This window comes from Aquarana catesbeiana, linkage group LG01 (assembly GCF_042186555.1).
Source record: "Aquarana catesbeiana isolate 2022-GZ linkage group LG01, ASM4218655v1, whole genome shotgun sequence".
NCBI classification, from domain to species: domain Eukaryota; kingdom Metazoa; phylum Chordata; class Amphibia; order Anura; family Ranidae; genus Aquarana; species Aquarana catesbeiana.
The window spans coordinates 48,671,753-48,815,931 of record NC_133324.1 but is presented as its reverse complement, the minus strand read 5'-3'; the positions used below and the strand labels follow the sequence as shown (position 1 = coordinate 48,815,931).

Here is a 144,179-nt window from a genome sequence, read left to right as displayed (position 1 = left end):
AGATCTACTACAGGAGATGATTTCACAATATTAAAAAAATGGGCTAACTTAAAAAGTGTGCTTGTAAGACCGCTGTGCAAATACGGTTTGACAGAAAGTATTGCAACGACCGCCATTTTATTCTCTAGGGCAGGGATATGCAATTAGCGGACCTCCAGCTGTTGCAGAACTACAAGTCCCATGAGGCATAGCAAGACTGACAGCCACAAGCATGACACCCAGAGACATGTAGTTTTGCTGGAGGTCCGCTAATTGCATATCCCTGCTCTAGGGTGTTAAAAAAATTATATATATATATATATATATATATATATATATATATATATATATATATATATATATATAAAATATGTTTGGGGGTTCTAAGTAATTTTCTAGCAAAAAAAAAAAAAATGGTTGTAAACAAGTGTAAAAAAGAGGCTCAGTCCTTAAGTGGTTAACAAGACTTCTTCTCACTTCCTTTTTCAATAAAAAAAAATAAAAAATAAAAAAATGGACAGGAGTTTAAACTATTCCATATTCATCCAAAATGGGGGGGGGGGGGGTGTTCAGTTTCAAACATACGTCAATATTAATGAAATATCATATGAACTTTTGAGGTGCGGTTTCTCCACAAGCACCTGAACCTCTGATATGTTTAATGAGACGGGAGCACTAGGGTATGGCCATGCTAAACTATGACCATGAGAAAGGCATTGCTGTGAATCTGGTCAAGTCAGCATCTGAAAACCAATACTGAGAACCAGTATTTCAGCCGATTACTTATTGTGGGTTTGATTTAAAGCTGAACTCCAGGCAAACCATTCCAAGGAAAAATATATTGGTATTCAATGTATAACAGGTGTAGACAGGAATCAGTTTTGTTCACACAAATAAAGTATGAAAGCATCCTAAGGTCATCAGACATACCTGGTACATAGACCATCTGTTGTTCCTCATCTGAATCTGGATAGGACATTAAGGAAAGCTAATTTCATGGCGAAGATTTCCTTCCAGAATTCTTTTATAAAAAAAGAAAAAGTGGACCTGAGGTCAAAAGTGAAGATTTCACAACTTATGGGGAACATGTTAATTGTGCCCAAGCAGTACCCTCAAAAGTGCACCTCTCCCTCCTGAAAAATAGCCAGACACTTCCCACATGTGACCGTGCCTAGGTACTCATAGGGCAGTGATGGTGAACCTCGGCACCCCAGATGTTTTGGAACTACATTTCCCATGATGCTCATGCACTCTGCAGTGTAGTTATTTATCATGGTAAAATGTAGTTCCATAACATCTAGGGAGCCAAGGTTCGCCATCACTGTCATAGGGGGCGATTTACTCTGTACAGAAACCAATCAGCTTCCAGGTTTTATTGTCAAAGCTTAATTGAACAAGCTGAAGTTAAAAGCTGATTGGCTACCATGCACTGCTGCACCAGATTTTGCGTTCTCCGGTTTTAGAAAATCAACCCCACAGTCTCATTACAAAGGCACTGCTACCTTTTCTAGCTACTCCCTGAAGATTTCTAGTGAGATTTGGTGATGTCACTTCAGTGCTGCTCACTCTTCTCCTTGCTGGAGATGAAGCTGTACCCGAGGAGCTGCAGTGCAAGGATCTCCCTGCTTGTGAGGTTCTATACTTCCTCCACAGCTCCTTCTGCTTAATTGTTTTTTTTTTAAATCATAAATTTCCATCAGCGGACGGCTGCTTTCACACAAGGAAGCAAAGCCTGGCACTGCCACCTCCACACAGAGACACAGTGCAGAACAAGGCATGGTAAGACAATGATGTGGAAAGATCAACTGAAAGGAGAACACAGGCAATTCTGGTAATTCGTTCTTTTCTCCCTGCTTGCCTTTACTTGGGGGAGCTTCCATGATACAGGTCACACTTAAGACACTCCAATGTACCATGTCCCCTTAAGGACATACCCTCCCAGCCCCCAATGGGCCCCGTGTACCATGTCCCCCTAGTGACACATCCCTCCCAGCCCCCCCCCCCATATACCATGTCCCCCTAGTGACACATCCCTCACAGCCCCCAATGGGCCCCATGTACCATGTCCCCCTAGTGACAGATCCCTCCCAGCCCCCCCATGTACCATGTCCCCCTAGTGACACATCCCTCCCAGGCCCCATGTACCATGTCCCCCAGCCCCAATGGGCCCCATGTACCCCCTAGTGACACATCCCTCCCAGCCCCCCCATGTACCATGTCCCCTTAAGGACATACCCTCCCAGCCCCCAATGGGCCCCATGTACCATGCCCCCCTAGTGACACATCCCTCACAGCCCCCAATGGGCCCCATGTACCATGTCCCCCTAGTGACAGATCCATCCCAGCCCCCCCATGTACCATGTCCCCCTAGTGACAGATCCATCCCAGCCCTCCCATGTACCATGTCCCCCTAGTGACACACGCCTCCCAGCCCCCCAATGTACCATATCCCCTTAGTGACACATCCCTCCCAGCCCCCCATGTACCATGCTCCTTAAGGACATACCCTCCCAGCCCCCAATGGGCCCCATAGTGACACATCCCTCCCAGCTGCCAATGGGCTCTATGTACTATGCCCCCATAGTGACAGACCCCTTCTGACCCCCATAATGACACACCCCTCCCAGTTGTCCCCCCCCCATGTATCTGGTCCCCATAGTGACACCTCTCCCAGCCCCCCCATTATTTTGGTCCTCATAGTAACACACACCTTCCAGCCCCCCCCCCCCATGTAACTAGAGCTTTATTTTGGTGGCATTTAAACAATGCTGGGTTTTTATATTACTAAAAAAAAAAAGAAGAAAAGATAAGATGAAAACATTTTGAAAAAAAAAAAATTGACAGTTACTTACCGATAACTGTTTTTCTAGGATATCTTCCAGGACGGCACACCTGAGATGAGAGGCTCCTCCCTACAGGAAACACAATCAATCGACAGCTGTTTTAAGTCCCCACCCTTCCCCTTGATCCTCAGTTTGTAGAGAAGTAACTCCTGAACCTGGTTCACAAGGGAAATCATTCCTCATAGGTACTCACCTTCTAGTGTTCTACCATTTTCCCTCCTCCAACGGGTGGGAAGTAGGCCTGCCGTCCTGGAAGATATCCTAGAAAAACAGTTATCGGTAAGTAACTGTCAATTTTCTCTAGTCATCTTCCAGGACGGCACACCTGAGAGGATAATCAAGTACCTCAGGCCTACCTTAGGGTGGGACCACTGCAAGACCCTCTTGGCGGACCTTGGTTCTGCAGTGAGTTTTACCTCCACTCCATATGCTTGATGAAGGTATCTTAGCTGGATCATGCGGCTGATCTGCAGGTCTACTCCACCGATGTCCCTGCCTTCTCTGCTTCGGATGCAGGACCTAGGTGGAGTGGGCTCTTAAAGATGGAATCAGAAAACATGTTAAACTTGTAGGTTATCAATGTTGCCTGTCTCACACATCTAACAACCATGGCCTATTGTGCCTGTAGGTGCTACTTAGAACCCTTAAAGATTAATCAGAGACCTGTGTTGTAAGACAAGGACACTAATTGATCACCAAGAGGGCCTGTCTTAACCATAGGTGTGCGCAGCCAATTTCATTAGGGTGTGCACCCTAAAGCTCAAACACCCATGCATGTGTGTGTGTCTACATATATATGACCCCGGCAAATTGATCTCTCTGCTGCCACAGTGAAAGAGAAGAGCATAGACACTTCTCTTATGGCAGAGCCAGCAAGATGTAGATCTTTCACATGTTCCTGCTGCTACACAGAGCGATAATACTAATGCGCATGGGGTGATTAGGGTGTGCCTGGGCACACCCTGTGCGCACGCCTATGGTCTTAACACTATCCTGTTCAGGGAAAGAAAACTGCAAAAAAAAAAAAAAAGGTGGGCCCCTAACAGACAACCTTTTTTGTTCATTTATATCTTTACATCAGCAAAGACTAAAGGGAAGCCTACTTAAGGGTAATAGATTAACCGAGGCTTAATCCCTGGGTTTAAGGCATGCCCACTCTGTGGCTTTACTTACGCCTGAGTGCCTACTTCAGGAGAATAAAGTTCATAGCAGGAGTATAACACTTATACTGCTACATCTAGTTCTGCTAGAAGGGTGAGATGAAGGCCATGCACCGAGCCGTAACCTATTCGGTCGGATATACATCTTTATACTTCATCTTCAGGTCATAATATTCCTCTGAACAGAACTTCCCAAGTTCTTACTAAGCAGGGTGATTCTTTATCGCCTTCCTCCAGTGTCCTATAACCCTACTGGGCTTCAACCCTAGGAAATGGTTCCAGCATCCCTGAATGTAAGGGGCTGAGGCTTTCTGACATGTGACGTCTGCAGCCAGAACTCCAGGCCCCTCCACGGAAAAGAGGGCTGAAATACAAAAGGTGATACATGCATTATTAATATCACAAATTAAAAAAGACCATAGATTGTGGACCCAGCACAATAGATTTAGACAGAAAGGACACAAGCATAGACAATAATGTGTATCTGAGTGTGGCTAGCTAAACCAACATATCAAATATGGGAGAGACCCAAATCTGAACTTCAATGTAGACAAACAGTCCTCACAGTCTGGTTTTCTGATGTACAGCCAATCTGTAAAAACATTAAGATACACGCAAACACTCAGCCTTGGTTCACACTGGGACGACTTGTCAGGCGACCTAGTCACCTGACAAGTAGCGTCCTGTTCTGTGCAATGGAGCCATTCTAAATCGGCACGATGCAAGTCGCTCCGACTTAGAAAAAGGTTCCTGTACGACTTTGGGGGCGACTTGCATTGACTTCTATACAGAAGTCGTTTCGCAAGTCGCCGCTGAGTCGTGTCCTGGGTCGCCTGAGGCAGTCGCGCTGTAAGTCGTGCTGCCTCAGTGTGAACCGACCCTAAATGCTGCGTGTTTCTGAAGTGCAGCTAGCTAGGTCATAACTGATATATATACATAAAGAATGGGAGTCCTGTTTACGGTGGAGTTTTACTGATGTACAGCAAAACAGGGCAATAAATATAAGACAGAAAGACCCAAACTTCTATGTTGCGTATTTCTGATGAACCACCAAATACAGTTATAAGATCAATATGGCCCTGGCTAGCTAAACCAACATAAGACAATATCTTTTCTGTTATGCAGTTCTGTAGTGCAGTCACATAGAACCAACACGGAAAGGACCCAAGCAACCTGCAGCATTGTGTTTTTCCGAAGTGCAGTAAGGCAAGGGAATCTGAAACAGAAAGCACCAACAAGCTTCAATGTTGAGTATTTCTGCTGTACAGCAACATAAAAACAGACAGCCTTCCTAGCTGCGATCTTTCTGGTGTATTGCAAAGTAAGGCAATAAACTCCATGATGTCTATTCTTGTGTGTAGCAAAACCTCAACCAGAAGGGAACTTCGGGCTCCCACACCTGTGCGACCCAACCTGCAACCGCAAAAACGCAAGAGAATCACTATGGCTTCCAATGGGAACCATTTGTGTCTGTGCAACTCCAGGTCGCAGCGCCACCAAGCAGACCCTGCTTTCTGGATCCACAGACCTCAAGATTACACAGGTCGCAGGTAACTTGCAATTTTCAGGTTGAACAAGCGAGGGGTCCCCAATGCTCTATCTCCCTGGAGGCGTGCAGCCAACAACACCCTGCTGTGTATCCCTAAGAAGCAGCAAGGTAGAACAATGAGAAACAGAAAAGACACCCCTCACTGCTGTGCCTTTCTGATATGCAGCCGATAAGGCAGTAAATATAGGACATACAGGACACAAACAATCTTCAATCTTTGTGTATGTCTGATGTGTAGTAATATACCAATACTGAGCAGAGACGCCACCATCCTCAATGTCTCCCTGCTGAGGCAGCAAAAACAAATCAGAAAAGGACAAGCAACCTCACTGCTGTGTCCTTTCTGATATGCAGCCAATAAGGCAGTAAATGTAAGACATAAAAGGACAGAGAACCTTCAATCTTGTATATATCTGATGTGCAACAATATAACAATCTGAATAGAGATAGCACATCCATATTGAAGGGATTTGGCATGCGACTCAACATGTCAAATCGCATGCCTAAAATCGGCAACCTTTGCCGTTAATAGCACTGTCAGCCTGACGCCACTTTGCGGGGCTGCACCGATTACCAAAGGCAGTACTAGTACTACCCCTGGCACAGGTTCAATTTGTATTTCCCAATAATTCAGGAACATCAATCTTCACTACTGCCTATCTAATAAGCAACCAATAAGGCAGTAATACAGGACACACAAAAAACCCCAGACAGAACTCAATTTTGAGTATGTCTGATGTGCAGCAATATAACAAATATGAGCAGAGATGTCATAAGACTAAATGATATGCATTTCCGCCATGCATCACAAAACCAGAAAGTACAGACCACCTTCCCTGTTGTATTTTTCTGATCTGTAGCCAAATAAGGCAGTACCTTTAGGATATAAACAGACAACAACAAAGCTTCAGTGCAGTGCATTTCTGATGTACAGCACTATATCCCTTATGAGCAGAGATGTCACAAATTTCAATGTGTATTTCTGCTGTGCCACAAAATATCCCAGCAAGGACAAACCTTCACTACTGAGGTCTACTGGTGAATCCCTTTATGCAATAACCAAACAGAGCAATTTGATCCCTAGGCATAGCCTGGGCTGTAGATACTAACACTTCACCCCCCAGTGAAGGAACAAATTCTAAAAATGGTTAGACACCTTACAATAGTAGCTGTTGTCCTACCTTACCTCCGTGGACTGAGCAAACGCTGGCCAGCTCACACACAGGTGGGGCTGATCAGAAACTAAAGTCTCAATGAGCCCCGCCCTAGAGGCCAATTTAGGACAGCCTCTAGAAAAGGTGATCACCAATTTAGCCTGGAGGAAAATAGCCACCTGCAGGCTTTAAACAAGCAATCATGTATCTAGCTCTTGCATATGTTTGCACAGAAAATCCTTAATTAAAGGATATAGGAAGCGATTTATGGTAAATCGCCTTTAGATCTGTCACTGAGTTGACTGCAGCCCAAACCAACAAAAAGGTTTTTCTTACCTCCTGCACTTCAATATAACCACAATGTAAAGGTGGAGTGGGAGGTTGGAGCTTAGGACTTCAGATTCCTAGCAGCTGGGCTAATAGGGCCATATAACCTAGTGCACCTGCTGACCAGGAGAGCTTACTCCTGAATCCTTCAACCATTGCATAATCCATAAATTGTTCAGTGGTATACCTGGCCTGTAAGGAACTCTTTGTATCTACCAGGTCCTTCCCCCCCCCCCCGCTCTATTCATCCCTACTAATGTCCCACAACCGGACATGTAGGGAGAGTGTTGGAAACCTACTGTTGTGATCACCACAGTGTCTCTGCTGTAAGAGGGAGCTGTGGATGGTGGTTTTAGCAGTAGCTTCTGGGCTATTTTGTTATGCAGACCCCAGGTCCTGCACTGCACCCCTTAGTAAATTCAGGGGGAAGGGGAAGAAATGCCTTACCTACCTCTTTCCCATCTGAGGTGGTGTAGGCACACTCACTCCTCTGCACTACTTGTCCACCATACAGCATCTCTGATGTAAGAGGGAGCTGTAGCTGGTGTTTTTAGCAGAAGCTTCTGGGCTATTTGAATCCAGACCCCAGGGGAGATTATCTCAAATGCCCAGAAACCATCTGGCTGGGATTGGGGATTTTGCAGCTAAATTCCCAAGGTAAAGGAAAGTACTCACCGTTGTAGTCTTCCCCTTTTTCCACAGCCACAGGGCTTGCTTTTCCATCCTTATGGTCCACACGCAAGGAGGATAGCCGCCAAAGTGCCCCCCCCAACTGCTAGGCTGTGTCCTGCCAGTCAGTATATACATCTGGGGGGGGCAATGCCGTACGTTCCTCATTCCCTTCTGAGGTGGTTTAGGCAGACATCCACCGTAGTGAACTGGTGCCTCCTCGAAAGGAGGATGTGGGCGCCTGCTCCTGCTGACTCTCAGCCTTCCCACCTGGGTAAGAACGCAGGTCGTTCAGGCGGCGCCCTCCCCAGCAGCCCACGCGAGCTACCAGGGGCCCAGGAGTCGGGGGCCCTGGAAAGAACTGACAGCCAGCACCCCTGTCTGAACGGACGCCCGGACAGGTAAGGGGGGGAGACAGGAAAAAGGCCCCTGAAGTTCTGGGGACACCACTGTACCCAGGGGCCTTCAGCTCTCAGGGGGGCTCTTCCAGTTTCTGCTGCCCCCCCTGAGGAAAGGATAGGGGAACCCCCCAGGAAGGATAAATATATCCGGCCAGACCCAGAGGCCCATCAGGTACTAACCAGGCCCGACCCTGCTTTGCCTCCGAGATCATACGAGATCGGGCAGGCGGCGCCCTCTTTCACTTTCAGGGTGATGTGGCCGTAGGCCTTCCCCAGGCATTTGGTCCGGCTCCCAGGGGGGGACCACCAGCCACAGGCTTCGGGTCATTTGGAAAAAAACAAACGGTTTCGCTGTGTAGGGAGAAACACAATCAAAAACTGAGGATCAAGGGGAAGGGTGGGGACTTAAAACAGCTGTCGATTGATTGTGTTTCCTGTAGGGAGGAGCCTCTCATCTCAGGTGTGCCGTCCTGGAAGATGACTAGAGAAAAAGTTTCTTAGTTTGTCAGCAAATTTTGTAAATAAGTAATCTTTCTCCTTCACTGATGTGTGCCGATGAGGCATCACTGATGGGTGGTAGTTGTGGGCACTGATGAGGAGGCACTGACTGGCATCACTTATGGTCACTGCTGTGGCTTTCCTGTAACCAGAGCATTGATGATCAGTGTCCCGATTACCTGCCCTGGTCTCCCCTGCGAGGAGATGCCGCTGATCAGCACTGCACACTGTCAGTGTGAGGCAATGACAGCTGATTACCGGCACTTCTGCATTTACATGTGATTAGCTGTGATTGGACACAGCCGATCACATGGTTAAAAGGGGTTGTAAACTCTTGTGTAAAAAAAAACAAAACACCAAGTCATACTTACCTCCACTGTGCAGTTAGTTTTGCACAGTGTGGCTCCGATCATCGTCCTCTGGGGTCCCCCAGCTGCGCTCGCGGCTCCTCCCCGCATTGATAAACCCCCTAGGAGAAGCGCTCTCCCGAGGGGGTACCTTGCAGGCGCGCTACCAAGTGCAGCATTTGCGTCCATAGCCACAGAATGCTGGACTAGGCCCGGCGTCATTTGATTGACAGCAGACAGAGCCAATGGCTGTGCTGCTATCAGTCTATCCAATCAAGAGCATAGAACCCCGGGCAGAGAGGGAGAGCGCGACTCCAGCGAGGGACCGAAGGGGCTCAGGTGAGTAAAAAAAAAAGGGGGGGGGGGGGGGGCTGGTCAGTGTCAGAAGTTCTCTCACCTTAATGCATAGAATACATTAAGGTGAAAAAACCCCTTCCTGTCCAGGCCATTTTTCAGCTTTCAGCGCTCTCACACTTTAAATGACAATTGTGCAGTCATACAACACTGTACACATGTGACAATTTTAGCATTTTCTTCACATTTTCTTCACACAAATAGAGCTTTCCTTTGGTGGTATTTAATCACTAGTGGGTTTTCTATTTTTTCCAAACAAAAAAAAAAAAGGGGAACAATTATTTTGAAAAAAAAAAGTTTCTCTTAGTTTCTGTCAGTAAATTTTGTAAATAACTTAATTTTTCTACTTTACTGATGGGCACTGATAGGTGGCAATGATAGACAGGGGACACTGGTGGGCACAGATACGGGACACTGGTGGAGGGGACAGTACTGGTGGGCACAGATAGGGGACACTGGTGGGCACAGATAGGGGACACTGGTGGAGGGGACACTGGTGGGCACAGATAGGGGGACACTAGTGGGCACAGATAGGGGGACACTGGTGGGCACAGATAGGGGGACACTGGTGGGCACAGATAGGGGGACACTGGTGGGCACAGATAGGGGGACACTGGTGGGCACAGATAGGGGGACACTGGTGGAGAGGACACTGGTGGGCACAGATAGGGGGACACTGGTGGAGAGGACACTGGTGGGCACAGATAGGGGGACACTGGTGGGCACAGATAGGGGGACACTGGTGGGCACAGATAGGGGGACACTGGTGGGCACAGATAGGGGGACACTGGTGGGCACAGATAGGGGGACACTGGTGGAGGGGACACTGGTGGGCACAGATAGGGGACACTGCTGGAGGGGACACTGGTGGGCACAGATAGGGGACACTGCTGGAGGGGACACTGGTGGGCACAGATAGGGGACACTGCTGGAGGGGACACTGGTGGGCACAGATAGGGGACACTGCTGGAGGGGACACTGGTGGGCACAGATAGGGGACACTGCTGGAGGGGACACTGGTGGGCACAGATAGGAGACACTGCTGGAGGGGACACTGGTGGGCACAGATAGGAGACACTGCTGGAGGGGACACTGCTGGGCACAGATAGGAGACACTGCTGGAGGGGACACTGCTGGGCACAGATAGGAGACACTGCTGGAGGGGACACTGCTGGGCACAGATAGGGGGACACTGCTGGGCACAGATAGGGGGACACTGCTGGGCACAGATAGGGGGACACTGCTGGGCACAGATAGGGGGACACTGCTGGGCACAGATAGGGGGACACTGCTGGGCACAGATAGGGGGACACTGCTGGGCACAGATAGGGGGACACTGCTGGGCACAGATAGGGGGACACTGCTGGGGGGGACACTGCTGGGGGGGGGGACACTGGTGGGCACAGATAGGGGGACACTGGTGGGCACAGATAGGGGGACACTGGTGGGCACAGATAGGGGGACACTGGTGGGCACAGATAGGGGGACACTGGTGGGCACAGATAGGGGGACACTGGTGGGCACAGATAGGGGACACTGCTGGAGGGGACACTGGTGGGCACAGATAGGGGACACTGCTGGAGGGGACACTGGTGGGCACAGATAGCCGGCACTGACTGGCATCACTAATGGCCACCGATTGCTGGCACTTGTGGGCACTGATCGCTGGCAGTGGTGGGCTCTTAATTGTAATCAGGGCACTGATTACATCTCTAGCTGTCCTCTGTGAAGAGATGCCGCTGATCGGCTCTCCTCTCCTCTAACTCTTGTCAGTGTGAGGCGAGGAACGCCGGTTACCGGTGTCTTGCCGAGAAAGTTCCCCTGGCGGATAAGGTCCCCCTTGTACTGCGCAGGCGCAGCGCTTGCGCAGTACGAACGACTAGGAGCTGCCGAAAATAGCCAAAGATGAAAAACTTCAATCAGCTGTACACGGCGCCTGCGCCCTGAGTCCAGGCTGAAGCCCCTCCATCCAAGTGGACCTAGAGGGGGAATAAAGAAGTGCCGAGCGAAGTGAGCCCACGAGGGGCCCTCTTACAGGCGCCGTGTACAGCTGATTTCTCTTCTATTCGCCTTCGGCTATTTCCGACGGTTCCTACTGCGCAATTGTTGCACAGTAGAGGGGGGGGTCCTTATCCACCGAGGGGAACTTTCTCGGCAGAACACCGGCATCTCCGTGTTTACATGTGACCGGCTGTGATTGGACACCGCTGATCACGCGGCTCTTTACACAGATCAGGGTCACGCCGTGTCCTAGGCCCGCCCCCCGGGGAAGCGTGAGAGCGGCCGTTCCGGGACGCCGTCATGTGACGTCCACCCAGAAGGGGAGCCACACCGCCCCGCCGTCATTTTTCGGGCGGCGAGAGGTTGAAGTGAATGGGACTGTCGGTGGGTCTCCAGCAGGGCAGAAATGAAAGGTTCTCTTTATAAAATGATGATTTAAATGAGATCCCCCCTGATGTGATGAATACTATCAGCTCCTTTCCCTTCCCAGACCCTCCACTACACATTCCTCCACACACCTCCCCCCCTGGGCCTGACACAGCCCGCACACCCCTCACACACACACCCCTCACCCCCGGGAAGGATACTATCCTGACTCCAGTACACCGAGTCTTCTCTCTTCCCACACTCCGCCATCTTCAAACACCCGCCAGACCCGACCGCCCCAACAACCGTCTCCTGGACCCCGCCCACCTCCATTTCCCAATCTGCTCATTGGCCAGAGCGCCCCCCCTCGCCTTCTCTCCTATTGGTTCTCTCCCCGGTGCCCTCACTCAGCTGAGACGTCCGACGTTGTTGACGTGCGGTCTGGATGCCGCGGTGCATTGTGGGTGTGGTAGTTCCCCGGGCTGTCCTCTCCGTTTGCCGCTAGCGGCGCGCTGACTACAGCTCCCGTCGTGCAACGCGGGGAGGCGACGGCTCCCAGCATTCACCGCGGGAGGGTTGTGTATCCTGGATACGGCTGAGGAGCAGAGCTGGGGTGCTGTATGGGGTGAGGCTGTTCTTATCATCCTCTGGATGTATGGAGGTGCATGCAGCTCTGATAGTCACCTATTTCAGTAGGAGTGGGAGGTGTATGTAACCCCGAAACACTACATTGTAATATATTGCAGCGTACCTGTTGTTATATGTATTGGCTGCATTCGTTTTCATGGCTTTTGTTTCTGGTGATCCTGCCAATATCACACTTCCTGTCCTGGGGTGACAACGCTCACTGTGCTGTGTGTGTACGGAGGAGCGGCGTTGTCACCTGATTTGGATTACAAACCCCTCCTCTTTCACTCAGTTACATAACATGGGAGGGGTTATATTCTACAAAAGGAAAGTGGGGGGGGCTGAGAACACTGCATGAGGGAATGGGCGGGGCCGAGAACACTGCATGAGGGAATGGGCGGTGCCGAGAACACTGCATGCGGGAATGGGCGGGGCCGAGAACACTGCATGAGGGAACGGGCGGGGCCGAGAACACTGCATGCGGGAATGGGCGTTGCCGAGAACACTGCACTAGGGAATGGGCGGGGCTGAGAACATTGTGTGGGTGAATGGGCAGGGCTGAGAACATTGTGTGGGTGAATGGGCGGGGCTGAGAACACTTTATTTTTGTACCTTGTACTAAGATTAATTTGGGTGTATACGGTGTGTGGTAGATGTATGATGTGACAAAGCTGCTTTTATATTGACAACGTTGTCTCATTTTAACATTAGTCTAGGAGGTGGTGGTGGTGGATACCCAGGTTTTGTTTTCTTTTTATTACCAACTGTGCAATAAAAATTCCCTTAATAAGCAGCTTGATCCGCCCGTGACTTTCTTTTCAGGGGGTCCCTTTCCCCTGTATTTCTATTTTTGTCAGGACTGAGAACACTGCATGGCGGGAATGGGCGGGGCTGAGAATACTGCATGGCGGGTATGGGCAGGGCTGAGAACACTGCACGAGGGAATATGTTTGGGTGAGAACACTGCATGGGGGAATGGGCGGGGCTAAGAACACTGCATGGGGGAATGGGCGGGGGTGAGAATACTGCATGGGGGGAATGGGCGGGGGTGAGAACACTGCATGGGGGGAATGGGCGGGGCTGAGAACACTGCATGGGTGGGGCTGATAACGCTGCATGAGGGAATGAACTGGCCTGAGAACACTCCGTGAGAGAATGGGTGGGGCTGAGAACACTGTATGAGGGAATGGGTGGGGCTGAGAACACTGTATGAGGGAATGGGTGGGGCTGAGAACACTGCATGAGGGAATGGGTGGGGCTGAGAACACTGCACGAGGGAATGGGTGGGGCTGAGAACACTGCATGAGGGAAGGGGCGGGGCTGAGAACACTCCATGGGTGAATGGGCGGGGCTGATAACACTGCATGAGGGAATGAACTGACCTGAGAACACTCCATGGGTGAATGGGCGGGGCTGATAACGCTGCATGAGGGAATGAACAGGCCTGAGAACACTCTGTGAGAGAATGGGTGGGGCTGAGAACACTGTATGAGGGAATGGGCGGGGCTGAGAACACTCCATGAGTGAATGGGCGGGGCTGAGAACACTCCATGGGTGAATGGGCGGGGCTGAGAACGCTGCATGAGGGAATGAACTGGCTTGAGAACACTCCGTGAGAGAATGGGTGGGGCTGAGAACACTGTATGAGGGAATGGGTGGGGCTGAGAACACTGCATGAGGGAATGGGTGGGGCTGAGAACACTGCATGAGGGAATGGGCGGGGCTGAGAACACCCATGGGTGAATGGGCGGGGCTGAGAACACTCCATGAGTGAATGGGCGGGGCTGATAACACTGTATGAGGGAATGGGTGGGGCTGAGAACACTGCATGAGGGAATGGGTGGGGCTGAGAACACTGCATGAGGGAATGGGCGGGGCTGAGAACACCCATGGGTGAATGGGCGGGGCTGAGAACACTCCATGGGTGAATGGGCCGGGCTGAGAACACTGTATGAGGGAATGGGTGGGGCTGAGAACACTCCATGAGTGAATGGGCGGGGCTGAGAACACTCCATGGGTGAATGGGCGGGGCTGATAACGCTGCATGAGGGAATGAACAGGCCTGAGAACACTCCGTGAGAGAATGGGTGGGGCTGAGAACACTGTATGAGGGAATGGGTGGGGCTGAGAACACTGCATGAGGGAATGGGCGGGGCTGAGAACACTTCATGGGTGAATGGGCCGGGCTGAGAACACTCCATGGGTGAATGGGCGGGGCTGATAACACCGCATGAGGGAATGAACTGGCCTGAGAACACTTTCGTGAGGAAATGGGTGGGGCTGAGGACACTGCATGAGGGAATGGGTGGGGCTGAGAACACTGCATGAGGGAATGGGCGGGGCTGAGAACACTCCATGGGTGAATGGGCGGGGCTGAGAACACTCCATGGGTGAATGGGCGGGGCTGATAACGCTGCATGAGGGAATGAACTGGCCTGATAACACTCCGTGAGAGAATGGGTGGGGCTGAGAACACTCCATGGGTGAATAGGCGGGGCTGAGAACACTCCATGGGTTAATGGGTGGGGCCGATAACACTGCATGAAGGAATGAACTGGCCTGAGAAAACTCAGTGAGGAAATGGGTGGGGCTGAGGACACTGCATGAGGGAATGGGTGGGGCTGAGAACACTGCATGAGGGAATGAAATGGCCTGAGAACACTCTGTGAGGGAATGGGCGGGGCTGAGAACACTGCACGAGGGAATGGGTGGGGCTGAGAACACTTGATGGGATTTCAGTGTAGCGCAGGAAGTTGTCAGCTCCCTGGCACGGTCAACAGTTTTTTTTTCTCTTGTGCAGCTTTAACTAAAGTTGAATAAGGTGTTGGCCGTTTATGTACCTCCTGAAGCCTGACCGACACACTCCCAGAGATGGAATCATCCCATCCTGCTTTGTTGCTAGAATGTTGCTAAGACACTCCTAGCCGATGCAACCCCCCCACCCCCACCCCCTTGCATGCCTTCTCTCTCTCTCCCTGTCACAGTAGTTTTGAGCTAAGCGATGCTGTGATGGAGGAGATAGTAGACCGTGCATGTACGGGGGGGTCGGAAAGCTCATTCCTGTCATGGTGGAGGTGAGCAGTAACGGCTGGGAGTGTCTTAGAAACATCCTAGCAACAAGGCAGGAATGGATGATGCCATCTCTGGGAGTTTTTCACCCAGGCTTCGGGAGCTACACAGATAGACTAACCTTGGCACCCCAGATGTTCTGGAACAACATTTCCCATGATGCTTATACACTCTGCTGTGTAGTTGAGCATCATGGGAAATGTAGTTCCAAAACATCTGGGGGTGCCGAGGATCACCATCACTGGGCTACACGTTTAACGGGGACAACTGCTTTTGTAACATTTTGTACACTTTCCAGCCAGCAATGTTTTTGTCAAAAACAGGAAGTAAAACCCGTCAGAGTTCACTTCCTCTTCAGCCCGGGTTCACACTGAGTGTCAGTCCCCATTTGGGACTGCTTTTGGAAATCGGTGCGGCGTCATTGCTGCCGATTCTGGCATGCGATCTCACATGTCAAATCGAACACCAAATCGCACCAATGTGAACCAGGAGTTAGCGTCAAAGATTAATTGAACAAGCTGAAGTTAGAAGCTGATTGGCTACCATGCACAGCTGCACCAGATTTAGTAAATCATCCCCACAGAGTTCCGTAGGGCTGAAACAACTAATCGACTTCATCGATTATGAAAATAGTTAGTTGTCAACTATTTTCATAATCGATTAGTTGGTCAGCTGATTAGTTGAACTGCATAGAGAAGGCATTATTTGTTTACATGTCAGTATACACAGTGCAGCACACATACAGCTCAGTACACCCTCCATACATGTCAGTAAGTGCCTGAGAGCATGGGAATGTGTGAGGAGCAATGCCTCATGGGAATTGTAGTCCTGGCAAGGAGAAGGAAGTGATTTTAACCACTTTAGCCCCAGAAGGATTTACCCCCCTTCCTGCCCAGGCCATTTTTTTGCGATACGGCACTGCATCGCTTTAACTGACAATTTCGCGGTTGTGGCAACGTTGTACCCAAAAAAAATTTGATGTTCTTTTTTTTCCCCCCACAAATAGAGTTTTCTTTTGGTGGTATTTTATCACCTCTGCAGTTTTTTATTTTTTACGCTATAAGCAAAAAAGAAAAAATAAAACTTTTTTTTTTTTTTTTTTTTTTTTTTTTACTTTCTGCTATAATAAATATCCAAAAAAAATGTATTCATCAGTTTAGGCCGATATATATTCTTCTACATATTTTTGGTTAAAAAAAAAAAAAAACACACAATAAGCGTATATTGATTGATTTGCGCAAAAGTTATCGCGTCTACAAAATAGGGGATAGCTCAAGGGACTTTTATTTTTTATTGTTTTTACTGGTAATGGCGGCAATCTGCGATTTTTAGCAGGACTGCGACATTGCGGTGGTCAAATTGACCCCCAAATTACACTTTTTGGGGACCGGTAATATTATTACATTGATCAGTGCTATATAAATGCACTGATCAATGTAGAAATTACACTGGCAGGGAAGGGGTGAACACTAGGGGGCGATCAAGGGGTTAAGTGTGTTCCCTGGGTGTGTTCTAACTGTAGGGGGGATGGGCTACCAGGGACATGACAGAGATCACTGCTCCCGATCACTGGGAACAGAAGAACATGTCATAACGGGGATTCGCCTTGTTTACACTGGCAGATCCCCGTTCTGCCCCTGTACACCGCGATTGCGGGTCGCCGGTGGACATCAGAGTTGTTGCCGTTTGCACAGGAGAGTTGACCTGCTAAAGTATAATGACGGCGGCTGGTCAGCAAGTGGTTAAAGGCAGAAGTGTTTTTCACCTTGCTATAACTCTACATCAGGGATATGCAATTAGCGGACCTCCAGCTGTTGCAGAACTACAAGTCCCATGAGGCATAGCAAGACTCTGACAGCCACAAGCATGACACCCAGAGGCAGAGGTATGATGGGACTTGTAGTTTTTCAACAGCTGGAGGTCTGCTAATTGCATATCCCTGATCTATAGTATACTTTGCGGATTGCTATGAGGGTACTCTGAAGACAGGAGGAGCAACAAGTGCCGACGGGGTGCCCCAGAAGAGGATGTACGAGTACTGATACTTTTCTCAAGTACTACCCAATACCTATTTTTAATGTCGTGGCAGTTTTTTTTTTGTTTTGTTTTTTTTTAGACTAATGAAAAATGATTAAGGTTTCTTTATCATTATGAAGTAAAGTTCTTCTGTGGCTTTGAAATTGGGCTACTTCAGCACGATTTCAAAGCCAAAAATCAGTGCGATTTGGACGTCCGATTTCATTGCAACTTACGACTTCATTTAACAGAAGTCAATGTAAGGTATCAGTTTTAGTATCGGAGACTTCGCAAGAGTGCAAATGCTTAGTATCGGCACCAATATTGGTGCAACGCTATTGGTGCCGATACTAAGCATTTGCACTCTTGCGAAGTCTCCGATACTAAAACCGATACCTTTTTTTTGCGATTACATTGACTTCTGTTAAATGAAGTCGCAAGCTGCAATGAAATCGGACGTCCAAATCACACTGACATATATATATATATACATATATATATATATATATATATCTTCTGTCTGTTATTAGAGTAGATTTGATATTTGGTTCCCTCACCATATAGCTGGTTATTTATATTTACCACTGCCAGAAATTATTCAAGAATAAATTTTTTTTTTTTTTAAACTTTACATAGTAACTAAATTATACACTAGAGCTGCACGATTTTGGCTGAAAGGAGAATCGCGATTTCTTTGCTCAGAATAAAGATCACGATTCTCGCGGCGTAACATAATCTTTCACATTATACAAAAAAATTGTGCTAACTTTACTGTTTAGTTTTTGTTTAATTCATTAAAGTGTATTTTTTTTTTTTAAATTTGCGTTTGAAAGAACCACCATTTTATTCTCTAGGGTCTCTGCTAAATATATATATATATATATATATATATATATATATATATATATATACATATATCATATAAGCCGAGTTTTTCAGCACATTTTTTTTTGTGCTGAAAATGCCCCCCTCGGCTTATACTCGAGTCAAGCACTTTTCTGCAACAGAGAATGACATTTTTTGAACCAAATTTGGGGCCCTGTATCTCAGGGCCACTTGGTGCTAGGAACCCCAAATTTAGTGTGCAAACCCAGAGGAACTAGCACTACAACATATCCAAAGCTGGGGTTCCTAGCACCAAGTGGCCCCGAGATACGGGCCCCAAATTCGGTTCGGAAAATGTCATTCTCTGCTGCAGAAAAGTGATTGACATTTTCCAAAAGGACTTTGGGGGACCCGTATCTCGGGGCCACTTGGTGTTAGGAACCCCAGCTTTAAATATGTTGTAGTGCTAGCTTCACTGGGTTTCCACAAATTTTGGGTTCCTAGCACCAAGTGGCCCCGAGATACGGGGCCCCAAAGTCGGTCAACTGTGTCCATCTGCAGCAATGTCATTTCGGGACCCTTTGGGTCCAGAGACCCCAAGTTTTGGCTGCAGCTAGGGGGCATCTAGGAACCCTTAACTACCGAGTTCGAGGTTCGGGGGACCTATGGCTGCAAATGGGCACAGTGAGGCTGCAAATGGGCATTGTAGATCCTCTTTTGCACTTATAGTAGCTGCGCATTTCTCACCCTAGGCTTCTACTCGAGTCAATAAGTTTTCCCAGTTTTTTGTGGTAAAATTAGGTGCCTCGGCTTATATTCGGGTCGGCTTATACTTGAGTATATTTTATATATATATATATATATATATATATATATATATATATATATATATATATATAATATTGATTTTAACTTGTCAGCAGCAAGTGCCAGAAAAAGGTTTAGGCAGGCCATACACATGGGTCGAATGTCGAAAGAATTTTCTTTCGAAAATCTTATCTAAGAATTTTTGTTCGTATTTCGCACCATTAGTGGGGCTGCAGCAACAGCCGATTTTCCTGCGCCCATCGAATTTGAGTATTCGGACATGTTGGAAATTTGAACGTTTTGAAAAACGAACAATTTTCTACTAAATAATGGGAGAATCGTGCAAGAAATGTAATCGAAAAAGAAATGCGCATGTGCAAGAAAAGAAAATTTGCGGAAAGAAAAGAAGATTCCCAGCCACGAAAATTTATTTTCTGTAGCAGCATGAGGTGAAATTGAAGGCTTGGTTGGTCGAATTTCTAAAATCAATGGTGGCACCATCGGATCGCAAAACGAGCAAATTTTCTGATTTTCAAAAGAAAATTCTTTCAAAATTTGGCCCATGTATGGCCACAGCCTAAGTCTTTAAAGGGGTTGTAAACCTTCATGTTTTTTCACCTTAATGATTCCTATGCATTAAGGTGAAAAAACACCTGGCAGTGACCGCCCCCCCATCCACCCCCCACCCCCCCCACCCCCTCCGGTTTTATTTACCTAAGCCCTGGAACTTGACCCGGCGGGGAAGCGCTGTCTCTCTGCCCGGGGGTTCTCGGTTCTTGATTGGATAGATTGATAGCAGCGCAGCCATTGGCTCCCGCTGTTGTCAATCAAATCCAATGATGCGGGCGCCGGTGGGTGGGGCCGAGTCATACATTTAGCGGCTATGGACGCCGAATGCTGGACTCGGGAGCGCGCCCGCAAGTTAACCCCCTCGGGAGAGCGCTTCTCCGAGGGGGTTATCTGATGGGAGGAGGAGCCGCGAGAGCCGCCGGGGCACCCCAGAAGACGAGGTTTGGGGCCACTCTGTGCAAAACGAGCTGCGCAGTGGAGGTAAGTATGATATGTTTGTTTATTAAAAAAAAAAAAAAGAACCCTTACGATCACTTTAAGTGGTTAAACTTCCCTCATCTAGAGGCAGAACTTGAACTTAATTCCTTTGATCTAAGAAGAAATGTTACTTTGTTTATACTTATCCACAATGTTGTGATAAAACTATTTTTTCCAGCTGTGAGAACTCTCTGCATGAATCATGAAAGGCTGTTTTAAAAGATTGGGAAGGGAAAAGAATCACGATATCGCTTTGTAACGATTAATTGTGCAGCTCTATACACTTTTTTTGAGGTTCTTATCCGATTAATCGATTAATCAAAACAATAGTCGGCCACCTAATCGATTTATGAAAATAATTGTTAGTTGCAGCCCTTGAGTTCAGGCACAGATTTTAATTTATTTATTTCGGGTATTTTCTATAGCATCAGCAATTTACACAGCACATTCTATATTGTACATTCATATTAGTCCCCGCCCACGAGGAGCTTACATTCTAAGATCATGCAGACATACACATACTAGTATAAACAGAAAAGTCAGTGCTACTACCCATACACCACATAGATAGCAGAGCTCCCAGGTTCTCGATCCACAGTCGCTGGCTGAGTAGAGTAATGTAGAAAAAATGATCCGCACTCCGGTTGTTGCTCTTAAAATGTCTTAATTTTATTGAATAGCCACAGTGAACAAACGCTGATAAAGTCAGTTGACACGTTTCAGCCTATAAGGCCTTAGTCATAACTAATGACTAAGGCCTTATAGGCTGAAACACGTCAACTGATTTAATCAACGTTTTTCACTGTGGCTATTTAGAAAAATGAAGAAATTTTAAAGAGCAACAACCGGAGTGCGGATCGTTTTTTCTACATACACATGCTAGGGCCAATTTAAACAGACAACCTATCAGAAAGTGTTTGAAGTGTGGGAGGAAACCCTTAGTAAGCACAGGGAGAACATGCAAGCTCACATCAGGAGGGGACAGTGACCCCAGAGACTGTGGATAAGGGAATCTCACTGACGTAGGTGGCATTAGGGGCGCATGGGCGCCGCCCCCTCTCTCCATGCCACCCCCTTATATAAATAATGGATAGATTCATGCATGGCCGCCCAAAATTCAGGCGCCCGGCCCCTTTCAGGATGCCGGGTGCCTGAATTACAGCGGCGGGGGTGGTTTTTTTTTGTTTTTTTTTTTTAAGCACCAGATTAGAGCCATAGGCACTAATAGGCTTCAAAATAGGGTGGGCTTGGAGTGCAGAGCATTGCACCATGAGCCCACCCAGGTGTTACAACAGCGAATGAATATTCGCTGTTGTAATACTGATTATCAACCCGGCCAATCAAAAGCAGGTCTGGTTGGACAGTGGTGCAAGAAGGGCCCATCTACCATATATCTCAGATATACTCAGCAGTGTAACTCCATCCCTCGGCTGTCATAGGGAATCCCGGACTGACTAAACTGTGGTATTGCCTGTGACTGTCAGGACTGCAAAATGGGTCCGAAGAACAACCAATGATCACTGAGGGGCTTCACTGGATGATCTATACCCGGAGACTAATCCTCTGTTCTTCTATAGGTGATGTCATGCCCACCACAACAAGACTGACACCACCATGGCCTCCCACATAGAGAAAATCACTTTGGGGATTAGCAAGATATTAGGTGAGAAACTACAATTCTTATCAGTTTAAAGAGACCCTGTCACCAACTTAAAGGCATTATAAAGATGTAGATTGATCGGGGAGTTTCATGGTGTCATTTGTTGTCCAATACGCACCACCTATAGTAGAGTACAACCCCAATAGATCCCCTTCAGCCGTCCCCAAGTTGGGACGTTGTATAAAATCTACATAAATAGACCCATATTTTATTCACAATAGAAATAGGGCCATGTTTACCATGGTGCAGCATCGCTTCTTCTTTTAACAACACTCTTTTTTTAGTTGGTGAAAGGTCTGGACTTCAGGTAGGCCAGTTAAGCTCCCGGACTCTTCTACTAGGAAGCCATGCTGTTGTCATAGGCAGTTGTGTATTTAGGTTTTGTGCTGCCCTAGGCCTGACTAAACTCGTGCACCCCCTAATTTAAATATGACCCACCCCTTCCTGTCAAGGCCACACCCCTTGCTGTTTAAGACCCGCCCTGAAATTTTCGAGAGGGGACACTAGTTCTGAGGGCCTGGGGGGGGCAATGGATTCCCTTAATTTGCATAGATTTCCTCTCACTTCCTGTTTGGCTATGGGGCAGAAAGTGAAGGGAAATCTCTGCAATGGGACAGGGATGGTAAAAAATAAACAGTGCAAGCCGGTGGGGACTCTTTCCGTGCTGCCCCACTACAAAGTGCTGCCCTAGGCCTGGGCCTTGTCAGCCTAGGCCAGGATACAGCATTAGTCATATGTGCAGTATGGAGTTTAGCATTGTCCTACTGAGATATGCAAGGCCTTCTCTGAAAAAGACGTCATCTGGATGGGAGAATATGCTGCTCTAAAACCTGGATTTATCTTTCAGCATTACTGGTGCCTTTCCAGACGTGCAAGCTGCTCATTCCATACACACTAGTCACGCAGGGGTCTCAAACTGGCGGCCCTTCAGCTGTTGCGAAACTACAAGGCCCATGAGGCATTGCAAAGGCTGACAGTTACAAGCATGACTCCCAAAGGCAGAGGCATGATGAGATTTGTATTTTTGCAACAGCTGGAGGGCCGCCAGTTTGAGTCCCCAGCACTAGTTCCCCCCCCCCATACCATCAGAGATGCCAGCTTTTGAACTTGAGCGCTGATAACAAGCTGGAAGGTCCCTCTCCTCTTTAGCCCTCGTTCACATTGGAGCGACTTGTCATGCGACAAGTCAAATCGCATGACAAGTCGCACACTATTTTCGGCAATGGCATTGTTCAAATCGGTGCAACGCCGACTTTGTGGTGCCGCGTCGATTTGAAAGAGTCATTCCTGCAATACGTTTGCCAATTTTGGGTGCAACTTGGATAGACATCTGTGCACAAAGCCACACAGATGTCTTCCAGGTCGCACTGACATGCGACTTTCAAATCATGCAATTTCAGATGAAGTCGCACAATTTCAAAGCTGCCTTTTAATGTGAACGAAGGCTTAGACACGGTTCCCATGGTTGCCAAAAAAGAATGTCAAGTTTCGATTCGTCTGGCCACAGAACAGTTTTCCACTTTGCAACAGACCATTTTAAATGAGCTTTGGCCCTCATGAAAAAATTCTCCACATCTACCCTAAAAACCCAACATGTTTCACTTGTAAAACAAAGCTTTGTCAGAGTGAAGTGCAAACAAATAACAAACATCAGAAATACCACATAGCAAATGGCCACATGGGGAATTTTTAATCACCGTGTGTTATTTATCGCTGGAACTCCTCTGTTATGGGAAATTTTTCAATACATATTGTTGAACATTGGAGAGAGAGATTATGCCTAGAGATATTGTTCTTGTTTTTTACCAATTATAAGGAGAGATCTCTATCAATAAGAACAGAGTTCCCCTGTTAGGATATAGCCATCAATATCCATACATCAATATTTGCGTAAAATCAAGTTTTTAAAGAGGAAGTAAACCCTGGTGAGTTTTTCTTCCTTTCTAATTCCCTGCAAAGTAAAGGCAAAGTGACATCGCTTCCGGGTTACTGGATCCGAGACCCGAACGAAGCATCATTTTTTTTTTTTTCGGGTATTTGGCCAGCCGCCGGGCGTGTTGGCTGGTTACTTGGGCCTCCCGGTGAGACGGGTGAGCCCGGGCGAGTGGTGGGGGGCGTCCCCTCCTGCTGATCGTAATAACAGCCGAGCGGCTGCTGAGCTGCGTCGATTGTTATTACAATAAAGCCGACCGTCCGCTCTAAAGAACGGTACGGGGGTGATGCCTGCAGCTGCGTGCATCACCCTGCTAAAACCCCTTGAAGCAATATTGGTAATATCGGGTACGTTTGTGACCGAGACTTCAAAAAAAGTGAATATCGTCCGCCGATAATCGGTTGATCCCTAGTCTTCTGTTGCTGTAGCCCATCTGCTTCAAGGTTGTGCGTTCAGAGATGGTATTCTGCATACCTTGCTTGTAACGAGTGGTTATTTGAGTTACTGTTGCCTTTCTATCATCTGGAACCAGTCTGCCCATTCTCCTCTGATCTCTGACATCGACAAGGCATTTTCCTCCACACAACTGGAGGAAACAACTCGCTGGATATTTTCTCTTTTTTGGACCATTCTCTGTAAACCCGAGAGATGGTTGTGTGTGAAAATCCCAGTGGATCAGCAGTTTTTCAAATACTCAGACCAGCCCGTCTGCCACTAACAATCATGCCACGTTCAAGGTCACCTAAATTCCCTTTTCTTCCCCATTCTGATGTTCGGTTTGAACTTCAGCAAGTCGTCTTCACAGCGTCTAGATGCCTAAATGCATTCAGTTGCTGCCATGTGATTGGCTAATTATTATTATACCCGTTCCAACATTATTATATTCCCCCCCCCCCTCTACATTGTAAAGCGCTGCATAAACTGTTGGCGCTATATAAATCGTGTATAATAATAATAATATTAGATGCATTGAGTTGCTGCCATGTGATTGGCTAATTAGCAATTTATGTTACCAAGCAATTGAACAGGTGTACCTACATACTGTATTGCCTTTGGATTTTCAGGTTATTTTATGTGTGTTGCGATAGGAAGCAGTGACTTATTTTGAATCCTTTTTTTCGTGGCCGTATTTTGTAGAATCATCTCCTGGAGTGACTGAGGTGAAGTTTGAGGCCATTCCTCCTGCTGAACGTCAGACAATTGTCTCCTGGGAGCAGGTATGTACAATGTTGTATTCCTGCGACAAGCGGCTCCACCTCTGGGTATCACGGCTTAGGGGTCTCTAATATTGTTCCCAGTGATGAGTATACTAACAAATAAACGAAAGCCTCGTACACACGATCGGATTTTTCGACGGGAATTGTGTGATGACAGACTGTTGGCGGAAAATCTGACCGTTTGTACGCTCCATCAGACAATTGTTGTCAGATTTTCCACGGACAAATGTTGGATGGCGGGTTTTAAAATTTTCTGCAGTCAAATGTGTGTTGTCGGATTTTCCGATCGTGTCTACACAAGTCCGTCACACAAAAGTCCAAAGTATAAACACGCATGCTCGGAAGCAAGGACGAGCCGGAATTGGTCGGTCTTGTAAACTAGCGTTCCTAATGGAGAATGAAAATTCGTGACGCGGCAAATTATGAAATGCAGGTGATCAGGGCATTTTTTCTAAGACAATAGGCGCAGGAACTCCCCTTTTCCGTGTCACCTCTTTTCCCCGCCCCTACCCACCTCCGAGTACCGTCCCTTGGTTACATCCCCCTACCCACCTCCAAGTACCGTCCCTTGGTTACATCCCCCTACCCACCTCCGAGCACCGTCCCTTGGTTCCACCCCCTACCCACCTCTGAGCACCATCCCTTGGTTACATCCCCCTACCCACCTCTGAGCACCGTCCCTTGGTTCCACCCCCTACCCACCTCCGAGCACCGTCCCTTGGTTCCACCCCCTACCCACCTCTGAGCACCGTCCCTTGGTTCCACCCCCTACCCACCTCTGAGCACCATCCCTTGGTTACATCCCCCTACCCACCTCTGAGCACCGTCCCTTGGTTCCACCCCCTACCCACCTCCGAGCACCGTCCCTTGGTTCCACCCCCTACCCACCTCTGAGCACCGTCCCTTGGTTCCACCCCCTACCCACCTCCGAGCACCGTCCCTTGGTTCCACCCCCTACCCACCTCTGAGCACCGTCCCTTGGTTCCACCCCCTACCCACCTCTGAGCACCGTCCCTTGGTTTCACCCCCTACCCACCTCCGAGCACCGTCCCTTGGTTCCACCCCCTACCCACCTCCCAGTACCACCTCTTTTAGAACCAAGTATCATTTTGTGGTGGTAAGTAATTTGTATGGAATTTGGTAATGATATCAAGAAAAGCAGTAAAATAGATCCCCTTCAGCCAGCAACAATAGATCCCCCTAACAACAATGTACCACCCACAACAAAACCCCCCCCCCAGCAACAACAGACTCCCGGCAGCATCAACAGATCTCCGCACAGCCAGCATTAATAGACTCTCTGGCAGCCATCAACAATACAACTCCCCCAGCAGTAGATCTCCTTCAGCAACAATAGGTCCCCCACCAGCAACAATAGACCTCCTCAGCAACAATAGACCCCCCTGCAAAAATATATCCCCTCCAACTAGTATAGATCCCCCAGCAGTGAGCATCAATACCGTGCAGCACACCCCAGGACCCCTTGCCATTTCATACAGTCAGTCCAGGAGGTGCGGGAACTGCACCCCCCCCGCGTTCCCGCTGAAAAAAAGCCCTGCTGGTGATACTGATGGAGTTATTGCAAACGTATTTTAAAAGGCTTTTATTTTCTAGTGATATCAAGAATAATATTATTATGGGTTTTTTTTTTTTTTTTATTTCGGGAAGTTACCACAACACCATTATCCTGTAGGTTTTAAGATCAAAGATACAACTATGTTGGTGTCCCTTGTCTTTTTTTTTTTTTTTTTATAATTCATTATTTATTAAACATTTTTCTCTTATTACAATAAACATTTACATGGCTCATCTGCCCAAGACAGAGGACTATATTCAATATCCTGGTTTATATATACACGCCAACAACAGGAATGGCTCCCTCTACACCCCTCCCCCATACCCTAAAAAAAAGAGAAGAAAAGAGAAAAAAAAAAAGCCCAGTTTTATAAGAGCCCTTTCACACTGGGCCGCCCATAGCGTCAGCGGTAAAACGCCGCTATTTTTAGCGGATTAGCGGCGCATTTCGGCCGCTAGTGGGGCGCTTTTACCCCCCCCCCCCCCCCTGCTAGCGGCCGAGAAAGGTTTAAAACCGCCCGCAATGTGCCGAATTGGCGGCGTTTTGCCGGCGGTATCCCAGCGCTGCCCCATTGATTTCAATAGGGAGCAGAGGTGGAGGAGCGGTAAACAAAGAAGCTGCTGGCAGGACTTTTTTTCCCGTCCTGCCAGCGCAGCGCTCCGGCGTGAAAGCCCTTGGGCTTTCACACTGGAAACAATGGAGCAGCTGTTTGAGGGTGGATTGCAGGCGTTATTTTTAACGCTATAGCGCCCTCGGTGTGAAAGGGGTCTAAGAGTGCTATAAAAATAATTTAAGATCTTCCAATATTGTACTCTGTATACATTGTTGACTTAATACGTGTTAAAGGAGAGGGAAAAAAAAAAAAATTTGAAAGAAAGGGAAAAGACCTTCTTTCAAGTGCTGTGCTCTATATGTGTCATTAACTTATTACACGTGAAAGAAAGTAAAACCAAAAACTCAAATTTTATGAAAGTGTTATAAAATGTATTTAAATTATTCAAATATTAGTGCTCTATATATATTATTGACCTGTTATGTGTGAAAAAAAAAAGGGGGGGGGGGGTAAACCCTCCCCTCATTTATAATGCATTATAAAATAATTCAAAAAAAGTTCAAGTACTTGTGCTTTCTGTATGTTATTAACTTATTAGACCCCTTTCACACTGGGACAGTTTGCAGGCGCTATTGCGCTAATAATAGCGCCTGCAAACCGACCCGAAAGTGCCGCTGCATGTATTCCTGTGTGAAAGCCCCGAGGGCTTTCACACTGGAGCGATGCGCTGGCAGGACGGTAAAAAAAGTCCTGCTAGCAGCATCTTCGGAGCGGTGAAGGAGCGGTGTGTATACCGCTCCTTTACAGCTCCTGCCCATTGAAATCAATGGGACGGCGCGGCTATACCGCCGGCAAAGCGCCTCTGCAGAGGCGCTTTGCGGTGGTATTTAACCCTTTCTCGGCCGCTAGCGGGGGGTAAAGCCGCCCCGCTAGCGGCCGCATACCGACGGTAAAACGCCGCTAATAATAGCGGCGTTTTACCGCCGACGCCGCCCCAGTGTAAAAGGGCTCTTACGGAAAAGGAGAGTAAAAGAAGAAAAAAAAAGGAGGGGGGGTGAGGGGAAAACTTATTAATATATTTATTAGTTGATTATATAAAAATTCAAAAATATCAAGTGCTTATGCTCTACGTGCCGGTTCACACAGGGGCGGCACGACTTGCAGGTCGCCTCTGTATAGAAGTCTATGCAAGTCGCCCCAAGTCGCCCCCAAAGTAGTACAGGAACCTTTTTCTAAGTCGGAGCGACTTGCGTCGCTCCTATTAGAACGGTTCCGTAGCACAGAACGGGAAGCGACTTGTCAGGCGACTAGGTCGCCTGACAAGTCGCCCCTATGTGAACCGAGCCTACCTCTGTTATTACCTATTAAATGTGAAAAAAAAAGGGAGGGGGATAGGGGGAAATGTTGCTGTCCCTTGTCAATTTTACATTGTATTTTTTAAAATGTAACTGCCTAATACCAAACTGTCATTTGAAGTAAAACACATAGCCAAGTAATATTCTCCACAATTTTTTTTATTGTGCATTAAAAAAAGAAAACAAATAAAATTAGACACGCTATCTGCCAATAGAACTTAACCAAAAAGTGCATTCTGTGCATCCAAAAATATAGAAAATATATCAAATCAAATCATTATTATTCAACCAAAAATATAATGTCAAAGCAATAACTCCAAGGCCAATAATAAATAACACTTTATCTCCTCCGATTCCGCAACATGGCTGGTTGACGAACGGCCGTTCAGAAACGAACTGAAAAGTGCGAAATGAAAAGTACAAAATGAAAAGCGTGAATCAACACTCACCAAACTTCTACTAACACGAAATTAGCAGAAGGAGCCCAAAGGGTGGCGCTAAAGAGCTGAAAAACAGCGTAATACGTCACTAGGTTCGTATTTGTTGGCCAACAATTGTGTGCCGTGTGTATGCAAGATAAGTTTGGGCCAATGCCTTCGGACAAAAGTCCACGGTTTTGTTGGACAACAATCCGATCGTGTGTACGAGGCTTAAGATTAACTAGATTCTACTCAGTATAACCCTTTATAGATGGGTTTTCCGTATAGCAGTCATACAAGGGAATAAGGATGAGCTCCGGCGTGTTCGCATGGCGCACGTGCCGAGCCCGCCAGGAAGTCGGCACGGCGCAGCGCTAATCACAGGCAGGGAGACATTTCCCGATCTCTGCAGCCGCACATCGGGAAATGTCTCACTGCTTGTGATTAGCGCTGCGCCGTGCCGACTTCCTGGCGGGCTCGGCACGTGCGCCATGCGAACACGCCGGAGCTCATCCCTACAAGGGAATTCCTTTTAGACCAGCCATACCAAACAGGAGGTTTCTAGACTCCACGCAGCACTTCCTTGTAGCCATCAGTCAGTTGAAATGATAACTAAACTGAAGAATAAAATTATAAAGTTGTGCATTTTTCCAGTCCTTAAATGTGCTGGCTGCATTCTTCTTTTTTTTTTTTTTTTTTTTTTCAGGCTAAAAACGTTTTCAGCTAGTGCAGAAAAAACCTGGTGATCTTGCCAGAAATGCAGCGTCCTTATCCCTTCCTATATACTAAGGTTCAATATTGAGTTGGCTCACTCTTTGCAGCTTAACAGCTTCAACTCTTCTGGGAAGGCTGTCCACAAGGTTTAGGAGTGTGTCTATGGGAATGTTTGACCATTCTTCCAGAAGCACATATGTGAGGTCAGGCACTGATGTTGGACAAGAAGGCCTGGCTCGCAGTCTCCACTCTAATTCATCCCATAAGTGTTCTATCGGGTTGAGGTCAGGTCAGTCAAGTTCCTCCACCCCAAACTCGCTCATCCATGTCTTTATGGACCTTGCTTTGTGCACTGGTCCAAATCATTTGGTGGAGGAGGGATTATGGTGTGGGGTTGTTTTTCAGGGGTTGGACTTGGCCCCTTAGTTCCAGTGAAGGGAACTCTGAAGGTGTCAGCATACCAAGACATTTTGGACAATTTCATGCTCCCAACTTTGTGGGAACAGTTTGGGGATGACCTCTTCCTGTTCCAACATGACTGCGCACCAGTGCACAAAGTAAGGTCCATAAAGACATGGATGAGAGAGTTTGGGGTGGAGGAACTTGACTGGCCTGCACAGAGTCCTGACCTCAACACGATAGAACACCTTTGGGGTGAATTAGAGCAGAGACTGCGAGCCAGGCCTTCCCGTCCAACATCAGTGCCTGACCTCACAAATGCGCTTCTGGAAGAATGGTCAAACATTCCCATAAGTTTGCCCGCTCAGGCTCTGAAGAAAGGGGTGCTCCCCGAAAACGCGTTAGCCGTTTGCACCGGTTTGACCCTCTTGGCAATAGGTCCTGGTGTGTCGATTCACAGAAACAGCGCTGATGCGCCCTTTTCAAAGCTGGTTTTGCAAGCTCGTTTGTGAGTATTATTTTTGCTGTTTTTATGCTGCATTAAAGTTTATTAGTGGTAATGCACTAGGTTGGTGCGCCCTCCTTCTTTTCTGTTTTTTTCAAACATTCCCATAGACACACTCCTAAACCTTGTGGACAGCCTTCCCAGAAGAGTTGAAGCTGTTATAGCTGCAAAGGGAGGGCCAACTCAATATTGAACCCTACGGACTAAGACTGGGATGCCATTAAAGTTCATATGCGTGTAAAGGCAGGTGTCCCAATACTTTTGGTAATATAGTGTAGTTTGACAAGAGCATATAGTCTGGAGTTCCACTTTAACAACTTTCTGTTTTTGTTGCAATATACAGAAATGCAAATGTACATTACCGGAAGATTTGAAGAACTTTTATTTAATGACCGATGGCTTCCTGATGACCTGGTCTGTGAAACTGGATGGTAAGTTTACGTTTTCATGTGTTTATGTTCCAGCTGCCCTCTGTCACTTCCTCTCCGTATTCTAATATGCACCACATACTAGTACATTATGACAGGCTTACCTGCACATGGAGCCCTCCAGCACAGCGCTGTCACAGCTCCCCGATGCTTCCATTGGCACCCAGTCTTTCTTTTCGGGGTTCGTGGGCTCCAGCTGTATGAATGGCCGGGGCAGCGATGATGTCACTCCTTCACATGTGTTCAGGAGCCCCAACGAGGAGATCTGAAGGTACGGTACGGGTATGCTGTCCCTTCAGAGTGCATGCCCCGGTGACGTCACCGGTTTTATTCCATGTGTATATCTCCTAAACTGTGCAAATTTAAGAGATATTCACTGACCTACAGGTAAGTCTTATTATAGGCTCTCCTGTAGGTACCAGTTAACCACTTAAGGACCGAGCCTCTTTTTGAGATTTGTTGTTTACAAGTTAACAACATTTTTTTTGCTAGAAAATTACTTAGAACCCCCAAACATTATTCTTTTTTTTTTATAACACCCTAGAGAATAAAATGGCGGTTGTTGCAATACTTTCTGTCACACCGTATTTGCGCAGCGGTCTTGCAAGTGCACTTTTTTTGAAAAAAATACACTTTTTCGAATTAAAAAATAAGACACCAGTAAAGTGAGCCCAATTTTTTTTTTATATTGTGAAAGATAATGTTACGCCGAGTAAACTGATACCCAACATGTCACGCCTCAAAATTGCGCCCGCTCATTGAATGGCGACAAATTTTTACCCTTAAAAATCTCCATAGGCGACGTTTAAAAAATTCTACAGGTTGCATGTTTTGGGTGAGAAATGTAAAGAGATACCCAAGACCAGGGTGTAGAGGATTGGTGGTAGTAGTCCTATTGGGAGGACTGTAATTGGAGTGGGAAACAATAAGGTTAAGTGAGCCCACTTATACATTTGGAATAATGAGATCTTTTGCTTACAGACCATCCCATCCAGGTGGGCTCTATGGTCATTAACAGCATTTCCAATCTGACCCGTCTGAGATCGTCCTCTGTCCATTCCTTGCCTAACGCACCGACTTTAGATGACCTGGATGACGGCTCGGACGAGGAAGGTACACATAGCTAATAATAGATAAAACTGTATTTTGCTTTTTATTATCTGAATATAATCTTGATAAAAGCTGGAATCAGGCAGGTATATAAAAAGGACATTTCATCTAGTTTATGTGTTAAAGTGTCTCTCCACGTGTAGTTTCTCATAATATACAGTCGTATTACTGTATGTTAATGTTTCAGTTGATCTTTTATAATACAGCAGTTTTTTTTTTTTTTAACCCTCGTTTAATGGAAAAAAAACTGTGTTTAACCAGCTTTATCCGAATCAGAATATTTTATTAATCTCTTCTTTTGTTTAATTTTTTTTTTTTTTTTAATTCTATATTTTATTTTTTCAACAATTATTATACATATAGACAAACAAATGTTTGTTACATACGTATCACAGAGTATATCTTAACATAAATCAATTCTATTTTCATCCGATATATATATATATATATATATATATATATATATATATATATATATATATATATATATATATATATATATATATATATATAAGGTCATTATTTAAAAAAAGCAAAAAGGGAAAAAAAAGAGAAGAAAAAAAAAAAAAAAAGAGGACGAGGAGGGGATATCACCCCCACTCTCTAATTTATCCTTTGTACCATTCATGAATATTTTCTCCGCTTCGCGTCTCACTTATACACAGGTATAGTTTACCAGGGCAGGCGATAAAAAGAAGAGAGAGAAGAAAAGAAAAAAAAAAAAAGGGGGTTACATTCTCTCTCCTCCCTATTTTATTAATCTCAATAATTTCCCTTTGGGATTAAAGTGATTGTAAAGTCTCATTTTTTTTTTTAAAACAAAAAATAATAAACATGTCATACCTGCTCAGTGCAGTTGGTTTTGTACAGAGCAGCCCGGATCCTCCTTTTCTCTGCTCCTGACCCCCAGTCAGCAGTTTCCTATGAGGGGCACTGGAGTCGAGTCACAGCTCCGTGTGTCCAGAGCCCCACCCCCGCCCTATCTCTCCCCTGATTGGCTGACTGACTTTGATTGACAGCCGCGGGAGCCAACGGCGCCACTGCTGTGTCTCAGCCAATCAGGAGGAGTGTCCCGGGCGGCTTAGACATTTGTGGATATCACTGCAAAGAGATGGGGCTCAGGTGATGGTTGCCACCTCATCCCTTTGAAACCCGAATGAATTACACAGGTTCTGGGGATAATTTAATGCAGATAAGGCACCAAGTGAGTTTAATTACCACCTTAATTGGCCACAGAACCTGTGTAATTAATAAGTGTTTGGTTTTAAAGGGAAGAGGTGGCAACCCTAGCTCAGGTAAGTAATTAGGGGGGTGCTGGGGTGGCTGCTACACACAGAAGGTTTTTTATCCTAATGCATACAATCCATTAAGATAAAAAAAAAAATTCTGCCTTTACAACTCCTTTAATAAAGTATTCTGATAAAGCTGAGTACAGTAAAGCTAGGTGGTTTTTTTTTTTTTTTTTTGTTTTTTTTTTTCGTTAAATCAGCAGGTTGAACCCCAAAAAAAAAACCCGTCAGATCCCCACATCAACACAAATGAGGTTGATTCAGGGATCTCTCCCACTGAGACATTGGGGGAGATTTATTAAAACTGGAGAGTGCAAAATCTGCTGCAGCTGTGCATGGTAACCAATCAGCTTCTAACTTCAGCTTGTTCAATTAAGCTTTGACAAAAAAAGAATATACTGGAAGCTGATTGGTTTCTATGCAGAGCTGCACTAGATTTTGCACTCTCCAGTTTTAGTACATCAACCCCAATGTATTCTGACAGAGGGACGCCCCACCCTCAACCAGAATACACAGATCAGTGCTGCAGACATTGGCTGCAAGCGCTGATCGAATGCTGGTTCAGCATGACCTGCTGACCTGGCAGATTTTCGGGCCCATGTGAATCAGGCTTAACTTGTTGATCCTGCCAGTGCTCCGTTCATTAATTGTGTTCTGATGCCGGGCCGACAACACTACACAGTCTCCATTCAAATGGATATTTTATCAGTGTTGTTGGCGCCCTGAAAGTATAACAAAAGGCTAAATGTTTTAATAGTGCAGAGGGATTAGAACCCCTGTCAGTTTTTTTTTGCTGTCTGTGCTCCCATTATGGAGATTCTCCCTCTCTCTATTTGTCCTGTTTACCATTATCATTGAAAGTGAAGGTAAAAGAAAATCCCCAATTTTTTGGTTATTCCCATAAAAGTTATAGAGGGGAAATCTTCCAATAGGGACACTAGTTCTGGTGATCTGGGGGTCCCAAGGTATTCCCTTCTTCTCACTTCCTGTTTTGGCCCTGGGACAGGAAGTGAAGGGAAATCTCCCCGATGGGACACAGGTGTCAAAAAATAAACAGACAGGAGTTATGACCCTCCCTTACTCTATCCAAAATGAAAAAAAAAAACGTTTTGCCTATAGTTCTACTTTAATTGTGTTCTGGTGCTGCGCTGGGAACACTGCACAGTCTCTATTTAAATGTATATTTTATCAGTGTTGTTGGTGCCCTGAAGCTTCCCCACCTCATTATGTGTGCAAAATGACTGGTCACGTCGGATGGAGAGAGACGACCAGTTGGAATTTAGCTTAAAGTGGTTGTATACCCCTTTTTTAGAACTTGTACCTATAAGGTAGGCCTTATTCTAGGCTTACCTATAGGTACTGTAAATATCTTTTAAACGTGCGCCGTTTAGGAGATATTTATCTTGTAGTGGGCCCATGATGTCATCGGTGCATGCGCTGTGAAGAAACGGCACTCTGTGCCATTTCTTCACGAGCGAGTGCTGTTACTGGCGGCTCCGGCGCGCAGTGCGCGGGAGTGACGTCACGTGGCTCTGGCCAGTCACAGAGCCAGAGTCCGTGGCCTCGGAAGGAAGAGGGGCGAAGATGGATGCAGCCTGCAGCAGGGACAGCGTGGGCTTCGATTGCAGGTAAGTGGCACATAAATGGGCTAGTATGTGATGCGTACTACCCCATTATGCTTTTAGTTTGCAGGGAACAAAAGAGGAAGTAAAACCCATTAGGGTTTACTTCCTCTTTAAAGCGGTAGTGAAAAAAAAAAAAAGGAAGACAATTGCATAGCCAGCAGGCTGGTTGCACCCAAGTTGATTGATCGATCAACTTGGTACATTCAGCCTGCCCACACGCGGTTTGAGATTCAAATCGTTTATGGACAACCTTAGACCCCTTTCACACTGGGGCGCTTTGCAGGCACTACAGCGCTAAAAATAGCGCCTGAAAGAGCCGCTGCTGTCTCTCCAGTGTGAAAGCCCCGAGGGCATTCACACTGGAGTGGTGTGCTGGCAGGACACTAAAAAAAGTCCTGCTAGCAGCATCTTTGGAGCAGTGAAGGAGCGGTGTATACATTGCTCCTTCACCGCTCCTGCCCATTGAAATCAATGGGGCAGCGCAGCTATGCTGCCGACATAGCACTGCTGAAGCAGCGATTTGTGGTGGTTTTTACCCTTTCGCGGCTGTTTTTTAACACTTTCTCGGCCGCTAGCGGGGGGGGGTAAAAGTGCCCCGCTAGCGGCCGAATAGCGCAGCGAAATTGACGATAAAGCGCCGCTAAAACTAGCAGAGCTTTACCGCCGACGCACCCACCGCCCCAGTGTGAAAGTAGTAGTCCTTAAAAGCCCTTTCACAATGGGGCGGTTTGCAGGCGCTATTGCGCTAATAATAGCGCCTGCAAACTGACCCGAAAGTGCCGCTGCATGTATTCCTGTGTGAAAGCCCCGAGGGCTTTCACACTGGAGCGATGCGCTGGCAGGACGGTAAAAAAAGTCCTGCCAGCAGCATCTTCGGAGCGGTGAAGGAGCGGTGTGTATACCGCTCCTTTACCGCTCCTGCCCATTGAAATCAATGGGACAGCGCGGCTATAACGCCGGCAAAGCGCCTCTGCAGAGGCGCTTTGCGGTGGTATTTGACCCTTTCTCGGCCGCTAGCGGGGGGTAAAACCGCCCCGCTAGCGGCCGCATACCGACGGTAAAACGCCGCTAATAATAGCGGCGTTTTACCGCCGACGCCGCCCCAGTGTGACAGGGCTCTAATAAATCCATCCCATTGACTTTAGGATAAGGCCCCTTTCACACTGAGGCACTTCTAAACTGGCAGTAAAACACTGACCGCTTTTCAGGCGCTTTTGAAGAGCTTTCCATTCCTTTCAATGGAGAAGGGCGTTTTTTCACAGCACTGCCAGTGCACTGCCCCAGTGTGAAAGCATTCAATGATTTTAATTTAAACAGTTTTCCGTGACCTTTTCAGGTGCTTTTTTTAGCGTGAAAGCGCCTGAAAAGCGCCTCAGTGTGAAAGGGGTCCTCTTCAAAAGCGCTCAGTGTTTAAGGCCCCTTTCACACTGGGGCGCTTTGCAGGCGCTACAGCGCTAAAAATATCACCTACAAAGCACCCTGAAACAGCAGCTGCTGTCTCCCCAATGTGAAAGCCCCAAGGGCTTTCACACTGGAGCGGTGCGCTGGCAGGACGACAAAAAAAGTCCTGCTAGCAGCATCTTTGGAGCGATGAAGGAGCGGTGTATACACCACTCCTAAACCGCTCCTGCCCATTGAAATCAGCGGCGCTTTGCGGGCGGTTTTAACCCTTTTTCAGCTGGTAACGGGGGGGGTAACCCCCCCGCTAGCGGCCGGATACCGCCGCTTAAGCGATGGTAAAGCGGCGCTAAAAATAGCGCCGTTTTACCGCCGATGCCGCCCCATTGTGTAAGGGGTCTTACTGGCAGTTTAGAAGCGCCTTAGTGTGAAAGGGGCCTTAGCGTCCTGCCAGCGCACCGCTCCAGTGTGAAAGCCCTCGGGGCTTTTACATTTGAGAGACAGAAGAGGCTCTTTCAGGGCGCTTTGCAGGCACTATTTTTAGTGCTGTAGCGCCTGCAAAGCGCCCCAGTGAGAAAGGGGTCTAAAACTGGGGAAGCGCGCTGGCAGGGTGGTGAAAAAACGCCCCTCTCCATTGAAATGAATGGAAAGCGCTTCAAAAGCGCCTGAAAAGCTCTTCAAAAGTGCTCAGTGTTTTACTGGCAGTTTACAAGCGCCTCAGTGTGAAAGGGGCCTAAAGCTAAAAAGGTTTTTATATGTATTCCTTGCATTTAGGCCCCTTTCACGCGGGGGCGGCATCGGCGGTAAAACGTCGTTATTTTTAGCGCCGCTTTACCGTTGTTTCCGTGGCGTATAGTGTGTGTCGCAAGTGCGACCAAATAACCTCTGTGTATTCTTCTGCGGTTGCTGCTATAGCACTATGTAGGTGATTTCACCGCACCCTCTAATGTATAAACCAAATATAACAAAATTAGTGCAGCGCAACTCAAAATTCACAACATCAATAATACTGAAAAACATCTACATGAAATTGTAATAACATAATGTAAATTCATATACAGTCCCAATTTTATAAATACCGCAGTGCATTCAGTGCAATAACAGTCTTCAATCTTGTGAAGCATTTTGTGACCACCACCTTTTAGGTGAAAAACCTGCTCACCTCAGCTGCAGACTCCACAACAGAGTCTAATAAGCATAAGTCATTCTCCTTCTCCTCGAGTACTGGAATATTAGACCTCCTCCTATGTCTCCTCTCACAATTAGAAGCTCCAGAGTCAGCACATCCACATGATAGGGAACACAAGAAAGAGACCCATAGTGCTATCTATGGGGTTGATTTACTAAAGGCAAATAGACTGTGCACTTTGCGAAGTGCAATTGCACTCTGCAAGTGCAGTTGCTGCAGGGCTTAGTAAATGAGGTAGAGCTTCACTGTACAAAGAATACCCCCATCACGTGCAAGGAAAATTTTAAAAACAGCATTTTTGCTTGCACATGCTTGGGTGATGGCAGTCAGCAGAGCTTCTGCTCATGTACTAAGATTTGGAGCAACTGCTCTTGCAGAGTGCAACTGCAAAGTGCACAGTTTACTTTCCTTTAGTAAATCAACCCCTATTTCCACATCTATTAGGAAAGGTTTCACCTGCTGGTGGCACTGTCAGATCTTTGGACCGCAGTACTGGTGTCCACCAGCGGGTGTCTCCTAGCAATCTGAAGCCAACATCATCTCCTGCAATCAGGCATCACCTGAGACTGAATTTATACCCGGCAAGCACTTACACACTTGCCTTGGTATTGTCCTTGAGCCCTGACCTGTACCTGTGAACCTGAACCTGTTCCAGTCCCTCCTGTAATCCTGTTATTCTCTACCCCTACCCTGCAGCCTGATCCCTTCCACTTTCTCCCTGTCCTGTCTTGCTCCTTGCCTCATCTGCTGATCTCCCGTATATGACCCTGGCCTGGCCACGATTATGATTCTGCTATTCCCTATCTGCTGTATATACTAGTTTAGATTGCTGTTCTTTGTCATAAGTTTTCATTCACTCTGTTGCAGTCCACACAGTTCTGGTCACACCTGTTTATGACACACAGGGATAAAAACACTTACAAAAATCCTTAGATAAACATGCAATAAGTATAACACTTCCTGGGTAGTGACGTCCCGGGCTCAACTCCTCCCACGCGTTACACCCCCCTTGACTGGGCTTCCTCAGTAGGCGGGGAGCCCACACAACACCAGCCCTTAAATAATGTTCCGGCAGTCCCATAGCTGTCAAATTGAGACACAGAGGCTACCCTAGGCTCGAGGCCATGTACCCACACTTGCATGGCTGTCACATTGGGTGCAGCTTTTCGTGTCCGTGCAGGCGCTGCGTCGCAATAGACAACACTGGGACTGACAGCATAATGATGCACACAACACTCTGTGCAACCTTGTGCCAGTAAAACACGGCCCTGCATTGGTGCACAGAATAAATTGCCCCATGTGAATGAGGCCTCACATTTTCACTTCTTACCTCACATTTGTGAGATATATAATTTGGCAATTTAAAATAAAAATGATAACTTGTGGGACCGTATACAATATAATAACTTTCATGTTTAATGTTTAAGGACATCCTGATCGGCCGCATTTTAATTCCAAGAACATCATATTTGAACTAGACCCGTGTAATGGTAATGGGAAGGTGTGCCTGGTATACAAGACTTCCAAACCAGGTGGGTTGATGAGAATAATATGTCATTCTTTTCTAATAAGTGCACAGTTTTTGTTTCAGTAGAATCAGCAATTTAGCAATTAAAGTATAACTAAAGGCAAAACTTTTTTTTTTTTTTTTTTAGTTCTGGATAGAGTAGAGAGGGATTAGAACACCTGTCAGTTTTTACTGCTGTCTGTGTTCCCCCATTAGGGAGATTCACCTTCTCTATTGGTCCTGTTTACCATCATTGAAATTGAAAGTACAACAAAGTCCCAAATTTTTTGTTATCCCCAGAAAAGTATTAGAGGGGAAATCTTCCACTAGTTCTGGTGACCTGGGGGGTCCCCAAGAGATTCCCTTAAAGAGGAACTGCGGTCTGCTCACATAATTTGTAATAAAAACATCTTTGCCATTCTGAAGCTTCCCTCCAACCACTTTGCATATTATTTTATATATACTGTGATTCTGTACTTGCCAAATATGCTGTAGAAATCTCCCTCCACTGAGTCTGGCTGCAGCCATTTTAACTGTGGGCAGATGACGCTGCTGCCTGTTCACTTCCTGGATTTACACAGCTCCAGCTCTGCAGCTCTCATTGGCCCTCTCCCCCCCATCCCCTTCCTGGCAAACGCTCGTGAGAGAGAGAGAGCTGTGCATGATGTCATAAGCCTAGGCTAATGACCAGACAAGAAACAGGAATTGAACTGTATAAGGGATTTACTGGCAGAAAAGAAAAATGTTTTACTATCCAAAGTTAAACAACAACAAGGGCAGAAGATTTAATAGATGGAAAGATGAAAAATGACTCAAGTTCCACTTTAATTTGCAGGGATTTCCTCTCACTTCCTGTTTTGGCTATGGGATAGGAAGTGAAGGTAAAACTCTCCAATGGGACAAAGAGGGCAAAAATAAACCTTTACAGGGGTTATAACCTTTCCTTACTATATCCAAAATGAAAAAAAAAGTTTTGCCTATAGCTCTACTTTAAACATTTCGCCTTCTTCCTTTCGCTTGCTGCAAGGTGAGGTGCTGTGCAGTCATTGAGGTCTGAAGTTTAATCTGCTTATATTTTACCTTCAATGGTTCTTCCCTCCCCCCTCCTCATCAACTTGCTAATGAAATATTAAAACCTCTCTGTTTTCATAAAAGTGGTTCTAAAGCAATGGTTGTCAACTTGCAAGGTAATGGGAGCCTCACATGTGGTGGCCCCCGAATGTCTCCAAAGGGCCTCATATAATATTTATTACATGCAAAGCGTCAGAAAAGTGTTGTAGACTAAAGACTTCCTGGTGGAAATGGTCAGAGAACGTTCTATTGGTGTGCTTGGAGACTCAAGTCATGCTTTAGGACAGGGATAAGCAATTAGCCGACCTCCAGCTGTTGCAGAACTACAAGTCCCATGATGCATTGTAAGACTCTGACTGTCACAAGCATGACACCCAGAGGCAGAGGCATGATGGGACTTGTAGTTTTGCAACCACTGGAGGTCCTCTAATTGCATATCCCTGCTTTTAGGAGACTGTCAGAGACTAGGGATATCTACCCTTTACAGACCAATGCTCCATCTACTGACTGCTGGTACCAAGCACCGCACTTCAAACGCCAAAGGGCCACAGATTGGGCACTAAGGTTCTAAAGGCATAAGGGTTGTTTCCTTCATGCATTTGCTGCAATTATTTACTAAACCCAGGACCCTGCATTCACTATATCTGGTCTCCCACAGTACACAGAACATGGAAATGCAATTATTTTAGTAAATATAAAATGCTAAATACCTTTTCTCATCAGCAGTAATATAGAAGTCTTGTGACTTCTATTAGTGTCTGGTTAAAGCTTGTAGGAGGAGTTTTCATTCTGCTCTGGCTGTCCTATGAGGCTGCAGGACCCCTGACTCTCTGTCTGGACAGTGCTGATTGGCCCTGTGCTGATCACATGCACCCTCCCAAGAAAAAAAGAAACTCTCTAGCAATACACACCAAATTGAGCATGTGCAGCTTGTCCCCTAGTTCTGTACTATCAGGAAATATATTGGGGACTGTGGAATAAGGGGAGGATTAGAGGAGACAGGATCAAACAGCCTTAAGGATTAACCCCTCAGGTTCCACAGCATATACAGACTGATTTTACTGTTGTGGGTTTAGTAACACTTTAAGGTTAAAAACCTTCCATGATCAGCTCCTCCTAGCCCCCTTAAACCCCCTTAAAGTGTTACTAAACCCACAACAGTAAAATCAGTCTGTTAATCCTCCGCATTGTGTAAAAAGCCTGTTTGATCCGGTCTTCTCCTATCCTCCCCTTCTTCCACAGTCCCCAAATCATCTGCTGATTGTACAGAGTTTTGGGGGCACTCTGCACATGCTCCGTTTGGTATGTAATGCTAGATAGTTTTTTTTTCTTGGGAGAGTGCATGTGATCAGCAAAGGGCCAATCCGCACTGTCCAGACAAGGGGGTCAGGGGTCCTGCAGCCTCATAGGACAGTCAGAGGGGAAAGAAAACTCCTCCTACAAGCTTTAACCAGTGCTCAGCCAGACACTGATAGAAGTCACAAGACTGATGAGTAGCAGTTTATATTTAATAAAATAATTGCATTTCCATGTTCTGTGTACTGTGGGAGACCAGATACAGTGGGGCAAAAAAGTATTTAGTCAGCCACCAATTGTGCAAGTTCTCCCACTTAAAAAGATGAGAGAGGCCTGTAATTGTCATCATAGGTATACTTCAACTATGAGAGACCAAATGTGGAAACAAATCCAGACAATCACATTGTCTGATTTTTGAAAGAATTTATTTGCAAATTATGGTGGAAAATAAGTATTTTGTCAACATCAAAAGTTCATCTCAATACTTTGTTATATATCCTTTGTTGACAATGACAGAGGTCAAACGTTTTCTGTAAGTCTTCACAAGGTTGTCACACACTGTTGCTGGTATGTTGGTCCATTCCTCCCTGCAGATCTCCTCTAAAGCAGTGATATTTTGGGGCTGTTGCTGGGCAACACGGACTTTCAACTCCCTCCAAAGGTTTTCTATGGGGTTGAGATCTGGAGACTGGCTAGGCCACTCCAGGACCTTGAAATGCTTCTTACGAAGCCACTCCTTCATTGCCCAGGCGGTGTGTTTGGGATCATTGTCATGCTGAAAGACCCAGCCACGTTTCATCTTCAATGCCCTTGCTGATGGGAGGAGGTTTGCACTCAAAATCTCACGATACACGGCCCCATTCATTCTTTCATGTACATGGATCAGTCGTCCTGTTCCCTTTGCAGAGAAACAGCCCCAAAGCATGATGTTGCCACCCCCATGCTTCACAGTAGGTATGGTGTTCTTTGGTTGCAACTCAGCATTCTCTCCTCCAAACACGACGAGTTGTGATTCTACCAAACAGTTCCACTTTGGTTTCATCTGACCATATGACATTCTCCCAATCCTCTTCTGGATCATCCAAATGCTCTCTAGCAAACCTCAGACGGGCCGGACATGTACTGGCTTAAGCAGGGGGACACGTCTGGCACTGCAGGATGTGAGTCCCTGGCGGCGTAGTGTGTTACTGATGGTAGCCTTTGTTACATTGATCCCAGCTCTATGCAGGTCATTCACTAGGTCCCTCCATGTGGTTCTGGGATTTTTGCTCACCGTTCTTGTGATCATTTTGACCCCGCGGGGTGAGATCTTGCGTGGAGCCCCAGATCGAGGGAGATTATCAGTGGTTTTGTATGTCTTCCATTTTCTAATTATTGCTCCCACAGTTGACTTCTTCACACCAAGCTGCTTGCCTATTGCAGATTCAGTCTTCCCAGCCTGGTGCAGGTCTACAATTTTGTTTCTGGTGTCCTTCGACAGCTCTTTGGTCTTCACCATAGTGGAGTTTGGAGTGTGACTGTTTGAGGTTGTGGACAGGTGTCTTTTATACTGATAACAAGTTCAAACAGGTGCCATTAATACAGGTAATGAGTGGAGGACAGAGGAGCCTCTTAAAGAAGAAGATACAGGTCTGTGAGAGCCAGAAATCTTGCTTGTTTGTAGGTGACCAAATACTTATTTTCCACCATAATTTGCAAATACATTCTTTCCAAATCAGACAATGTGATTTGTCTGGATTTGTTTCCATATTTGTCTCTCATAGTTGAGGTATACCTATGATGACAATTACAGGCCTCTCTCATCTTTTTAAGTGGGAGAACTTGCACAATTGATGGCTGACTAAATACTTTTTTGCCCCACTGTATAGTGAATGCAGGCTCCTGGGTTTAGTAACACATTAAATACTTTCCTGGCACCCCTTCCTCCCTAAATAATTACCTGGTTCCGCTTTCGATCCAGTGCTGTGCACATCTGCAGCAGCACTGCTCTCTCTTCCTGTATTCACAGAATACAGAGGCAGCATCGGGAGCCATTGGCCCCTGTTGCTGTCAATCAAATCCTGTGAGGAGGGCAAGGGGGAGTGGGGCCAAGACATACACAATCTAGCTCGGGACTGCACCCATATAAGTGCCCCCTAGGAAGCAGCTTGCTATGGGGGCACTCAGAGAAGAGGCGGAGCAGACAGCGCCGGCAAGGGACCCCAGAAGAAGAGGCTTGGGGCTGCTCTGTGCAATACCATTGCACAGAGCAGGTTAGTATAACATGCTTATTATTTTAATTAAAAAAATAGCCCTTTACAACCGCTTTGAGACATTGCCCGCCATCATGGGTGAAGATTTTACCAGGTAGATGTTAGAGCCGCTGAGGACGTGGCCTTTGATCGCAGTGTTTTCCAGGCAGCTGTAATTGCTCAGAAGGATGGTACCTGGACCCCATGTTGGCGGGAGAGGACAAGATGCAGGGATCGCCTGTAATGCAACCGGTCAGAACTGACAAGGTGTCTCTGATGGTGCTATACAGGTCCAGAGCAATGGATAACAGCAAGGGGATTGGATCCCTGAAGGTCTTATAAGACATTGCCAGCAATCATGGGTGAAGATGTTGGGGCCTCTGAGGACTAGGCCTTTGGTCACAGTGTTTTGTAGGCTTCTGTGTAGGTTCTTTTTGGCCTGTTGGTTGTTGCCGTGTCTCCCTCCCCTCATGGGCATTGCTTTGGGACATCCCTCTGAGTAAGGAATAATAGATTTGCATCTGTTTCCTGTGATTTACAATAAAGGAAACTGGATTCTTGACTTGCCTGTAAAATCCATTTCCTGAAGTAGATCACAGGAGATCCCTCCCCTCTATGATGGGATGTATGGCTTGCCACAAAACTGAGCTACATCCTGTATGGGAGGTGTTCTATAGGAGAGGACTTCCTGGGGTTTTTTTTGCCAACCACCTGTAGGTGGCACATAGCCCTCTAAGTAAGGATCAGTAGAGCTGTACTGTGTCCTGTGATGTACTCCAAGAACTGGATTTTACAGATACAGTGCCTTGAAAAAGTATTCATACCCCTTAAAATTTTCCACATTTTGTCATGTTACAATCAAAAATGTAAATGTATTTTATTGGGATTTTTTTGTAATAGACCAACACAAAGTGGCACATTATTGTGAAGTGGAAGGAAAATAATAAATGGTTTTCAATTTTTTTTTACAAATAAATATGTGAAAAGTGTGGGGTACATTTGTATTCAGCCCCCCTGTGTCAATACTTTGTAGAACCACCTTTCTCTGCAGCTCCTCCAGAGTTACCATGGGCCTCTTGGCTCTTCTCTGATGAATGCTCTCCTTGCCCGGCCTGTCAGTTTAGGTGGACGGCCATGTCTTGGTAGGTTTGCAGTTGTGCCATACTCTTTCCATTTTCGGATGATGGATTGAACAGAGCTCCGTGAGATGTTCAAAGCTTGGGATATTTTTTTTATAACCTAACCCTGCTTTAATCTTCTCCACAACTTTATCCCTGACCTGTCTGGTGTGTTCCTTGCCCTTCATGATGCTGTTTGTTCACTAAGGTTCTCTAACAAACCTCTGAGGGCTTCACAGAACAGCTGTATTTATAATGAGATTCAATTATACATAGGTGAAATCTATTTACTAATTAAGTGACTTCTGAAGGCAATTCCTTCCACTAGATTTTAGTTAGGGACATCAGAGTAAAGGGGGGCCTGAATACAAATGCACGTCACACTTTTCAGACATTTATTTATAAGAAATGTTGAAAACAATTTATAATTTTCCTTCCACTTCACAATTATGAGCCACTTTGTGTTGGTCTATCACATAAAATCCCAATAAAATACATTTACGTTTTTGGTTGTAACATGACAAAATGTGGAAAATTTCAAGGGGTATGAATACTTTTTTAAGTCACTGTAAGTAGAAAATCACTTATCTGACCACTGAAGTCCTGGAGAGATGCCACCAAACACAGAAAATGAAATCTCACTTTTGGGTGGCCTTTAAAACTATCCTGAACTTTTAATTATTTATATTTTTGTCTTTTGGCTTACAGAACTTTTCTCATAGGCTTCCAGAGACATGTTTATTTCCATATGCTGTGCGTTAAATTATGGATCAGTATTTCTAAAGGTTTATTGAATCTGATATGAAAGTAAGATTTATGCAGCTGGTCCTGGAGCTCGGGGTGTAAATCCAGATGTTTATACCTTTCTTATTGAACTACTATATATTGCTTCCAGAGAAATCCATATTACATCTTCAGCAGCGCTGTATATTCGTTCTGATGGAGCCAGACTTACAGCTGGGCCCGGCACTGATAGTAATTACTGTGCGCCCAATAACTCAGATAATAGATGGTCCTCGGTGTGCCCCTGTGCTCCGCTCACCACTATGTCTATGAGATGAACACAATCCGCCTGAACACCCAACCAGACAATGACACACAGGAGCTCTTCTATAAACTGGGGGGGGAGAGATAGTGTCTGCCTTACCTCTAACAAAGCAAAAATGGAAGCCGCTCAGATCATTTTATAGCTGGCTGTAGAAAAGGTGAGTATAGACTGAGCAATACAAAACATCCCCCAGCCACACAGCATAAAAGGCTGACCTCCAGCCTTCCCTTCAGTCTTGCACAGTTGTACGGTTACAGCTTGCATGAATGACAGCTACAGCGCAGATCTGCTTTGCCGGGAGTATGTCTATTTATGTCATCCCCTTTGCAGGCTCGCCACGCCCCCCTGAAGGGCGCACGCAGCGTGCGCTGTGATCACCCGAGTCAATGAGACTCGGGTGATTACAGTTCCGAGTGAGGGGTCGATCCCAGCCCCATTCCACGTGATCAGCTGTCAGCCAATGGCAGCTGATCACGTGATTTAAACAGAGGATCGGTAAGACCCCTTTCACACTGGGTCGCTTTGCAGGCGCTACAGCGCTAAAAATAGCTCCTGCAAAGCGCCCTGAAAGTGCCGCTGCTTTGTCTCCAATGCGAAAGCCCCAAGGGCTCTCACACTGGAGCGGTGCGCTAGCAGGATGGGAAAAAAAGTCCTGCTAGCAGCATCTTTGGAGCGGTGAAGGAGCGGTGTGTATACCGCTCCTGCCCATTGAAATCAATGGGGAACCGCGGCTATACCACTGGCAAAGCGCCTCTGAAGAGGCGCTTTGCGGTGGGTTTTAACCCCTTCTCGGCTGTTAACGGGAGGTAAAACCGCCCCGCTAGCGGCCGAATACCGCCGCTAAAACGACAGTAAAGCGCCGCTAAAAATAGCGGCGCTTTACCGCCGATGCACCTCCCGCCCCAGTGTGAAAGGGGCCTGACAGTTTTTTGTTTTTTTTCCTCACACTCGCAGCGTGAGAAGAATAAAAGCCAATCACCGGCTTCAGTTTGAAGGGACATCGGTCCCGAAGATGAAGAGCCTCACATGTTCCCACCAGTACCGCCTGTCAGTGCCATGAATCAGTGCCCACATAGCCCACCAATCGGTGCCCACAGTACGTAAGTGCCAGCAATCAGTGCCACCTATCAGTGCCCACAAGTGCTGCCTATCAGTGCCCACCAGTGGTGCCAATCAGTACCTCATCAGTGCCACCTAGCAGTGCTGCCTATCAGTGTTACCTACCAGAGCCGATCAGTGCCACCTGTCAGTGCTCTTCAGTGCCACCTATCAATGCCCTTCAGTGCCACCTATCAGTGCCCACCAATGCCGCCTATTAGTGCCCATCAGTGTCACCTTATTAGTGCCCATCAATGCAGCCTATCAGTGCCCATCAGTGTAGCCTCATCAGCGTTCATCAATGAAGAAGAAAAATTACCTGTTTGCAAAATTTATTAGCAAAATATAAAACGGTTTTTCTATTTTTTCTTTAAAAAATTTGGTATTTTTAAATTTTTTTAACAGAAATTAAAAAAACCCAGGAGATGATCAAATACCACCAAAAGAAAACTCTATTTGTGGGAAAAAAATGCAAAAAAATGTAATTTGAGTACAGTGTTGTATGACCGCGCTATTGTCATTCAAAGAGTGACAGCGCTAAAAGCTGAAAATTGGTCTGGGCAGGAGGGGGTTTAGGTGCCCAGTAAGCAAGTTAATATTAGTTAGTTATTAATTAAGATTTTCGAATTCCGAATTTTTCGAATATTGGGAAAAATTTGATAAACAGGTTTTGTTAATTTGGTTATTTACGAATTAACGAGTTGCACGTCTAGTCCACACTTTTCACTTATTGGACTTTTCATCACATGTGGGTGTTACCAAGTGTGGTCCTCCAGACTGACATCCACCCATCAAGGCTTTTTGATATATTCAAAACTCCTCCCAAGAGCCCGCCCACTGCTTTTCATCAGTACTGGAGGGCTCTTGAGAGAAGTACAGAGGCACGGGGCGCTGTGATGTTTTCAGGACACTATTTACAGCACCTTCCTCTCCCCTCCTCCATGCTATGATCTGCCTGCATTGTATGGAGAAGCACAGGGACCCATAGAGGAGATCACTGGGAATAAAATAAGGTATGTAATGAAAATGGAAATAGTTTATTTTAAAATGTAATCGGCTTGTTGGCAAATGAGAAATTGGGGATGGCAAAATATAAACAGATTAAGCTTCACCATTTAGAAAAGAAAAATGGTCTTCGGTCTTGTTTCTCTTGAAGAGATGCCACGGATGAAGAGTCCCCAGCATGCAACACTTGTGGATGTGTGATGCCTGTATTCCATACGGATCGCTAAACTTCCACCCACTGAGCACTACGTCACTACTGTGTTCATGACCTTCCTGTGACCTCATTATTCTCTTCCTGTTCTTATGACACCCATACAGGAACTAGGGGGGGCAGTTGTCACTGGGACAGGAAGGCATAGACCGCAATAAAAGCTTTGCTTACCCTACTAGAACTGTATTTTTGTTTTTGTCTGTGTTTGTTACTTCATTTTGGGGATAATTTTTCTCACTTCCTGTTGTTTCTACAGAACAGGGAAAGAAGGAAAATCTCCCCCCGTATGGACACGGAACAACAATAAAAACCAATCCCTCCTCTATCCAAAAACAAAATTAAAAAAGTTTTGATAGGGTTTTGCTTTAATAATATATTTATATATAAAAAGATATATAAGCAAACAAAAGTCCATCAGAGATGGTGGGAGCCCTTCATAATGGGCACAGCAGGTGTACAGACCTGGGAACTCAGCACAGGGATGGTGGGAACCCCTCATGTAGTCTTTTTCTCTCTGATGTTTGTGAAGTACAATCTTGGTAACATGTTGGCAGAGAGACCGCCTGGGTGGGTTGGTATTTTCCAGCCCTGGTTTAGGCCCTATCTGCGAGACTGGGAAAATGATGGGCCAGTGAAAAGCCTGGGGGTCAAGCGTGATAAGCTCCCGCCTTATGTTGCCCCGTGTTTGAAAATGCTTCGGCAGTGGCAAGTAACAGCTGGAGAAGTCAGATCTCTTCCAAGGAAACTTCGTGAGAAGCGGATCATGAGCTCTGCTTTTTGTGAGCCATTGGCCTTGAGGGATTGCCCAAGCCTGGTTTTGGGGGTGGGTTTGCGATTGATTCATTTGGAGAGAATCCCAATGAAGTTTAGGGATCAGGCTTGGCTTGCCTTTCATGGAAAACTATATGTGAAGGGCAACTTGAAGTTTCTTTCCATGAGTGATCGGGGCTGCCCGAGAGTGGAGTGTGGAGGAGTGGTGGAGTCCATGGATCACTTTCTACTTCAATGCCCTTTTAATATAGAGGTGTACAAGAGGGTGGGGAGGGCTCTGAGTATACCCTTCCTCCCCCATATGAGTTATGCATAGTGGGTGTATGGGGCATTCCAGACTCGTCGGGATTATGATTTGGAAACACTTTTTTTAGTTAGTTTAGTAGTCCGTTATTTCACGTGGAGTGCACGGTGTCAGGTACCCCTACGGAGTAAAATCCTCCCTGTGGAAGTGGTGGTGCAGGACATTCTGGGTGAGGTTTGGAAGATTCGGGGTCTTAAGAAAGGCAGGTGGCAGCAGGAGGCCTGGATAAGGGCGTGGAGGAATATCAGGACTCTGTAGCTGCTGCCTGTTGATCTCGGGGTGTGCGGCTTTTCTTTGTATTCTTGTTTCACTCCCCTAGATTCTCAGATCAAATCTATTTTTGATAAAAGGCTACATGCATGGTGACGGTGATGTTCCTCAGTCTGGCTCTCCCGTAGGGATTGTGTTGTGCGCAATTTGGTTTGCACCATTTATTATGTTCTTGTTTTGTATAATCATATTCAATTATTTTGTAAATATGTTTTATTTATTTATTATGGTTTTATTGTATATAAGTTGTTTGTAAGATTTTTCAATAAACAAAATTAACCCCTTATAATGGGCACAGCAGAGATACAGACCTGGGAACTCAGTACAGGGATGGTGGGAACCTCTCATAATGGGCACAGTAGGTGTACAGACCTGGGAACTCGGCATAGGGATGGTGGGAGCCAAGCAGTAAGACCTTATAGAGTCCAGAGAGATAGAAGAAAATGTCAGTGGGTTTAAAGTATTAGTTCATCTTTACCAAAAATCTGCCGCACATGTATGGTCCACTCTCTCCTCTGTTGCAGCACTCCTGAGCTCAGAGCTACTACAACAGGGGACAGGGTGCGCATGTTGAGGGGGTTTTGAATCGGCTGGGAGTGTCTTAGCAACGTTCTAGCAACAAGACAAGATAGCATGGTGCCATCTATGGCAGTTATTTAGACCAAGCTTCAGGAGGTACATTTCCTACACCTTTAGCGTGGGCATTATTTTAAAGTGGTTCTAAAGACTGGGTGTCTTTTACCTTATTACATTCCTGCATTAAAGTGGGGTTCCACCCAAAAAAACAAAAATACATGAAAAATCATTAAAAAAAAAACAAAAAAACATTTGGATATTTATTTTTTTAACTTACCTCTAAATGCCTGTTGCTAGGGGGTCCCTCGTAGTCTGCCTCTTCCTTTGCCTGGGCTGGTGACATCACTTCCCCCTCGGCACAGGAAGGGCCTGCTCCGCTCTGCTCCCTCCCTCCTGTCAATCATCTGGGACCCATTACAGGTCCCAGGTGACTGAGCGGCCAATCACGGCGCGCGGCGCCGCTCGCGCATGCGCAGTGGGTGCCAGGCTGTGAAGCCACAGCCCGGCGCCCACAGTTGCAATGCCGACGCCGCTGAACGGAGGGGGAGATGAGCGGGGCTTCGATCCCCCGCATCGCTGGACCCTGGGACAGGTAAGTGTCCAATTAAAAGTCAGCAGCTGCAGTATTTGTAGCTGCTGACTTTGAATTTTTTTTTTTTTCATGGGCCCCCTGGGTGGAACTCCTCTTTAAGGTAAAAAGCACTCCACTATTTCCCTCCGTCACCTCTCTATACACTTACCTGAGCCTGTCAGGGATACAGCGCTATGCCTGGCTTCAGTCTTCTCCCCCCTCTCTTCCTCTTCTCTCAGGGACTCAGGCAGCAGCAACTGGAAGCACCAGGGGGGCGGGGCCGAGCCGAGCTGTGTGTGACTATGGACACAGGCAACACGGCTTGGAAGCGAGCCCGTGGTTGTGTTGCCATAGCAAGAGGCTTGCTATAGGGGCACACAGAAGAGAGGAGGAGCCTGGAGCACCAGCGGGGGACCTCCAGAAGAGGAGGTTCAGGGGGGCTGCTCTGTTAAAAACCATTACACAGAGAGCAGGTAAGTTGCCATGTTTGTTATTTTAGTGGGAAAAAAATTCTAGACTTTACAATCACTTTAACTTTGGTCAGAGCAGCACAGTTTGTTTTTGAATACAGGCGCCCCTTACTTGCATAGGCAGTTTTTGGTAAAGGTGAACTAACCCTTCAACTCCCCAGTATCTACCAGAAATCTCAGTTCTGAGTGGAGGGACTCTTTTGATGTGTGTGTGTGTACAGTGATCCCCGACTGATTTTGTACGTTTTCCCGCTGACAAAGAAACGATCAGTCTATAATTTTAATGGTAGGTTTATTTTCACAGTGAAAGACAGAATAATAACAAAAATATCCAGAAAAACGCATTTCAAAAAAGTTATAAATTGATTTGCATGTAATGAGTGAAATAAGTATTTGACCCCTTTGCAAAACATGACTTAGTACTTGGTGGCAAAACCCTTGTTGGCAATCACAGAGGTCAGACGTTTCTTGTAGTTGGCTACCAGGATTGCACACATCTCAGGAGGGATTTTGTCCCACTCCTCTTTGCAGATCCTCTTCAAGTCATTAAGGTTTTCAGGCTGACATTTGGTAACTCCAACATTCAGCTCCCTCCACATATTTTCTATGGGATTAAGGTCTGGAGACTGGCTAGGCCACTCCAGGAGCTTAATGTGCTTCTTCTTGAGCCACTCCTTTGTTGCCTTGGCCGTGTGTTTTAGGTCATTGTCATGCTGGAATACCCATCCACGACCCCATTTTCAATGCCCTGGCTGAGGGAAGGAGGTTCTCACCCAAGATTTCGTGGTACATGGCCCGTCCATCGTCCCTTTGATGCAGTGAAGTTGTCCTGTAGCCTTGCCAGAAAAACACCTCAAAAGCATAATGTTTCCACCTCCATGTTTGACGGTGGGAATGGTGTTCTTGGGGTCACAGGCAGCATTCCTCCTTCTCCTCCAAACACGGCGAGTTGAGTTGATGCCAAAGAGCTCGATTTTGGTCTCATCTGATCACAACACTTTCCCCCAGTTCTCCTCTGAATCATTCAGATGTTCATTAGCAGACTTCAGACAGGCCTGTACATGTGCTTTCTTGAGTATTGGGACCTTGCTGGCACTGCAGGATTTCAGTCCTTCACGGCGTAGTGTGTTACCAATTGTTTTCTTGGTGACTATGGTTCCAGCTGCCTTGAGATCATTGACAAGATTCTCCCGTGTAGTTCTGGGCTGATTCCTCACTGTTTTCATTATCATTGAAACTCCACGAGGTGAGATCTTGCATGGAGCCCCAGACCGAGGGAGATTGACATCTATTTTGTGTTTATTCCATTTGCCAATAATCGCACCAACTGTTGTCACCCTCTCACCAAGCTGCCTGGCGATGGTCTTGTAGCCCATTCCAGCCTTGTGTAGGTCTACAATCTTGTCCCCGACATCCTTGGACAGCTCTTTGGTCTTGGCCATGGTGGAGAGATTGGAATCTGATTGATTGCTTCTGTGGACAGGTGTCTTCTATACAGGTAACAAGCTGAGATCAGGAACATTCCCTTTAAGGCTGGATTCACACCTATGCAGTTTTAGTGCTTTTGGCATTTGGCAGATTTGCACTACAGTCCATTTAACATGGTTTCCTATGGAACACGTTCTGCAGTGAAAATCTGCAAAATGCAAAAAGCACTAAAAATGCATAGGTGTGAATCCAGCATAAGAGAGTGCTCCTAATCTCAGCTTGTTACCTGTATAGAAGACACCTGGGAGCAAGAAATCTTACTGATTGATAGGGGATCAAATACTTATTTCACTCATTAAAATGCAAATCAATTTATAACTTTTTTGAAATGCGTTTTTTTTTTTTATATTTTTGTTGTTATGCTGTCTCTCACCGTTAAAATAAACCTACCATTAAAATTATAGACTGATCATTTCTTTGTCAGTGGGCAAACGTACAAAATCAGCAGGGGGTCAAATACTTTTTTCCCTCACTGTATGCTCTTTATGCTCCTTTACTTAAAGTCCTCCATTCGCTGATTTTTTTTCTCAGGAGAGGTGACACCTGACCCCAGCATCTGGTTCCTAGACCGCGCGCTCTACTGGCATTTCCTGACGGACACCTTCACCGCTTACTACCGGTTACTCCTGTGCCACCTGGGGCTGCCACAGTGGCAGTATTCCTTTACCAGCTATGGCCTCAGTCAACAGGCCAAGGTGAGTTACCCAAACTCCTCTAGTCTCCTTTGGGTAATCCCTCTACCAACTGCTGCTAAGCAGCAGCTGGAAGTTGTAGAAAAGCTCATAATGGAATTGGTTACGTGATCCCTCTGCACTGGCATTTGGCTAAGTGCGCTTGTAAAGGACCTCATCTGACCTGTTGATATAAAGTTGCATGTATCTGATAACAGACTGCTAATACTCCCTTTTCAGCAGCTTGGCATAAGGCGGACTTCCCAGTCCTTTGCTCCTGCTGTGCTTACTTTTCATTTTATGAGTAGCCAAAAAAGTGTAGCAGCAGTCTTAAGCCTCGTACACACGGTACGATTGTTGGCCAACCGAGTGTCTGATTTTTGTCAAAAGGGCGTGTGCCAGGAACTTGTCTTGCATACTAATGTTAGACAATTGTCGGGCAACAAACACGAACGTAGTGACGTACTACGAGGAATTTCAGCTCTTGAGAGCCACCCTTTGGGCCCCTTCTGCTAATTTTGTGTTTGGTGAACATTGATTCCGAGCATGTGTGTTTGTACTTTCAACTTTTGTGTGACTGACTTGTGTACTGACCATACGAAAATCTGACAACAGACCGTTGTCCGCCGAAAATTTACTAGCCTGTCATCCAACATTTGTTGGCCGAAAGTTGGACAATTGTCAAAATGAGCGTACTAATGGTAAGATTTTAGGACAACAGTCTGTCAACAGACAGTCCCCTGCCAACAATCGTACCGTGTGTACGCGGCTTAAGGCAGGCCATACACGGTGCAAATTTCATTCCTGCAACCATGGGATTGCTGCTGAACTGGCCGGCTTATTGGCTGGTTAGGCTCGGGTCACACTAATGAGTTTTTTTATGCATTATGAATAAATGCAGGGAATTTTGTTAACACGGGTTCCTATAGAACACGTTCACATCAATGCATTTTTGTGGCTCTGAGATTTTGGAAAGGGCCAGGGGCTTTTTTTTCTGGCAAAATGCAGTGTTTTGCATGTAATAGACCCGCATCCAAAATGCGATTTGCGTTTTTTGGGGTTTTTTTTACACTTTTTATAGCTGATTACATCCTTAACAACCGATGAGTCATCAGCTTCAGCGGCCTTTCCCACTGACAGCTGAATGTAAAAAAAAAAGAATTGCGGGCTAAATAAAGAATTGTGAACAAAAAACAGCGTGGGGTCCCCCCCAAAATCCATACCAGACCCTTATCCGAGCACGCAGCCTGGCAGGTCAGGAAAGGGAGGGGACGAGCCTCCTCAACCATACCAGACTGCATGCCCTCAACATGGGGGGGTGCTTTGGGGCAGGGGGGGCTCTGTGCCCCCCACCCCAAAGCACCTTGCCCCCATGTTGATGAGGACAAGGGCCTCTTCCCTACAACCCTTGCCATTGGTTGTTGGGGTCTGCGGGTGGGGGGATTATCGGAATTTGAAAGATCCGCCCTATGTGAATGGGTAGGGGTACATCGTACCCCTACCCATTCACCTCAAAAAAGTAGTGTAGTGTGACAAAAGACCATAGACAGTTTTTGACGAGTCCAAATGTCTTCTTCCTCCTCCTCCGGGCTTCTTCTGCTTCTTCCTCCGGTCTTCTCCTTCTTCTGCTTCTTCCTCCGGTCTTCTTCTTTTTCCTGTCTTCTTTGTCCGGTGTTCTTCCTCCCCCGCCGCTCCCACCAACGACCCTCCTCCGATGCTGCTTCCCGCTGATCTGTCCTTGCCCGTGTCAAGCATTTCTTAGATTACTACAGGGCTTGGCCATCGGATGATACCATCCGGATGCCCCGCCCCCCTTGTGACATCACGGACCCATCATGCCCCGATGGTTAAGTCACAAGGGGGCGGGGCCTCCATCCATGTTGAGGGCATGCAGTCTGGTATGGTTCAGGAGGGGGACGCTCGTTCATCCCCACCCTTTCCTGACCTGCCGGGCTGCATGCTCAGGTAAGGGTCTGGTATGAATTTTGGGGACCCCACGTCATTTTTTTTTTTCATGATTTTGTTGTTGTTTTTTAGCCAGCAATTCTTTTTTTTTTTTTTTTTTTTTTTACATTCAGCTGTCAGCAGGGAAGCCCGCTGACAGCTGGTGACTCATCAGTTGTTAAGGACGCGGTGGCCAGCTTTCCGGCCCCCCCTTAGCAACCAGCTATATACAGTGAAAAAAAACCCGCAAATCGCTGTAAAAAATGTGTCCAAAAATGTGGCATGCACCGCAAAAAGCACTGCAGAAACGCTCAAAAGCAATACTATACTTGGTGAGTATGGAAGCCGATACTATTCCCTGAATGAATTCAGAATTTTGTGAAATTTTTTTTTTTTTTTTTGGGAAAGTGTGTAAGATTTTGAACAAGGTGGGTGGAGTTTATCTTAAATCGGAACTCCAGCCTTCCTTCAAGTCTCCCACAAGTTTGTACAGGAACTTGTCCTTGTACTGAAATTGCTAATGCCTCATACACACGATGATAAAATCGGATGAAAAATACCGCTTTCGTAGCGATCGTCATAATCTGATCGTTAGTACACACAGCTTTCGAGAGCCGATCACGACACTTCATGCAAAATTATCCAAAAGGACAAACACGAAAATGTTTCTGGTATGATGTCGGAACAAATGACTTTCGTTTAATCAGTATAGTATTTGTCCGTAAAAAAAATAGAATGAACAAGACCGCACATGCACAGAAATAAAAGAATGCGTTACAATACATCATCGCTGAAAGTTGTACTTGAGAATTTTCATAATTTTAGTAAGCTCTTCATTCTCGATATGAGACTAGCATGCAAAAAAAAAGATGATATTTGTCCGATATTCTCATTGTGTGTACCAGGAAATACTCTGATTTCACTGCACACTGTGAGCTTCTCACAATGTGCATTAGAAGCTGCAGCAAGTCACATTGAGCCCGCCTACTTTTCTGGATGGATGATGTCCCGCATCATCTAGCTTCTCCTCCCCAGTTTGACTGTTCCTGGTACCACACCTTCCATTCATTAGACTTCAGTTATTTCAGACATGGAGGTTCAGCTTTACAGGCTTGCCAAGAGCAGTCTGTATTCAATTGCAGCCTACCTATGAACACTCACTCCTCCAGACTGACATTTGTTTGTCAAGGCATCTTGATATTTGCATAACTCCTCACAAAAGTGAGCTCACTGCTTGCATCAGAACTGAGGGCTCTGGCGAGGAGTACCCTGCCGGCCCCTCCCACCAACCATGATCTGCCGGTGTTCCGTCAGATATGGGGACCTGTCAGATTTTGCAACAGAAGTGACGTTCCATTGCTGCCATCTTGCTACACCCTGCACTCCTCCTCCACAGTAACGATACACCGAAAAGGGGGCAAGTGGACATCTTGTTACACCCACCGGAGTTTTGCATTTCACAGTTATTTTTAACACTAACCGCAGCTTATAAGGTGAAATACAGTATATAAAAATCCGACAAACTGTTTAGATGTTGAACTTTAAAAGCAGCGGCAAACCTGCTGATTTCACAGTTTTGCTAATTTGACAGAACACTGCTGCTTTTATAATTCAACGTAAACAGTCCAATGGATTTCCAAATACTGTATTTCTCCTTATAAGCCTAGTTTCCTGTTAAAAATAACTGTGGAATGCAAAACTCCAGTGGGTGTAACAAGATGTCCGCTTGCCCCCTTCTCTGTGTATCCTTACGGTGGAGGAGTACGGGGTGTAGCAAGATGGCGATGATGGCACGTCACTTCCTTTACTAATTCTGACGGGTCGCCTAATCTGACAGAACACCTGCATTGTACAGAGAAGTACAGAGACCCAGTGATGAGATTACTGGGTCTAAAATAATTTATGTAATAAAAATGGAAAGAGTTGTGGCTGAAATTTTAGTTGGTCTACCTGACCGTGGTTTGGTTTCAACAGAACCCCTCATTTTCCACTTCTTGATTAGAGTTTGAACACTGCTGATTGGCATTCTCAACTCCTTGGATATCTTTTTATATCCCTTTCCTGTTTTATACAGTTCAACTACCTTTTCCCGCAGATCCTTTGACAATTCTTTTGCTTTCCCCATGACTCAGAATCCAGAAACGTCAGTGCAGCACTGGATGAAAGATGCAAGGGTCTGTCAGGAGTCCAGAAACTCATTGACCTTTTATACACACACACTAATTACAACCAAACAGATCACAGGTGAGGGTGGTTACCTTTAATAGCCATTCAAACCCCTTTGTGTGAACTTGTGTGCATGTTATCAGGCCAAAATCACCAGGTTATGTAAACTTTTCATCAGGGTCATTTGGGTAGTTTATGTTGTGATTATGATGTAAAAAGAGTAAACACAGTTGATTGATAATAAATGGCTTCAGCCAAACACTAACCATGAGTGAAAGGAATGTTTTTGTGTTATCATTCATATTCTCTGAAAAATGGCCAAGAAATCATAAATTCTGCCAGGGTATGTAAACTTATGAGCACAACTGTTTATACGTGACTCTGCGCAGCCGCCCTGTAGAATCCAATCTGCTATGGGGCAGTCGGTAAGTAGTTAAACAAGTCATTGGCATTTTGATGAGGGAAGGGCAAAATAACAGCAGAATGAACTTCCTCCATTAATGATATTAATCTATGTGACAGCAATGGATGAACATGTACAAACCCATCACCTTCAACCCCGCCACACTGTCTGAGGATCCTGAAGCCTTCACCAACAAGCTGGACCCAAATAAAATCTTCAAGACCAAAAACAAAACTCCGGTGACAAAGAAAAAACTTCCCGGCCCCCCAGCAGGCCAGAAATTAAATCTCACCCCTTCCAAAAACCCGGCCTTGTCGGGGGCGGCAACGCGAAAATGACACCTGAAATGACCGTCTTCTGACCTGACCTCGGCTGTGGTTCTGCTACATTATGTTTATTTATTTACTTGTGTGTAAGTTGTATTTTTTTGTTTAAATTATGTTTGTTTGTTTTTTAATTTAAAGGAATTTACACTCCTGCTGATGTTGTTATTATATTATTTACATTAAAGCAAATGTGAACCCAATCACTTAGGTCTCATATAAGCTTTAACCCATTTTCTGTGTTGGCGTGGGGGGGGGTTACACACACTCCCGGTGGCTGCAGCCATATCTGTCAGATGAACGCAATCCGGCAGCTGTGCATCCACTGGATTGCTTCTCCACACCTCATACTGTATGTTTCCCTTCCCCCCCACCATGTGCACGCCCCCGCCATGTTTCCTGGGCTCTGTGCACACATCAGCAGACCCGGGATTGGCATGGTGGGTGCTGCCTGGTAGAAGGGAGGGAAATCAGCGAACGTTTGTTCACTAATCTCCTCTTCTTGCTAATGACTTGGAAGCAACATGTAAACTGTCACTTTCAGGTCCTGGTGTCATTTCCCCCATCAAGAAGCTAATTGAGTGTGAAGAAACTGACCGGAAACTGACTGCATGGTGTGAACTAGAGCCATTGGAATACATAGAAAACACTAGGGATGCATTGATAACATTTTTTTTACAATGCGTACAAGTACCGATACTTCTTTTTTTTTTTTAGTACTCGCTGATACCAATTACCGCTACCTACCGCAACTGTTTTGTTTTAACTTCAGCTGTCAGCAATGGTACAAAGCATTGAAAAGTTATTTACGAATGAAATAAATAGATTTTTTTTTTTTAATTTAGCGCTTTTTCAATGTGAAATGTGTAAATATATGTTAATATATATGTGTAAAAATATTCACTATCAAAGCAATCAAAAAAAAAAAGTTTTATTTGTTTATCGTTTATAAAAATAGACGTGAACAAACGAAAAAAGGCAGGAAAATAATAATTAAATGGAGGAGAATAGGGAATTAATTAAGGCTGATTAGAGTAAATTAAGGGTTATTAAGGGGTTAAACAGAGGAACATTTGTTCATCCCTTTGATCTGCAGATGAAGAAACAGAAATATACAAAAAGAAACAATGTTTCTTTTTATTTTAGTGTTTCAGGGCTGAGCAATGTTGGTACCAAACATTGCTGGCTGTTTTTTTTCTTTTTTGACAGCTCCAATTACCGGACTTCTTTAACACCGTTTACATATGCGGGCGCGACTTACGTAAGTGTTCGCTTCTGCACACGAGCGCGGAGGGATGGGGCGCTTTAAAAAAAAAAATTGGGGCGCTTTAAATTTTTTTCTTTTCTTATTTATTTTACTTTTTATTTTTATGCCGCGTACACACGGTCGGACTTTTCGGCTACAAAAGTCCGACAGCCCGTCCGACAGACTTTCGACGGACCTTTGGCGGACTTGCGGCAGACTTTCTTACGAACAGACTTGCCTACATACGATCACACAAAAGTCCGACGGATTCGTACGTGATGACGTACACCGGACTAAAATAAGGAAGTTGATAGCCAGTAGCCAATAGCTGCCCTAGTGTGGGTTTTTGTCCGTCGGTCTAGCATACAGACGAGCGGATTTCTGGGTCCGGCGGAGTTACGACGTAAAGATTTGAAGCATGTTCCAAATCTAAAGTAGGTCAGATTTGTGGCTGGAAAAGTCCGTAGAAAGTCTGGGGAAGCCCACACACGATCGGATTGTCAGCCGGCTTTGGTCCGTCGGCGTCCATCGGACTTTTGTAGACGAAAAGTCCGACCGTGTGTACGCGGCATTACACTGTCTCTTTAAAAAAAAATCCCTTGTAATAGAAAAAAAGCATGACAGGAACTATTTAATGTGAGATCTGGGGTCAAAAAGACCTCAGATCTCACATTTACACTTAAATGCAATAAAACAAATTTTTTTTTTTTCAATTAAAAAAAATCCCCTTTAAGACCACTGGGCGGAAGAGACATCACTTCCGTCATCCAATGGTATTGAGTAGAGTGGGGGCCATCATTCCCTCCCTCGACTTCCAGCCTCAGAGGGGAAAGGACCGAATCGTCTTCACCACTACCGAGATGACCGGGACGTGGTGGGAGGGGGGTGGGCACCTCTCCCGCTGCCGATAAAAGTGATCTTGTGGCGAATCCGCCACAGAGACCACTTTTGTCTGAAAGTGAACTGCCCACAGTTTTTAAAAATACAGGGGTTATGGCAGCTATCTTCTGCTATTACAACAACGGTATTCAACGTCAAAGTAGCAACGTTTAATATTTATTATATCTCAGCTTACCATTTCTTAGATGAGATGGCTGCATTTGTTTTCCTTTTCTTTTTCTTTTATTTTCATCTGGTGATCTTTCTAGCCAGTAAGTCTGTTTTTTTTCAAAAGATCAAGCACTTTTGCAGATTTAGCAGTTAGAGAGTTGAGGCAAACCATTCAACACTGGCAGGGGTGCTTACAATAATCAGCTTTTATTCATGGAAAAACTTTATCCCAAAAGGTACAAAACAGTTTGTTGTAAATGCCTATAAAGTGTGAGGTGGAGTTTGGCTAAATCTGCTAGTCCATTTAACACATCCCTTTCACCAGACTGACAATGCTGCTCTCCGAAAGGTGCTCCCCTGTTCTCCTTCACCCAGAGTGGGGACCCTCTAATACAGGAGGTGTGTTACTGGCCAGATCACCAGGTGAAAAGGAATGCAGCCACCATCTCTAATGATTGGTTAGCTGCAATAAGGGCTGTGACAAGTGGTGGGCAGGAGGGGCAGCTGCCCTGCGCACTGTGGTATCATGTGATGTGGAGGGGGGCAGCACAAGGAGATGGGGGGGTAGGGGGTTTGTGCTGAGAAGGGGAATTTGGGGGAAGGCAAGAATTGTTCTAGGAGGGCAAATTTAGGGAGGTGTGCTAGGAGTGGTGATTTGGGGGAATTTGTGTTGGGAGGGGGGATGGAGGAAGAGGAGAATTTGCGGGAGGGATTTTTGCTAGCATTGGGGATTGGAGAAGGGGACTTTGCGCTGGAAGGGGGGATTTAGAGGGGTGGGGGGGGATAATTGTGCTGGGGGTATATGGGGAGAAAGAGGGTTTGAGCTGGCGGGAAATGGGGGAGCAAAGTTTTGTGCTGGAAGGGGGATTTCAGCAGGGAGGGGGCGAATTTGTATTGGGAGAAGGGGGAATTCATGCTGAGAATTTATGGGGGTGAGCATGAGGATTAGTGCTTCATTTTTTTTGGGGGGGGGGTGAATTTTCAGTGGCACATAATGCTCATTAGGGTTGCACCGATATCACTTTTTGAAGACCGAGTACAGGTACGAATACTTTTTTCAAGTACTTGCCGATACCGATTACCGATACTTTTTTTTAATGTCATGTGACAGTGGCACTAATGAGTCAGTAGTTTTTAAGGCGTGGACTGTGTCAGTAGTTTTTTATTTTATTTTTTTTTTTACAATTTTTGTAACGAAGTGTCCCACACTCCGCTTGAGTGCTTTCGTCATATACCGCTTCCTCCCAGTCTGAACATAGATATCAGATTTTTTTTTGATTGAAAATGTATACTTTAGTAATTTAGTAAATGTAAGTAATATAGATATCAGATATTCCAACCGCTCCCAACAACAAACAAGACAATACTCGTTTGGTTGCTGAACATGGACTGTTTATTGAAAGCACATGTACACAGGTAACACTTGGGACAAGCCCCCCACCTTTGCATTCCGGGTGGGGTAGACTGTCCAATCAGCAGTGAGACCTGTTGGAGGAATTCGCCCCCAACAATCTTAGATAATCTACATACACATCCCATAATATCCAAGGCAGACAGACACAATAGAACATTGGAATACAGCCACACCCCAAACGACCCAGCAAAGAGTACACAACAAAATGAGACAATATACAAAATATATATATATACACAATATTCCAATGTGGCTGTACAGTGAGTCCGATTAGTACAGATCAGACCGGATTTCTCAGTCACCCTGTGCTCCGTCACAATTTTATTTTTAAAAATGTTTTTTTTTACAATTTTATATATTTTTTTTATTTTTAGTATTTTTTACAATGCTTTCTTTTTTTTGGGGGGGGGGGAGTGGACAGTCAGTGGGTTTTTTTTATTTATTTTTTTTATTGTTTTTACAATTTTACTTTAAAGTATTTATTTATTACATTGTTTCCTTTTTTTTTTTTTATTTTTTTTTTTTTATTTAACCCTGTTGGGGGGGGGGGGGGTAGGGGGGCTTTGGTGAGATGTCAAGGGTCTAAAGAGATCCCTGACATCTCCCCTTTGAGACAGGGAAAGGGACTGAGGATAGAGATTCCCCAGTCACTTTCTCAGCAGCCTCAGCTGCACTGAAGATGAATGGACAGGAGACAGGAGAGGCTCCTCTCTCCATTCGTGAACTGAAGAATCGTAAACACAGTTTACTCTGCTCAGTTAGGTATGGACAGTCCGTGATCATTGACATTCAGAAAAGGAAGGAGCCGGTAAATGACATACCGGCTCCTTCCTCTGCTCTTCATCCTTAAAGATCTGGAATGGGGGGGCGGAGGAGGACTGGGGGGGGTGCAGGGGAGGACGGGGGGACCAGAGGAGCACATGTAGGGGGAGCCGACGGAGGAGCACAGAGGAGGACACAGAGGGGATCCGAAGGAGGATACAGGGGACACTCAGGGATGATCGGTGCGGGAGCGAGGGAAGTTATAATCAACGATCTTTCTGTGTGGCTTTCAACTAAACAGCTGAAAGCCACGGAGGGGAGAGGAAGAGAAGCGGCTGTCAGCTGCTTTATTGAAAGCCACACAGGGAGATCGGTGAGTATAACTTCCCCTGCCGCCGCACCGGTCATCCCTGAGTGTCCAGGTATCGAACTAGGCATCAGGAGCAGTTGCACGAGTACAAGTACTCCTGCAAATACTCGGTCCTGGCACTGATACCGATACTGGTATCTGTATGGGTGCAACCCTAATGCTTATACAATTTTTTTTTTTTTTTGGGGGGGGGGGGGGGCAATTACCCGCTTTAATTTGCTAATGAAGGATAGGTGTGTCCCCATGGATGTAGGTTCATTACTCTTCCTGTTCTGTCACACACACATCATCTGGACAGGAAGTAAGGGGAAATCTCCCTCATGGGGAACACAGCAAATCCAATCCTGATAGAAGTTTTAACCCTTCCCCACCCTTCTATATGTTTTGTTTTACCTCTAAAGAGACCCTGTCACCTTGCCCATATAGGACAAAGTGATGGTATCTCTGCAAAGGAATTCCCTTATCCCATCAACCCCATACTCCCCTTAGCTACATTCTCCCGCCACTCTCTCCTTCTATGCAGCAGCCACAATCCTCCTGGCGCTTCCACGTACAGTAAAACCTTGGTTTGAGAGCGTTTATCAAGACAAGCAAATTTTTTTGATAAAATTTGACTTGATATACAAGTAGCATCATGTAACAACTGAGTATAAAAGAAAAGAGAGGCATCTCTAAGTGTAGCAATATGGTTAAATTTAATGAAGGTACAATATTTAGCAACTCACATGGTTGATGATTAAAAGAGGCACATCTAAGTATGTAGGCATCCGGGAGTAAAGCTGTTCACATAGACCAGTGGTCTCCAAACTGCGGCCCTTTGCTTGCTTTTATTGGGCCCTTGGGGCACTATTTCATCCACTGACACCAACAATGGGGCTCAATGACACCAACAATGGGGCACAGTTCCTCCCAATGTCACCAACAATGAGGCCCAATGACACCAATGATGGGGCCCAATTCCTCCCAATGTCACCATCGATGGGGCACAGTTCCTCCCAATGTCACCAACAATGAGGCCCAATGACACCAATGATGGGGCACAATTCCTCCCAATGACACCAAAGAGGGGGCATCGTTTACTCTCACTGATGCCGGGACCTTTTCTACTCCTGATAGCCACAATCCGGCCCCCCTAAAGTCTGAAGGACAGTAAACTGGCCCTTTGATTAGAAAGTTTGGAGACCCCTGACATAGACCATAGTGTAATGTAACCATAGTGCTACACTTAGAGGCGCCTCTCTTCTCTTTTATACTCTGGAGCTCCGGCTGGATTTTGCTTTGAATCCCCTTGTGGAGGCTTCCATTTGAAGGTGGACATTTTATGGTTACACAACCTGGTCACATTACTATAATCTTTTTATATGGACTATAAACTGAAGGACCTATGAATAAATGGTTGTGGAACGAATCACCTTAGTTCCCATTATTTCTTATGGAGAAATTCGCTTTGATATACAAGTGCTTTGTATCACAAGCATGTTTCCGGAATGAATTATGCTCGCCATCCAAGGTTTTACTGTATAAGGACGCATGTGACCCCTTCCCATGTGACACTGCTCATGCCTAGCAGCTTTCCTAGGTTGCCAACAAAGATCCTAAAAGCGCTGGCTGCCGAAAAAAGGAAGGTGTGACCAGGGAGCGCAGGTAAAAGGGAATATAAAAGAAACAGGAAGGAGGGGATTTTTGCAGAGACGCTGTCACGTTGACCTGCATGGCAAAGTGACAGGTTCTCTTTAAAAAAATATATTATTTAGCCAAGCTTTACACTCAGTTCCTGCAAAATACCTTTTCACTGCGATAGTGCGGCGTGAGCGATACCACGGTGATAACCGCTTGCTCATGACGCACTTGAGATATACACATAAGGATATTTGATAAATATTGTCCGGCATGTCCTGGGATCTGTGGATACCAATGCAAACAGTAATGTTTATGGTAACTACAGTGTGTGAAAAATATCAGAGAACGGCAGTGACAAGAAAGGATCATGGAAAGAGAATTGCAAAGATCCCAGATCGCCTTTTGTTGTACCTCTGTAAACGTCACATAGAGATTATCAAGCTATGATTTCCAGAAAGCAGACATGGTGTGCATTCACTGAGTACACATGTTCAGTATTATTATAACTTTTTATACGAAAGACATTCTTGATGTTATTTTACATTTTTACATGTTTGCAGAATTAAGTCTGCATGAGGAAGTTTTAAAGCTGAACTCCAGTCTAGCAGCTAAAAACAAACAGTATATGGAGCCGTCTTACCGTTCTGTCCATCCAGTCCTGAGATTACAAGGCCCTGCCACACAATACAGCCAGGTGACATCTTCTCTGCTACATTTAACCCTGTTCCACCTGCAATCTATATATTAATGCTCCCCTGCACAATGCCCAGTGCTGGAGATACCTTATTAAGCCCTCGTTCACACTGAACGCGGGTTTGAAATCGTGCAAGTTTAGCTGAACTCACACGATTTCAAACCCACATTTCAGTGCGAGGTCAGGGGGCAATTTGAAAGACATCTGTGCGGGTTCATGCATTGATGTCTATTGAAATCACCCCCGAAGTCTCCAAAAGTAGTGCAGGAACTACTTTTGGAAAGCGTTGAGGCGCTGCAAAGTCGGCGCCGCACCGATTGGGACAGTGCCGTTGTCGGCAATAGGCTGCGATTTGGCATGCAATTTGACATGTCAAATCACGCCAATGTGAAAGGGGCTTAGGCCCCTTTCACACTTGTGCAACTTGTCCTGCGACTGCAAAGTCGCATGACAAGTCTTACCCCATGATTTCCAACGAGTACCGTTCATATCTGTGCGGCTTCAGGTTACAGGGACTTCAAAGTAGACCCTGCACTACTTTGGTCCAACTTTGATGCGACTTGAGGTCCACAGACCTCAAGATTACAAGTCACGTCGAAGTCGCACGCCTTTCAGGGGTCTTAATGTCCTTCTTCTGAGAGCCATTAGCCAATACTTTGCGCCAATACTTTATTAGCTGTCACGGACAGCTCCGGCCCCCACTGAGGAACCACCCTGTTTGTTATGTCAACTATATGATAAAATGCAAACTGGAGCCTTTGTTAAAAAAATAAATAAAATAAGTTGGTCTGGAAGGTCACTGCAGCCTGAAGGTGGCAGTGTTTATCTGTTTAATACTGTAAATGTCAGATACAATTACTATATTAAAAAATAATAATTAAAAAAATAAAATAATTTTACATTTTTGTGCATTTGACAAATATAGTATCTCACAAAAGTGAGTACACCCCTCACATTTTTGTAAATGTTTTATTATATCTTTTCATGTGACAACACTGAAGAAATGACACTTTGCTACAATGTAAAGTAGTGAGTGTACAGCTTGTATAACAGTGTAAATTTGCTGTCCCCTCAAAATAACTCAACACACAGCCATTAATGTCTAAACCGCTGGCAAGAAAAGTGAGTATACCCCTAAATGAAAATGTCCAAATTATTGTTATCGCTCGCACTCTCTCATACTGGTCACTGGAAGTTCAACATGGCATCTCATGGCAAAGAGCTCTCTGAGGATCTAAAAAAAATAATTTTTGCTCTACATAAAAATGGCCTAGGCTATAAGAAGATTGCCAAGACCCTGAAACTGAGCTGCAGCACGGTGGCCAAGACCATACAGCGGTTTAACAGGACAGGTTCCACTCAGAACAGGCCTCGCCATGGTCGACCATAGAAGCTGAGTGCACGTGCTCAGCGTCATATCCAGAGGTTGTCTTTGGGAAATAGACATATGAGTGCTGCCAGCATTGCTGCAGAGGTTGAAGGGGTGGGGGGTCAGCCTGTCAGTACTCAGACCATACGCCACACACTGCATCAAATTGGTCTGCATGGCTGTCATCCCAGAAGGAAGCCTCTTCTAAAGATGATGCATAAGAAAGCTCGCAAATAGTTTGCTGAGGACAAGAAGACTAAGGACATGGATTACTGGAACCATGTTGTGTGGTCTGATGAGACCAAGATAAGCTTATTTGGTTCAGATGGTGTCAAGCGTGTGTGGCGGCAACCAGGTGAGGAGTACAAAGACAAGTGTGTCTTGCCTACAGTCAAGCATGGTGGTGGGAGTGTCATGGTCTGGGGCTACATGAGTGCTGCCAGCACTGAGGAGCTACAGTTCAATGAGGGAACCATGAATGCCAACATGTACTGTGACATACTGAAGCAGAGCATGATCCCCTCCCTTCAGAGACTGGGCGGCAGGGCAGTATTCTAACATGATAACGAGCCCAAACACACCTCCAAGATGACCACTGTCTTGCTAAAGAAGCTGAGGGTAAAGGTGATAAACTGGCCAAACATGTCCCCAGACCTAAACCCTATTGAGCATCTGTGGGACATCCTCACACGGAAGGTGGAGGAGCGCAAGGTCTTTAACATCCACCAGCTCTGTGATGTCATCATGGAGGAGTAGAAGAGGACTCCAGTGACAACCTGTGAAGCTCTGGTGACCTCCATGCCCAAGAGGGTTAAGGCAGTGCTGGAAAATAATGGTGGCCACACAAAATATTGAAACTTTGGGCCCAATTTGGACATTTTCACTTAGGGGTGTACTGACTTTTGTTGCCAGCGGTTTAGACATTAATGGCTGTGTGTTGAGTTATTTTGAGACGACAGCAAATTTACACTGTTATACAAGCTGTACACTCACTACTTTACATTGTAGCAAAGTGTCATTTCTTCAGTGTTGTCACATGAAAAGATAGAATAAAATATTTATAAAAATGGGAGGGGTGTACTCACTTTTGTGAGATACTGTATATATATATATATATATATATATATGTATGTATAATATTTAGGTATGCAAATTAGTCACAGAGTTGTTGGCTTAGGCATCTTGGAACCAATTTGCATGAACTCTACGCAGATATAAAGGACACAAATCAGTGCAGCTCTGTAATCATTGGTACATCATTAAATGTAATTTTTTTAATGCAAACAGTTTAAGTACCTGAATTTGACTTGTTATCAGCCTCTTGCAGTCCCTGTACAGCACAGCACAAGACAGGGAGAGAGGGAAGCAGAACAGGGAGCCAGTAAGGCCTGCTGCAGTGCAAATAGCATGCAAAAAGGAGTAACAGAGAGATGAGCTCATCAGTGCTCTGCTTCTCTTTTCACTGTCCAATCACAGGGTGGGGACTTGGATAAGACCTGTAAGGAAAAGTGAAACTGCAGCAGAGCAGATCAGGATCCCTTCCCCTGCCAGACAAGACTGTGTTCTGTGGCAATGCCGTGTAAATCTCAGAACAGAAATACAAATCCTTTGGCAGCTAATACAACTCTCTTATATGTATTTCATCAGTATATTTAGCTGTATTATACCTGTTTAGCTTTAAAAGGAATATCTGTTTTGGGTGGAGTGATCCTTTAAATTCCATTTACATATGCAATTAACACAATGGCATAATCGCTGAAACAGAAATGACAATGCCCACTTTGCTACAGTACATGAAGCTGAGTAGATGCAGTACTTGCTCTCCACTACAAGGGTTGCCGAAGTGTCTTCAGTTCTGGGAATGTCAGAGCATGGGTTGGCTGACTAAGTTCTGGCAGTGCTTTAAAATAAATAAAACGTAATAATTCAATATTACATCAGTCTTGTTTTAGTCTGTTGTCTCCTCCAGGTCAGTTATTATATACAATTCATCTTGCTTATATACAACTCTTGTCTCTTACAGAGTCCAACATTTGAACCAGTGCTAGGTGAGTGGAAACTGTAGGTCCAATCTCCTTATATAGTCCCAGAGTTTACATGTATTCACAGTTCACCATCTCTGTGTTCCCATTTTCCATCTCCTGTAACTTTTTCTCTTCATGGTCTGTCTGAAGGTGAAGTCCCACCAGCAACTTGTACAGGAAGGCTCCGGTCAGACCACCCACTAGAGGGGCCACAATAGGTATCCAGCACCAGTAGTTTCCAGCCCTGGAATGGAAAAACAAAGACTGTGGTCTATGGTTGTAAACAGGTTCCAGCAAGACAATTGTCCATTGACATATCGTTATATTTTTTCTTTTTTATTATTATTATTATTATTATTATTATACAGGATTTATATAGTGCCAACAGTTTACGCAGCGCTTTACATTAACTTTATTCTTCCTGTATCCTGTGCTTGTTAAGCTGGCCACAGTTGGATCTAAATTCAGCCTGTTCAGCAGAGACTGGATGAATTTTCATCAACGGTCTCTATTCAACAGAAGTCGATAATTGAATGTTAATTTTTTTTTTTTTTGTTCAGCCTATTGGCTGATGGAAAAAAAAAAAAAGTCATCTATGGCCAGCTTTCGTGGAGGATTCTTGGACACATTACACACATATGGCTGTGCACACCTCAAGGAGGATGCTCCACTTTCTTCTCTGGCCTTTTTCTGAGTTATACTCATTTCCTCCTCCCAGTTTACTCTCTCCACAAATGTGACCCCTTTTCTCCTCCGCGCTGTAATCCTCAGTTTTGCTCTCCTCACCACTCCACTCTTCCCTTAGTGTGTCTGCTCTTCTCCTCTGCACAAAAATCAATACTTTCCTCCTCTGTGTACTCGCTCTTCTGCTTTGTTCCCAATCTCCTACCTGTCCCACCACTTGTCTCCCCATTCTACTGTCTCCCTTTCTGTTTCCATTTTCTGCCTTCTGCGCCTGAAGTTTCTTCACGTGACCCTCTTTTGTGTCGTCTTCTCCTTCTGCTCAATACCCTCAATGCCTCTGGTAGCCTCTTAGCTCCTTCTCCACTTTGTTGCATTTCCCAGTCGGAGGACCCACTATGCTTTCTGCTCCTTTCCCCATCAGTGTCTATCCCATTTACCATCAACTACTGTGCCCCACCCTTTGCTATGATACAACTTTAGTGGAGGGTTCTTGCACACGTTTGGCTGTGCACACCTCAAAGATGATGCTCTACTCTCTTCTCTGCTCTCCTTCTGAGTTTTACTCAGTTCTCTTTCTCAGTGTACACTCTGCTCCTATGTGACCCCCTTTCACCTCTCCACTGTCATCCTAAGTTTTGCTTGCTTCACTTCTAGGACCTCTCCCCCCACCCCCCCCCATTCTTTTTTTCAGCCTGTCCACTCTTCTCTTAGCGTGTCTGCTCTCCTCTGTATAAAATTCACTTGTTCCTCCTCGGTGTACTGATTTTCATTGTCCCACCACTTCCCTCCTCATCCTACTGTTAAGCTCTCTCTTTCTGTTTCCATTCTCTACTTTCTTCATTCGAAGTTTCTTCATGCGATCCAATTTTGTGTCCTCTTCTACTTCTGCCGACTATCTTCAATGCCTCTGGTTAACATCTTAGCTCCTTCTCCACTTTACTGCATTCCCCAGAAGGAGGACCTACTATGTTCTCTGCTCCTTCCCCTATCAGTGTCTATCCCATTTATCATCAACTACTGTGCCCCAACCTTTACTCTGATATAACTTTAGTGGAGGATTCTTGCACATGTTTGGCTGTGCACGCCTCAAGGATTATGCTTCACTCTCTTCTCTGCTCTCCTGAGTTCTACTCATTTTCTTTTCCCAGTGTACTCTCCAGTCTGGTGTGACCCCTTTCTTCCTCTACGCTGTAATCTTCAGTTTTGCTCTCTTCACCACTGGATTTTCTCCCCCCCCCCATTCTCCTCTCTTCTCTTAGTGTGTCTGCTCTCCTCCTCTGTGCAAAATTCAACACTTTCCTCCTCAGTGTACAGTCACGCCCTTACCTATTTCCATTCTCTACTGTCCGTGCCTGATGTTTCTTTATGTGACCCTCTTTTGTGTCCTCTCCACCTTCTGCCCAATACCCTTAATGTCTCTGACTAACCTCTTAGCTCCTTCTCCACTTTGTTGTGTTCCCCAGTTGGAGGACCCACCATGTTTTCTGCTCCTTCACCCATCCGTGTCTATCTCATTTACCATCAACTACTGTGCCCCACCCTTTACTATGATCAGCTTACATATCCTGCCCCAACAAAAACATATGTCTTCTGTTTATCAATGATCGGGAGCTTGTAGAACATGCTCCTGATCACATCATAATTGACAGCCAATGATCACATGATCTAAAAGTCCAGGAAACACCTTTGTTTTTGCCAACTAAATAAAAAAATAAAATATGATCTGATGCACCCAATGATGCACCTCCATCCCTACATTAACATACCCATAAAAACCTTCTATTTGCCCTGGGACTTTATATGAGGCACAACACATACAACCAATAAATAAATGGTATACAAGATTACAGGTTTATTAAAGCTGTTCGGTTTGATGAAGGAGCACTCCGAAATATGTTGCCGCCTACCTCGCGAGGTCATCACAGCATGACGTCCTTCCAGCCACAGCATTCACGCCAGCCTGCATCCCAGCCTGGCGCGGCTTCCCTCACTTGTCCACCTGCCTGAAAATTACCATCATCCATCCCCCTTTGGAACTGCGGACATCTGACTGCCCACAGCCTGCCAGTCCATCCAGATAAGATGTCATGGTGACACTCACCTGCGCCCCTGAGTTTTTTTTAATAATTGTGTTTTTATACATTTTATTGTTACACTTAGATGGCAGCGCCTTCTCCTTCAGTTTTCCATTAAAGTTCACAGAGGCTATCAATACCCTCATTGAAAAAGATCTGCAGCCATTTATGAAGTGAACTTCTTCCACACTGACCTTTATCCCATGCACTGACATTCTAGCTACAATGGGTCCAAGACCCACTCTCTATCTGTTTGCGCTAAGGAATTTTTATCTATTTTTCCTATTAATAAATAGATACAAAGCTCATTATATAAAAAACAGATATAATAATAGCAAACTGATTTGTAGTTGTTCTATATGAATATATTTCATATATAGTTAAAAAAGTATTGGCCATATACATTCCAGGTATCAATACATGATTAGATTAGAAAATGCAGGCGAAAATTCAACGCGTTTCGTCAATCACGTGAACAAAGATTCACAAAAAACTTCGGGTTTTGGGATGCATTTTCTAATCCAATCATGTTTTGATCCCTGGAATGTATATGACCAGTAATATTTTAACTATATATGAAATGTATTGCTATAGAATAACTACAATTCAGCTTGCTATTATTTTTATTTTATATGTTTTTTTTATGTAATGAGATTTGTATCTATTTATCAATAAAGTGGTGATCTTGTATACCATTTATTTATTGGTTGTATGTGTTGTGCCTCATATAAAGTCCCAGGGCAAATAAAATATTTTTATGAATTGTCTTAAAGGGCCTGAGAGAGGCAGAAAGGGGATTAAACATTAGTTTTATGGCTAATTTTTTTACCAGATGCAGTCCAATGCATTTTTAAACACGCTACAAATGCATATGCAAGAAAAATGAAAGGTAATTCAATGAGCCCAGTTTACACCATTGTAGTGCTTTCACGTGCTTTTAAAAGTATAGCATGAAACATTTTGTCAGACGTAAATGTAGCAAAATGCACGGGAACACACTGCAAACACATGTAAATGCAACTCAGTAAAACAAAAATCATACATAATGCCTAAAAATGCATAATGTGCTGCAAACAGTATATATATATATATATATGTGTGTGTATAAAACGCGCATAACTGCACAGTGGACAGGGAGATTGCGGTACAGAAAATCCCTAGAAAATGATAACTAGAAAAAAGCAACAAAAAATAAAATTGTCCTTAAAGAATTCAAGTCCCCCCCTCCCCCTTTAATGTGTCATCTGTGCGTCAACATGGAGCTCCTACAAAATTGTAGAGGTTACCTGAACACATCCAGCCCCCACCCTGCAACGGCTGTGAAGAGGCGGGGCCCAATATCTCTGGCGGGGTTGATAGCATATCCGGAATTCATGCCCATAGACATTCCAATAACGGTGACCAGGAGCCCGATTACCACGGCCTGCGTGCCTCCAAGTGCCGGGCTGTTCTTCTTATCATTTATAGCCAAGATACATAACAAAAGCGCAGCTGTTCCCACCACCTGCAATGACATGTTACATTATGACCTTCTGTGTACTGGATCTGCCCTCAAGTTCTGGATTTGCTGTGTTTCTATGTCTGACCATCTGGTACCTCACATGCAGCGATAACAAACCTCCAACAAGTTCCCACCACCTCCAGCACCCACCACTGTTTTCCCTTGGGATCGCTGTGATTGGTTCACAGCAATCACAAGATACAGTGCATGCCTGCTTTGGGATCTTTAGCTTTCTCAGTGATCCTTTTTCGGTCTCCTGAGGGTCAGAGGTCTAAACGAAGTCTAATCTTCTCCAGCATAACCTGCAAAGAAGGATGTTGCTGTGCCACGTTTCCAGGTTCTGTCTGCTCAAGTGGTATGTGAGGGTGCCTAGGCACCCTGAACCTACAGCCTCATTGCTGTATACCTGCTGTGTAAGATCTAAGGCACTGCTGCCTGTAACTGCTAGTAACACCAGATTTGGTGGCATCACTACTGTGCTGCTCAATGTTTTCCTTGCTGGAGAGGAAGCCATATCTGAGAACCTGCAGTGCAAGGATCTCCCTGCTTCTGCTTCATTCATTCTGTGGGTCTGTGCTTCCTCCAATGTTCTTACTGTTTCTTGAATATCCCCCCACCAGTCATTAGGTTACCAGTCATCAGAGAAGCAAAGCCCTGTTCTTCTACCAAGATGGCCACCCCTACACAGGGACATAGTGCAGAACAAGGCATGATAAGTCAGTAATGGGGAAAAGATGAGCTGCGGGGAGACTACCTGCAATCAAGTGAGCGGTCCATTACCTTCTGTTTGACTTTTTTGAGGACATCTATCAGAGCTCAGTTCCTCTTTAAGAATCTTTTCATACGAGCCACAGGTGCCATGCAAAATTGGTAGCACCGAAAGTCAAAGAAGAAAATAATGCTGACACTTGGAAAGCTTCAAGTGAATCTCTTTTATTTAGAGCAGAGGTCTCCAAACGATGGCCCTCCAGCTGTTGCAGAACTGCACGTCCCATGAGGCATTGTAAAACTCTGACATTCAGAGACATGACTAGGCATTATGGGAATTGTAATTCCTGAACAACTGGATGGCCATAGTTTGGAGACCCTTGATTTAGAGCATAAGGACAAAACACCAAAATATATACCTTCCTATGTATTATATGGACATCAGGGCAGGAAATGAGGGGAATCTCTCAAATGGGAGCACACACAGAACCCAGTTTATAGCAGCTGGACCAAAAAAAATATTCATCCATGGTACATGATGCTCCTGGATGCTGTGAAAAGTAAACCTTGACTTTTTGTTTCATGTAACATTGGCCATACCCCAGCAGAATTTTGTTTAAAAAAAATTCAATTTTGGGACATTCATTAAATTTTTGAATGGTTAGTTGGATCAAATCAATGTTCATTTTCATCTGCAGTGTCAAGAAAAGGAGCAGGATGGAAATTCTTCAATGAACGAAGTTTCTAACTGTGAGTGTAGTTTTCGTTAGTGAAAAATCATACATACTGCAGCTAACCAATCAATAGATGTGGTGGCTGCATCAGTTCTCAGGCCAGTAACACACCCCCTGTATTAGTGAAACACCACTCTGGAGGAATGAGTATAGGAGGCACAGCAGACAGAAGCATTGTCATTGTGAGGGGGCGGGAAGTGTTAGATGTACTGGTAGATTTTGAACCACTAACAAATTGTAGCCAAAAACTGAAAATTGTATACTCACCTTTCCGTAATTTTCCTTTCCTGGTGCATCTTAATGGCAGCATACAATGGGGGCGGAGTCACCACCCATTGTATGCTGCCATGATGCACCCGGAAAAACAGCTTACACTTTATAATCAGTTATAGCAAACAGTTTTTGCATGAATAAATAAAAGCTGATCTTTTTAATCACCCCTGCCAATTTTAAGTGGTTTGTCTCATCCATGTAAACTGATACATTCTGCTGGAGAGTTTGTGCTGTGTTTGTGCTGTGAAAAAACAAAAGACTTGCTGGCTAGATTACAAGATGAAAATAGAAAAAAGAAAGCCTAAAAAAATCTGAAATCTTTTTTGCTGTTGATAAGGAGGATGTGCTGGTGTAACAATAGTGGGTTTCTTTGCGTTTAATCTGATCACATTCACAAACATGTACGAAGTGTAAAACTTGATTAGTTAAATCATCTGTTATTGTTTACAAGACCGAGTATAGATTTGTACAGTATATACAGCATAGGCAGTAATAAATAACTAACCTGAAATAATATTACCTTTGTACCAGTATTCTTGCTGAGGTGTTGGTTTACGTTTCTATTTTATTGGTAGCGCCAATAAACTTGGTATTTATAGAGTGCTGTTATCTCTTCCTGCATATTGAACTATAGAATAGACTTGGCTGATTGCCTATTAGATGTCCAATGCGATATATATAATATATATATATATATATATATATATATATATATATATATATATACTGTATATACAGTATCTCACAAAAGTGAGTACACCCCTCACATTTTTGTAAATGTTTTATTATATCTTTTCATGTGACAACACTGAAGAAATGACACTTTGCTACAATGTAAAGTAGTGAGTGTACAGCTTGTATAACAGTGTAAATTTGTTGTCCCCTCAAAATAACTCAACACACAGCCATTAATGTCTAAACCGCTGGCAACAAAAGTGAGTACACCCCTAAGTGAAAATATCCAAATTGGGCCCAATTAGCTATTTACTCTCCTCACTGTCATGTGACTCGTTAGTGTTACAAGGTCTCAGGTGTGAATGGGGAGCAGGTGTGTTAAATTTGGTGTTATCGCTCTCACTCTTTCATACTGGTCACTGGAAGTTCAACATGGCACCTCATGGCAAAGAACTCTCTGAGGATCTGAAAAAAATAATTGTTGCTCTACATAAAGATGGCCTAGGCTATAAGAAGACTGCCAAGACCCTTAAACTGAGCTGCAGCACGGTGTCCAAGACCATACAGAGGTTTAACAGGACAGGTTCCACTTAGAACAGGCCTCGCCATGGTCGACCAAAGAAGTTGAGTGCACGTGCTCAGCATCATATCCAGAGGTTGTCTTTGGGAAATAGACATATGAGTGCTGCCAGCATTGCTGCAGAGGTTGAAGGGGTGGGGGGTCAGCCTGTCAGTGCTAACAGTTTGCTGAAGACAAGCAGACTAAGGACATGGATTACTGGAACCATGTCCTGTGGTCTGATGAGACCAAGATAAACTTATTTGGTTCAGATGGTGTCAAGCATGTGTGGCGGCAACCAGGTGAGGAGTACAAAGACAAGTGTGTCTTGCCTACAGTCAAGCATGGTGGTGGGAGTGTCATGGTCTGGGGCTGCATGAGGAGTGCTGCCAGCACTGGAGAGCTACAGATCATTGAGGGAACCATGAATGGCAACATGTACTCTGACATACTGAAGCAGAGCATGATCCCCTCCCTTCGAAGACTGGGCAGTATTCCAACATGATAACGACCCCAAACACACCTCCAAGATGACCACTGCCTTGCTAAAGAAGCTGAGGGTAAAGGTGATGGACTGGCCAAGCATGTCTCCAGACCTAAACTCTATTGAGCATCTGTGGGACATCCTCAAATGGAGGGTGGAGGAGCGCAAGGTCTCTAACATCCACCACCTCCGTGATGTCATCATGGAGGAGTGGAAGAGGACTCCAGTGGTAACCTGTGAAGCTCTGGTGAACTCCATGCCTAAGAGGGTTAAGGCAGTGCTGGAAAATAATGGTGGCCACACAAAATATTGACACTTTGGGCCCAATGTGGACATTTTCACTTAGGGGTGTACTCACTTTTGTTGCCAGCAGTTTAGACATTAATGGCTGTGTGTTGAGTTATTTTGAGGGGACAGCAAATTTACACTGTTATACAAGCTGTACACTCACTACTTTACATTGTAGCAAAGTGTCATTTCTCCAGTGTTGTCACATGAAAAGATATAATAAAATATTTACAAAAATGTGAGGGGTGTACTCACTTTTGTGAGATACTGTATATACAACCCCTGGCAAAAATGATGGAATCACTAGTCCCTGAGGATGTCCCTTCAGTTGTTTATTGTTGCAGAAAAAAAGCAGATCACAGACATGGCCAAAAACTAAAGGCATTTCAAATGGCAACTTTCTGGCTTTAAAAAACACTAAAAGAAATCAAGAAAAATAATTGTGGTGGCCAGTAACAGTTAGATTTATAGAACAAGCACAGGGAATAAATTATGGAATCACTCAATTGTGAGGAAAAAATTATGGAATCATGAAAAACAAACAAAATAACACTCCAACACATCACTAGTACTTTGTTGCACCACCTCTGGCTTTTATAACTGCTTGCAGTCTCTGAGGCATTGACTTAAAGTGGGGTTCCACCCAAAAAACAAAAATACCTGGAAAGATTCTAAAAAAAAAAACAAAAAAAATTTGGATATTTTTTTTTTTTCACTTACCTCTAAATGCCTGTTGCTAGGTGGTCCCTCGTAGTCTGCCTGTTCCTTTGCCTGGGATGGTGACATCACTTCCCCCCAGGCACAGGAAGGGCTCCTCTCTGCTCCCTCCCTCCTGTCAATCATCTGGGATCCATTACAGGTCCCAGGTGATTGAGCGGCCAATCACGGCGCGCGGCGCCGCTCGCGCATGCGCAGTGGGTGCCAGGCTGTGAAGCCACAGCCCAGCGCCCACGGTTGAAATGCCGGCGCCGACGAGCGGGGCTTCGATCCCCCGCATCACTGGACCCAGGGACAGGTAAGTGTCCAATTAAAAGTCAGCAGGTGCAGTATTTGTAGCTGCTGACTTTTAATTTTTTTTTTTTTTGACGGCCCCCCTGGGTGGAACTCCTCTTTAATGAGTGATAAACAGTACTCTTCATCAATCTGGCTCCAGCCTTCTCTGATTGCGGTTGCCAAATCATCTTTGCAGGTTGGAGCCTTGTCATGGACCATTTTCTTTAACTTCCACCACAGATTTTCAATTGGATTCATGACATTGACCTTATGTGTCTTTCTTCAAGGAATTTTTTCACAGTTTTTGCTCTATGGCAAGATGCATTATCATCTTGATAAACGATTTCATCATCCCCAAACATCCTTTCAATAGATGGGAAAAGAAAAGTGTCCAAAATTTCAATGTAAACCTGTGCATTTATTGAAGATTTAATGACAGCCATCTCCCCAGTGCCTTTACCTGACATGCAGCCCCATATCATAATTGACTGTGGAAATTTGCATGTTTTCTTCAGACAGTCGTCTGCATAAATCTCATTGGAACGTCACCAAACAAAAGTTCCAGCATCATCACCTTGCCCAATGCAGATTCGAGATTCATCACTGAATATGACTTTCATCCAATCATCCACAGTCCACGATTGCCTTTCCTTAGCCCATTGTAACCTTGTTTTTTTGTGTTTAGGTGTTAGAGATGGCTTTCTTTTAGCTTTTCTGTACATTTCCTTTAGGCGGATTCTTACAGTTCAGTCACAGATGTTGACTCCAGTTTCCTCCCATTTGTTCCTCATTTGTTTTGTTGTACATTTTCTGTTTTCAAGGCATATTGCTTTAAGTTTTCTGTCTTGACACTTTGGTGGCTTCCTTGGTCTACCAGTATGCTTGCCTTTAACCACCTTCCCATGTTGTTTGTATTTGGTCCATGTTTTAGACACATCCGACTGTGAACAACCAATATCTTGTGCAACACTGCGTGATGATTTACCCTCTTTACCTACATACTAACAAGCAGATTTAATCTGATGCAGGTGTTAGTGTTTGTAATGAAAATTTACAGGGTGATTCCATAATTTTTTCCTCAGAATTGAGTGATTCCATAATTTATTCCCTGTGCTTGTTCTATAAATCTAACTATTACTGGCCACCACAATTATTTTTCTTGATTTCTTTTAGTGTTTCTTAAAGCCAGAAAGTTGCCATTTGAAATGCCTTTAGTTTTTGGCCATGTCTGTGATCTGCTTTTTTTCTACAACAATAAACAACTGAAGGAACATCCTCAGGGACTGATGATTCCATAATTTTTGCCAGGGGTTGTATATACAGTGGGGCAAAATGTCGTCTTTTTTGCCCCACTGTATGTATATATATATATATATATATATATATATATATATATATATATATATATTGTATATACAAACACACTTTCCAAATGGCCAAAAGGTTTTGGACACCTGACCATCACACCTAATGTCAGTCATGGACATTCATTTTACGTTTCCCTCCCTTTAGCAGCTTTAACATCCTTCACTCCTCTGGGAAGCCTTTCCACAAGAAATTGGAGTGTGACTGTGGGAATTTATGTCCAGTCAGCCAACATTTAGGAGAACATTTGAAGGTTATGTTGGATGAGAAGACCTGGCTCACCATTGGTGTTCCGATTCATCCCACAGGTGTTCAGTCAGGGCTCTTTGCAGGCCACCTGAGTTCCTTCACACCATCAAGCCATGTTTTTATGGAATTGGCTTTGTGCACAGGGGTGCAGTCATGCTGGAACAGAAAAAAAAACCTTCCTCAAACTGTGGGCACAGGGTTGGAAGTGCACAATTGTCTAAAATGATTAATATTATTATTATACAGGATTTATATAGCGCCAACAGTTAGCGCAGTGCTTTACAATCTAAGGGGAGACAGTACAGTTACAATACAATAAAATACATGAGGTTTAAGAGGGCCCTGCTTATAAGAGCTTACAATTTAACAGGGTGGGGCAAGTGGTACAAAGGATAACAGTGGGGGATGAACTGACGGAGGAATTAAAAGTTTAGTTAGTTGGAGGGGTCATAGGCTTCCCTGAGGAAATTAGTTTAGAGAGATCGCTTAAAGGTGGCCAGAGTAGGAGATATCCGGACAGATTGATGTACAGAGTTTCAGAAGATGGGAAAGCCTCTGAAGAAGTCCTGGAGATGAACATGGGAGGAGGAGACAAGAGAGCTAGGGAGCAGGAGGTCTTGGGAGGAGTGGTCTCCTTCACTGGGAAACATCTGAACTCAATTGTTTGGAGGTCATATAGTAATACATTTTAATCTTTGAATCTGAGTTTGAGTTATACAAGCTAAGAACAAAGGTTCCCCCATCTTTACTCCCTATCCTACTGGGAAATAAAGGGGGTCCTCCCAAGGAATGGTTTTAAGGGTCGATTGGGTTGCTACCCTGATTACATCACTGTTTACAATAGTACAGTAGCTAACAGCACATGCATAACAGGGTCAATCATGTAATGCAGAAAAAAGTGGCATCAAAGGCAGTTTTTGCCTTCAAGACATTTACAGCCTTTGGTGGTCATAAAGTAGTCTAATTCCCCAGACCCGACAAGGTTCTGGCTGATAACACACAGTAAGATTCTTCTACACACCTGGTCCAGGAATCCGCTTCCTATGCTCAGGTATGGCTGTGGGTAGGTGGCAAATATACTGGCTGTTTCCAAATCTCCAGTTACAGTGAAGTTACCACCACAATAAACATGCAGGGCATCTGTCAGAAAACAAAGAGATATTATTATAATCACTTGTTAAAATTAGTCTAAAGGTATGTGTTGCACCCTCTAGTGTAGAGTGCTAGCTGTAAAGAGTTAGTGTTTAGTGTAAGTAAATTTTAGCCTGGCTGAGAGCCAGGCTGGGTTGAATCTGGGTCAGGGTGAGTGACTCAGGGAGGCTGGATGACTCATCAGGCAGCACCTCTGGTACCTCCCCCTACTTACTCGAACCTTGGAGAAGCTTCCAGAAGAATGGGAGGAAGGTTAGGAGGAGCTGCATGGAGTATTGAGGAGGGCACCAGCCAATCCCCAGCAAGTGGGCCGGCAGAGGGTGGGCACCTCTTAAATACTCTGGGTCATGCCAGCAGGGGGCAGTCGGGTGGAAGCTGGACATGGAGTGCTGAGGAGGCTGTCGGTGGCCCTTGAGGGTAACCCCTGGTCTGGGGGGGGGGGGCAAACTGGAGCCCTGAGGTTCAGGTGCTGGAGAGATCCTTTTATGACACACGGGGGGAGTCCTGTCCTGGATGCACGGGAGGACAGTGGGAGAGAGTCAGCATGTCCAAAAGAGTTCCAGGGAGAAGTCAGCCAGGTGGCTGATGAATGTGCCGTCTGGGAGGACTGTGGAGAAGTAGCCAGATGGGCTAGTGAAAGGGGAAACTGCAGCCAGGTGGGTTGGCAGCGCCCAAATAGGTGGTGCTGGGATCTAGCTACGGGGATGTAAGCAGGACACTGTATTTCTACACAACCCAAGGGGCCCAGGGGCACTGCCTGTAAAGGGCTTTTTCTACAAGATCTGACTGTTGCCTTTTTGCCAGATCAATTATCAGTGTGCCAGTTAGGATTCTGCAAGCAAGAGTGCTGGAGGAAGTGAGTGGAGTGTATATAGACTGTATATAGGAGAGTTGTCCCTGTAGAGTTCTAAGTCAAGTGGGCATCCCCTATCCCCATCCAAGTTTTATGCCATCAATAAAAAATACAAAACCATTATCACCATGAGTGAATGAAAGGAAATCCCAAATTTTCACAGATTTTAACCAGAAAAGAAATAAAGGGGACATCTTACAATGGGGACACTGGCTTGGGTGGCAACCAGGGGTTTCCCTACATTTGGAGAGATTTCCTCTGACTTCCTGTTTTGGCTATGGGAAGTGAAGGAAAATCTCCCTAATACAGATGGCAAAAATAACTGACAAGGGTTATAACCCTCCCTTACTCTATCCAAAATAGAAAAAAAAATGACCCAAGTTCTACTTTGAAGACAGAATAGTGCAGAAGACAGACTATATCGCCCAAAATAAAAACAATGCAATTTATTAAGGAAATGTACAGCCATGGCCAAAAGTTTTGAGAATGAAACAAATATTAATTTTCACAAAGTCCGCTGCTTCAGTTTTTATGATGGCAATTTGCATATACTCCAGAATGTTATGAAGAGTGATCAGATGAGTTGCAATTAATTGAAAAGTCCCTCTTTGCCATGACAATGAACTTAACCCCATAAAAAACATTTCCACTGCATTTGTGAAGAAGGCTTAAGGGCACCCAAAAAAGTCCAGCAAGCGCCAGGACTGCCTCCTACAGTTGATTTAGCTGCAGGATCTGGGCACCACCAGTGCAGAGCTTGCTCAGGTATGGCAGTGGGCAGGTGTGAGGCGCCCACTGTGAGGCGAAGAATTTTGAGGGATGGCCTGGTGTCAAGAAGGGAAGTAAAGTAGCCACTTCTCTCCAGGAAAAACATCAGGGACAGACTGATATTCTGCAAAAGGTACAGGGATTGGACTGCTGAGGACTGGGGTAAAGTAATTTTCTCTGATGACTTCCTTCCGATTGTTTGGGGCATCCGGAAAAAAACATGTCCGGAGAAGAAAAGGTGAATACTACCATCAGCCCTGTGTCATGCCAACAGTAAGACCATGTGTGGGGTTGCTTCTCAGCCAAGGGAGTGGGCTCACTCACAATTTTGCCTAATAACACAGCCATGAATAAAGGATGGTACAAAAACATCCTCCGAGAGCAACTTCTCCCAACCATCTAAGAACAGTTTGGTGATGAACAATGCCTTTTCCAGCATGATGGAACACCTTGCCATAAGGCAAAAGTGATAACTAAGTGGCCTGGGGAACAAAACATTGAAACTTTGGGTCCGTGGCCAGGAAACTCCTCAGACCTTAATCCCTTTGAGAACTTGTGGCCAATCCTCAAGATGCAGGTGAACAATAGAAAACCCCACAAACTCTGACAAACTCCAAGCACTGATTATGCAAGAATGGGCTGCCATCAGTCAGGATGTGGCCCAGAAGTTCACTGACAGCATGCCGGGGCGAATTGCAGAGGTCTTGAAAAAGAAGGGTCATCGCTGCAAATATTGACTGTTGGCATAAACTTAATGTAATTGCCAAAAAAAATCTGAATTCCAGTCATGTATAAATTAGATCAGGCATAGATCCTCAATAAGGTTATTCTATTGACCTTGGGGGGCCCAGCATACTTTCCTTTCTTGTGTTTTTCTTGTTATTATATTCCCATTGTATAAAGGAAAAGAGACTTGTATAGAGGAAAAGAGAATTATTTTGTATATGGAAAGTGCTTACTCATAAGAATACATCCCAGTGCCCAGTGGCCATCACTACTTATTCATCTTACTTCTGGGATAAAGGCTCCACCAAGTCTTATTAAACATTATGTACATGACTGGAGGCTGAGATGACAAGAGGGCTTCCTTTACAACAAACACCTCTTGAGAGAATAGGGAGCCAGAGGGCACAAGGTGACCTGCATGCAAAGAGTCCAGTCCATGGAGGCAATGGCATCCCTAGGAGGGGCAGAGGGGGCCCTGACCCCCCAACATTATGCTGTGCCCCACCATGTGCCCCCAAATTTTAAAAAATTTATTTATTTTTTTGCAAAAAAGGCAATGTCTAAGAGGGAGAGCGTCTCCCACCTCCCTCTGCTCACTGACACTGCATAATGCACTGCATTATAATGACACTGCACGGCCACCCGATCTGCTCCTTCCGCTGCGTCCTCATTGTCAGGGAGAAGAGCGAGTTTCAGGAAGGACTCCACCAGGACTCTCAGTTACTGAAAAACAGACTGATTTCTCCAGTCCTAAGGACAGGAGAACCAGCCTGTAAATTCCAAGAGATGCCAGACCAGCGCTGTCAATAGCAGGGGCAGGACAGCAAGAGGAGGCTGGGGAACCCCACAGTGGCAGAACACCAGGGCCCGGTGGCAAGACAACTTTTGCAACCCTGATAGTTCTCCCACTGCTGGACCCTTATATTTTCTTGGTGTGCTGGTGACATATATCTCTTGTTTTCTGCCTCCCTGGGGGGGGGGGGGGGGGGGGGCAATACATTAGGAAGGGAGCTCACTGCAGAACATGTGAAAGGGCCATTGTGGGATCGTAGTAAAGGGCCCCAGGATATATATATAATTGCATTTTATAGTTGCCCCCCTACTTTTGTCCCTGTCCCCCCATGTGGCCCCCCTAAATATGAAAGCTGGAGAAGCCACTGCATGGAGGTTCACTTTTCGAGGCATTTTGGCTATGAGGTGCTTGTGCAGGCCAACAGAAAGGTAGCTATTTGATGTTGTTTTTTAAGAGTATATTTTATATTTTGGGTAATACTTTATATTTAATCTTGAACTACTGAGCTCTGTACTCAACAGATTTCTTACAACAAGAGCTATAGAGAAAAACTGGAGAACTTGTGAAAAGATGCCAAACATCTGCTGCTGACTTGAGATAACATAATAAAATATTCATATGTGCTATTGCATATTTATCTGCCCAAAAAATGATTGTTTGTTATTTTTTAGTCCTCACTGCTGACTATGATAAAGAAAGGAAAGCAAAACCTAGTACACACATTAAGAGCCATGTGGCACTTCCCACATTATGTGAAGTGTGATGTTTCTGAATCCTTATAAGACCATAAAGTCGCGCTCAGTACCGTAGTATAGGCAGAACACCACCACGGCGGCCAGGAAGGATCCAATGATCTGGGACAACATGTACAGGGGAAGTTTCTTCCATGGAAGTTTTCCCAACACACAGTTTGTTAATGACACAGCGCAGTTCATGTGAGCTCCTGAAAGAGACAAGATGCTGTAGTGAGTTGACATTATTATTATTTTACATGTAATTGGTTATTCCATTCAAGAGTTCAGTAAATAGATTATATGGATGACCAGCCTTCAAAGTGGTCCACATCCCTAAACTTACATTGCCACCACCAAGAATTAACAATGGGACTTCTCAGGTGCTACTTTTGTATATACAATGTGTACATCAAAATATAAGTGTGACAGACCAAACTGGGACCCAGGCTTCTGGAGGGGACTGCAGGCTAGCCTCTTGCCTACTGACTATGGGCCCTGGCTTTTATGGAAGCACTACTCTTTGGAAGGTGTGTGCCTGAGGGACCCTTTGAGTGGTCTTATTTCTGATTCAAGTTCCTGTCTCCCCAAAACACACAGACTCTGGGAATCTAGGGCCACTATCAATGTTTAGGGCCTAGATGCCCCATTACCAGCAATGACTGCTTCAGACTGTGAGACTCAAAACAGATGTTAATATCATCAGCTTAAAGTAGCCTGATTCTGCAGTATCCTGATATAATCTGTTTCGCGTCGATATACGTCGGCAGAAGGGCACGTACAGGCAGATTAACGTACCTGTACGTAGCCCTTCAAGAAGCGGTTTGCAGCCTCTGTGAGTGTGATTGCGGGTCCCGCGGACTTGATCGTCTCAGGGAGAGGAAGAACAGGGAGATGCTAATTTAAACAAGCATTTCCCCGTTCTGCCTAGTGACCAGACACTGATCACCGCTCCCTGTAATCGGGAATGGTGATCAGTGTCATGTCACACATAGCCACACCCCCCCCACAGTTAGAATCACTCCCTAGGACACACTTAACCCCTTCACTGCCCCCTAGTGGTTAACCCCTTCACTGCCAGTGTCATTTACACAGTAATCAATGCATTTGTATAGCACTGATTGCTGTATAAATGACAATGGTCCCAAAAATGTGTCAAAAATGTCTGATGTGTCCGCCATAATGTCGCAGTCCCGATAAAAATCGCAGATCGCCGCCATTACTAGTAAAAAATAAATGAAAAATAAAAATGCCATAAAACCATCCCCTATTTTGTAGACGCTATAACTTTTGCGCAAACCAATCAATAAACGCTTATTGCGATTTTTTTTTACCAAAAATATGTAGAAGAATACATATCGGCCTAAACTGAGAAAAAAATTTTTTTTTATATATATTTTTGGGGGATATTTATTATAGCAAAAAGTAAAAAAAAAAATGCGTTTTTTTTTTTCAAAATTTTTGTTTATAGCGCAAAAAATAAAAACCGCAGAGGTGATCAAATACCACCAAAAGAAAGCTCTATTTGTGGAAAGAAAAGGACATCAATTTTGTTTGGGAGCCACATCGCACGACCACGCAATTGTCAGTTAAAGCGACGCAGTGCCGAATTGCAAAAAGTGCTCTGGTCTTTGGCCAGCCAAATAGTCCGGGGCTTAAGTGGTTAAGGTGTTATGTGTCAAGTGTATTTCTCCCATCGTTCTATTGTTTCTGTCTGTCCGATCATCACTTGGAGATGAGATTAACCTTGTGTACACTTGAACTTGTTATGGAACTATTGTGAGATGTTATGTGTTTATACTTATGATAATGTGTAATGTACTCTGTGAGCTTGGTGCCAGACAGTCTGACCTGGAGTGGGAGCTCTGATTATTCACAACATTGTCTGAGTGGGCCCTGAGTCACCTAGGTGGCTAGTTGTTTAATTAACCTAATGTTTATAGTATATGTTGGCTGTTGTTTAGCTACAGTATGTTAATTATATCCCTGTTTACAGTTTGTATTGTTAGGATACTATGATCAGGAGCGGACTGTCCTCCTGTGGGGTATAAAGTATGTATCTGAGTTTCAATAAACAGTCATTGGTTTGAGTTTCGCTTTTTGAATTGAATTAAACATTTTAATAAAAAATTAACATTTTGATGATATTCTAATTTTATGAGATACACCTGTATACTATGGCATATTTAGACAGGAGCCAATTAACCTACCAACATGTGTTTGGAATGTGGGAGGAAACCACAGTACCTGGAGGAAACTCGCACAGTTACAGGGAGAACATGCAAACTCCAGGCAGGTAGTGCCACGTTTGGGATTCGAACCAACGAGCCTAGAGCTGCTAGGCGGTAGTGCCAGCCACAGTGGCATATTAATAAATATGGAATAATGTTTTATATATATTTGTTGAATTTATGTTCTTGGGAGCCGCCCTAGAAAGTCCCTAGTTTTTTGTTGCAATCATTCTCTTCACACTCTCAATGACATAATCACTGTGCTATACATAGCCTGTGCAGAGAGCAGAGCAGTGGAAGGGGCCCCCCAGGATCCACCTACTAGCTAGCTGTTAGGTAATTTGGACAGGGTATAAGCCCCAATCCTTACTAAATTTAATAGGTACGATGCCCGGCGGGTGTGGAGAGGTGACTTTTTGTACATCTTGCTGCATGTATGCGTTCCTTGATCATCCAATCGAGGGCGAATACTGCTGTGCAAAATGTAAGCACATTGTTTCCCTGTCAGCACTGAGAAGTCCCTCCATACTAAAGGAGAGCCAGGAACATACACGGCAGGTGCCGGCAGGGGCCAGCACAGAGGCGGATGGAGACAAAGAGGTGCAGGCACTAGCAAAGAGTAGATGGGTGACAGTCAGGAAGGGTAGAGGGGGAAGTGCCAGGGAGGCCGATCCAGGACTGGAGCATCCCAATAAGTACGCTCCATTGAGTGACATTGGTGAAACCAGTCAGGGACCAGCACTGCTGGAGCTGAGGGACACTTCTAGCTGCCGGGGGAAGAACTCCTGCAGTGAGAGTGGGGGGGCAGCGAAGGGAAAGGAAAGACAGATTCTGGTGGTAGGGGACTCAATTCTTAGAAGGACAGAGAGGGCAATCTGCAATCTGTAACAAAGACCTGAAGCGCCGAACAGTATGTTGTCTACCGGGCGCTCGGGTTCGGCACATCACGGATCTTGTGGACAGATTACTGGGAGGGGCTGGGGAAGACCCAGCTGTCATGGTGCACGTTGGCACCAATGACAAAGTCAGAGGCAGATGGAGTGTCCTAAAGAACGATTTTAGGGACTTAGGAACTAAATTGAGGAAAAGGACCTCCAAGGTAGTGTTCTCAGGAATACTACCGGTACAACGAGCTACACCAGAAAGGCAGAGGGAGATTAGGGAAGTAAACAAGTGGCTGAAGAGCTGGTGTAGTAAGGAAGGGATTGGGTTCCTGGAGGACTGGGCCGACTTCTCAGTCAATAACCGGTACTTTAGAAGGGACGGGCTGCACCTAAATGAGGAGGGTGCAGATCTGCTGGGAATGAAGATGGCCAAAAAGTTAGAGGGGTTTAAACTAAGCGATGGGGGGGGGGTCCAGAGGTAGAGATAGTCAGCACTGAAAATATTCCAGAGGGTAGTATTGGGGGCATTAGTGGTAGGTTGACCAAAGCACAAAAACACAAGGTAAGTATAGTAGCAAGTCCTAGTTGCAATCTCGAAACACCCAATACGAGGACAATATGCGACCGGTCTAAACTATGTGGCATGTTCACCAATGCCAGGAGCATGGCGGACAAGATGGGTGAACTAGAGATATTGTTTTACGAGGAGGATTTGGATTTTGTGGGAATTTCAGAGACCTGGTTCAACAGCTCTCATAATTGGCTGGCAAACATTCAAGGGTATACCCTTTACCTCAAGGATAGAGAGGGTAAAAAAAGGGGAGGGGTATGCCTATATATCAAGAATAATGTACAAGTGAATGTAAGAATTGACATCACTGAGGGAGCTAGGGAGGAGGTGGAATCCTTATGGGTAGAGCTCCAAAGGGATGAAGCTAAGGGGAAAATAATACTGGGAGTATGCTATAGGCCCCCTAACCTGAGGGAGGAAGTGGAGACAGATCTCCTATCACAATTTGGATTAGCAGCAAGGATGGGAAGTGTTATCATAATGGGGGATTTTAATTATCCAGACATAGACTGGGCGGAGGGAACCGCGCATTCAATTAAGGCTCGCCAGCTCCTTAAAGTCTTGCAGGACAATTTTATGGGTCAGATGGTAGACGCAACAACTAGAAATAAAACATTACTGGATCTACTGATTACCAACAATACAGACCTGATCACAGATGTGGAAATACGGGGCAATTTAGGTAACAGCGATCACAGGTCAATTAGTTTCAGTATAAATCACACAAATAGGAAACATAAACATAGTGGCTGTTCAGCTGCTTGTTTTTACAGGTGGTGGGAGCGGACCCCCCCTCCGGTGCTTCTGCCAGCTCTCCCGTGCGATCAGTGAATGAATCTGCCGGCCCTTTTTTACTATAGAGCTGACCGGGAACCAGATGGTCTCCGATTATCTCTATGACCTTCGGAGGCCAGGCATGACGTTACGTTACAATTTCCGACCAACTTTGTGTAACCGTGTATTGGAGCCAACATCCGTCAGAAAAAAAACAGGGATTTTGTTGTCGGAATGTGCGATCGTGTGTACGCGGCATAACTCCGAACAGGTAACTTGTAAAAAATGTTAAAGCGTCGCCTAAGGAGATTTTTAAGTACCAAAGTTTGGCGTCATTCCACGAGTGGGCGCAATTTTAAAGCATGACATGTTAGGTATCTATTTACTCGGCGTTACATCATATTTCACATTATGCAAAAAAAAGTCAGGCTAACTTTAGTGTTTTGTTTTGAATTGGTCTGGGTGGCAAATCCATTTCTAGTGTTGTGTGATCTCTTTTGATCAGGCTATAATGCATCTCTCTGGATGTGCTATTGATAAGTAGCTGTCTGCTGTAAAGAGCAAATCAATGGAACAATGATTGGTAAGAAGAAGATCTGATCACATTTTCAGAGCCATTGATGGAGACAACTTTTTTTTTCTTACAACATCTCAAACTTAGAATTTTAAAGTGATCATGAAGTTTGGTGGTGAAGTAGTGTTGACTGCACTTGGAGTTACACTTTTGTTTACTGGAACAAGACAATCATTAGTGAAAGATTTGATTTGCTATTTGCACACATTCGGTGACAGTTTAACAAATTCCTCGTCGGTGTAGTATTTGAACCTGGAAGCTGGAGTACTCACCGGTGATTCCCCCGGCCACGTGGATACCCATTGTGACACCGATTCCAAAGGACAGGTTAATGCTCAGGTATTGTCCGTATTCCTTCTTTCCCAGAACCACCTGGGCCACTGAGCCCAAACCAAACAGCTGCAGGGAAAAAGAACCTGGTTAGTAATGTTACACGGAACATTTTATCCTGCTGGCATTAAATATCATTGATTAGAAAATAATCTGTGTCAAGTTCACCATAAAAGTCTTGCTTACATCAGGGTCCTCATCAGAAGCCCCCTCCCGACATAAGGGTCCCCATCATATTCCCCGCTTATATTATTGTCCCCATCAGAGTTCCCCTTTACATTAAAGTCCCTATTAGAGTCTGCCTTACATTGGGGTACCAATCAGGGTCCCCCTTGCATCTATGTCTCCATCAGTGTCCCTAATGTGTACATTGTATTTTTTACAAACATTTTCGGGTCAAAAAAAGTCCCCATTGCAGCACCCCTTACATCAGAGCCCCCCTAAACATCAAGGAGTCCATCAGAGTCCTTATTACATCAGAGTCTTCATCAGGTTCACCATCAGGGTTCTCCATCAGTTAGAGTCCCCCTCTGCGTGTCTATCAGAGTCCCCCCTAACATTAGTGTCTCTGCTGTGCACATTCTATAGCAGGGGTCTCCAAACTATGGTGTGACATATGGCCTTCCAGTTGTTCAGGAACTACAATTCCCATTCATGTCTGTGAATGTCGGAGTTTTGCAATGCCTTATGGGATGTGTAGTTCTGCAACAGCTGGAGGCCCGTACTTTGAAGAACCCTGTTGTATAGTTTACAAATATTTTTGGGTTGAAAAAGTCCCCATCGCAGTACCCTTTACATCAGAGTCCCCCCTAAACATCAAGTTCTCCATCAGATTCCTCCTTACATCAGAGTCTTCATCAGGTTCACCATCGATGTTCCCCATCCATCAGAGTCCCCCCTTACATCAGTGTCCCTTTGGTTAGATAATAATAGGTATAAGCAAAATGCACTGATTTAGCAACTTATAAATGCAGTGATGTAACTAACAAACCATCTAGAGTTGTAAACTTTTGGTCTAAACCAGAGGTCTCCAAACTTTTCAGTATGAGTACTACATTGTATATTTTACAAATATTTGTGGGTCAAAAAAAGCCCCCCCCTCACAGTACCCCTTACTTCAGAGTCCTCCTAAACATCAAGGTCCTCTTTAGATTCCATCTTACGTCAGAATCTTCATCAGATTTGCCATCAGAGTTCCCCTTCCATAAGGGCCCCCAACGGAGTCCCCACTTACATCAGTGTGCCCTTCAAAGTTCCCCTTATATCAGTGTCCCCATCAGAGTCCCCCTTACATCATAGTCTTCATCAGACTCCCCGCTTACATTGTTGTCTTCATCAGAGACCCCCTTACATTAGTGTTCCAATCAGAGTCTGCATTACCTTATTGATTTCATCAGAGTCCCCCCTTACATCAGAGTCTCCATCAGAGGCCTAACTTATATCAGGGTCCTCATCAGGGTCTCCCATTACATCATGGTCCCCATCAGAATCCTCACTTATAGCAGAGTCTCCATCAGAGTCTCAGTTACATCAGTGTCCCAATCAGAGTCTCCCCTACAGAGTTCCCCTGTACATTAGGGTCCCCATCAGAATCCTCACTTACATCAAGGTCCTCATCAGAGTCCCCCCGTACATCATGGTCCCCATCAGAGTCCTCACTTATATCAGAGCCTCAGTTACATTAGTGTCCCAATCAGAGTCTCCCCTACATTGTTGTCTCCATCAGAGTCCCCCCTGTACATTAGGGTCCCCATCAGAATCCTCACTTACATCAGGGTTCTCATCAGAGTCCCCTCTTACATCATGGTCTCCATTAGAGTCCTCACTTATATCAGACTCCTCATCAGGGTCCTCCATTAAATCATGGTCCCAATCAGAATCCTCACTTATATCAGAGTCTCTCTCAGAGTCTCCCTTCCATCACTGTCTCCATCAGAGTCTCCCTTACATCATTGTCGCCATCAGAGTATTCCCTTACATAATGTTCACTATCACAATCCTCACTTACATCAGTGTTTCCAATCAGGGTCTCATTACATTATTGACTTCATCAGAGTCCCCGCTTACCCCCCTTACAGAACACTGATACAATGCTGGGAAACTAAACTGTATCAGTGTTCCGTCCATCATGGACGAGGAGGAGGCAGGGCTTTGTTACAATGGGTGGCTGCCAAACAGACTGCAGGACACAGCGGGAGACACCCGCTGTTTTAGTTATCAAAGGTACAGCTGAAGATGGGCACAGTGAGGCTGCAGATGGGCACAGTGAGGCTGCAAATTGGGCACAGTGAGGCTGCAGATGGGCACAGTGAGGCTGCAAATGGGCACAGTGGGGCTGCAAATGGGCACAGTGAGGCTGCAGATGTGTACAATGAGGCTGCAGATGGGCACAGTGAGGCTGCAAATGGGCACAGTGAGGCTGCAGATGTGTACAATGAGGCTGCAGATGGGCACAGTGAGGCTGCAGATGGGCACAGTGAGGCTGCAGATGTGTACAATGAGGCTGCAGATGTGTACAATGAGGCTGCAGATGGGCACAGTGAGGCTGCAGATGTGTACAATGAGGCTGCAGATGTGTACAATGAGGCTGTAGATGGGCACAGTGAGGCTGCAGATGGGCATTGTTTACCCAGTAGCTGCTGCATTTCCCACCCTAGGCTTATACTCGAGTCAATAAGTATATACGGTAAATAGATTAAAACAAGTTTCGTAAACAAACAAGAATTTTGCTTTTTGACCAGTGTTAATTTTGACGTCAAATTTCAATTTAGTTTTAGTCATATTCTTTTGACTAAAATCTCATTTTAGTTTTAGTTGTATTTTAGTCATCTGAATTAAAACTGAATTTTTTTTTTTCCGTTTTCGTGACTGAAAACATGAAGCTGATGAAAACTATGACGAAAATATTTTCGTCAACAAAATGAACATCGTTATGATGTTCGTTAGCAAACTAATTGTTGTCGAATTAGGTCTTGGATCTACTTGAAAACTCTTTGTTTTGCACTGACGTTTAATCGGCAATGGCTACGCCAATTTAAAAGCCAGGTCTAGATCTAATGTAACACAAGCGTTAAGTACCATTGGCGGTCACACGCTTGTTGACATTTTCCGCCTGACAAGGCACAGGAGGTCGCCATGATACAGAGCGGAGGTTATAAGAAGCATCAGCAAACACACAAACAGTACCACTCAGGGAGCCCAACAGGCTCAGAATGTTGTCAGCTAATGAAGAAAAATGTCAGGAAATTGTCCGTCTCGGGAAAAGGTTAATGATTTCAATCATAGGAGATAACCATGGCTCTGAACACATCATATGTAAGATTTGCACTTTTGCAGCACAGACAGAGATCCAAAATACACGGCCATGCTGCTGGATTTATGAAGGCTTTGCTGCTACAGTGCCTTGAAAAAGTATTCATACCCCTTGACATTTTCCACATTTTGTCATGTCATAACCAAAAACATTTATGTATTTTATTGGGATTTTATGTGATAGACCAACACAAAGCGACACATAATTGTGAAGTGGAAGTAAAATGATAAATGGTTTTACAAATAAATATGTGAAAAGTGTGGCGTGCATTTGTATTCAGCCCCCTTTACTCTGATATCCCTTCCTAAAATCTGGTGGAACCAATTGCCTTCAGAAGTCACCTAATTAGTAAATAGAGTCCACCTGTGTGTAATTGAATCTCAGTATAAATACAGCTGTTCTGTGAAGCCCTCATAGGTTTGCTAGAGAACCTTAATGAACAAACCACATCATGAAGGCCAAGGAGCACACCAGACAGGTCAGGGATAAAGTTGTGGAGAAGTTTAAAGCAGGGTTAGGTTATAAAGAAATATCCCAAGCTTTGAACTTCTCACAAAGCTCTGTTCAATCCATCATCCGAAAATGGAAAGAGTATGGCACAACTGCAAACCTACCAAGATATGGCCGTCCACCTAAACTGACAGGCCAGGCAAGGAGAGCATTAATCAGAGAAGCAGCCAAGAGGTCCATGGTAACTCTGGAGGAGCTGCAGAGATCCACAGCTCAGGTGGGAGAATCTGTCCACAGGACAACTATTAGTCGTGCTCTCCACAAATCTGACCTTTATGGAAGAGTGACAAGAAGAAAGCTATGGTTGAAAGAAAGCCATAAAAAGTCCTGTTTGCAGTTTGTGAGCAGCCATGTGGAGGACACAGCAAACATGTGGAAGACGGTGCTCTGGTCAGATGAGACCAAAATTTTACTTTTTGGCCTAAAAGAAAAACACTATGTGTGGCAGAAAACTAACACTGCACATCACCCTGAATACACCATCCCCACCGTGAAACATGGTGGTGGCAGCATCATATTGTGAGGATGCTTTTCTTCAGCAGGGACAGGGAAGCTGGTCAGAGTTGATGGGAAGATGGATGGAGCCAAATACTGGACAATCTTAGAAGAAATCCTGTTAGAGTCTGCAAAAGACTTGAGACTGGGGCGGAGGTTCACCTTCCAGCAGGACAACGACCCTAAACATACAGCCAGAGCTACAATGGAATGGTTTCGATCAAAGCATATTCATGTGTTAGAATGGTCCAGTCAAAGTCCAGACCTAAATCCAATTGAGAATCTGTGGCAAGACTTGCAAATCGCTGTTCACAGATGCTCTCCATCCAATCTGACAGAGCTTGAGATATTTTGCAAAGAAGAATGGGCAAAAATGTCCCTCTCTAGATGTGCAAAGCTGGTAGAGACATCCCCAAAAAGACTTGCATCTGTAATTGCAGTGAAAGGCGGTTCTACAAAGTATTGACTCAGGGGGCACCATACAAATGTACACCACACTTTTCACATATTTATTTGTAAAAAAATGTGAAAACCATTTATCATTTTCCTTCCACTCCACAATTATGTGCCACTTTGTGTTGGTCTATCACATAAAATCCCAATAAAATACATTTACATTTTTGGTGGTAACATGACAAAATGTGGAAAATTTCAAGGGGTGTGAATACTTTTTCAAGGCACTGTACATAGTAAATGAAAGTGTACCAATCAGGGTCCACTCACACTTCTGCGTTGTGGCAACGTGAGCTAAAATGCACATTGCCTGGCAATGCACCTGCTCTATTTACAGTGCATTGCGGTGTCGTTCGTTGTGAATGGCACCCTATGCACTATACAGTAGAGTGCAATGCACCGCACCACAACACACAAACTGTGCATTGTGGTGTGCTACACTGCTAAAAAGGGGTCATGTATTTTTTTTTTCTATATCCGTTGTGGTATGTTGGCCGTCCATTCATAATGTAACGGCTGCTTTAAGGCAGTGCACATCAATGCATGCTGCAACGTGCATTAATGCACCACAATGAAATGCTTTAGTGTGAATAGGCCCCCAATATTTATTATACTGTTTTTTTAAAGACCTTGGTTCAGGATTGGCTTTAAAGTGGACCTGTGTGAGAAAAGTAAATAAATCTGCTTGCATTACATAAAGCCCAGTGTCTGGTTAGTGAATAATTATGCTTGCACTGTACTAAGTCCCTGTATCTGGATAGTGAATAAGCCGGTTTGCACCGTACAAAGTCCCCAAATCTGGATAGTGAAAAAAACCTATGTAAAGATAAAAAATCTATCAAGTGAAAATTGCAACATATATAAATATTTACATATAAATGCTCAAAATGAAAATCAATAAAGATTTCATATAGGTGCTCAGAAAATCAATCCAAATAATCAAAAAAGCACTCAGTGCAAAGTCCATAAAAAATGAATGTGCCATCTAAATTCCAGTGATCCGGCAAAGTAAATGACACTCTTCACCCAGGTGTGCACCGCCACTCACAAGCTGCTTACCGGATTATAAGACCTCAAAGAGGGAGGCCTGGCTGAGCTTTGGGAGAGAGCCCGCAGGGATGGATGATGACCCCGGGTGTCAGATGGAACTCATCCCACTGGTCGTTACAATCCACATGGTATATAAAGCTCAATAATGAGCAAGAGGAAGATAGTATCTTATAGTGTAGTAGTTAATAAAATCCAGTGTTTATTAAAGTTAAAACTACTTACAAGCATAGGCAGATAAATCCGATAAAAACACAAGTAGTCCCCGATAAATGTCCCAGCGGGCGTGATGATGTCACCAATGTAGCTCCACCTCACACGATTTGTCCTTTTGGACATCATCACTGGGGAAACGGAATGAGTAAGTTGTTTTAACTTTAATAAACGCTGGATTTTATTAACTACTACACTTTAAGATACTTTCTTCCTCTTGCCCATAATTGAGCTTTGTATACTCAGGTGCTAAGTATGGCTCTACACAGCCTGACAAGGGGGGGGGGGGGGGACTATGAATTTAGAGGGCTCCCCATGACCTCCCTCTGTAGCAGCTGGTGGTGTCAACTGTGACAATACGTTTATATTGATGCTAATATAATCAATGTCTAAATCAGCCTTTTTCAACCGTTTTATCCCAGAGGAACCCTTGAAATAATTTTCAGGTTTCAGGGTAACCCTATTATGATTATTCAACCAAGTCATTGGGAAAATGACCCTTTACATTGCCCTTTACATTGGTGGTGGTAAGTGGGGAAAAATACCCCCCACACCCACTTACAGGGTGGCCAGAATGACACCCTCGCAGTCATGCCGCTAGCTTTACCAAGTGGCATTGGACCTAGAACCATGCAGGAAACCCTAAATGGGAGGTCATGGGAGGTTGCAGCTCAAGGAACCCCTAGCCACCCCTTGAGGAACCCTTGGGCTTCACAGAACCCTGGTCTAAATCAAGGACAGTCAGCATAATCAGTACACAACAAGGGACCAGAGCTGTAAATAAAAGTTCTAGTTGCATTAGCAATAATAAAATAATAATAATCATCATCATGACAACTTACATTCTGAGTCTGACCAATATGTAAAAGCTCGGGCACACAATTATTCTAAAACCCTAATACAAACCTTTCTCAACTATGTCTTCTTCATCTGTCTTATCAGGTTTTACCATACACAGGGCTGGTGCACCCTAGGCGAAACCTCATTTTGTCGCCCCCCCCCCCATTGACTCCACCCCAGACTTTCCCCATCCCATGTAAACCCCACCTTTTACTGAAGCGTCTATCAAATGCAGCCTCACCAGCGCCCATCAAATGCAGCCTCACCAGCGCCCATCAAATGCAGCTTTACCAGCACCCATCAATGCAGCCTCAACAGCTTCCATCAAATGCTGCCTCACCAGCGCTCATAAAATGCAGCCTACCAGCGCCCATCAATGCAGCCTACCAGTGCCCATCGATTCATGTTTACTTGCTTCCATTCATTCAGGAGTCGGTACACAGATACAGTCCTCCACCGCCGCTGCGCCTCCATCAATATGTGCGAACGGAGCGGTGGCTGCCTGCTGATGCTGATGCTTAGTTGCTTGCTGCAGAGAGAAGGAACACAGTGGCCAGGTGCCCTAGGCAGCAAGGCACCCTAGGCGGCTGCCTAGTTTGCCTAGTGGTAGCACCGGCCCTGACCATACAGGGTTCATTCATACAGGGTTCATTCAGTCCACAGCAGAAGTTCACAGGGCAGTAAATCTATACTGCTAACATACTGCACAGAGAGGGATCTGTGACTAGCAAGATACTGACATCTGACTTCAGCCCTTCTATACTGGAAACTTCACATTCTCGCTAGGTAGATGACCTTAGCTACCCCGGCTCACCCTATCCACCCACCTTTGGGTGGAGACCTGAGCTGCAGTCAGCTTCCTTAACAAAATCCTTGTGCACAGCTGTACAGTTGGTGCTGGTTACCACCAAAACATAGACCTAGGGTTGGAAGCTTCATCCCACCCAAAACTTTACAAAGCCTCCAGGCTCCAGGACCCAGAACAGAACTTGCCCTGAGAAAACTGAAAATTCAGTTTCCTACCTACTGGATATAAATGCTGGATCCATATCTCTCCTGAGCCTATGGCTCCTCACCTGCAAAATGGCACGCTAATTGCTTTTTTTTTTTTCACAACACGGGCATGTTACAGTTCGTAAATATATAGTATGTAGAGGGAGATTGAGCTAGATTAGGCAGGCAGGTTAGTTAGTAGCGTGCAGGCAGTGTATTTAATATATAGATATATATAGATATATATCTATATATCTATATATATAGATATATAGATATATATATATACAGTATATATATATATATATATATATTCTGCAGCATTAAGTGTAGACTAGATATTCAGTGTAGACTCTATATTCAGTCAATGCAGGCAATGTAGTATATAGAGCACAGTGTATTGAAGTGGTTAAGGGGAGCCCTGTGCCGAAATGTAAAAAAAAAATGATGTGGGGTACCCCCCAAAATCCATACCAGGCCCTTCAGGTCTGGTATGTATTTTAACCACTTGACAACTGGGCACTTAAACCCCCTTCCTAACCAGACCAATTTTCAGCTTTTGGCGCTCTCACATTTTGAATGACAATTACTCAGTCATGCAACACTGTATCTATATGAAATTTTTGTCCTTTTTTTCACACATATGGAGCTTTCTTTTGGTAGTATTTAATCACCACTGGGTTCTTTATTTTTTGCGCTATAAAAGAAAAAAGACAGAAAAATCTGTAAAAAAATACATTTTTCTTCATTTCTGTTATAATATTTTGCAAATTAGTAATTTTTCTTCATATATTTTGGCCAAAATTTATACCGCTACATATCTTTGGTAAAAATAACCCAAATCAGTGGATATTATTTGGTCTTTGTGAAAGTTATAGCGTCCACAAGCTATGGTGCGAATATCTGAAAATTGATCACGCCTGAAGTACTGACGGCCTAATTTCTTGAGACCCTAACATGCCAGAAAAGTACAAATACCCCCCAAATGACCCCTTTTGGAAAGAAGACATTCCAAGGTATTTAGAAAGATGCATGGTGAGTTTTTTGAAGTTGTCATTTTTTCCCACAATTCTTTGCAAATCAAGGTTTTTTTTTTTACTTTTTTTTTTCCACAAAATTGTCATATTAGCAGGTTATTTCTCACACACAGCATATGCATACCACAAATTACACCCCAAAACACATTCTGCTATTACTCCCGAGTACGGCGATACCACATGTGAGAGACTTTTACACAGCGTGGCCACATACAGAGGCCCAACATGCAGGGAGCACCTTCAGGCGTTCTGGAGTGCCCAGGCAATTCTGACATTTCTCTCCTACATGTAAAAATCATTATTTATTAGCTAGAAAATTACATAGAACCCCAAAACAATATATATGTTTTTTTAGCAAAGACCCTAGAGAATACAATGGCGGTCGTTGCAACTTTTTATCTCGCACGGTATTTGCGCAGATTTTTTTTTTTGGAAAAAACTGTTTTGTGCTTTACAAAAACTGAAACAGTAAAGTTAGCCCAATGTTTTTGCATAATGTGAAAGATGAAGTTACGCCGAGTAAATAGATACCCAACATGTCACCTTTCAAAATTGCACACGCTTGTGGAATGGCGCCAAACTTTGCAACTCAAAAATCCCCATAGGCGACGCTTAAAAATTTTTTACTGGTTACATGTTTTGAGTTACAGAGGAGGTCTAGGGCCACAATTATTGCTCTCGCTCTACCGATCGCAGCGATATCTCACATGTGTGGTTTGAACACCGTTTTCATATGTGGGCGGGACTTACATATGCGTTCACTTCTGCATGCGAGCACACAGGGACAGGGGTGCTTTAAAATTTTTTTTTTTTTTTTTTTTATTGTTCATTTTACTTTATTTATTTTAGTTTGATGCTTTTTTCCAAAAAAAAAAAATTTTGATCACTTTTATTCCTAAACATCCTTGTAATAGGAATATGGCATGACAGGTCCTCTTTACAGTGAGATATGGGGTCAATAAGACCCCACATCTCACCTCTAGGCTGGGAAGCCTGAAATTAAAAAAAAAACAAATAACGATCCTGGCTTCGATCGTAGCGGTGAGTCGGTAGAAGCACGGGAGGGGGGGACATCCCCTCTCGCCTCCCGTAAGAACGATCAAGCAGTGGAACAGCCACTATGATCATTCTTATGGTGTAGGGAATCGCCGGCTGAAAAAGCTGATATCTGAATGATGCCTGTAGCTGCAGGCATCATTCAGATATCCCCGCACAAAGTCAAGGACGTTGTATGATGGCCGGCGGGCGGGAAGTGGTCAAGACCTCCTGCTTTCAAGCTCTCTCATCTCCTCCTCCCATGCTCGTCTCCAGGATTTCTCCAGAGCCTCTCCCATCCTCTGGAACTCGCTACCTCCATCTATCCGGCTAGCCCCTACTCTTGCTACCTTCAGGCAATCCCTGAAAACTCATCTCTTCAGGAAAGCCTATCACGTCTCCAACTAATCTCCTACCACTTCCACCAGCTCATTCCCCACAGTTACAACCTTTTGTACCACCTGCCCCACCCTATTAGATTGTAAGCTCTTCTGAGCAGGGCCTTCTTAATCCTATTGTATTGTATTGTATTATATTATAACTGTATTGTCTCCCTTTTATATTGTAAAGTGCTGCGTAAACTGTTGGCGCTATATAAATCCTGAATAATAATAATAATAATAATAAAAACGCATTTTTTTTTTTTAACACAAAGTTGTCCATTTATACAATATTTCTACCACATAACATGTACATACCAAAAATGACACCCCAAAATAGATTCTCCTACTCCTCCTGAGTACGGAGATACCACATGTGTGAGACTTCCACAGCCTGTCCACATACAGAGGCCGAGTACAGCCGAGCATGGCTCAGCATGGCAGGGTATGGCTGGGTATTGCGGAGTATGGCGGGGTATTGCGGAGTATTGCGGAGTATGGCGGGGTATTGCGGAGTATGGCGGGGTATTACGGAATATGGCGGGGTATTGCGGAGTATTGCGGAGTATGGCGGGGTATTGCGGGGTATTGCGGAGTATGGCGGGGTATTGCGGAGTATTGCGGAGTATGGCGGGGTATTGCGGAGTATGGCGGGGTATTGCGGAGTATTGCGAAGTATGGCGGGGTATTGCGGAGTATTGCGGAGTATGGCGGGGTATTGCGGAGTATGGCGGGGTATTGCGGAGTATGGCAGGGTATTGCGGAGTATGGCGGGGTACTGCAGAGTATGGCGGGGTATTGCGGAGTATGGCGGGGTATTGCGGGGTATGGCGGGGTATTGCGGGGTATGGCGGAGTATGGCGGGGTATGGGGGGTATTGCGGGGTATGGCGGGGTATTGCGGGGTATGACGGGGTATGGCGGAGTATGGCGGGGTATGGCGGAGTATGGCGGGGTATGGCGGAGTATGGCGGGGTATGGCGGGGTATGGCGGAGTATGGCGGGGTATGGCGGAGTATGGCGGAGTATGCCGGGGTATGGCGGAGTATGGCGGGGTATGGCGGAGTATGGCGGGGTATGGCGGGGTATGGCGGAGTATGGCGGGGTATGGCGGAGTATGGCGGGGTATGGCAGAGTATTGCGGGGTAATGCGGGGTATTGCAGGGTAATGTGGGGCTTTGCAGAGTATTGTGGGGGTATTGCATAGTAATGTGGGTATTCCAGGGTAATGTGGGGCTTTGCAGAGTATTGCACAGCATTGCAGAGTAGTAGGGATGGCTGAGCATGGATGGATGGATGGCTGGATGTCACTGTGCAGCGCTGTGGGCACTACACATCCAGCCCACAGCGCTGCAGCCATCCATCCATCCCCCTCTCCGCTCACAGTGTACCGATCGGTACACAGGAGGGGAGGAGAGGAACCGGCGTCATCAGATGACGCCGGTCTGTTTACACGTGATTGCGCCGTCATTTGACGGCGCGATCACATGGTAAACGGCCGCGATCAGTGGCCATTTACCGGGATCCGTGATCGCCGGGTCCTCCGGACCCGGCGGTCACGGATGTGTTCGGGTGCGCGCCCCAGGGGGCGCGCAAGAGGGGAATTCTGGGAGGACGTCATAGTACGCCCTCCCAGAGTTAAGCAACCGCCCTGCAGCCGTCATTCGGCTATGGGCCGGTTGTTAAGTGGTTAAGGGGAATCCCACACCAAAATGAAAAAAAAAAAAATGGCGTGGGGGTTCCCCCAAAATCCATACCAGACGCTTAATTGAGCATGCAACCTGGCAGGTCAGGATAGGGGGGTGATGAGCAAGCGCCCCCCCCCCCCCCCAAACCATACCAGACCACATGCCCTCAACATGAGAAGGGTGCTTCAACAAGAGCCTCATCCCCACAACCCTTGCCCGGTGGTTGTGGGGGTCTGTGGGCGGGGTGCTTATTGAAATCTGGAAGCCCCCCATTAACAAGCTGTCACAGCCAAGAGATAGCAGTCGGCTTTTTTTTTTTTTTAATAAAGGAATTGTCAAAAACTGTCCCCTGTCATTTTTTTTACACTTTTTTGGTGAATGGGTAGGGGTACAATGTACCCTATACCCATTCACATGGGGGGGCTGGGATCTGGGGGCCCCCTTGTTAAAAGGGGCTTCCAGATTCCGATAAGCCCCCCGCCCACAGACATCCACAACCACTGGGCAAGGGTTGTGAGGATGAGGTCTTGTCCCCATCAACATGGGGACAAGGTGCTTTGGGGGGGACCCCCATGCTGAGGGCATGTGGCCTGGTATGGTTCAGGGGGGCGCTCGCTCATCCCCCCTTTCCTGCTGAACCCCTTGCTTGCTCGGATAAGGGTCTGGTATCGTTTTTGGGGGGGACCCCCACGCCATTTTATTTTATTTTGGTGCGGGATTCCCCTTAAAATCCATACTAGACCTGAAAGGGCCTGGTATGGATTGGGGGGACCCCGCGTCATTTTCTTAAATTTTGGCGTGGCGTTCCCCTTAATATCCATACCAGACCCGTAGGGCCTGTTATGGAGTGGGGGGGGGGAGCATGCAATTTTTTCATGGATTCTTCATCTATTTTGACAGGAGCCGACAATACATTGCAGCCGCGATCAATTTTAAATGACATTTTTTCCTTTAGAAATGTCATTTTGCGGCAGGACTGTAATAAACATCGCAAAGATACGCTACTTTCCAGGCAGACTAAGAAGGCACAATACACTACTTTACAGGCACGATATTTAAAGGAATATTTAATTTTTATTGTTTCACTTTAAGCATTCTTAAAATCACTGCTCCTGAAAAACGGTCGTTTTTAAAACTTTTTTTTTAAATAATACATGTCCCCTGGGGCAGGACCAGGGTTCCCAAACACTTTTTATGGCAATAACTTGCAAATAAGCCTTTAACAGATTGCTGCCCGCCGGCCGTCATATAACGGCCAGACGGCGCGGCTCTCGTTCTGGGCGGGCGTCATATGACGTCCGTCCATTTAAACAGGGAATGCGCGCGATCGTGTGCGCGTATACCTGTACCTTCGGTGGCGGCGTGTCACGCAGACACCGCTCTCCACCGAGGGGGGCCAACAGCCATTGGGCATGGCTGTTTACCACGTGATCGGCCGTGATGAAGACAAAATGTACGGTCTTTTTTTATTTATAGCACAAAGAATAAAAAAACCCACTAGTGATTAAATACCACCAAAAGAAAGCTCTATTTGTGTGAAAAAAAGACGCAAGTTTCATATGGGTACAGTGTTGCATGACTGAGTAATTGTCATTCAAACTGTGAGAGCGCTGAAAGCTGAAAATTGGTCTGGGCAGGAAGGGGGTGTAAGTGCACTGTATTGAGGTGGTTAAAATTAACACTTTTGATTTTTCATGTTCGTGTCCCATAAACTTTAACGGTGTTCGCACAAATTTTTTGCCTGTTCGCATGCTCTGGTGCGAACCGAACTGGGGGGGGGGTGTTCGGCTTTTCCCAATTAGGGACGGTGAATAGCGGTGAGGAGAGGTTCCAGATGAGTAGGGAATGGATAGGGACATGCCATCTTTCCTGGAAGCCTCCTCTTATTGGCAGACCAACCAGGCTGTATTTGCACCCTAAAGAAAGATGCTGTCGGCACATCTGAGACTTGCTCTGCTACACATTGCTATTACATCCGGTGAGTGTTCCCAGTCGGGTGCCTTCCCGCTTGCTGTGAACTTTAACGTTAATACAAGTTCTGTCTCTACAACTGGACTTTAAGTGTTTAATGCCGCCACACCACGCTGCACCTCCCCCACATACTATTTCCTCCACATGATATAGTATAACGCACAGTATAAATATACTACAAACCGGGGACGTGCAGTCAGGGGAGGCAGGGGAGCCAGAGCCTCACCTGCCATGAAAATTAAAAAAAAAAGAAAAATCGAGCTTCGAGGGCCATAGCTTGGCGACCAAAATTAGGGCTCCTACGGCTCCTACGGTCTTGCGGTTGTCCTACAGACCTATGGTTCCGGAGATACAGGGCTCTCTGCACAGCCTGTCAGCAGCTACATACAGAACAGCCAGTTTAAAAACAAGCTAACACACTCTGTTTGCAGCAGACTGTGAGGATGAGTTCACAGTTCCTCTCCTCACTTCTTATCAGAGGCACTGAGCTCAATGGACAGCTTGGAGTCTTGGACCAGTGGTGAAGTACCATTGGCCCAAGCTGTCCAATAAAAATGCTGCAGTGGAAGCACGCCTCTCACTGCAGTGTCATAGAAGGGGGCATGTGTCTAAAAGACACATGCTCCCTCCCAGCCCAGCCCTCTTAACTAGAAGAAAAAAACATGGGTTTATGGATATAAGATTTACCCACAATCCCATGTTTTTTCACACAGTTAAGAGGGAGAATGAGAATCTGCTGCTGCTGCTGAAAAGGTACAAGCTAAATCATATATTATTATGCTATATGTTAAAAGATAATAATGTCGTATTTATCTATTTACTGTGAAATTACTAGTTGGACGTTATAACTTCAAACTTCAGTAATTTGTCCGTTAAGCCACCCGCTTGAGTACAGTTTTTGAAAATATAGTAAATTACCTTAAAAACAATATATAATAATTATTTGTATATTACTTACTTATGGTAATTAACCCCTTGCCACCCAGGCCAATTCTGACACTTCTCTCCTACATGTGAAAATCATCATTTTTTGTGCTAGAAAATTAATCAGACCCCCCAAACATTATATATATATATATATATATATATATATATATATATATATATATATATATATTTTAGCAGACACCCTAGAGAATAAAAAGGTGGACGTTGCAACTTTTTATGTCACACGGTATTTGCTCAGCAATTTTTCAAACAAGTATTTGAAACTATTTCATGAATAAAAAAAGAAAAAAAAAAAAACAGTAAAGGTAGCCCGATTTTTTTATATAATGTGAAATATGATGTTACGCGGGGAGAAAATAGATACCTAACATGTCACACTTTAAAATTGCACACACTCATGGAATGGCGTCAAACTTCAGTACTTAAAAATCTCCATAGGCAACGCTGTAAATTTTTTTACAGGTTACATGTTTAGAGTTACAGAGGAGGTCTGGTGTTAGAATTATTGCTCTCGCTCTGACGTTCGCGGCGTATGTAACCTGTGTGTATCTGGCTCTGATACTAGCCAGTGCCTCACCAGCCACTGATCTCACAGCACATCCCTACTACAAACCACAAATTTCCCATCCTGCTCCTTCAAATTTTCTCACCACTGTGGTTGGAAACGAACATTAATTTGACCCCATTAATCATTAGAAAAATCAAATAAACATTCTTTAAATGAAAAATGTCAAATTAAGTACCACTGGTGTGTTGCCAGCTTAAAGCGGAGCTCCACCCAAAAGGGAAAAATCCGCTTGATTGCCCCCCCTCTCCGCTGCAACATTTGGCACCTTTCGGGTTTTTGACAGGTATCCGTTCCCACTTCCTGGAGACCTGGTCACGACTTTAATTTTTTTGGTGGGGGGCTGGAGCTCCTCTTTAAGATCACTTCTCGGCAGAATGGCACATTGCATAGTGTTTATGTTTACAGCCCGGCATGCTGTCGTATGTCAGATGATCTTTCTTAAAAAACATTTATCTACGTGAGACAGTCTGCAATAATACAGAGTCTACATGTACAGGTTAATTAATAACAGCTACAGCTAAACACTTCACCCAACGTAGATGGTTCTTATCATCATCAACATGCTTCCTATACAGTAAGGACAGTAAGCAGACTGAGGAAGGACATAGATGGTGCGATTTTCTTTCCTACAACCACGGGTTTGATTACCCCATCAACACAGTCAGTGTTGATGGGGGAAATCCTCCCATGGAGCTATTGTGTTCTCCTAGTGGTGGGCCACCCCAGCGGGGAGAACACAGTCGGCATCCCTGCTGAACCAGACGAGATACGAACCATCTATGGCCGGCCTAAAGCTACCCATACATTCGTTTTTCTCGAACAGTAAACTGTGACCCAGTTCTGAGATGTACACAGCTCTGCCTCATGGCACATCTTTGCTTTGCGGGGCAGGTGACCTGAATATACTCTGCTGCCATTGAGTAACACTTTGAGGTCTTGTCCCTCAGCCTATCATTGGACAGTGAAAGGAGAAGCAGTGGACTGATGAGCTCATCTTTCTGTCATCCTTCTCTCTCCTCCTATCATCATGCTCCTTGCAAGCAAGTTATGGCTGTTGCTTCTTCCTCTCAAAGTTTGAGCTCTGCTGTAGAAGAACTGCGTGAGGTTGATGCCAGCTCAAATTCAAGTACCTACAGTACATTGCTTGTATTTAGATGAAAAATTAATTTAACAATGTATTAATGATTACAGAACTGCATTCTTTTGTGTCATTTACAGTATCTCACAAAAGTGAGTACACCCCTCACATTTTTGTAAATATTGTATTATTATAATAATAATAATTATATTATATTATTATACCTTTTCATGTGACACTGAAGAAATGACACTTTGCTACAATGTAAAGTAGTGAGTGTACAGCTTGTATAACAGTGTAAATTTGCTGTCCCCTCAAAATAACTTAACACACAGCCATTAATGTCTAAACCGCTGGCAACAAAAGTAAGTACACCCCTAAGTGAAAACTTCCAAATTGGGCCCAAAGTGTCAATATTTTTTGTGGCCACCATTATTTTCCAGCACTGCCTTAACCCTCTTGGGCATGGAGTTCACCAGAGCTTCACAGGTTGTCACTGGAGTCCTCTTCCACTCCTCCATGATGACATCACAGAGCTGGTGGATGTTAGAGACCTTGCACTCCTCCACCTTCCGTTTGAGGATGCCCCACAGATGCTCAATAGGGTTTAGGTCTGGAGACATTCTTGGCCAGTCCATCACCTTTACCCTCAGCTTCTTTAGCAAGGCTAAAGTCATGGTCGTCTTGGAGGTGTGTTTGGGGTCGTTATCATGTTGGAATATTGCCCTGCGGCCCAGTCTCCGAAGAGAGGCGATTGTGTTCTGCTTCAGTATGTCACAGTACACGCTGGCATTCATGCTTCCCTCAATGAACTATATCTCCTCAGTGCCGGCAGCACTCATGCAGCCCCAGACCATGACACTTCCACCACCATACTTGACTGTAGGCAAGACACACATGTTTTAAGACCTAAACCCTATTGAGCATCTGTGGGGCATCCTCAAATGGAAGATGGAGGAGTGCAAGGTCTCTAACACCCACCAGCTCTGTGATGTCGTCATGAAGGAGTGGAAGAGGACTCCAGTGGCAACCTGTGAAGCTCTGGTGAACTCCATGCAGAAGAGGGTTAAGGCAGTGCTGGAAAATAATGGTGGCCACACAAGATATTGACACTTTGGGCCCAATTTGGACATTTTTCCTTAGGGGTGTACTCACTTTTGTTGCCAGAGGTTTAGACATTAATGGCTGTGTGATGAGTTATTTTGAGGGGATGGCAAATTTACACTGTTATACAAGCTGTACACTCACTACTTTACATTGTAACAAAGTGTAATTTCTTCAGTATTGTCACATAAAAAGATATAATAAAATATTTACAAAAATGTGAGGGGTGTACTCACTATATATATACATATATAAAATGTTTGGGGGTTCTAAGTAATTTTTTAGCAAAAAATACTGATTGTAACTTTTTGAGCAACAAAAGTCAGAAATAGGCCTGGTCTTCGAGTGGGTAAAGTAAAATGCATACATTCACTATGAGCTTTATTCGATTCTGTTACATAAAAATCAGTGTTATGCGATATCATTTTAATCGACAGACTTTGAGGAATATATTTTGGGTTAATATATGGGGGTGTTGCAATTGGAAAAAAGTATAGGAAAATGCATTTATTTTTCAAATTATTCAATATTTCTCCCAAAAAAGATAGTAAACAAAAATCTATATGTATACAAAATACTTTTTGATTAAAGCCCCATCGGTTCCCCAAAAAGGCTCAATAACATACAGTATTAGGGTAGAGTACAAACTCAAAAAGGTATAATGTGTGAAACCGAGGCATCTCATCAAAAAACATTCTGGAACTCAAGGGGATTAAGGAACAAAAAGTTCTTGGGACTTGAGAAAAGCCACCTTAAAGTGTATATAAAGCCCAAACTTTTTTTTAGTTTTTGAAGGAGTAGGTTAGAGTCAACACCGCTCTTAGATAATTTTTTGTTGTCTTTCTCCCTGAAAGGAAATATGTACAGTATTTGGTCAGGATAATTCCCCTCTAGGACAAATGGTACTAGGACAGCTCCCCTTTTGTTCCAGTGACAACAAATGTTGGAACTCCCATAATTGTCTGTCCTGGTGAAAATGGTGGCCAGGACAAATAGAGGGGTAAATCTCCCAACAGACAGAGATAAAAACTTAACCCTTCCATACGTTAATAAAAAGAAAAAAAATGGCTGTAATTACGCTTAAACTACCTTGCCAATTGACTTCAATGCTTTTTACTAAAATTGTGAAATTTTACTCAAATTTACAAATGTGAACATTTCAAACTTCTTACGGATTTTACAAAATATTGGTTTCTAGGAAATTGAACTGATTGTCTCCTACCATCATAATGAAGGTGGACAGCAGCTCAGCCATGGCCTCCCGAGCCCATCTGTTGCGGATGGAGATGACGGCGTGGATCCTGTTGATGAAGGATGTCCCCGTCTTCATGTTGGCAGCTCAGCTGACTTTGACACCGGCATGCAGTGCTGGTTAAATGCTAACGCCTGGGGCTGCTTAAAAAGTTACTGGAAAAGAAATGATTAGTGCAGTTATTATTGAGATCTGGGCGTTCACCTCGCCCCCTCCTGATAGCTCCAAGGTCCAATGATCACTGCAAATAGAGAGATACGGAGCGTAGGATAACTTGGAAACAATTCCTGTTGAAATATTACAGTGAGCTCACTGCCTCCTGGATCCCATACAAGTACAAATATAGATTCACTTGTCCTTGCCAAAAAAAGTCACACACACACACAGGCTGGCTTGACACATTGACCTCTTATTATTTGGAGTCTGTATCTGGCAATGAAGTCCAAGTGTAGGGTGGCTCCTTAACCCTTGCAGGATCCTGCAGAGCCACCCTTGTGTGAGCGCTCCCGGCCGGCTGTGTGCTTCCACAAAAAAACACACATTCCCTGCTTCCTACTTCAGGATAATTAAGGGACAGTAGCTAGAGCCTGCACTGTTCCTCAATTACCTGATAATTAGTTAGTGGGCTCTCCAACAGGAAATTTGGGGAAACTGTGCCTAGGGGCCAGGAGCTGGCAGCGATGCATTGCATATGAAGTAAGTGTTTGCACCCCACATACTGTATATTGCATTAGGTGCTGGGGCAAGTTTACAAGAGGGCTTACAGTTCATTATAAAAAAAAAAAAAAAAACTTAAGGGTTTAATGATACTTAGGGTCCCTTTACTAAATTCCCGGGTTCCCACAAGCCCCTAGGCTCCAGGACAAGCCAAGGTTATATACAACATAGTTTCCCTGTCTCCCACCCTCTGTGGCTCACAGAGACTGCAAGTCAGGGCTGGGCTCAGCCCTTCCTTCTCTGAGCTGGCCGCTCAGCTGTCGGGCTAATTGGCCAGCTCCTATCTCTCCACAGTGACTCACTTGTTGATGATATCCTGCTCGTCAGTCCTGCCTAATTAAGCCGTCCAGCCCAGATGATCTCTGCTTTCGCCTTGGTCACATCTCTAGAGACGCTCTCCTGTGTTCCTTTTAAAGATTTGCTTGGCTGACAGTCCTTCTGGCTCCAGATCCTGCTTGCTGTTCTACTACGTTCATCTCTGGCTCCCTGACGTTTTGGCTTGTCTGACAATCCGTTCCAGTTCTTGAACTCTGGCTATGTTTTGACTATGTTTTGACTACGTTTACTTTTTTTATTATTATTAAACAAGTGAGATGTTACTGTACTTTTGTCTCAGTCTGATTCATGGTTTCTGACAGTAGGCGAAGGCCATGAATTCAGAAGATGCAGTCAATCCACTTGTTGTTAATATTGTTTCCAGATTGGATAAGCAGGATCACCGCATGGATCAGTTTGCCATGGCGTTACAAATGCTTCTGAGTCGAACGGTTCACCTGGAATCTCCCACTTTGGCTGCTCTGGTACAACCTGTGTTGTAGGTCATCCCTGCTGCTGCTCTGTGCAGACACCCTCCTTGAGTATTACCTCTATAAGAGGTATGTCTGGTTCCGCTCCCCTTCCCCAGCGATTTGGGGGCGATCCAGTCCAATGCTGAGGGTTTCTCAACCCTCTGCTGCCCCAGGTGTTTCCCACGGACAGAAGCAAAATAGGTTTCCTGATATCTTTGCTTTCTGAGAGAGCCTTGGCCTGGGCAAACCCTCTGTGTTGTCTTGAATTACCCTGAGTTTGTGGCTTCCTTTAAAAGAGTATTTGACGTTCCAGCATGCTCCGCTTCTGCTGCCAAGTGCCTCATGTCCATCAAATAGAGTACGAGAACTGTTGCCGATTACGCCATTGAATTCCGTACTCTGGCAGCAGAGGTTGCTTGCAACAATGAAGCCCTTGTGGCTGCTTTTTCTCATGGTCTCTTGGATACCATCAAGGATGAGATAGCAGCCCGAGATATACCCACTGAGCTAGAGAAGTTGATCACGTTTACCATCCTCATTGACTCCAGACTCAGAGAAAGACTCTCTTTTAACTACTTAAGCACCTAGCCTCTTTTTTAGATGTGTTGTTTACAAGTTAAAAACAGTTTTTTTTTACTAGAAAATTACTTAGAACCCCCAAACATTATACATTTTTTTTATCTAACACCCTAGAGAATAAAATGGTGGTAGTTACTTTCTGTCACACCGTATTTGCGAAGCGGTCTTACAAGCGCACTTTTTTTTTAAAAAATACACTTTTTTTAATTAAAAAATAAGACAACAGTAAAGTTAGCCCAATTTTTTTTATATTGTGAAAGATAATGTTACGCCGAGTAAACTGATACCCAACATGTCACACTTCAAAATTGCGTCTGCTAATAGGCGACATTTATAAAAATTCTACAAGTTGCATGTTTTGAGTTACAGAGGGGGTCTAGGGCTAGAATTATTGCTCTCGCTCTAACGATAGCGGCGATACCTCACATGTGTGGTTCGAACACCGTTTTCATGTGCGGGCGCTATTCATGTATGCGTTCGCTTCTGCACGTGAGCTCGGCGGGACGGGGCGCGTTTAAAAAATCTTTTTTTTCTTACTTATTTTACCTTTTATTTTTTATTTTTACACTGTTTTTTTAAAAAAAAAAATTGTGTCACTTTTATTCCTATTACAAGGAATGTAAACATCCCTTGTAATAGAAAAAAAACATGACAGGACCTCTTAAATATGAGATCTGGGGTCAAAAAGACCTCAGATCATATATTTACACTAAAATGCAATAAAAAAAAAAATTGTCATTTAAAAAAGAATTTAAAAAAAATGGCCCTTTAAGAGCTATGGGCGGAAGTGACGTTTTGACGTCGCTTCCGCCCTGCAATGTCATGGAGACAGGTGGGGGCCATCTTCCCTTCACTCGTCTCCATGCCCAGCTAGTGAAAGCATCTGATTACCACCGCCGCTGCCGATAACTCCGGTAAGTGGCGGAGTGCACTGGAGCGTGGCGGGAGGGGGGCCGATAAAAGTGATCTTGTGGCAAATCCGCCGCAGAGACCACTTTTATCTTGAAGAGGACCGCTGGCCGAATAAGAGGATACTAGTGTTATGGCAGCTAGCTGCTGCCATAACAACGATATCCTCCTTCAAAGTCAGGACATATATAAGCGCGCGGCGGTCCGGAAGTGGTTAAGGAGCGCTTGTGGAAGCCTCCTGTATATTTGTCTCTGAGCTTTGCAATCCCACCCTTGCCTTCCTCACCTCCCATGCCTCCTGGTACCGATTCGGTCAGTGAAGATGAACCCATGCACTTGGGCTTCTTCTCTCTGTGGATGAGAGAACCCTTAGGAGGAGGGAGAGATTGTGCCTTTATTGTAGCCAGGCAGGTCACTTTTTGAAGTCTTGTCCTACCCGTCCAGGGAACGCCCGAACCTTGAGGTCCTGTCATGGACAGACCTTAGGTGGCGTTGTTTCATCCCCAGTTATCCAGAAGGATAAGCCCCTGGTTTCGGTTACCCTTTCTTGGGCTGAGTCGTCCGTCAAGATACAGACTCTAATCGACTCTGGGGCTGCAGGCCTGTTCATTGATGCTGCCTGTGTATCGAAGCACTCAATTCCGCTGCAGCTGCGTGACACTCCACTTGCCATTGAGGCTCTTGATGGGAGACCTCTACAGCCTGCCCATGTGACTCATGAGACTGTTCCATTGTCCATGGCCGTAGGGGCTCTTCACCATGAGATAATCCAATTCCAAGTTATTTCCTCACCTAAGTTTCCGCTGGTTATTGGTTATCATTGGTTACAGAGGCACAACCCCTCTTTTGATTGGCTCTGTGCGGAGGTTCTCTCCTGGTCACCACAATGCAGTAAGACATGCTTCCATAAGGTAGCCTAAGTCCTGTGCACTTCTCTCTCCTCCCTGCCGGAGTAGTAGCGCGATTTTAGCAATGTTTTTGAGGTCAAGGCGGTAGTTTGCTTCCACACAAGTCGCATGATTGCGCAATTGACCTTCAACCTGGTGCCATACCCCCTCATGGCCGGGTTTACCCTTTGTCAGTCTTGGAGGATAAGGCCATGGAGGAGTATGTTGCAGACGCACTTTCTTGAGGTTATATCCGCAAATCCTCATCTCCTGCTGGTGCTGGTTTCTTCTTTGTGAAAAAGAAGAGTGGTGAACTGCAGTGGCGTCACTAGGGTTGGTGTCACCTGGTGCGGTAAAACATGGTGTCACCCCCCCTCCTGCCGAGGCTGCTCAGCACTGCAGGCAGTGCACGGTCACGGGGCGCACCCAAAACCAGCCTCTGTAAATAATAGTATAGGGTGGTATAGTGACAGGTTAGGGTAGTATAGAATGGTATAGTGGCTGGTTGGGGTGGTATAGGGCAGGTTCGGGTGGCACAGGGCAGGTTAGGGTATTATAGAAATTTAGAAGAAGTGACCTGTCATAATATGATGTATCAATCAAAATAAATCACATGGTATAAGTACAGACTCGAAAAAACATTGGTTTGCTTATGTTAATTTTGATTGGAAATGTATTTCTGTTATGAACTGCATCAATGTATGTCCACTGAATTGTTTGCACAAAAGATTCTTTGATTATCAATACATACATTAATCTTTATGATTATATCTGTACTCCAATTTATTTATGACTTTATCAGTTTATTCTTAATAATCATGGACTACCCCTAGGGGTTAATGACATCAAATTAAATCCAAATCAATCTTATTCATTTACATGCAATTTCCTTATCCTCAATGACATGCTTCATTTAAAGTCCCACTTTCCTTCTCCTAATTGTTCATAGGGTATTATAGAGTGGTATAGTGGCAGGTTGGGGTGGTATGGGGTAGGTTGGATTGGTATATTGGCAGGTTGGGGTGGTACAGGGCAGTTCGGGGGTGGTACAGGGCAGGTTGGGGGTGGTACAAGGCAGGTTGAGGGTGGTACAGGGCAGTTTGGTGTGTTACACGGCAGGTTGGGGGTGGTACAGGGCAGGTTGGGGGTGGTACAAGGCAAGTTGAGGGTGGTACAGGGTAGTTTGGGGTGGTACAGGGCAGGTTGGGGGTGGTACAGAGCATGTGGGGGTGGCACAGAGTAGGTTGGGGTGACACAGGGCAGGTTAGGGTATTATAGAGTGGTATAGTGGCAGGTTGGGGTGGTATGGGGTAGGTTGGATTGGTATATTGGCAGTTTGGGGTGGTACAGGGCAGTTTGTGGTGGCACAGGACAGTTTGGGGTGGTACAGGGCAGGTTGGGGGTGGTACAGGGCAGTTTGGGGTGGTACAGGGCAGTTGGGGTGGTACAGGGCAGGTTGGGGTGGTACAGGGCAGGTTGCGGGTGGTACAGGGCAGGTTGGGGGTGGTCCAGGGCAGGTTGGGGGTGGTCTAGGGCAGGTTGGGGTGGTCCAGGGCAGGTTGGGGGTGGTACAGGGCAGTTTGGGGTGGTACAGGGCAGGTTGGGGTGGCACAGGGCAGTTTGGGGTGGTACAGGGCAGGTTGGGGTGGCACAGGACAGGTTGGGGGTGGTACAGGGCAGTTTGGGGTGGTGCAGGGCAGGTTGGAGTTGGTACAGGGCAGGTTGGGGTGGCACAGGGCAGGTTGGGGTGGCACAGGGCAGTTTGGGGTGGTACAGGGCAGGTTGGGGGTGGTACAGGGCGGGTTTGGGGTGTTACAAGGCAGGTAGGGGTGTATGACAGTGTGCTGTGCAGTAACTTATACAATACCACATGCTTGCAGATGAAGACCCGGGCGGGTGGGCGCTGCTGTGTCTTTGGCTCTATCTCCTTCAGCTGTGGGATCAGCGTGAAGGGTTCTGTGGGAGGAGTGGAGGAGGTGGCCACACCCCCAGCTCCGCCCACCTAATCCGGCTGCCACGGGAGATATTGGAGATCCCCGAGTGACAGCTGGGGAGTGTTATAGGCAGCCTCCCCCGCACGGCTGAATGCCCTGCTCGCGCCACTCTGCTGCAAGCTATAGCATTTAGCGGCGGCCCCGGTGTCACCCCTCTGGTGGGTGTCACCCAGTGCGGGCCGCACCCCCATAGAAACGCCACTGGTGAACTAAGACCTTGTATTGATTATAGGGGTCTCAATCGTTTCACATTTAAGAATGCCTATCCGATTCCGTTGATTACGAAGTTATTTGACCGCCTCAAGGGAGCAACGGTTTTCAAGAAGCTTGATTTGAGAGGGCCATACAATCTCGTGAGGATTAAGGAGGGCGACGAGTGGAAAACTGCGTATAATACCAGAAAAGGCCATTATGAGTACCTCGTAATGCCTTTTGGCCTTTGTAACGCCCCGGCAGTTTTTCAGGAATTTATTAATGATGTCCTCCAAGATTTGTTGCAGTTATGTGTGGTGGTTTATCTCGACGGTATCCTTATATTTTCCAAGTCCCTGGTGAGCCACCACACAGATGTCTGTCGTGTGCTTCAGAAACTAAGAGAGAACAATCTCTATTGTAAATTGGAGAAGTGTGAACAGGTTAAATTCCTGGATTATGTAATTTCCACTGCTGGTTTTTCGATGGACCCAGAGAAACTTTTAGCAGTCCTACAGTGGCCCTGCAGCGTTTTCTTGGCTTTGCCAACTATTATCGGAAGTTTATTCGTAACTTCTCATCTCTGGTCAAGCCCCTGACTGATATGACCAGAAAGGACGGTAACCCACAGTGTTGGTCTCCAGAGTCCATTAAGGCTTTTGAGAATCTCAAGGCTGCCTTTGTTTCTGCTCATGCGTTGGCACATCCTTATCCTACGTTACCTTTTATCCTTGAGGTTGATGTTTCTGAGACTGGAGTTGGCGCCCTTCTGTCTCAACATCCTACCTCTGAGAGTGCTATGCATCCTTGTGGCTACTTTTCCAAGAAATTGTCACCTGCGTAGTGCAATTACGAGATTGGTGACAGAGAGCTGTTAGCGATCATTTTAGCCTTGAAAGAATGGAGACATCTCATCGAAGGTACCACTGTGCTGGTTCTCATTCTTACTGACCATAAGAATCTCACATTCTTGTTTGAGGCTAAACGCCTCTCTCCCAGAAGGGCGCGATGGGCTCTTTTCTTGTCTAGTTTCAATCACATTGCCTCATTCTTACCCGGTACTAAGAATGTAAGGGCTGACGCTTTGTCACAACAATTTTCCTCCACTTCCAAGATGGAGTCGGTTCCGGGACCTGTGATTCTTCCTGATTGTATTCTGGCTACAGTTCGCACCAGTCTCACTTCTCTTTTGGGTGACAAAATTCTTGCTGCTCAGGTTCATGCTCCTCCTCAGAAACCTTGTGACCGCTGCTTTGTCCCAGAGAGTCTCCGTACTGCCGTGCTCCAGACATACCATTCTCCCAAGGCTGCTGGCCACCCTGGGAAGAATTAACTCTTTTGGGCCATTTGCCAACAATTCTGGTGGCCTAGTCTACGTGCTGATGTAACTGCCTTCTTAGCTGCCTGTTCCGTGTGTGCTCAGAGTAAGACTCCACGACACCTTCCAGTGGGCCTCCTACAACCCATACCCAATGGAGAGAGACCCTGGACCCACCTGTCTATGGATTTCTTTGTGGAGTTAACCAACTCCCAGGGCAACACAGTTATCCTTATGGTGGTTGACCGATTCTCGAAAATGTCTCATTGTATTCCACTTAAGAAGTTGCCCACTTCTAAGGAACTGGTTCCATTTTTGCTCGGGAGATCTTTTGCTTACATGGGCTACCCAAGGTGATTGTCTCGGACAGGGGTAGTCAGTTTTTGTCCTGTTTTGTTTACAGTTGGGAATTCAGCTTGCTTTCTCCTCTGCGTATCACCCGCACTCTAATGGGGCCAAAGAAATGAGCCAATCAGTCCTTGGTGCAATTCCTATATTGCTATATTTCTGACCATCATAACAACTGGTCAGACCTCTTACCGTGGGCGGAGTTTGCTCACAATAGTGCCTTGAATTCTGCTTCCCGATTATCCCCGTTTATATGGCAAACTATGGTTTCCAACCTTCCATGTTGCCTGACTCATTTGTTCGGCAGAGTATTCCTGCGTTAGAGGAGCATCTCCATGGTCTTCGTTCCACTTGGGCACAAGTCCAGAAGGCGACATGCTAATGATAGGTACAGACTCCATGCTGACCGCAGACGCCTGCCTGCGCCTTCCTACCAGGTTGAGGATAGGGTCTGGCTGTCATCTGGCAACCTCAGACTTCGTGTTCCCTCTCTGAAGTTCGCACCTCGATTTATTGGTACTTTCCGTATTCTTCGCAGGATTAACCCAGTGGCTTACGCATTAGACGTTCCTTCTAATATGCGTAGCTCAAATGTATTTCATGTCTCCTTATTAAAACCTTTGGTCTGCAACCGCTTTACCACCTCGGTACAGGTTGAGAACCATGAGGAGTATGAAGTACAGTCCATTGTTTACTCCCGTAGGTTCCGTGGGCACATACAGTACCTGGTTCATTGGAAAGGGTACGGTCCGGAGGAATGCTCTTAGGTCTCATCCTCGGACGTATATGCCCCTGTCCTCCTCCGTGATTTCCATAGACGTTTTCCCCTCAAGCCTGGTGGTCCCCTGAGGGGGAGGGGCCATTGAGGAGGTACTGTCAGGGCTGGGATCAGCCCTTCCTTCTCTGAGCTGGCCGCTCAGCTGTCGGCTAATTGCCAGCTCCTATCTCTACACAGTGACTCACGTGTTGATGATATCCTGCTCATCAGTCCTGCCTACTTAAGCCGTACAGCCCAGATGATCTCTGCCTTCGCCTTGGTCACATCTCTAGAGACGCTCTCCTGTGTTCCTGTTAAAGCCTTGCTTGGCTGACATTCCTTCTGGCTCCAGATCCTGCTTGCTGTTCTACTACGCTCATCTCTGGCTCCCTGACGTTTTGGCTTGTCTGACTATCCGTTCCGCTTCCTGAACTCTGGCTTTGTTTTGACTACGTTTACTCTGTTTACCTTTTTTTTATTATTATTAAACAAGTTTACAGATTTAACTGTACTTCTGTCTCAGTCTGATTCATGGTTTCTGACACTGCCCCTGATGAGGCAGGCTGGGCATGTGATCTGCAGCCAGGTGTACAGTCCTCCACTGTTAGTTCCAGTGTGCGGACACCCAGGCAGGAGCCCAATGGCATGCAGCTTCCATAAAAGACCCAGCCACTGTGGGAAGTACAGCTTTAATTGTTACCAAAGTACTTCAAGTAAGGTGGCCCTGTGATTCCAGAAACCCACCTGAGGTACCAGTCCTGGCACTCCTTCATTCTCCATTCTTTGGTAGCAGCCCTGGGACTCCTCCAACCGCCCACCTGTGATACCAGCGCTGGGACTTCTCCAGCGGCCCACCTGTGGTGCCAGCTTTGGGACTTCAGCAGCCTCCCTTCTGTGGTAGCAGCCCTGGGACTCCTACAGCTACCCACCCATGGTACCAGCCCTGGGACTCCTTCAGGGGCCCAACTGTGGTACCAACTTTGGGACTTCTGCAGCCTCCCTTCTGTGGTAGCAGCCCTAGGACTCCTCCAGCCACCCACCTGTGATACCAGACCTGGAACTTGTACACCTTATACCTGCCCTGGGACTCCCCCAGCAACCCTTCTGTGGTAGCAGTCCTGGGACTATTCCTGCCTCCTTTCTGTGGTAGCTGCCCTGGGACTCCTCAAGGCGCCCACCTATGGTACCAGCCCTGGGATTCCTCCAGCGGCCCATCTATGGTGCCAGCTGTGGGACTTCAGCAACCTCCCTCTTGTGGTAGGTGCCCTGGGACTCCTCCTGCCTCCATTCTGTGGCAGCCACCCTGGGACTTCTCCAGGTGCCCACCTATGGCACCGGCTTGGGACTCCTCCAGCGGCCCACCTGTGGTGCCAGCTTTGGGGCTTCAGCAGCCTCCCTTCTGTGGTAGCAGCCCTGGGACTCCTCCAGCCACCCACCCATGGTACCAGCCCTGGGACTCCTCCAGGGGCCCAACTGTGGTATCAACTTTGGGACTTCTGCAGCCTCCCTTCTGTGGTAGCAGCCCTAGGACTCCTCCAGCCACCCACCTATGGTACCTGCCCTGGGACTCCCTTCCCTTCTGTGGTAGCAGCCCTGGGACTCTTCCTGCCTCCCTTCTGTGGTACCAGCCCTGGGACTCCTCCAGGGGCCCAACTGTGGTACTAGCTTTGGGACTTCTGCAGCCTCCCTTCTGTGGTAGCAGCCCTGGGACTCTTCCTGCCTCCCTTCTGTGGTACCAGCCCTGGGACTCCTCCAGGGGCCCAACTGTGGTACTAGCTTTGGGACTTCTGCAGCCTCCCTTCTGTGGTAGCAGCCCTGGGACTCCTCCAGCCACCCACCTATGGTACCAGCCCTGCGACTCCTCCAGCGGCCCACCTGTGGTACCAGATTTGGGACTCCTCCAGACGCCCACCTGTGATATCTGCCCTGGTTTAGGGACCACCTGCCTGTGGTAGCCACCCTGGGACTCCTCCAGACGCCCACCTGTGATATCTGCCCTGGTACTCCTCCAGCCTCCCTTTTGTGGTAGCAGCCCTGGGACTCCTCCTGCCTCCCTTCTGTGGTAGCAGCCCTGGGACTCCTCCTGCCTCCCTTATGTGGTAGCAGCCCTGGGACTCCTCCTGCCTCCCTGCTGTCGTAGCCGCCCTGGGACTCCTCTAGGCGCCAACCTATGGTACCACTACCAGCCCTGGGACTCCTCCAGCCACCCACCTGTGGTACCAGCCCTGGGACTCCTCCTGCCAGTCACCTGTGGTGCCAGCCTAGCTGTTTGCCTGGGTACCCAGACCTATCCTGGGCTTCACTGTGAGAGATGCTGATGTAAAGGTTATGCACAAGTAGCTGTTTATGTGCTGTACTGTTTACTGAAATAGTGGTTGCTCTCTAGTATATGTGGCTACAGAGCCTTATAGGGACTGTACAATAATGCTACCTAATGCCATCAAATGTCCTTACGGAGTTTCAGATACATTGCTCCTATGAGCTCTAGCTTGTACAGCTTCATAATCACGTTTTTTTTCTCTCCTGTATGCACACCCTTTTTCCATATTGACTCTGATTGCATTGTTAATTTTATTCTGCACATTTAGTAAAGTTAAAGCAAATCTCTCACATCATTTGTCCAATTCCCCTACCTGTTACACTCAATGTTGTTGATCTCCTGCAGCCTCTTTGCAGCCACTTCCCATGAACATGGTCTCCAGCAATGGCTAAATGGCATTTCCCAGGATGGATTCCCTGATGGACCATGTCTGAGTTATGTCTGTTGAAAAGCCACTTGTAGTTTCTGTTGGAAACCCATGCGATAGGATGACTAGGCAGGGCCACAATCAACAGAGACAGAGATTTGTCAACTTATAACAGGAAGTGCCTGAACATGGCAGGATCACCAGGTATAATTTGGGGATGCTCATTTTCAGATGATTGCAAAAGTTATCCCCAAACATTTGTGCCTCCATCAGAATCTACACCGCAAATTGTTGTCCCCTCATATTTGTGTCACCATCAGAGCCCCCCACTTATTTGTGTCCCCTTCATAGACCCCCTCACACACATTTGTGTCCCCATCACAGCCACAACACACTTATGTCCCACACAGAGCCCCCAATGCACATTTATGTCCCCACCACAGCCCCCCTCACACACATTTTTGTCCCCCTCAAAGCCCACCCACTTTTTTGTGTCCCCCTCAGAGCCCCCCACATACATTTATGTCACCCTCAGAGCGCCCCCATGTACATTTATGTCCCCTTCAAAGCCCCCCACATACATTTATGTCCCCCTCAGAGCCCCCCATCGTACATTTATGTCCCTGCAACGTACATTTATGTCCCTCTCAGATTCCCCCATGTACTTTCTTGTTCCCCGCAGAGCCCCCCACATACATTTATGTCCCCCTAAGATTCCCCCATGTACTTTCTTGTTCGCCTCAGAGCCCCCCACATACATTTATGTCCCCCTCAGAGCCCCCCATCGTACATTTATGTCCCTGCAACGTACATTTATGTCCCTCTCAGATTCCCCCATGTACTTTCTTGTTCCCCGCAGAGCCCCCCACATACATTTATGTCCCCCTAAGATTCCCCCATGTACTTTCTTGTTCGCCTCAGAGCCCCCCACATACATTTATGTCCCCCTCAGACTCCCCATGTACATTTATGTCCATGGTCAGAGCCCCCACATACATTTATTTCCCCCTCAGAGCCCCCCACGTACATTTGTTTCCCTGCTTAGAGCCCCCCACATACATTTATTTCCCCCTCAGAGGCCCCACATACATTTATGTCCCCCTCAGAGCCCCCCATGTACTTTTATGTTCCCCTCAGAGCCCCCACATACATTTATGTCCCTGCTTAGAACCCCCCACATACATTTGTCCTCCTCAGAGTCCCCACATACATTTATGTCCCCCTCAGAGCCCCCCATGTACTTTTATGTTCCCCTCAGAGCCCCCACATATATTTATGTCCCCCTCAGAGCCCCCCACATATGCTTATGTTCCTGCTCAGAGCCCCCTATGTAAATTTATTTCCCGCTCAGAGCCCCATGTATATTTATGTCCCCTCACAGCCCCCCACATATGTTTATGTTCCCGCTCAGAGCCTCTATGTAAATGTATTTCCCGCTCAGAGCACCCATGTACATTTATTTCCTGCTCAGAGGCCCCCATGCACATTTATGTCCCCTTCAGAGTCCCCGTCATGTACATTTATGTCCTGCTCAGAGCTCCCCACATACATTTTTTGTCCCTCTCAGTGCCCCTCCCATGCACATTTGCCTTCTCATCAGAAATCCCCATCATGTGTCTCTGAAATAATTAGCAACCAACCACTAGCTTTGTGCAGATCTGCTGCACCTCCCAGCTCCGGTCCTGGCACCAGTCACCCTGGGTACAAGACGTAGTAACAGTGGGTCTCCAATGAAGCACTTCATTGGTTGCTATGCGGTCCTAGCAACCAATAGCACAGTACGGCACCTGGGGGGCAGGACATTGGTTGCTATGCGGTCCTAGCAACCAATAGCACAGTGCGGCACCTGGGGGGCGGGCTTTGTCAGGTCGCAGGACCTGCTCTGTACAGTGCGGGGGGGATTGGAGCATGCAGCGTTAGTCCCGCAACCCGACAAAGGTTGAAGAGACCGGTCCCTGCAGTGAGTGTGAGGACTCAAGCTGCGGGCCGGAGAAAACATCCCAGTGGGCCCGATGTGGCCTGCGGTTCGTAATTTGGAGACCCCTGGGCTAGATGATGCTGGATGTCTTCCAGCCAGATAATGCAGTAGGCTCCATCTGATTTATTACAGTTTCTAATGTGATTGTGAGAAGCTCACAGTGTGCAGTGAAATCAGAGTAAGTAATCTCAGTACAGGAGAGGAGTCAACTGTGAAAGACTGAGGGGAAGGCCAGAGTTCAGCTTGTATGAAAGATACAGATTTAAAGATACTGAAATTACCATGTGATGAACTGACAACTTTAAAAGAGTAAGAAAATTCTTGAGAATACTTTCAGGTAACATTGGTGTCATTGAGCTGTGACAAGGTGGGGGAGGGGGAAACAAGAAGTTGGGGTATATATTAGAGACAGACGACTATGTTAGTCAGGATAGCTATGTTAGGCCCTGCGTGGCCGGTTGTTTCTGGGTGACTGTCATGTTGACATAACCCAGATGTTTGTATGCTTTGATAAAAACGTTCAATAAAAAGAAATTTCTAAAAAAAAAAAAAGATACTGAAATTACATTTATCAATTGAAAATGTCCAAATTGGGCCCAAAGTGTAATTATTTTGTGTGGCCACCATTATTTTCCAGCACTGCCTTAACCCTCTTGGGCATGGAGGTCACCAGAGCTTCACAGGTTACCACTGGAGTCCTCTTCTACTCCTCCATGATGACATCAAGGAGCTGTCAGATGTTAGAGACCTTGCGCTCCTCCACCTTCCGATTGAGGATGCCCCACAGATGCTCAATAGGGTTTAGGTCTGGAGACATGCTTGGCCAGTCCATCACCTTTAGCCCGGGTTCACACTATACCAGGCTGCGGATCGCACAGGAGCGCTGTGCGTCCCTATTCCCCGTTTCAGGGATGAATCAGGGCCGATTCTATGCCTGAATTCGGCCCTGAAACGGAGCCAAGGACACACAGCGTTTTTGTGCAGTGCGCTCCGCAGCCGCCCCGGAGATATGTGAACCGGCTCCATAGGGAGCCAATCACATTCTCTTACTATGCGAATTAGATGCGGGGAAACGCACATCTAATTCGCATAGGTGTGAACCCGGGCTTACCCTCAGCTTCTTTAGCAAGGCAGTGGTCTTCTTGGAGGTATGTTTGGGGTCATTATAATTTTGAAATACTGCCCTGCGGCCCAGTCTCCGAAGGGAGAGGATGATGCTCTGCTTCAGTATGTCACAGTACATGTTGGCATTCATGGTTCCCTCAATGAACTGTAGCTCCCCAGTGCCGGCAGAATTCATGCAGCCCCAGACCATGACACTCCCACCACCATGCTTGACTATAGTCAAGACACATTTGTCTTTGTACTCCTCACCTGGTTGCCGCCACACACGCTTGTCACCATCTGAACCAAATAAGTTTATCTTGGTCTCATCAGACCACAGGACATGGTTCCAGTAATCCATGTCCTTAGTCTGCTTGTCCTCAGCAAACTGTTTGCAGGCTTTCTTGTGCATTATCTTTAGAAGAGGCTTCCTTCTCGGATGACAGCCATGCAGACCAATTTGATGCAGTGTGCGGCGTATAGTCTGAGCACTGACAGGCTGACCCCCGCCAGCCCTTCAATCTCTGCAGCAATGAATGAGTAACTTGTATAGTGCTACATATGCAAACTAAAACACCTCAAGGTGCTTTTTGCCACCAGTGTCCATCTGGGACTTCAGAAGAGATGGGTCTTGAGCTTGTTCCCAAAGGTCAGATGGTTTTCTTCCGAGCGGATGTTGATATGGCACAGTCATTTACCCCGTGGTCATTTACCGACACGCTTACAACACATACTAAGGCCCATTTATAGACAGGATCTGATTTAGCTACCAGCATGTCTTTGGAATGTGGGAGGAAACCGCAGTACCCGGAGGAAACCCACACAGGCACAGGGAGAACATGCAAACTCCAGGCAGATGGTGTGTTGTGGTCGGGATTTGAACCAGCGACCCTATTGCTGCTAGGTGAAAGTGCTAACCACTACACCACTGTGCTGCCCTGCAATGCTGGCAGCACTCATATGTCTATTTCCCAAAGACAACCTCTGGATATGACGCTGAGCACGTGCACTTAACTTCTTTGGTCGACCATGGCGAGGCCTGTTCTGAGTGGAACCTGTCCTGTTAAACCGCTGTATGGTCTTGGCCACCGTGCTGCAGCTCAGTTTCAGGGTCTTGGCAATATTCTTATAGCCTAGACCAGTGATGGTGAACCTTGGCACCCCAGATGTTTTGGAACTACATTTCCCATGATGCTCAACAACAATGCAGAGTGCATGAGCATCATGGGAAATGTAGTTCCAAAACATCTGGGGTGCCAAGGTTCGCCATCACTGGCCTAGGCAATCTTTATGTAGAGCAACAATTCTTTTTTTTCAGATCCTCAGAGAGTTCTTTGCCATGAGGTGCCATGTTGAACTTCCAGTGACCAGTATGAGAGAGTGAGAGCGATAACACCAAATTTAACACACCCGCTCCCCATTCACACCTGAGACCTTGTAACACTAACGAGTCACATGACACCGGGGAGGGAAAATGGCTAATTGGGCCTGATTTGGACATTTTCACTTAGGGGTGTACTCACTTTTGTTGCCAGCGGTTTAGACATTAATAGCTGTGTGTTGAGTTATTTTGAGGGGACAGCAAATTTACACTGTTATGCCCCGTACACACGATCGGAAATGCCGCCAGCAAAACTCCGATGAGAGCTTTTGGACGGAAAATGTGACCGTGTGTATGTGCTTCATCGGACTTTTGCTGGCGAAATTCCAGCCAGCAAAAGATTGAGAGCAGGTTCTCTATTTTTCGGTCGGGAAAAGTTCCTATCCGAAAATGCGATCGTCTGTATGCAATTTGGACACGCAAAATATCACGCATGCTCGGAAACAATTCGACGCATGCTCGGAAGCATTGAACTTCATTTTCTTGGCTCGTCATAGTGTTGTACGTCACCGTGTTCTTGACGGTCGAAACTTCAGAGAACTTTTGTGTGACCGTGTGTATGCAAGGCAAGCTTGAGCGGAATTTTGTCCGAAAAACCATCCAAAATTTTTCTGACGGAAATTCCGCTCGTGTGTACGCGGCATAATACAGGCTGTACACTCACTACTGTACATTGTAGCAAAGTGTCATTTCTTCAGTGTTGTCACATGAAAAGATATAATAAAATATTTACAAAAATGTGAGGGGTGTACTCACTTTTGTGAGATACTGTGTATTTCCTACACCGATTTGTAAAAGCTCCCCCTAGTGGCAGATGTTACAATAGACAATAAAGTCAGCATGTTTGCCGATTGACTGCTGTGAGATAATGAGTTACAGGACAAGTCACACACGAGTGCACTCTTCTTTAACATCCCAAGGACCAAGAATTGTGACTTTGCGGTGCAGGTGGGGAACCTCAGGTAAATTTCCATCGAAGACAATGTTGTTTTTATACAGCGCAGTCACATAACTAGCGCCACGACACGTAATCCACCAGAACTCAACTGATAATTCACAATCTGTTTTTGAAATTTCTTTTTCCAGGTAAAATGTTTTGCAACTTTTATTCCTGTGACTCACCTTTATATCCCCTATATAAGAATTAATAGAAAACATCACCTTGCTTACCAATTGCCGGGGCAACTTTTCAATTGTCTACACACCTTAACGCCGACGTAAAGCAAATATGCAGCCTTCGACTTCAAGGGGTTGTAGCGGGGTGATTCCTGCAGCTGCACGCATCACCCCGGTACCTTTCTTTCAGACCCGACGGTCAGCTTTCTTGTAATAACAACCGATGCGGCTAATCAGCAGTGGGAGGGGATGTCCGGGAGGCCCAAACGACCAGCCGGCACGTCCACAGGCTGGCCAGGGACCCAAACAATGCCGGAAATTGGCTTTGATCGGGTCTCGGATCTAGTAACCCAGAAGCGATCTCATGACATCACTTCCTGTTTACTGAAGACTTAAAAGGATAGTTCACCTTTACAAAAAAACTGCCCATGCAGATAAGGTCTATCTGTAGATTAACCACCTGCCGACCGCTGCACGCCGATATACGTCGGCACAATGGCAGCGGTAGGCAAATGGGCGCACCTGTACGTCCCCTTTAATTGGCGGGGCTAGCAGGCGTGCGCACCCGCCGCGTACAGCGTAACCGTGTCACAGAGCCGCAGAACGGGAAAATGCCTATGTAAACAAGGCATTTCCCCGTTCTGCCTTGTGACATGACAGAGATCACCGCTCCCTGTCATCGGGAGCAGTGAACGCTGTCATGTCAGTGGTAGCCCATCCCCCCCACAGTTAGAATCACTCCCTAGGACACACTTAACCCCTTGATCGCCCCCTAGTGTTAACTGCCAGTGTCATTTACACAGTAATCAGTGCATTTTTATAGCACTGATCGCTGTATAAATGTCACTGGTCCCCAAAAAAGGAGGGTCAAAAGTGTCAGTTAGTGTTCAATTTGTCCGCCGCAATATCGCTGTTCTGCTATAAGTCGTTGATTGCCGCCATTACTACTAGAAAAAAAAAATTACATACGTCACATTTACATACTTTACATACATTACATACATTACTGGTCCCAAAATGGTGTCAAAAGTGTCCGATGTGTCCGCCATAATGTCGCAGTCACGATAAAAATCACAAATCGCCCTCCTTACTAATTAAAAAAAAAAATGAATAATAAAAATGCCTTAAAACTATTGCCTATTTTGTAGACGCTATAACTTTTGTGCAAACCAATCAATATACGCTTATTGCGATTTTTTTTTTCTTTTTACTAAAAATATGTAGAAGAATACATATCGTCCTAAACTGAGCAAAAAATTAGTTTTTTTATATATTTTTGGGGGATATTTATTATAGCAAAAAGTAAAAAATATTGCTTTTTTTTAGAAATTGTCGCTCTTTTTTTGTTTATAGCGCAAAAAAAAAAAATCGCAAAGGTGATCAAATACCACCAAAAGAAAGCTCTATTTGTGGGAAAAAAGGACATCAATTTTGTTTGGGTGCAACGTCGCACGACCACGCAATTGTCAGTTAAAGCGACGCAGTGCCAAATCGCAAAAAGTGCTCTGGTCAGGAAGGGGGTAAAATCTTCCGGGGCTGAAGCGGTTAAAACAAACTGTGCAGCTCTTACTAAAGATGAATAATACCCTTGTTATAGGTGTAGGCTATTTACATACCTTATGAAGCCTGACTGGAATACTTCCAGGACGTTGCTAAGTGAGGCCTAGTCATCACTGCTCACCTCCACCACCACAGGAGTGAGCTCTCAAACGCTGAGCTCAGAGCTACTGCATCAGGGGAGAGAAAGCGCATGTGAGGGGGTTTGAATCAGAGAAAGAGATCACTCCTGTGATGGAGGAGGTGAGGAGTGATGACTAGGCCTCACTTAGCAACGTCTTGGGAGCATTTCAGTCAGGCGTCATAAGGTATGTAAATGGCCTACACCTATAGCAAGGGTATTGTTCATGTTTAGTCAGAGCTGCTCAGTTTGTTTTTTATCTACAGACACCCCTTATCTGCATAGGCAGTTTTGTGGTAAAGGTGAACTATCCCTTTAAAGGCACCAGATTAAAAAAAAAAAAAAAAGACAGTATTCAAAACAGCGAAACTTGGCGTTTTGAATGCTTTTAAGTGCAAAGGAGGGATTTGGGGTCTTATAGATCTCTCCATAAAGAGTACCTGTCACTGCCTATTACTGTCACAAGGGATGTTTACATTCCTTGTGACAGCAATAAAAGTGATCAAAAAATGAATTAATTGAAAGGGACAGTGTAGGGGGCGTGGCTTGACCTCAGCGAAAGATGGCCGCTTAGCTCGTGAGCTCCCGCTAGCAGAGGAATTTAACTGACTCCAACGGAAGTGTTTCCCCCACCTACACACTCGAAAACCATGGGGATTTCTTCCCGCAACTCCTCTGCATCACGATCCCGCTCTCCCCACCGCTGGGTTTTATGGCGGGGGGGGGTTGTGTGGCGGGGGGTAAGCTCACTTGCTGGTTGCTGCCTGGCTTACCGGTGCCCATCAATGCTGTCCACTAAACTCACCTCCCTGAGAGAGGAGAGCCGAGCGCCGAGCGGGGATCTCACAGTGGCGCGGCGGCCGCATTGTAATTCCCACCTTCTGGAGCCTGCAGCGCCTATGATGGACGTCACACATCCCGCGGTCCCGCCATTGGACCAGTGGGCCGTCCATCATAGGCGCTGCAGGCTCCAGAAGGCGGGACCTGCTATGTGACTTGGCGGCACTCGGTGGCGATCGGGTTCAGATCGGTCCCCGCTTGGCGGCGCTCGGGGCTACTAATACAGTTATGCATCCCTGAGACCCGGGACTTTTCGGGGACCCATTCGGGGCTCCAGCCCCCCCCCCTCCCAATGCCACTGCCCCTCACCACACCGATTGGGATGGAACGCATCCATCGCACCCTCCGCCCATGGGGCAGAGTGCCAGATCCACCCAGAGATGTAGTCTGCTGCATAATAGACTACCAACTTAAGAAAGAGATTTTAAAGTAATTGTAAAGTCTCATTTTTTTTCCTAAAAAAATAAAAACATGTTATACTTACCTACCCTGTTGCTGTGGATTTGCACAGAGCAGCCCAGACCCCCCCCTTCTCAGGTCTCTCTTCTGTGATCCTGGCCCCTCCCTCCTGTTCAGTGCCCCCACAGCCAGCAGCTTGCTATGATGGGCACCCGAGTCAAGTCACAGCTCCCTGTGTCCATTCAGACATGGAGCCCCGACCCAGCCCCTCCCCCACTCTTCCCTGATTGGCTAGCTGACTTTGATTGATAGCAGCAGGTGCCAATGGCGCCGCTGCTGTGTCTCAGGCAGTCAGGGAGAAGGAATCTCGGATGGCTGAGACACTTATGGACATCATTGGACAGAGAGGGACCTTAGGTAAGTATTAGGGGGGCTGCTGCACACAGAAGGCTTTTTATTTTAATGCATAGAATGCATTAAGATAAAAAACCTTCTGACTTCACAATCCCTTTAAGGAAGACCCCCAACAAAACCCAGCTATCGTACAGCGGCACAGATGTACGCCTTTTCCATGATCTCTCCAACATCACAATTCAAGGTCGGAGGGAGCTCCATCCCCTCCTAGAGGTCCTCCTCACAAAGGGAATCCCATACAGATGGAAATTTCCCTTCCGCCTGTCAGCCTCTACTCAAGGCCTGCAACGCACTTCTCAAAGTGCCAGATGATCTTCATCACTTTTGTGACACACTAGACATCCCATTCACAGAAGTGCCTGAATGGTATGCAGAATTCCGTCCTCCCACTGCAAGACATACTCCATCCAGAAACTAACCCATGGAAACCCAGGAACATCGTTACCGCAGGCAACGTTCGCTGTCCGAAGACCAATACCATCAATCCACTTCAGGTCCAAACCATGGCAACAGCCCTACAAAAGCACCGCAAACCCGAAGAGCTCACCGCGATCGTTGATCAACGTCACCTACAAAGATCAACTAAAATCTTTTTTTCATTTTTTTTCTCTCTTTGTACAGTTCCATATGTTCTACCCATTACCCCAGCAGCATCCCTTACTACTTTGAACTCTATCGACCTGGTCCCAAGGTCCACACGTAACCAGTGTCAAACTTTTGTGCTTTTACCACCTGCAAAGACCCCTTCCTCCATTTGTCCAGTTACTCACGCAGGTCCAGGAGGACCATCTCTTTACTCTATCTGCAGCTGGCGCTTTACACAATATCGACTGTCTCATCTACACTCTCGGCCAAACTGTCTGTCCCATTCTGCAGATATGGTCTACCTTGCTCCACTTGCCAGGATTTATACAACTTCAGATCCAATCTTCAAGAGAGTCCAGGACTTCATCCCATGTTCCCCCCATGCAAGTTATATCCTCAAACTTACCCCCCCCCCCCTTTTTTTTTGTTCCTTGTGTGTTGTTGTATTTATGTTATATGACAGATGTAAGGTCACCCAGGTCCCCTGGGGTTCCCAAGCTCAGAGGATGACTCGCGGGGCCCTGACACCCTGCCCAGGAAATTTGCCACCGTTAAGCCCCTGTTCACACAGGGGCGTCTTGTCGGGCGACTTAGCTGCCTGACAAGTTGCGTTCCGTTCTGTACAATGGAACCGTTCTAATAGGAATGACTCAAGTCGCTCTGACTTACAAACAGGTTCCTGTACTACTTTGGGACGACTTCAAGGCAACTTGCATTGACTTCTATACAGAAGTCATTTTGCAAGCCGCCGCTGAAGTCGTGTGCAGGTCGCCTTACAGAGTCGCGCTGCAAGTCGGGCTGCCCCTGTGTGAACCGGGGCTTAAGGGACATTAAAAGCTGTCCCCTGCTGGTCCATGTTATTCTATCAGCCTCTAATAACACATAGCATACGATCAGCCAGAGCTAAACTCCCCGTTCTACACCTACACTATTAACCATTTTCTATAGTTCCTATAACACCAGCCTTTCACAGCCTACATTCGCCTAACTCAAGTTTTTGAGGAAGCTACCCCTGCTGGTCATCCTCGGAGCTGCATCAGGGCTATGACCATAAGATAACATTAATTTTATCAGGAATCCTCTTCTATCGCACCTGTCTGCAGTATTTACTTGTCTAATGTATGCCCTATATATAACTACAATACACATTCTTCTAATGGGGATAGTACAGGACATTGCCATTGGTAGAGGTTCGGCAGTACGAAATGGCATTTTTTTTTTTAAATCCATGAAAGTGTATTTCTTCCAAAAAATTGCATTTGAAAGTCCGCTGCGCAAATACCGTGTGACATAAAGTATTGCAACGGTCACCATTTTTTTCCCTAGGGTCTCTGCTAATATATATATATATATTGATATATCTATATATATATATATATATACACACACACATACATATATATATATATATATATATATATATAACCCCCAAACATTATATATATATATATATATATATATATATATATATATATATATATTAAATGTTTGGGGGTTCTAAGTACTTTTCTAGCAAAAAATATTGATTTAACTTGTAAGCAACAAGTGTCACAAAAAGGCTTAGGCATGAAGGAGTTAAAATCTGTATTTTTTTTCTAGAAATAGCTGTAACACCCCCCCCCCCCCCCAACCCCCTCTCCCGCTGCCGAAAACAAGTATGAATTTTCTAAAAGCACAGACCATGGAGACTAAAATGATGGCAGTTGCAATTTATTTATGTTGCACAATATTTGCGCAGGCATTTATCAAACCAATATTTTCAGGAAAATAAAAACAGCAAAATTAATTTTAGTATAAACAAACACAATATACCGTAATACCCAATTTTTTTTGGTAGAATATAAAAGGGGTGCGTCAAGAGATATCAAACTTGTCAAGCCTTAAAATTGTACACGCCCATAAAATTGCAATAAAAAGTTTCTCAAAGTCCATAGGTGACACTAGTTAATTTTGAATGATGGTGCTAAATTTATAGCTCTCATGCCAATATTCGCAGGGATACCTCACATGTGTGGCGCAATTTACGTTTACATACACATACGTGCCCTATGCTGCGTATTTGAATGAGGGTGTACACGGGTGCACTTTTTTAATAATTTTATTTATTTTATGTCTTTTTTATTTTTTTACTTTTTAAATTTACCTTTATTGCTTTAACCACTTCAGCTCTGGAAGATTTACCCCCCTTCATGACCATTTTTTGCATTGCGTTAATTTAACTGACAGCTGCGCGGTTGTACCCAAATAAAATTGATGTCCTTTTTTTTCCTCACAAATAGAGCTTTCTTTTGGTGGTATTTGATCGCCACCTCCTGTGGTTTTTATTTTTTGCGCTATAGACAAAAAAAAAAGAACGACAATTTTGAAAAAAAGAATATTTTTTTACTTTCTGATATAAAACATAACCATTAAAAAAATGGAAAAAAAAAATCAAATTTCTTCATCAATTTAGGCCAATATGTATTCTGTTACATAATTTGGTAAAAAAAATCCCAATAAGTGTATATTGATTGGTTTGCGCAAAAGTTATAGCGTCTACAAAATAGGCGATAGTTTTAAGGCATTTTTATTATTAATTAGTTTTTTTAATTAGTAATGGGAGCGATCTGTGATTTTTATCGTGACTGCGACATTATGGCGGACACATCGGACACTTTTGACACCATTTTGGGACCAGTGTCATTTATACAGCGATCAGTGCTATAAAAATGCAAAATGTAATTTTTTTTTTCTAGTAGTAATGGTGGCAATCAACGACTTATAGCAGAACAGCAATATTATGGCGGACAAATTGAACACTAACTGACACTTTTGACCCTTTTTTGGGGACCAGTGACATTAATACAGTGATCAGTGCTAAAACTATGCACTGTCACTGTACTAATGACACTGGCTGGGAAGAGGTTAACATCAGGGGTGATCAAAGGGTTAACTGTGTGCCTAGCTAATGTTTCAGTGTAGTGGGGGAGGTGCTTTTACTAGGGGAAGGCATAAATCAGTGTTTCTGCTTTACAGGAACACAGGATCCATGCCTTCTGTATTGACAGAATGACACTCTGCCTTGTTTACATGGACGCCCTCCCAGAATAAGCCGACCGCGCTGTAGCCATCTTTCGGCTATGGCCCAGTCGGCATGTGGTTACACACCACGGCCTACCTGAGTATTGTTGCTGACCATGTCCATCCCTTTATGACTACAGTGTCCCCATCTTCTGATGGCTCCTTCCAACAGGATAATGCACCATGTCACAAAGCTCCAATCATCTCACCACTGGACAATGAGGTCCCTGTACTCCAATGGCCTCCACAGTCACCACATCTCATCCAATAGAGCACGTTTGGGATGTGGTGGAACAGAAGATTTCCATCATGGATATGCAACCAACAAATCTGCAGCAAGTGCTGCTGCTGCTTTATTAACCATGTATAATAATTATTATTATTTTTATCATTATATATATTATTTATTTAGTAGTAGTAGTAGTATTGCAATAATAATAATAATAATAATAATAATAATAATAATATGCCCTGTTTGCTGTTACCTAGTAAATGTCACCAGATATAATAGTATCCCATGTAATATCCTTTTATAAGCACTAGATGGCACTATAGTCTTTTTTTAATAAAGATTGTTTTCATTAAAACACTTTGTTACAATTAAAAAGTAAAATACAAAAAGGTAAATAGTACTAGTTACAATAAAGATTTAGTTACAAAAAAATCACAATAACATTTTGTTGTATTGAATACAATGATATTTAAAGTGACACTAAACTCTGGTTTAAAAAGAAAATATATCCATCTGCATTTACTACAAATTACATTTTTCCCTCTTTCTTCCTATTTGAATCTTGGAAAATAAAGACATACATATTCCAATCACCCCTATATACCCCCCCCCCCCACCACCACCACCACCACCACACACACACACTAATAAAAGTCATATAATCCATTAGTATAGACTGATGAGGTGAGAAAGTCACAGGTTGGGGCAGCACAGTGGTGTAGTGGGTAGCACTTTCGCCTAGTAGCAAGAAGGGTTACTGGCTCAAATCCCAACCACGACCCTGCCTGGAGTTTACATGTTCTCCCTTTGCCTGCGTGGGTTTCCTCCGGGTACTTCAATTTCCTCCCACATTCCAAAGACATGCTGGTAGGTTAATTGGATCCTGTCTAAATTGTCCCTAGTATGTATGAATGTGAGTTAGGGACCTTAGATTGTAAGCTCCTTGAGGGTAGGGACCGATGTGAATGTACAATGTATATGTAAAGCGCTGCGTAAGTTGACGGCGCTATACAAGTACTATAGAAATAAGGCGCAGCGCTAATCATTACATCAAAAGTCTGCAAATATTAAAAAATAAAGTGCAACGCTAATCATTACATCAAGGTCACAAATATAACAATGAAACCCTAAAAGAATCCATTAAAAACAGTCTTTAAAAAGTATCCAGTGAATGACCCGTTAAGACCACCTAAAAGTGTGCTTCACCCCCATCCTGCCCAGGCCAATTTTCAGCTTTCAGCCCTGTCGCACTTTGAATGAGAATTGCGCGGTCATGCAACACTGTACCCATGTGAAATGTTTATCATTTTTTTCCACACAAATGGATCTTTCTTTTGGTGCTATTTAATCACCACTGCATTTTTTTTTTTGCTAAAAAAACTAAAAAATACCAAAAATTTTGGTAAAAATTTTTTTTCTTAGTTTCTGTCAGTAAATTTTGTAAATAGGTAATTGTTTTCCTTCACTGATGTGCGTTGATGAGGCTGCACTGATGGGCACTGATAAGGCTGCACTGATGGGCACTGATGAGGCTGCACTGATGGGCACTGATAAGGCTGCACTGATGGGCACTGATGAGGCTGCACTGATGGGCACTGATGAGGCTGCACTGATATGCGGCACTGATGAGCACTGATATGCGGCACTGATGAGCACTGATAGGCAGCACTGGTGGGCACTGATAGGTGGCACTGGTGGGCACTGATAGGCAGCACTTACGGGCAATGATGGGCGGCACGGATAGGCAGCCCTGATGGGCATTGATGAGCGGCACTGATGAGCACTGATGGGCAGCACTGATGAGCAGGCACTGATGGGCACTGAAAAGCAGCACTGACTGGCATCACTGATGGGCATTGATTGGTGGCACTACTGGGGCTATATGCCGCTGATCGGCTCTCTTCGCCTCGCACTGACAGAGTGTTAGGCGAGGAGAGCCGAAAAACGACACTTCCGTGTTTACATGTTCAATCACAGCCGATCACATGGTCATAGGCTCTTTATCCAGATTGGTGCCGTGTTCTAAGAACACGACGCGACCGCGATTGCCACGCTGTGCGCCTCTGGTGGTGCGCGAGATCTGTGACACTGGGGAGACGTCATATGACATCGCCCCAGAATGAGAGGGGATCCCGTCCGTTGTCATTTTACTATACGGCAGGCGGGAGGTATTTAAACATGTGATGCACACAAGAGAAGATATCCTACACCTTCAATCTGCACACACAGCCTCTTACCACATAACATTGACCACCAGGATCAAGCGGTCAAAAAGCACTCATATGTCATATAGCGATGGCCAGACTTCTGGGATCCCACTCCACTGGTACTTATATGCTGTAACACACTCCCAGGAAAAAGGGAGAAGTGAAGGTTTAAGTCTCCAGAATATATAAATCAAAAACTAAACAAAACCGCCTCATAGTGTAGCAAAGCCTAGTTCACATATTTAATAAAACTTAATGCACTCACATAAGTCAAAGCGGACTCAGCATAGCAAATAGTGTTAAAAGTTTCAAGCCAACACGATGGCAGCAGTCCGTTATGCGATGACATCATGTGCTGTAGCTCCACCCTACGCGTTTCATCATTAAAAGATGTCACAGGGACTCCTCTGACAATGTCTCTTGATATGCTGAATCCGCTTTGATCTTTTACATCTTTCCCTTGATGGCGACGTAACGGAAATATGCGGCCTTTGGCTTCAAGGGGTTGTACCGGGGTGATGCCTGCAGCTGCATGCATTACCCCAGTACTGATTTTAAGTGCAGACAGTTGGCTTTCTTTTAATAACAACTGATGCAGCTAATCTGCTGTTATTACGAGCAGCGGGAGGGGATGCCCCCCCCTCCGCTGCCTTCCAACGCTTGCCCACACATCCACCTGCTGGCCAGAGACCCGAAACGGCTTTGATCAGGTCTCAAAAATAGTTTACTAAAAACCTAAAGGGGTTGTAAACCTTTGTGTTTTTTCACCTTAATGCATCCTATGCATTAGGGTGAAAAAGTACCTGGCAGTCACCGGCCCCCCATCCCCCCATTTTACTTACCTGAGCCCCTTCATCTCTTCGGCAGGGACGCGCTGTCCCTCTCTCCACGGGGTCGCAGCTCTTGATTGGATAGATTGATAGCAGTGCAGCCATTGGTTCCCCCTGCTGTCAATCAAATTCAATGATGCGGGTGCCAGGGGGCGGGGCCGACTCCGGCATTCATGTCTGTGGACGCAAATGCTGGACTCGGGAGCGCGCCCGCAAGGTAACCCCCTCGGGAAAGCGCTTCTTCTAGGGGGTTATCTGATGCGGGGACGAGCCGCGAGAGCCATCAGGGGGACCCCAGAAGAGGATTTTCGGGGCCACTCTGTGCAAAATGAGCTGCACAGTGGAGGTAAGTATGATATGTTTGTTATTTAAAAAAAATAAAAACCTTTACAATCACTTTAAAGGCTCCAGATTTAAAAAAAAATGACAGTATTCAAAACAGCCAAACTTGCCGTTTTGAATGCTTTTAAGTGCGAAGGAGGGATTTGGGGTCTTATAGATCTCTCCATAAAGAGTACCTGTCACTGCCTATTACTGTCACAAGGGATGTTTACATTCCTTGTGACAGCAATAAAAGTGATCAAAAATAAAAAATGTAAAGGGACAGTATAAAAAAAAAAAAAAAATTTAAAGAGCCCCATCCCTCCGTGCTCGCGCACAGAAGCAAACGCATATGTAAGTCGCTCCCACAAATGTAAAGAATCGCCGCAATACCTTACACATTAGAGCAAGAGCAATAATTCTAGTGCAAGACCTTCTCTGTAACTCTACACAGGTAACCTGTAGAAATTTTTAAAGCACCGCCTATGGAGATTTTTAAGTACTGTAGTTTGTTGCCATTCCACGAGTGTGCGCAATTTTAAAGCGTGACATGTTAGGTGTCTATTTACTTGGCGTAACATCATCTTTCACATTATACAAAAAAACTGGGCTAACTTTAATGTTTTGTTTTTTTTTTTTGATTCATGAACGTGTATTATTTCCAAAAAAATTGCATTTGAAAGACCGCTGCGCAAATGCAGTGTGAGATAAAATATTGCAACAACCGCCATTTTATTCTCTAGGGTCTCTGCTAAAAAATATATATATAAATGTTTGGGGGTTTCTTAGTAATTTTCTAGCAACAAATGTCAGAAAAAGGCTTAGGCATGAAGTTAAGCACACTTTCAGGTGGTCTTAATGGGTTCGATGCCCTACTGATTGACACTATCCACTGCTCCAAAGTCAACGTCATTTGCCCTACTGACACCGCCCACTGGCCTACGGACATCATCCACTGTTCTACTTACTGACACCATCCTCTGCCCTACTGACATCAATTACTGCCCTGCTGACATTGACCACTTATACTTTTAAAGTGAAATTTGTTTTATCATATTTTTTTAATTTTTCCTATTTATTTATTTTCTAGTGAATTTCTTTTTTTTTTTTTTTTTTTAAAGGGGTACCTAACCCCAGTGATCTTTGATCTCTTTTATGTTGCTTAGGTAGATCTCAAAGTTGCCTACTCCTGCTTTAGGGTGGTACTCAACCCTGATGGGGCTGCTGACATCACATCCAAGATGGCAGCATCCAACAGTAGTCTTGGGGCTTGTGGATGTCCACACAAGGGGGAATTTTACTGGTAATAAAAGAAGAATAAAATATATTTAAATGGACAAACAGTATATTCTTATGAGAAGATTTAGTTGAAATGAATGTCGTGTGGCGACAGGGTCTCTTTAAGGATATTGTCAAACCAGCCAACTAGTTACAGCAAATTGAGAGATCTATAATAACTTTCATCATTGTGAGTGTACAATAAGAAACGGCTCAGCAAACATTTGTTCCCAGATAGGAGAAAGAAATCAGACATTTTATTGCCCGTTACATGACTGTGTACACAATATAAAGTGGAAGGACACAAGAGGGGAGATACGTTGTAACAAGTTAGCGCATTTTTATTTCTTTATGAGCTTCAGTATTTTTCTTTCATGTAATACATCCTCACCTAGACCAGTATATATTAACTTACACCAATCAGTCACAACTTTAAACTTTATGAGCAACCACCTAACATGGAGTACATCCCCCTTTTGCCACCAAAAAACCCTGACCCATTGAGGCATGGACTTCATTAGACCTCTGAACAGGGCTGGTGCAAGGATTTTTGACACCCTAGGCGAAACCTCATTTTGCTGCCCCCCCCCCCTTGGTTCCACCCCTGACTCTACCCCCTTAGCCCTGCCCATGTATACCCTAGGTTTTTAATGAAGTGCCCATCAAATGCAGCCCACCAGCTCCCATCAAATGCACCCTCACCAGCGCCCATCAATGCAGCCTTACCAGCGCCCATCAATGCACCCTCACCAGCGCCCATCAATGCAGCCTTACCAACGCCCATCAAATGCAGCCTACCAACGCCCATCAAATGCAGCCAACCAGCACCCATCAAAGTCACCCTCACCAGCGCCCATCAAATGCACCCTACCAGCGCTCATCAATGCAGCCTCACCAGCGCCCATCAATGCAGCCTACCATCGCCCATCCATGCAGCCTACCAGCGCCCATCAATACAGCCTCACCAGCGCCCATCAATGCAGCCTACCATCGCCCATCCATGCAGCCTACCAGCACCCATCCATGCAGCTTACCAGCGCCCATCAATACAGCCTCACCAGCGTCCATCAAATGCAGCCTACCAGCACCCATCCATGCAGCCTACCAGTGCCCATCAATGAATGTTTGCTTGCTTCCATGCATTCAGGATTCGGGACACAGACACAGTCCTCCGCCTCTGACACTATGTGCGATCGGAGCGGCAGCTGCCTGCTGATGCTGAGACTTAGTTGCTTGCTGCAGAAAAAAAGTAGGAACACCAGTGGCTGGGTGCCCTAGGCAGCAGTGCGCCCTAGTTTGCCTAGTGGTAGCACCGGCCCTGCCTCTGAAGGTATGCTGTGGTATCTGGCACCAAGCTGTCAGTAGCAGATACTTTAAAGTGGTTGTAAACCCTTACAGACCACTTTTCCCTTACAGGTAAGCCTATAATAAGACTTACCTGCAGGTACTGGAAATATCTACTAAACCTGCACATTATCGGCGCATGCGCACTTTAGAAAGGGCGCGATCGCGCTGTTTCTATAGGGCCCGTGACCACCAGCTCCCACGCGCATGCACGGGAGGGACGTCACGCGACTCCGGCCAGTCACAGAGCCGGAGTCTGCGGCCCCGTAAGGAAGAGGGTGAAGATGGATGCTTCCACCAGCAGGTACTTTGCGGGCTTCGTATGCAATGCATACTAGCCCATTATGCTTTTACTTTGCAGGGTAATAAAGAGTCCTTTTTAAGTCCTGTAAGTTGTGAGGTGGGGCCTCCATGGATAGGACTTGTTTTTCCAGCACATCCCACAGATGCTCAATTGGACTGAGATCTGGAGATTTTGGATGCCAAGTCAAAACCTCAAACGCATTGTTGTGTTCCTCAAACCATTCTTGAACCATTTTTGCAGTGTGGCAGGGCGCATTACACTGCTGAAAGAGGCAATTGCCATCAGGGATCATCTCTCTGGGTCCCCCCTGCTGACCACTTGGATTCACTGGATGGAGAGTTCCTGCTTGTCCTTCCTTTGTGAGGAGATTGAAGGTGTTGTCCCCACTGAGTGGATATCTACATATAAGCTGATTTATAGCTTGCCTTTGGTAAGCGTGCATTTTTATAGGTGGTGGATTTTTCACTGGGTGTTTGTCAGTGAACTTCTAATAATCACCATTTGAACATTGATTTGGCTTCAGGGATTTCTTTTCTTCTAATCATCGTCATCCATTTTTACAATTTCAAGTCACAATTGATTTTTGTTTCTTATCATTCAACAACGATTTGGTTTTGGGACTTTTTTTCTCTGTCTTATTACATAATTTTTTATTTGAATTCATTATTTTTTCGGTCACTCTAAATGATTGATTTCTCAAATATTTTCATTTAATTTTGTATTTTGTGGTCTCACTCACAGTAGCATACTAATTCAATCCTGTAGCGCGGTTCCTTTAGATTATTTTGCCTATAGGGATTGTTGTTGAATACACATGAAGGGGTGTACTTGGCCACCAACAGTGTTCAGGTAGGTGGTACATGTCAACTAACATCTACATTAATGGCAGGACCCAAGGTTTCCCAGAAGAACATTGCCCAAAGCATCACACTGCCTCCACCTGCTTGTTTTCCTACCATACTGTATCCTGGGCCATCTCTTCCCCAGGTAAGTGATGCACGCACACCCACGTGATGATAGTGATTCCTCAGACCAGGCCACTTTCTTCCATAGTGCCGTGGTCCAGTTGTGATGCTCACATGCCCATTGTAGGTGCTGTTGGCTGCAGACACAGGTTACCATGGGCCCCCTCGCTGGTCTGCGGCTACGCAGTTCCATACACAACAAGCTGCCATGCCCATTTTTTCTGCTTTCAACACATCAATTTCAGAAACAACATGTTCACTTGCTGCCTAATATATCCTACCCACTTTCAGGTGCTATTGTAAAGAGATAATCAATCTTATTCACTTTACCTGTCAATTGTCATAAGGTTATGGCTGATCAGTGTATTCCATTCTAAAGATTTATTTTTAAAGGCAAATAAAAATAAATGCATGTATGCTATCTGATTCCTGTATTAAAATTTAGTGTGAAGTTTTTTTTCGTTTTTAATTATTTTGTTAAATTTTACCTGGTGAACCTTTCATAGGGTGACAACGGTGCTCCTGCAGGTTCTTATTGCAGAAGCAGCATTGTCACCCTGATCTGGGTGCTCCCGACATGACAATGCAAAGGTAGATAGCACAATGTGGACATTACCTAGGGTGATCTGCATGCAAATACAGCCTGCCTAGGACCGCCCTCTCCTCCAGACTGACACCCACCCATCAAGGCATCTTGATATTTCCACAACTCCTCAGAAGAGCCAGCTCTCTGCTTACATCAGGTCTGAAGACTCTTGAGAGGAGTACTGTGGGATACAGGCAGCAAAAAAAAAATGACAAGAGTTTTAATTATTTCTTACTCCAAAACCTTTAAATTACTTTCAGGCTTCAAGCATCCCCTGCAATAATTAGCATATCTACAGCTCAAGTTGTGTTGATATGGACCATAATGTAAGAGGTCATCAGCATATTTAAAATCCCAGGGCTGCTCCAGATGACAAAATTATTTCCAGTAAGAATAATTAAAATTAAACTAATAACAATAATGGCGAAAGAAGAAATGCAAACAGTGAAAGTTGTGCTTACAATAATGCTCACAAGAATGCTCCTTACATTGGTGGCACATACAGAAGTGCCGTTACATTAGTGATCAGTGAAATACTTGGGAGAAGGTTCCCCTTACATTGATGGTCATTTGGGAAAAATGCTTCTTACATTAGTGGTCATTGTGAAAAATGTTCCTCATATTGGTGATTAATGGAAAGAATGCTCCTTACATTGGTAGTCAGTGGGAAGAATGTTCCTTACATTGGTGGTCCCTGCGAAGTATGCTGCTTATATGTTAAATGTGAAGAAGGGACCTTATATTGGAGGTCGTGGGGAAGAATGTCTGTTCCACTAGTGGACAGTTGGGAAGAATGCTCCTCACATCAATGATCATTGGTAGTATGCTCCTTATATCGGCGATTAATGGGAAGAATGCTCCTTACATCAGTGATCATTGAGGGTATGCTCCTTACATTGGTGAATTATGGGAAGAATGCTCCTCACATTGGTGATTAGTGGGAAGAATGCTCCTTACAGATAGCTAAAAACATCATTAGAATCCATGGTTTCTTATCTGAGAGGTAGAAATTTCTCATTGCTCAAGGAAACCATAGCAACCTCTGGAAGAACCCTACTAGAGAAAGGCTGCCCTACTCTATCAAAAACAAAATCAGATACATTTCAATTGCAAAAACACTATTATAGGTTGATGGCCACTACTTATCCACCGTTCCCTGCCTGTACGTTGCTCATCCACCCAACTTCACTGTCCCTGCAATGGCCAACATCTTTAATTTTCCTCCATTGCTCCTTCCACTTGCTCTAGGCAATCCTCCGTACATATTAATAGTGTATTCAATGGGAAGGCAAGTACAAATCATGCTCCTTGTACGGTGACAGCACCAGGTGTGCCTCTTAGTCCCGCCTGGATCTTGGAGACGTTATCTTGTGGCTGTTTCCTGATGTGCTATCCTGTTAATGATTCAGCTTTTTGTCTGGGTTCTGACTCCCATTTTTCTGCCTGCACTTAATTTGTGTGCCTCCAGCCCTGACCTTGGAATGTTTATGTGTAATGGCCGGGTTCCCAGGAAGCCGGGCAAACCTTACCATTCCTACTACAAATACTCAGTACTCTTAATCATTGACTCCATTGAGAGCAAGGGTCTGCACTCAGAGGACCCACTTCCTGGGAATTGATAAATTTCCATGTCAAGTGGAAGGGCCACACATGAAGAAAAAGGGGAAATCATTACACATTCACTATAAAGCACATCTTCATCTTTTGAGACTCCACCAAGAGTTCCAAGCTGCATAATTAGCCAGTGAACCAAGGCTACATCCTGCAGTTCCTGATGAGCTCCCTGAGCCTGGGGTTCTAAAGCTGGATATAGATGGATTGAAATTGGTCCAGTTTGGCAGGGACCAGCCAAATTTCGATCCATCTACCGATACCAACACTGATACTTATCCATACTTGCATTGGTCCAGCTTGGATATCCCATACCTGGCTAATCCCTGTGGATCCTCACTGTCTTATGGGTCTCAGGTCAGTCACTCAGCATGGGTGCTATACACAGAATGCCGTAATGAATGCAAAGCATTGTCTGATTGGATGAGATGGAGATTGTGATGTCACCACCCGGCCTCTTCTCCTTGTCCAATCAGGGAACGCTTTGCATTCATTCAAAAAAAAAAGCAAGGCGTCCTGTGAATGGCACTCATGCCAAGCGACCTATCTGAGACCCGTAAGATAATTAGGATCCACCCACAGGGATCAGCCAAGCTGGACCAATGTAAGTATGCAATACACATCATACCATGAGTTCAGCTTTAATTGTATTTTGAGTAGAGGGTGAATAGCATGGGGCCATGTATAGTTACAGTTTACCAACCTTTGCTGTCTGGATGAAGAGTCAGAGTTGTCCAGTTCCTCTGCCAGTCTCCTTTCTTCTCTGCAAGTTTCTAACTACCGTCAGAAAATTATTGTAGGCTCTTCTGATCTGGATTACATTTGTGTGTATCATGTACTATATTGTCTATCCATCGCATTGTACAGTACTAGCTTGATGGCAACCAGCCCTGTAAGCATTGTTAGGAGGATCTTAATCACATGAGCAATGACAGTGGGGCTTCTACAATGCAGTCAGCTAGTTTCTATTCCTAGTTAAGGGAAGTGATGGTTTAGGTTAAAGTTTAAAAATGTTGTGTAGATATGTGTCTCTTTGTGTCTGTGTTTATCATGTCACTTACAGCTCAACAAATCAACTAATTCCCAACATAGAGCGAATTGCTTTATACAACTCTACTTAGAACTCCACAACATCCACACATAATCACATAACCCTATTCCATCCACCCAAGATAATCAAGCTTTCCCGGAGAAACACGAATTGCCTAAAATATCCCCTGGCCCAACTTACCTCGCTTTCCTCACCCTTCTCTATACAAGTTATCCATGCATCTCTCCAGAACCTTCCTTTACACAAATCCCCTGGACCACATGGTTTTGGCATTGCATACTTTAAAGATTACAAAGAACTACAGTCAACCTAAGTTGTTTATAAAACTACTGCCCACTCTGGTACCTTTCCAAATGAAGCTTTAGAAGCTTTAATAGTTACTATTTCTAAACCAGGCAAAGCTCAGACACTCCCTGCTAATTACAGCCCAATGTCATTGCTCATTGCAGATATTCAAATGAATACCCAGCTCATTATTATCCGTCTAGATGGCATTCTCCTATAGCTGATCAATCTGGACCAAGTGGAGTTTGTAAAAGGCCACCATGCCCCCAGATGGAATCGAGAATTTTTTAAAATTATTGCTTGGGTTGTAGGCTAGTCAGATATCTCCTCTGCTGCCTTCCCTGGATATGGAGAAGACATTTGACCATCGGTGATACATCTGAGAGGTACTCCTTAAATTTGTCCTCACAGTCCTAATTGGTTCAGGAAGTCAGGCTTTATATTCCTTTCCTTGTGCCAGGAACTTCAAATCAAGCCGGTTATCTACAGCTTTTAAAAGTACCAATGGCACTAGACAATGGGAGTCCCTGCTCAACCCTATTTGCCTGAATCACTGCCTGTCTATATGACATTCACCTATAGCTGACCAAATGGGGTTTGTAAAAGGCCGCCATGACCTGGATGGAATTGGGCAATTTTTGAACTTATCACATTGGGTGGAGGCCAGTCAGGTGCCTTCCCTGCTCCTTTCCCTGGATGTGAAGAAGGCGATCGATTAAGTCCATTACACTTGTGAGAGGTCCTCCTTAAATTTGGCTTTGCAGGCTTAATTGGTTCAGCTATCCAGGCCTTATATATGTAGCACTACCCCAGAATCAGTGACTCAGGTTTATCCCTGGGCCAGACTATAGTCTGCCTATTCTTACTTCTAGTAGCACACACTAAAGGGTGCTACATATATATTTCCTAGTGTCAGCCTGTTAGCTACATGGGCTGCCATATATTCAGGGGTCGTTGTGGACATGCTTAGGGTGTGTACTTTTGAACCATGCGAGTGCAATCATGTCGTGTGTTTTTATGTCAGCTTAATAAATG

The 144,179-nt window shown here is 45.2% G+C and overlaps 3 protein-coding genes across 7 annotated transcripts in view; 1 reads left to right on the top strand and 2 right to left on the bottom strand.

Annotated features, from left to right (window-relative positions):
- KIAA1328 (KIAA1328 ortholog) overlaps positions 1–12,011 on the bottom strand; it is a 289,603-nt gene extending 277,592 nt beyond the window's left edge. Inside the window, exons 1-2 of one of the 2 annotated variants that reach the window (XM_073618414.1) lie at positions 11,870–12,011; positions 910–945 (exon numbers count right to left, since the gene is read on the bottom strand). In XM_073618414.1, coding sequence (XP_073474515.1) covers positions 910–945; positions 11,870–11,981 — 148 coding nt within the window. In that variant the 5' untranslated portion in view covers positions 11,982–12,011. Of the gene's footprint in view, positions 1–909; positions 1,001–11,854 lie in introns of both variants that reach the window. The other variant, XM_073618423.1, reaches the window with a different exon arrangement.
- Positions 12,012–12,147: 136 nt separating this feature from the next.
- Positions 12,148–58,154, top strand: TPGS2 (tubulin polyglutamylase complex subunit 2). Of its 3 annotated transcripts, none has more exons than XM_073618460.1 (8): positions 12,148–12,273; positions 21,617–21,702; positions 24,770–24,849; positions 30,714–30,801; positions 31,780–31,911; positions 38,837–38,941; positions 52,976–53,139; positions 57,748–58,154. In XM_073618460.1, the coding sequence occupies exons 2-8, from the start codon at positions 21,654–21,656 to the stop codon at positions 57,964–57,966; spliced, it is 837 nt and encodes a 278-aa protein (XP_073474561.1). In that variant the 5' UTR covers positions 12,148–12,273; positions 21,617–21,653; the 3' UTR covers positions 57,967–58,154. The 3 variants fall into 3 exon arrangements, with proteins under 3 accessions (XP_073474561.1, XP_073474570.1, XP_073474578.1); XM_073618469.1 differs by lacking the exon at positions 57,748–58,154 and adding an exon at positions 57,192–57,338; XM_073618477.1 differs by lacking the exon at positions 52,976–53,139 and having other exon boundaries at positions 57,748–57,935.
- A 9,429-nt stretch (positions 58,155–67,583) lies between these two features.
- Positions 67,584–143,171, bottom strand: LOC141131303 (aquaporin-7-like). Of its 2 annotated transcripts, none has more exons than XM_073618441.1 (7): positions 143,040–143,171; positions 108,370–108,554; positions 89,418–89,544; positions 84,186–84,323; positions 80,110–80,228; positions 72,546–72,763; positions 67,584–68,744 (listed from the first exon to the last, which is right to left on the bottom strand). In XM_073618441.1, exons 2-7 carry the CDS (start codon positions 108,475–108,477, stop codon positions 68,570–68,572), a joined length of 885 nt encoding a protein of 294 aa, XP_073474542.1. In that variant the 5' UTR covers positions 108,478–108,554; positions 143,040–143,171; the 3' UTR covers positions 67,584–68,569. The 2 variants fall into 2 exon arrangements, with proteins under 2 accessions (XP_073474542.1, XP_073474534.1); XM_073618433.1 differs by lacking the exon at positions 143,040–143,171 and adding an exon at positions 142,512–142,727.
- Between the last annotated feature and the right edge of the window lie 1,008 nt (positions 143,172–144,179).

Bases quoted from the DNA above. Each gene is read 5' to 3' on its own strand.
- TPGS2 (XM_073618460.1), top strand. From the start codon at position 21,654: ATGGCCTCCCACATAGAGAAAATCACTTTGGGGATTAGCAAGATATTA. The intron at 24,850-30,713 runs GTATGTACAATG...TGCAATATACAG, and splicing joins CAATTGTCTCCTGGGAGCAG to AAATGCAAATGTACATTACC. The intron at 53,140-57,747 runs GTGAGTTACCCA...TCTATGTGACAG, and splicing joins GCCTCAGTCAACAGGCCAAG to CAATGGATGAACATGTACAA.
- LOC141131303 (XM_073618441.1), bottom strand. From the start codon at position 108,477: ATGAAGACGGGGACATCCTTCATCAACAGGATCCACGCCGTCATCTCC. The intron at 89,545-108,369 runs GTAGGAGACAAT...TTTTCCCTGCAG, and splicing joins TGTCCACCTTCATTATGATG to CTGTTTGGTTTGGGCTCAGT. The intron at 72,764-80,109 runs GTGTGTAGAAGA...ATGTCATTGCAG, and splicing joins GAAGCGGATTCCTGGACCAG to GTGGTGGGAACAGCTGCGCT.